Source organism: Schistocerca serialis, chromosome 10, assembly GCF_023864345.2.
Source record: "Schistocerca serialis cubense isolate TAMUIC-IGC-003099 chromosome 10, iqSchSeri2.2, whole genome shotgun sequence".
Lineage (NCBI taxonomy): Eukaryota > Metazoa > Arthropoda > Insecta > Orthoptera > Acrididae > Schistocerca > Schistocerca serialis.
The window spans coordinates 142018647-142140542 of record NC_064647.1 but is presented as its reverse complement, the minus strand read 5'-3'; the positions used below and the strand labels follow the sequence as shown (position 1 = coordinate 142140542).

Below are 121896 nucleotides of genomic sequence, written 5' to 3'. Positions count from 1 at the left end.
AGAACACAGTTCCTGCCTACTTCAATTCTAGAAATAATGGTCAGAGCCTCAAACACAGGCAAACGTTGAGATTTGAAAGTTATAAATCTCCTGGAGTGTTTGTCATTAAATGTGACGGGTGTAGTTCAAGGTATATTTGTCTAACTGACAGAAATTTTCATATACACTGCAAGGAGCACAATAACAACCAATCAGCCTTAAGTACCCACATACAGGAAACTGTAAACTCAATTACAGGTCTCCACTCTAATGTGCAGATACTTCATCGAGAAAGCAAGTGCAATACAATTAATATTTTGCAGGAATTGGAAATTTCTCTCTCACTGAAATAATTTCCTGAAGAAATACTTAACGTCCAGATGGATTTATGTCATAAAAACCTTTTGGCTAATTTTGAATGCTTGAATAGGCAGTTTATTGGTTCCAAGAAGCACATTCTTTACTCAGTGTCTTTAGATCTCACTGTGTTCATCTCCTTGCTTGTTGGAGGATTAGTTCTTTAACACTGTAAAGCCTCTTTCCATCCTTCTAATCTGTACACACATCTTGGCTGTTCTGTAGCTCTGCACATTTGCCATTTTCCCTGCGGTCTCTGAACAGCGTCCAGCCAGTTCAGCTCAGTTTGATGTTGTGTTACCTCCCTGAGCAGTCTATGCTTAATTAACATTACCAGCTTGCTTCTTTCTTATCTGGTCCCTACTTGAATTTAGGCTGTGTTTATTTGACTTTGTTTATTTGGATGTTCTTGCAGTACCTCCAGTTTTCTGATTTCTTCCGTTATGTCCTAATTCTACGGGTTGCTTTTCCACAGCAATCATCTCAACTTGAACTATGGCTTCACAGCAAGTTACTTAATTTTATTGCTTTGATGATGAATGATGGGACTTGGCGTTAACTGTTTTCCCTGTATGCTACAATAATTTAAAAGGTAATGTAAGTATAGTACTCTTAAGAGGCCTTGTGTGATTATTATCAATTATCTTTAAGAACTGGTTATTCTGAAGAATAAATATGCTATTCTTCCATGAATGAATGAATGAATGAATGAATGAATGAAATTTTATTGTCGTTTAGCTATTACAGCAATTGACAAAGTCAAGTTACATATATACAAGTTATACAGCATATATACATGGGTTAAAGATCAATATGTGACATAGGTTTTACATAAAATACAATATTTAAAATGAAATAATATGAAAGCATTGCATCATAGCTGATTCAGTTAAAGAAATTATGCTGCACTCTCCAAATCGGTACCACTATGGGGTCGACAGAAGCGTCCGATCCCACGCGTCGGCTTTGGCCCGTGACGTAAGGGTTGACGTCATGACGGCGCGGAGTTTGGTTTGAGTGTGGCTGTCTCCAGTTCTGTTTTATCTTATTTTATTTACTTTTCTGATCTGTTCGTTCTATCTCGTGAGATTTTTTTTAAATTTAAAAACACTTATTACTTATTTTAATTATCTGTTTCCTCGAATTTCTGTTTTAGTTTATTATATTTATCTTTCTGATCTGTTCGTTCTATCCCCTGAGATATTTTTTTTTAAAAAGACCAAAAACACTAATCAGCTACTGAAGCATCTTTATCTTCTATGGGTTGCAGGGGTTACGACCCCTGGGGAGGTGGGTGGGTATTCATGCATGGCTGTCTTCACTTACACGTTGTAGCTATGCAAGGCGTCTAAATTTGTTTATATTAAGTTTGCCCCCCACCCAAAACACACTATTTCCCGCGCTTGTCCCGTTAGTGTCATTAGGCTTCTTGTGGAAAGTGTGTGTGTGTTTGTTTTTGTTTCCGCCATATTTGTGATGTCATGGGTCAAAGCAGATGGGTGGGATCGGACGCTTCCGTATTTCCCCACTATGATATTTTACAGTCGTAAAATTCCTGAAGTGAGTAGTATGGATTTGCAGCTAACCAACTGAACAATTTGTCTTTAAATAAATCAAATGGAGCTTCTACCCATTCTAGTGGCAAATTATTAAACATCTTCATACCCACCACTTCGTAGCTGTTCAATGACTTGGATAATCCGTAGTAAGGTATGTCAAGATTGCTACTATTTCTGGTTCCATGAGAGTGTACATCTTTTCTACGCTGGTATTCTGATAAGTTGCTCTTTATATGCAGTAGGGCAGTGTAAATGTACATGTTTATCACAGTTAATATTTTTAAGTTGATAAACAGTGGTTTGCAGTGGGCCAGTTTATCACTGTTTGTGATCATTCGAATTACTTTCTTCTGAAGTACCAAAATGTCCTGAAGGTGTGAGCTATTGCCCCATATTAAAAGCCCATAAGATATAATACTTTGAAAAAAAAAAAAAAAAAGCAAAGTAGGCTGATCTTACATAGGCCGCAGGTACATGGTTTATTAAATTCTTTAACAAATACACCACTCTAGACAGCCTTGCACTAATGTATTTAATATGTGGCTCCCAAGTCAGTTTAGTATCTATAACAATACCTAAGAACTTAACACTATTCTTGAAGTCTTCTGCTGGCGGATCTCTCAAACTAAATACAATCTTTTGAGTTTTACTCTCATTAAGCAGGAACCCATTAGCTAGGAACCAGACTGATGCCTGTGATATTGTGTCTTCTGCCACAGTTTGGAGCATATCAATGTCTGAGCTGATATTGAAAAAAGTGGTATCATCTGCATAGAGAATGGAGTGAGTATTTATGTAGGATGGTAGATCGTTTGTCATTAGGATAAATAGCAGAGGTCCTAATACTGAGCCTTGTGGCACACTGCACTTAACTTCAGCTAGCTGTGATCTCTGTTTACCAATACAAACAATTTGTCTACGGTTGCTGAGGAAAGATTCAAAAATGTTGTCAACTTCACTGTTTGTGATTCCGTAATAAACTAGTTTGTTGAGGAGTGAAATATGCTCCACAGAATCGAAGGCTTTGCTAAGATAACAAAAGGTAGCCTGAGCAAAATTTTTTCCTTCATAAGCATTAAGCACTTTTTTAATCAGGGAGTCAAGGGCATGGACCGTGGATTTGCCCTTCCTAAAGCCAAATTGTACCGCAGTAATAATGTGAAGAGTAAATATGCTATTCTTCCAATGTACAGTCACTTAACGGTGAATTTTAAGTTGAGGTACATGCTGTGATCTTTCAGAAAAGGACTTTAACAGACTGAGCAGAAGACTTTCTATTCAGCATGCACTATTAATAGTATCTGCAAGGTCATTAATATACAACATGAACGGCAAGCACCCAAACACACTTCCCTGGGCCATGCCTAAGGGCACTTTTACAGCAGTCAATGACTCTCCATTCAAGATAATGTGCCGAGTTCTCTCTACCAAGATAGCCTCAATCAAGTTACAAACTTAACTTGTTAACACAATAATACTTTTGATAGTAAATATGTCAGTGAGTCAATTTCAGAAATCAAGATGTCATGTGAGAAAAGCAGGTGTTGGGTTTCCCATGACTAGTGCATTCTGAATCCAAGCAGGTCAGCACAACAATGTCATTCTGTTTGAGATATTTCACTAACCACGTGAAGTTGGTGATGGTTAAGGCATTGAACTCACGTTTGGAGAGTGATGTTACAAATCCCCATCTCGTCTTCCAAATGCACAAAAGAACACAGCTAGAATCCTTTTCCACCCCTACCACAGTTTGTATTGTGCATGTCATCCATTTTTTCACTGTGTCCATGGAACCCACCATGTAGGACAACATTCAGGGATGTGGAGTGAGTAAATGTAACTTATACATCAACACAATACAAAGAAATCATAGAATGTTAATCTGCACAAGGACTCAGCAATAGAGATTCACAGTACTATTTGTCCTTTAAGCCAGCTAAGCGTAACCTAGTGTCTACATCTAATAAACTGATGATACAATGAATCCATCCGATTAGTGTTGATCCACAGCTTTCTAGATGTCACACATTAAAAGTGCGGCTTGGGTTTCGCATATTAAAAGTTCGAATCTAGACTGATTTTCACAGAGGTGATATTGTTCACTATAACTCAGTATGTCTGTGCTCAGAATATGTTCTAGGCTACTACAACAGATAGACGTAAATGAAACGCACAGTAGTTCTGTGGATAGCTGCCGTAACCCTTCTCGTACCCAGGTGTAAACTGTGATCTTTTTTCCAGTCACTAGGTTCTTTCCCAAGGGACCCTTACACGTGGAACACCCATTATAAACATCACCTGTAATGACTGTGATAGTGGTTAAATCAAAATGAATGGAAATGCTCGATCTACCTCACTAGCATAATTATGAGAAACTATAGCGGTTTTAAAATAGTCGAAGTGACTTCAGAAACTAGTACATGATATTTACTTCTCATCCGCCACTGCAACAAATCTGGCCCAACAATCGCAGTACCCATTGTCCGGTATGCAATACACAGAACACAAGTAGTTCACGTACAGCAATTTACAGTCGTCATTTAAAACTTCATTATGCAAATATTATTAATGTTTCACTGGAGCTTTCTTTTAGTTCTCATGCATAAAAGGTACAGTATTTTTACCTAGTTAAATAACATTCAGGCTCATTCTCTCACACTTCTCTGGAGTCAGCCAGTGCCGGGCACATGCGTTCACCGATCATGCAACCAATTGGATACACCAAAGATATAATACGACTACTCCAAGAAATATAAACATCTGCGACCACATAAAAACTTACAGAGGCCGTAAGTAACCATCACAAGCAGCATAGTAGCATGAAGTACCCGCTTTAATTTGTGACAACAAATCAATGATCTGATTTATGTAGGAAATACGAGTACTCCCGACTTACCATCACAGTTATTAATAGCTCTGGAAATCTTTGCACCCATGCCAGCCAACATAACACATAAAGTTTTCGTCCCTGCGTTGACCTTGCACAGTGGTACTGTTTTAAAACGTGAATGTTGTAATAGTAAATTTGTCTCTATTTTCCATGGAATACATTCAAAGTACACTACAAACGGTGGATAATGCCTAAAAGAGCTTTAAAAACTGCGTAATAGTAACTTGCAATGGAAATCTTTCGTCTTTGCGCACTAATATTTTCTTTACAGTGACGTCAAAAAGTAGTTCAAAGATAAATTATTGAATAATGCAGCATCCTGAAATAGCTGTGTTCTACACGAAAGGCCTTCTTACAGTCTGGATATGGTGAAAATTTTTAAATTGTGATGTGACATCGAAATCATGAACGCATTGCCTAACCCATTGCGCAAAATCCAAGATGGTTGTAAGTCGTGAATTGTGTGTATAGTTTTCTGTACAGTAGTAGCGAGTAACTTTTTTTAATGTTGTACATACGATGTTTCATAGTTTGTAACCTCAACTAATATATGCCCGTGTGGCATGACATAAAGTTTCCGCGTTAACAAGTTTTCGTTTCAAGTATGGGCAGCAATGCAGAAATCATGGAATCGGACGGGCCTGTTGCACCACAAGTTCAGTCACCAATTTGCCCAGGTGCGACGAGGTCCGAATTTAATTGCCTGCAAGCCTTGGATGATTCTAAAATAGCAGCAGAAGACACGAACTGCAACTTGACCATCATGCTTTCAGCGCAAAAGATGTCATCGGACGAAGAAGGAAGAGGCGCAGCACAACTTTGTTCTCATTTCAAAGAAAAATTAAACCTGAAGGGTGGTCAGGGCGTGAACGGTATCGTTAATGGTTTATCTGTTAATATTGATATACCCAGAGCAGGAGAGATTGAACAGAAGACTGCGTCAATCGAAAAAACAGTGAAATCAGAGCACTCGTCTAGTCATTGTGATAAATGTGAAAATGAGCGTCGGAATAGTGCAAGTACAGACAGTTCGACTGAATCAAATTGTGTAAATAGTCATGAAGACAGTATAGGTAAATCATGTGAAAATGGTGAACATAAGAACGAAAGTATGAGTGATGTAACATCAGAAACTGGAAGTGGAGATGTTGCGTATGTATCTTACAAATCGGAGCTGCAAATGCCTGATATTATGAGGCTTATTCAGAAAGACTTGTCGGAACCATATTCCATATATACTTACAGATATTTCATTCACAACTGGCCAAAACTGTGTTTCTTGGTAAGCATAAATGCAAGTAATCTATTATACTTTACTGTAAATTATTGTTGTGGCACAGCATTCGTTGGATTGAGCAAGTTAATTGAGTTATGGCATAGAGACTCAGCACATATTGACATGAATTATGCATTTCATCAGCATATCTAAAAGTAGTGTTCTGACCCTCATTTATAGATATAAATTCTGTTGACTAGTTACTCCAATAGATAATTTTCCAGCTATGTTCTGCTTACATATCACAAACGTAACAACAGTCAGACTATGAAAACATTAATGTAAATATAATAATTTATTCTATTCAGTTGTTTGATTGATGTTAACATAAGCCACCTTTAATGTCACCAACATGCACTCACAACATGCAACATTTTACAGAAGGCAAACTGTATTTCAGAAACTACAACCCTGAGATGTTCATGGTACTTGCCATAATGTAAACAGCCTGTAGCCTATCAAATTAGCTACATATGAATTACAAAGATCCAAATATGCTGCCAATGTGTCTGGGTAATAATGCTATGGTAGTTAGCTACCTCCGTAAACCTACTTGCTTTGACTGAAATGAAAGAAAGAAAAAGGTTTGGGGAAAAAAAAGTGCACTATGATATTGTCGAAATGTGTATCCATCTGTCTAACCTAGACCATAATATGTAATCATGGCATATGATTTGAGGATCTGTTGTTAAAATTCAGTGAGAGAATCTTGATGAGGTGCTAACCATATGCTATTCTGTCACTTTACAACCTTGTTACTGAATTGTCCAAATGCTGTGGGCTTTGTCACTGCACTAGTCACACAACAAGCAGCTTATTTAGCAATGGCATAGACCAGCTAAGTCCTTGTTTTTAATATTGTTCGGCAAAATTTGCGAACAAAAACATTTCAAGTCTATTGCAGAGACTCCAGTATGAGCATTGCTTGTCTAGCCTTTGAAGATAAATAGTAGGTGGAGTTCTCTGTCTGCTTCACATAGCAGGCCTGTAGAAAAATGTGCACAGACATAAGAGTTTGTCATGAACAGTGTGCCTCATATTAGAAATATCAATCATGACATGTAGTCATGAGAGAGCACTTGGTTCAGATGTTATTCCATTAAACATTTGACAGATGCACAAAAAAATAAGAATTTGTTTGGCAGAGGGTGCCACTATATGGGAACCTACTGACATATCATCCTGGGAAAGAGTAGTAATCCCTTGGAAGCTTGAAACATTTGTTGTTTAACAAATACAAAAGTACATTTATTATTTTTTTATTAAGTGATTAAGGCACTAGACTTGAATGTGGAATCAGTTTCAGATTTCGAATCTCCATAAAGCTTGGTTTAGGTTTTGCACTGTTTCTCTAAATCATTACAATCAAATGCAGTGAACGGTTCTTCAAAAATGTAATGCTCAATTTCCTACTCTATCCTTTTTTATCTGACCCAGTACTTCAGGTCCTTGAATGTTGACAGCTGTCCTCCCTTGTGTGTAGCCATTTGCATATGTAGTAATGCAAGACAATGTTTGGGACTACCTCATGGAATGTAGATGTAAATTGAAAGCTATTGAACTATTGCAGTGGACTGTATTTAGTACTAACTGTCTCCAATGTCCTATATACTGATTTGTGGCTTGCATGACATAATTGACGGAAGATATACTTCCAGATATATGTTTATTTTAACAATTACTTCTGCTGTTCTATATTTGGATATCCATCTCTGTTGGGTATACCCACTTTTCTGGATCCCAACAATCATGTGAGCTATTGCTGGTAATACACTATGATCTACATGAGAATTTGATTTTTGATGCTGGGCACACTGTTTTCTATTTACATGGTGCTAACGGCTGTGATGTGTAATACATCTGCTCCCTTTGCTTGCTGTCTGTTATAATGTTTATTCGTATGTCTCTGGACTTATAATCTGTAAGTTCTGAAGGAACAGAAAAGGTTAAATTAATTACAGCATACACAGAGGCATTTCCTGTGATCCGTATGTGAATGGAATGGGTAAAAGCCCTAATAACTGGTACAGTGGCATTTACCCTTTGCCATGAACTTCACAGTAGTTCACAGAATGTAGATGTAGATACTGTATATGTCTGTTTTTTGTATTGGTGAGCCCACATTCTAAAGAAATGATGTTGGTCACATCTGAATCATACTTGTGTCAAAATGATGTGTGTGTTGGTTCAGTGAAATCGTTACATATCAGGTATAGCTTCATATCTGTTATTAGCTAACACCTTTTTTAAGTGTATGGAATAGTTCGATGTCAGTGCTGCAGCTATCAAAAATACTATTGTGCTTTTCCCTTAATTTAGAATGTCACACTATAAGTGTAAAAGTGTCTCATTCGAAGAAATTTGTGACATTCAGTGCTACCACTTTCAAGCGAATGATGGACATCACAATAAACTCTCTCTCTCTCTCTCTCTCTCTCTCTCTCTCTCTCTCTCTCTCTCTCTCTCTCTCTGTGTGTGTGTGTGTGTGTGTGTGTGTGTGTGTGTGTGTGTGTGTGTGTGTGTGTGTGTGTGTTATAATAAACATTCTACTTAAATAATGCTGGGCTCACTAAGAGTTTGTTTCATTATTTTAAGTAATCGGCATCAGATATGTATACAGGGGTCGACAGAAGCGTCCGATCCCACGCGTTGGCTTTGACCCGTAAGGGTGTTGTTGTGTGTGACGTCATGACGGCGCGGAGTTTGGTTTGAGTGTGGCTGTCTCCAGTTCTGTTTTATCTTATTTTATTTACTTTTCTGATCTGTTCGTTCTATCTCGTGAGATTTTTTTTAAATTTAAAAACACTTATTACTTATTTTAATTATCTGTTTCCTCGAATTTCTGTTTTAGTTTATTATATTTATCTTTCTGACCTGTTCGTTCTATCCCGTGAGATTTTTTTTTTAAAAAGAGCAAAAACACTAATCAGCTACTGAAGCATCTTTATCTTCTATGGGTTGCAGGAGTTACGACCCCTGGGGAGGTGGGTGGGTATTCATGCATGGCTGTCTTCACTTACATGTTGTAGCTACGCAAGGCGTCTAAATTTGTTTATATTTAGTTTGCCCCCCACCCAAAACACCCCATTTCCCGCGCTTGTCCCGTTAGTGTCATTAGGCTTCTTGTGGAAAGTGTGTGTGTGTGTTTTTGTTTCCACCATATTTGTGACGTCATGGGTCAAAGCAGATGGGTGGGATCGGACGCTTCCGTATTTCCGTATACAGGCTGAATTTCATAACAGCCTGTAAATATTTGACCCTAATTGGAACGTGCTTTAATCACACATCTGCAAAGTTCCTTGCAAATTATAGAAGTGTACCTGTTCTTTTATTAAACAAATGGCAGAAGAAAGTAGATTCCATATCGCTGATACGAGACTTTAAATGTGAACATTTTAGGTTAAGCTTATAATGCTTGAATTCTAAATGTTCCAGCAATGAACCTGATTGTTTATCCATATAACTTCCCCAAATCTCTTGGACTATCTTATTGAACTAATTTAGCTGAATTGTATCCATGTAGGACTATGGATGTATCACACAATATTGCAAACATTTTGTCTGAAAAGTGCTTAAGAAAATGCTGTGGAAGAAAGAACTGATTGAGAAAATTATTATATGCACATTTCAGTCTCTAATGAGAGATGTCTTTGTAAAGTTGAGTGATAATTCCTTGAAAGCTCCCAGATTTGTATATAATTCTTGAACAGTTCTCACAGTTTTAGCTAGCGACTGCTCTGTTGTCGTTATCCCAGCAGTCTCCTGATCTTCTTGTCGGATGGATCTTCTTTCTTTCGAGTTAGGCCTTTCCATGCATACCTAACATAAAAAGGCTCTTGTATGCTAGCATTTTCTTCCACCAAAACCGTAGACATTTCTGCAATAACATTGGAAACTTATTGAAAGAGGAGACAATCTGGTGAGTAATGCATCAACAGTAACTCAAACCATAGTTTGAATTACTGCAACAGCTATTGAAATCCAACCATTTACATCTGCATCTATATAGGTACTCTGCAAGCCACCGTACAATGCATGGCGGAGGGTACCCTGTATCATTACTAGTCATTTCGTTTCTTGTTCCACTTGCAAATAGAGCGAGGGAAAAATGTATGTGTATATACCTTCATATATGCCCTAATTTCTCTTATCTTCGTGGTCCTCATGCACAGTGTATGTTGCTGGCAGTAGAATCATTCGACAGTCAGCTTCAAATACCGGTATTCTAAATTTTCTCAACAATGTTTCTCAGAAGACTGTCCTGTTACCTCCAGGGATTCCCATCTGAGTTTTCGAAGCATCTCCGTAACACTCACATGTTCTTCAAACCTATCAGTAACAAATCCAGCAGCCCGCCTCTGAAATACTTCGATTTCTTCCTTTAATCCGACTTTGTATGGATCTCAAACACTTGAGCAGTACTTGAGAATAGGTCGCACCAACGTCCCATATGCAGTCTCTTTACAGGTGAACCATTCTTTATCCCAATATAATGAAAAGAGTGCAAATGGCTGTTTTAGTACTCTAAAATTTAAATAAGTATCAACTGTTCACAAGTGCAGACTAGTTATTGGACATGCATTTATTATAGCACAGCCAAGCAGTGGCCATGAGTGAGAAACTATACCAAACAACATTAGTACTCATAATTATTTCCAGTAGAAAAGTGCAAATGAGAAATAATGAAGACATAATGTCATTCTTGCTAGCACTTCCCAGAAAAGGAAAAGTAAATAGGTTTTGTCCAAATGCTAATCTCAACTGGTCCAACTTTATTCGTAGGTTTTCACTCATGTAATTCTTTCAGAACACATACTTCACAAAAAAATGTTTCATGATGGAGTAACATTTGTGCCTTCTCTTTAAATGGTCATTCATTAAATTCCAAATGAAATGGCTGATTTTTCTCACATACACATAACATACCTGCTATATGACGAGGACCTTCTATGGATCACAAGCCGAAATACTCGCCTCTCCTACAGCATCATATAAGTACTCTACTGTTGTTTCCTAATGTTTCACATACGTACAACAGCATATGATATAAATGCTTTACGAATGTATTTTTTTGTCTGTATGATGCATATATGGCAGTGACTAGGTGACAAAAGAATATATTTTGTTAACTATGTCTAGTCTGAGATTCCACTGTTTAACACAATGTCTTAGTTTTTACAAACATTTTTGCATGTTAAAGTGGCAATGTTTGGGTTGAAAGATAATTCAGTTCAGTGACTTTTGACAGAAAATGAAAGAGAATAGCTTTTTTATTGTTGCCTGATGAGGTGATTGTGGAACACATGCAGATTTGTCTAATTCAAATCCAGATGACAATTTTTCTGTTCCAAAAATATTTATACTGTGCCTGATTAAAAGTGCAGTTTGTCCACAGTAACTTGACAAATTTACTGGTGCTACCAGTCAGAAAGAAAATTGGCACTAGTTGAAAGACATTTGTCTCCAACAGCTGCCAATGTTACGAAACTCATAGGTGTGAAGTATTAGTGTACACACTGAAAGGCACAAACCATGTTTAAAGGTGCCAGCAGTGCTGCAAGCAGCTGCTGCCGTCCCTTCATTGCGCCATTCCCTCCTTCCATATCAGTCTTAACACAGTTGCAAGACACACATTCCACCATTTGCAACGGTACTGTACAGATTGTCAACTTATCATGGACAAACTGTAGTCTGAAATGCCACAAGCCTACTAAAACAGTGCCATTAGTTGACTGAATTGTCTTTGAAGAGAAAATAATGGTGGTTATAGTCAAAAAATAATCTGTGGTAAAATGTTTTTATGCTAGAGGGAGCCAAAACATTGTCACACACAAAAGATTGAAAAAGTGTTTCCAAGTAACGTTGAGGCAATAAATAATATCAACAGGACCAGAGTAACCGTGTGGTGAGCACTAACATAAAAAAGGGATTTCACAAAGAAGCAATGCTTAGAATGGAGACCAAGCTTTAAGTTGTTACACTTTGCGTTTACTTTTATCACATAAAAATTTAGAAATTGTCATTTTGAGTAGCTGAATTAAAACTGTTTGGAGCTAAAGTGCACTTGCCTACTACATCTGCACAATTGCATTAGACACACTTGAAGAGTCTCTCTACCTTTGTCAGTTATTGAAGAACTGAGGGGATATTAAGCCCGAGATCTTCACCCATATAAAAGTAGGAGTAGGACATATGTAAGAAACTTTGTCATAAAGTCTAAAACACCAGTCGTAGGGGAGGGGGAGGGTTTTCAATCAGTGTGTGTGTTCCTTTTATCTTACACCTGTGAATCATGAATATTGGTCAAATTGATAAAAAGGAAGCCGAGAAATGAGCATAAATATAAGAGGATTAATTAATTTGTAGTGTAGTGGTCAGTGATTTCTTGCCGTGCATATAGATCTATTTGTTTATCAGCATGTGGTACATTCCAAAATGCAACTCATGATGAGATGAGACTAAACCTTTGTAAATTTAGGATTAACACGTTCTTTTATTGACACTTTCAACCTGTGCATGTATCTGATTTTTCTCCTCAACCTTGTGATGGGCAGCAGGATGGTTTAATGACAATCTTTCGTGGACTTGCCATTTTATTTGCCAGTATGTGTGCTGTCTTCTGACATGAGGTATCATAAATGCCCACTACATCTGTTCAGTTTCTCTTCAGTGAATGCCAGTAAAGTAAATTCCTCTTTTGTGTTTCTCAATATCCTTTCCTTGTTTCATCAATTTCTCGAGGATTTGTGCAGCATTCAGCAACAGTGTCATGTCTCATATGCCTCTCGTCAGATCTTATACTCCTTCAGTGAGGTTTAGGTGATACTTTTCACGTAATATTATTTTGGTCTGCATAATCCTAGTGTGGACATATGTTTTATATATTCCATAAGAAGAATGCGGCTTCTCAAGTATCTGAATCTGGTAACTTGTGCTAGTTATTCCCTTTAGCATCAGACTGTAATGTTTACTCCTTTTAGCATACACATTCATTGCCTTACTTTTTGTCTTCATTATTTTCAGCTGACATTTTTTGTATAATAAGTCATTCTTATATTTAGTGAAGATTCAAAGTCTGTTCATTCATTCGTTCATTCATTCATTCATTCATGTCCCTTGGATACCATCATGAAGGAAAACCTTCAGGGATGTGAAACAAGTCAATTTATACATTAACAAAAGATGAAGAAATCATAGAAGCTAAGTCTTTCTCATTTTCTTCTTTTACTCTTGCCCTTTTGCAAAAAAAAAAAAAAAAAAAAAAAAAATCCATTTATTTTAATACCACATGTCTTTTGGATTTGAAATTATGTAATTACCTTTTTCATAAGTATGCAGTGGTGACAAATTGAATCTTTGACTTACTTCTTAGTCCGTCTGGTTCCTTATTTCTCTTTCCCCATTAGTGTCATTTGGTTCTTGTGCACCAAACTGATAAAGGATTTTCCTACAGTTTTTAAACTACTTTCAAATTCTTTAGAGCATTAAGCAGCACATTGGAGTTAACACTGTCAGATGCCTTTTTGTGTTTGTAGGAGACAGACTGGCTGGAGTTGTGAAGTAGCTCTCACGTGACTGTGAATAGAGTGCTCCCTGTTAACACACCGATTGCTCCTCCAGGAAGAAGCCTCTCCAGTACGCATTGTTTACAACACACCACTTAAGATGTGCTACATTTTAGTTAATTGCACTTTATTGGCAAACAAGAGGGCATTCCGCAATTAGCTGTGGAGGTGCCTTTGATTTGTCTGATAGTAGGACGAGTGTGGTGCAAGTTTGTGTAATGTCATAACTCCTCTCGAAATAGATATTGAGATGTGTCAGAGTGGCTGGCTCTTTTCCGTTCATATGCCTGTGCTGAATTAACCACGCATGTCGGAAGATAGGATTTAAGTACTTGCTATTGAGAATAATTTTAACATTATAGTTTTATGAAAGATGAAGATGTGTGCAGGCTTGTATGTATACATTGTGTGTGTATGCTGGCAGTGCCTGCTGTATGCAGTTGTGGAAAACTATAACGGCAGAACAGCTGATTTGTGTAGCCAGTGGTGCAACGTTTTCACCTTAACTGTGGGGAATAAGTATTTACTTACTAGGTGCTAATGTGATATCATATAGAATTTTCACAAAGCAATTCTATGCTGGCACAGATACACACTGTAAGTAATTGAGCACTGAGTTTTCATTTTCTGCTTTTTCCACATCTTGGTGTTTCTATTATATAATGATACTTGTCAGTTTCCAAGTTAATATGGAACTCCAGCTAAGCTATAGATCAGTTTTGTTATCACAAGTAAGATTTTCAAATTTGTCGGCGTCACGAATCCATAACCGAATTGTCACCATCAAACCTAATCTAGACTTGACTTTGGGCCATGCTACTTATGTTTGTCATCTCAACCAAGATTTTAGTTCACATTGTAGGCTTCACCATGGGAGGAACGAAAGGCTACGAATGACAGCGAGACGTATTCGCCCTGGTATCTAGTCGGTATGAGAGCTGATGGGGAATCCTTTGTGTCCACAAAACCACAGTTCTTTGTAGAGCATTTAGAGGACAAGTTTGAGGAGGTGAAGGGCTTGTCAAAAATGCGGTCTGGGTCAGTCTTGATAAAAACAGCATCCTCTGCCCAGTCACCGGCATTACTCGCTGGTAAGAAACTGGGGGATGTTTCTGTTACTATCACACGCCATATAAGCTTAAATATGGTCCAGGGCATTATCTTCCACAGGGACCTTCTTTTACAGTCGGATGACGAGCTGCGCGGTAGCTTAGAGCGACGAGGTGTCCCTTTCATCCGGCACTTCCACCAGGGTCCTAGGAATAATCAGGTTGCCACCAGTACCTTCATCTTGGCATTCAAGGGTGACACATTACCCGAGAAGGTGAAGGTGATGGTCTACTGCTGTGATGTTAAGCCATATATTCCTCCCCCAATTCGGTGCTTCAAGTGTTGGAAGTTCGGCCATATGTCTTCCCACTGTGCTCCCAGCCTCATATGTCGCAATTATGGTGGTCCATCCCATCCCGATACTCCATGAGCCCCGCCTCCCATTTGTGTCAACTGCAGAGAGCACCATCCCCCTTGTTCGCTGGACTGTAAGATTCTACAGACGGAATGGAAAATAATGGAATAAGAGACCCTGGACCGACTGACCTACACTGAGGCTAAACGGAAATTTGAACGAGATCATCCCGTGCGCATGACGTCATCTTGTGCTGCCACTGTCACTCCTGTTACTGCTCCATCCGTTGCACCACATACAGTCAGCTCTCAGAGGCGAAGGACCATGCTTGACTCCTTGATGGTGGGGGGGGGGGGGAGGGGGGGCACTTCCCTCCCTGTTGCTCCTGCACCACCTACCTCGGGAGCAGCACCCCCCCCCCCCCCCCCCAACCATCGGGAACACGTCCCCATTTCTAAGCCAGAGAAGCGTAAGTCTTCTTCGGCCTCTCTCGCTAGGAAGGGATCCCTTGGGTCACTCCCTTCCCAGGTTCCTACCAGTGGCAAACCAGACACCCTGTAGGGGGTGAAAAAGCCCCAGGTAGCTGGTCGTAGAGCTTCACGGTCCTCTTCAGTCCCAGGGACTTATTCAAGGAAGCCCTCCCAGTAAGGACAACCAAAGGAACAGTGTGAGAAATCGAAATCGGAGACCCCTAAGACCAAGGAAATTGCGATGGCACCCACTCCACCGCTACCTACAAGCTCTGCGTCTGAGGATGCTGTGAAGATTCTGGCATCCGCTGAGGACCTAGATCTCACTGGTCCCTCAGACATGATAGATGTCGCTCCCGTCGATACTTCATCAGTGGTAGCAGGTGACCAAGCAGAGTAATTTGCCTCCTCGGACCCTTCACTCCTTTCTCGGCCATGGACAGTGTCATCCTCCAGCAGAACTGCAGCGGTTTTTTTCCACCATCTTGCTGAGCTCCAACAACTTCTCAGCCTTCACCTTTTCCTCTGCATTGCTCTTCAGGAAACTTGGTTTCTGGTGATGCGAACCTCTGCCCTCCATGGCTATCGGGGTTATTATAAGAACTGGGCAGCTTATGATTGGGTATCTGGTATAGTCTGCATCTATGCCCTTCACTCTCTTTACAGCGCGTCTGTCCCTCTACAAATACCTTTAGAGGCTGTCGCTGTTCAGGTATGGATGCCTTAGGCTGTTACTGTCTGCAGTCTCTATCTTCCACCGGATGGTGATATCCCACAGCATGTCCTGGCTGCACTGATAGCCCAATTGCTGCTACCTTGTCTGCCAGTATCATTGAGCAATTGTTGGCACAGCTCGACCTTTCTCTTTTAAATACTGGTGCCTTCACACATTTCAGTGTGGCGCATGGCACGTACTCAGCCATCGACCTTTCGATCTGCAGCCCTAGCCTGTTACCATCTGTCCAATGGAGTGTGCATTACGACTTGTGCAGTAGTGACCACTTTCCAATCTTTCTGTCACTGCCACAGTGTCACTCTTCTGGGCGCCCCTGCAGATGGGCTATGAATAAGACTGACTAGGACTTGTTCACCTCCATTACCACTATTGAGCCTCTTTCCAATGATGCCATTGATGCAGTGGTTCACTCGGTCACCACCAGCATGCAGAATCTGCCATTCCTTGTTCTTCTAGGTCCCCTCAGCAGAGGACTGTTCCTTGGTGGTCGCCCAAGATCGCTGAGGCGATTAAAGATTGCAGGCGGGCACTCCAGCGGCACAAGTGGCATCTCTCATTGGCACACCTCATTGCCTTTAAACGGCTCCATGCGCGAGCCCGCCGCCTCATTCGCCAACGCAAGCAGGAGTGCTGGGAAAGGTATGTCTCCACCATTGGCCTCCGTACCTCTCCAGGATTAGGTGATTTAATGGCTATCGGACCCCCGTCAGCATACCTGCGCTTTCACTGAATGGAGCAGTCTGTACTGACTCCAACACAATTGCAAACCACTTAGCAGAGCATTTTGCTCAAAGTTCTGCTTCTGTGAATTACCCATTGACCTTCTGCTCCCTGGAAGAGCAGTTGGAACGTCAGAGCATTTCATTTCACATGTGCCACCCTGAATCGTACGATGCTCCGTTCAGTGAGTGGGAATTTCAAAGTGCCATAGCCACTTGCCCTGATATTGCTCCTGGGCCAGATCGCATCCACTATCAGATGCTCAAACACTCACTGTGGACTACCAGTGACGCCTCCTAGACCTTTTCAACTGTATCTGGGTTGAGGGTGAGTTCCCGTCGCAATGGCGGGAAAGCATCATAATCCCCATGTTGAACCCTGGCAAGAACCCGCTGGAGGTGGATGCTACTGCCCCATTAGCCTCACCAATGTTCTTTGCAAGTTGCTTGAACACATGGTGAACCGGAGGTTGAGTTGGCTGCTTGAGTGTCGGGGCCTTCTGGCTCTGTCTCGGGTTGGGTTCCATAAGTCCTCTCTATGCTTCATGGTTGGGGTCTTCGTCTTCGGGGTCCACTCCCGATTTTCATACAAAATTTTCTGTCGCTTCGTTCATTCCGCGTGCAAGTTGCGGCCTTCAATAGTTCCTCCCGAGTTCAGGAGAATGGGGTACCACAAGCATCTGTCTTAAGTATCTGCCTCTTTTTTTTATTGCAATTATTAGGCTCGCTGTGGCAGTGGGAACGTCTCTCTCAGCTTTCTTGTATGCTGACGACTTTTTCTTATACTTAAGCTCCACTGGCATTGCGGCTGCAGGGCGCTATCTGCAAGGTACAGTCTTGTTCACCATGAGCCACGGCTTTATCTTACTGTTCACCCTGAGCCACGGCTTTATCTTGACGGCGAACCTCTTGCTGTGGTGGAGCTGCATCGGTTTTTGGGATTGGTTTTTGAGACCCGGTTGACTTGGCCCTCTCATATTCGGCAGCTTAAACAGACGTGCTGGTGGCATCTTAATGCTCTTCGTTGCTTGAGTCACACCAGCTGGGGTGCCGATCGATCTACCCTTCAATGGCTGTACCAGGCATTAATTCAGTCCCGTCTAGATTATGGGAGCCTGGTTTACGGTTCGGCATCACCTTCTGCATTGCAGTTGCTTGACCCCATCCTTCACAGCGGGATCCGACTTGCCACTGGAGCTTTCCTTACAAGCCCTGTCAACAGCATACTTGTGGAGGCAGGTGTCCCTCCATTGCAGTTCCGGTGCCAACGATTACTGGCCGCTTATGCTACACACATTTGTAGTTTGCTTGGGCATCCCAATTATCGTCTCCTGGTCTTCTATCTGGGTTTGAGTGAGGTTTTCCCTCTTCCACCTCTTTTCCGGGCCCCTCTGCATATACCCCTGTGGTCTTTGCCCTGCCCATGCCTTTGGCTCGATTTGGCACAGTGCCCAAAGGACTTAGTCTCTCCTGAGGCCCTTCGCCGCCACTTTCTTTCAATCCTTGCGCATTTCAAGGCTCTGACAATGTCTGTACTGACGGTTCGATGGTTGCTGGTTGTATCGGTTATGCTCTTACTCTAGGGGATCATTATGAACAACACTCATTGCCGGCTGGCTGCAGTGTTTTCACTGCCGAGCTGGTCGCCATCTCTCACGCCCTAGAATATATCTGCTCCTGCTCAGGTGAGTCCTTTGTTATCTGTAGTGACTCCCTGAGCAGTTTACGAGCTATCGACCAGTATTTCCCTCACTCTCATCTGGTGATGGCTGTCCAGGAGTCCCTCCGTACTCTTGCCCGTTGCGGCCGCTCCGTGGTCTTTGTGTGGACCCCGGGTCATGTTGGCATCCCGGGAAATGAACGTGTTGACACGCTGGCCAAACAGGCTGTTGGTGCACCAGCCTAGGAGACTGGCCTTTCGGAGAGTGACCTCAGGTCAGTTTTGTGGCAGAAGGTACTTCGCGAGTGGGGTGAAGAATGGCGCACCCTTCCTTGACCCAACGAATTTCGGGCCATCAAGGAGGCTACCGGTGCGTGACGCTCCTCCTTGTTGGTCTCTCGCAAGGACTCTGTTGTCCTCTGCTGGCTACGCATTGGCCACATCCGGATAACACACAGCTATTTATTGCGCCACGACTACCCACCTTTATGTCGCTGTGGGTCAACTTTGAGGTGGTCCACATCTTGTTGAATTGCCCGCTTTTAACTCCGCTCAGGCAGATGTTTGTGCTGCCTGACGTGCTTCCTGCACTTTTATCAGATGATGTTGCGATGGCAGATTTAGTTTTGGGTTTATTTGTACAGGGAGTTTTTATTGCTTGATCTAAGTGTTTGTCCTTTTTTTGTGTTGAGTATGGCCTTTGGCCTCTGATTTTAGACTGGGGTTTTTAGTGCGTTTCTTGATGGTTGGCTTTTCCTTTTTTGTTTCTATGGTCGGCCAACCACTGTCACACTCTGTGTGATTTTAATTCCTTTTTTTCTGGTCTCTGTCTGTGTCTTTCTTGTCCTGTGTCATCTCTCGTCATCTCCACTGTTTGTTCTTATTCTTTGTGAGTGTTTAAAGTTCATGGAAAAAGGGACCAATGGCCCTAGTAGTCTGGTCCCTTCAATCCCACAAACCAACCAACCAATACGTATGTATACTGTTATTCATTCGTGTTTCATTCCTGTAAAGAGCAGCAGCGTCTGTAGGCAGGTGACCACTGCCAGTATTTAATGTCGGCATGCAACAACCACTCGCAGATGGCAGATGGTGGCACTAGCAGAGGAGAGTGTGTAAAGAATATCGGTGGCGTGCAAACCAGTGCAGTCATTGTAATGTGCAAAAAGAGTGATTTATTTGAGGTGCAGAATGGTGTGATCATTAGCTTTCGGACCAAAGGTAGTAGTATTTCTGAAACTGTTCGCTTGTCACATTGATTAAAGTACACGTGCCTGGCAAAATAGCAGTATTCAGAATGGGTGCCAAGGAAATCTTGGGGTCATAGATGACAGTTACAATATTGCAGTGCCTGTGTTATTCCAAATTACGATGAAATGTTCCTTCGGACATGCGTGCATTGTGACGACTATAGCCATTATAAAAGACATGAAATGTTGTATTCACAGTTGTAAATAAGGACAACTGTCAGCTTTGTAATGGAATGACAACAATGAAAATTTGTGCTGGATTAGGACTCAAACTCAAATTTCCCACTTATCGCAGTCCATTGAGCTATCCGAGCACGACTCACGGCGAGACCCAAACGTTCATATATTGTCAACCGTGTGACTATGCCCTGTACTTGTACATCTGTTATATATATTTCCATAGAGGGGAGAAATTTTACTTGAAAGTCACTTGTCGGGTGTCAGTGGATAATTACAATATTGCAGTACCTGTTTTGTTCTGAATTTGATGCAGTGTTCCTTTGCACATGGATGCATGTACGAAGGAACAGGCCTTGCAGCAGCTCGAGCCATTATGAAAGACGTGAAATGTATTCACAGTTGCAAAAATTGACAACAGTCAGCTGTACCATGGAATGATGACAATGAAAAATTGTGCTGGACGGGAATTCAAACTTGGATTTCCTGCTTGTTGCGAGCAGTTGCCTTACCTTGGACAGGTATGCATGTCCAAAGGAACATTGCCCCATTGTTTGGAATAACATAGGCATTGCAATATTTTTTTTATCTACCGGCACTCGGCATTCGACTTTCAAGTAAACTATCTCCCCTATACGGGAATATACACAATGGATGTATGAGTACAGGATGTAGGCACGTGGTTGAAGACGTGTGGGAGCTTGAGTCTAGCTGTGAGTTATGCTCGGATAGCCAAATGGTGAGGCGACTGCTCGCAGTAAGCAGGAAATCCAGTTTAGAGTCCTTATCAAGCATAAATTTTCATTGCCATCATTCCTTTATACAGCCAACAGCTGAATGACTGCTGTGGAGATGTGCAACTGTCGAACAGCTGACCACCCAGATGAATCAGGAGGCTATCAACTGTCTCTCCTCAATGACTGTTCAGCGAACGTTGGTCTATATGGGCATCTGAAGCAGGTGCCTGGTTCATGCACCCATTCTGACTGCTCTTCATTGGCAACAAAGGCTGGAATTTTGGTGTGGAAGGGAGGGCAGTAGTTGAAATGCAAGTACTGTTCGTGGTTGGTGGATTTAATGTGGACAGAGGTTTGAATGAAGCCATCAGAGAGAAAGTAGTCATCATACAGAAATGTGACATGTTGGGTTGAGGAGGACCAGGTGAAGCATATGGGATAGGAATAGTGAAGATGGTGAAGGATGGAAGATTGTGTGTGTTGGGCCTGAGTCCAGATCTTGAAAATATCATCAGTGAACCTGAACCAAACAACGGATTTGGATTTTGGGAGAATAGGAAGGTTTCCTTTAGATGGCCCAAAAACAGGTTGACATAGTAGGGTGGTATGCGGGTGCCCACGGCTATGCCACAGATTTTTTTGGAAACCTTCCCTTCAAAAGAGAAGTAGTTGTGACTCGGGATACGAACTGGGAGAGACGGGATTCAGTGTTGGATGAGATTGGCTTTGGTTGGAGGGGTTGGTGGCAAAGAAGTGTTTCCATTGGAAAAATCGGGAGAAAATAGTAGTCTTTGACAAATCCAACATGGTTAAATTTGGGTGTAGGACCAAAGGTGAGGCCTTTGGATAGGACTCAAAATTTTGTGAGACTTAAGCTTTTGGTGGAAAAGTTAACAACAGTGTTCTGGGAAAGTTTCAACTCTAGATTTGGTGAAGGGTTGGTAGGGCATTTTGGTGGGACGGGAGGGGGGGGGGCGTCAAGTTGAAAAGGTCAGCCAGGTATGGTTGACGAGGTGTGATTGACAGGAACACTGCGGGTAGGATAGTGGTTGGATACTGCTGCCCCGAGTTGGCAGTAGAATGTCAGAAGGTTGGAGAACTTATGGAGATGATGTCTGGCATGCTCCTTCAGGTGCTGGAGAGCAAGAGATTCCATTTGAGAGGTGTGATGTATGTAGCAGGTGCAGAAAGTTGGAGCAAGGGACCATTATGGCAAGGATGGCATAGGAGAAAAGGGAATGATTTGGAAATGAGTAAATGAAAGTGTTGTTGGCTGTGAGGGAACTGAATAACAGAAAAGATGTGTAAAAGTAAGTAAGTAAATCACTACTGCTTTTTCCTTTATGTACATTGTCTTCAGTGTGAGGTATTCAAGACTCATCATCAGCAACTTATGATAATGGTTCACAGAACTGGATAATCTTGAGTGTGGAAAAGGTTTGCTTGTGAATGTGGTTCAGGATTGGATCATTGGATTGGATCACTTGTCTCAATTATTTCAGTGGTTCCTATGAAAAGTCAAAAGAGGATGTGACTTCCACACACTCACGAGGGATTTTGGGTATGATTTTATAAAATTACTGTCCTCTTTGCACAGATTTTACAATATTTTGTAGGGGAATTTTGTTAGACCTCAGTGTACAGGTTGATATACTAATGTTGCATGTATCACTTACAGTTTGCAGAACTAGCCAAAGTCAGACAAGATAATTTTTGTAACAAACTTTCCAGACCTGTGTAACTAGGATTGATCATCATCTCAATACAAAGAATGTTGTCGGAATGTATTCTGTCTCCAAAATCATTACCATTCCAAGTATCACACAGCTATTCTATCCTTTATGTATACATACAGCACTTTTCACTTTCTGTGTTGGGATGTTATTAATGATTTCCTCAAAAGTGGAATTTATGTTGTGGTGACAGACTAACCTATAATGTTACCCAAGGTCTACATTAAGTTGGAATGTGATCATTCGGTTGAGAGTTGTCTAAGCTAACAAAACTGAAATTTAAATCTAGATTGTAGTGATAAACTGATCTGCAGTCTATGTTAACTTTAAAGATGACAGTTTTGTTTTGAATGTGTGAAGCCAACATGTGTGAATGTAAAATCTTGGATGAGATGATGGACCAATATTGAGCATATGCAGAGATCTAAGTCATCCTGGAAGCTGCTAATTTCATTGTGAATTATTTTGCCTCCAAAGTGTATTAAGAGAAATGCCAAAGTGTGAAGTATAAAGTGAAAACTTGGCACTCAATTATTTATTACATATTTAAGTGTATTTCCACCACTTGATGAAGTATTGTTCTCAAAAAATTCACCCTGCACATGGGATAGCAAGGTAGCTGTTACGTTAAATTCGCAATATGTATTTCTCCCATGATTGAAACGAAATGTTGTGTTGCTGGCTATACAAATCAGCAGTGCTGCCATCATAACTTTTCTGTGATCACTTGCAACAGGCGTTACCGACATATACCTTGAGGTTAGAGCATGGAGGGTCCCTCTTAAAGTTTTACAAGGAAGAGAGACATTCATTTTGTTTTTGTCCACTAGGTTGTGATTGAGCCAGTCTTTGCTGAATTTCCTCTCCCAAGGGTTCTATTCAAGAAAGGTACAAACAAGAGCCTTTGTGGACTTTGAGAAGTAGCATAGAAGTAAGTAGTATGCAAACAGGATTATGTGTGGACTCCACATACAGCTGCGATTGGTCAAAATAAACTTATGTGTACTAATTGGAGGGCTAATGATACAACAATGATACATTAAGGATAGTTTGTGGTAACAGGTACAGAAAGTGTAGTAGTAGGTGCTGTTCCCATTCAGCATAGGAAAAACTCGATAATACAGCACTGAACACACAAGAATGCCTTTAAAAATTCATATTGGTTATAAAGTTGTAAAAGTAAGGTATTTTCATTTTGTTAACATCTAAACTACAGTGTCTTCTTAAATAACTGAGTTCCTTCTGCTACATTTTCTTTTTATCAGTTGCTCAATTATTTTGCATGAAACCAGCCATAGAGTTACATCTTTGTACTTGGAATATTCAATATAACATTATGTAACGCCAGTACTTATCTCCAGGAGCTGAAACATGTAATGCAGCTGAAAGACACACATGAAAGTGGCAAACTACCTAGCATTCATAATTAATAGTTCCCTTGTTGGGCAGGAGGGAGGGATAATTTGGGGGAGGATTAAAGAGAATGGGGAGATGTCAGAGGGGTAGGTCATAGATGCTTTGGGAATAACTGTACCTGCTTCAGTACAGAGGTAAGGACAGAGTGAGAAGTAAAGGTAGATTAGGAGGATGAGAAATGAATAGTGCAGTAAAAAATTATGACAGAGAAAAGTAATAGTAATTTATACATAATGAAGAAGAACGAGGGATGTGTTAATGGAGGTTAAGTTCAGGCCTCCATTACACCAGTATTTCACTGTGCCAGAGATATGACTTTCGCAGGTTGAGATTCTCCCTGATATCCTTCCCACACCACCCACTTTCGCCTTCTGTCACCCTCATAACCCCCGTAACATCCTAATCCAAACCAGTTGACATTCCCAGATAATTATTCTGACCCAAGGTTCCTCCCAGTGCACTTGTCCCCACTGTGAAACCTACCCCGTGCACCCACCTGCTACCAACTACTCTGGTGTTGTCACTGGCAAATCCTACAATATCAAAAGTAGAGCTGCTGTGAAATAGTGCATGTTGTTAATTGACTAACTTGTGTCCACTACAAGGGCATTTTACATAGATGTGACCACCACTAAACTGGCAGAGTGTGTGAGTGGGTATAAAAGAAGTGTCCACCTTGGGAATACCCAGTCCTTAGTTGCTGAGCATGCTCAACTGCATGACTAAAGGAAGCTGAGCATCTGCTATGGGCTATACACCCGATACTAGTTTCTCTGATCTCTGAATATAGGAACTTGCCCTCTGGCACATCGCTTGCATGAAACTGCACTTACTGTGTACTGTAGCTTTTCTGTTGCTTGCTGCTGTTGGTAATTGTTGATATGATGGATGACAGGAAGTGAACACGAGTCTTCAGTCAAATGTTGGTAGCCAATGAGAGTGTTCATTTGTAATTTTGTATAGTTCATAAATTAAGTTAGCTGGTATTTTCTTCTAGTAGTTTAGAATGTAACCACATTGTCAAGATTTTCAGTGCAATCAAAAATAAGACGTAAAATTAGATTATTGCAGCAATGGGTGTATATCTTGGGCTATGCTGGACATCATTCTGTTACGCCAATCCTATTTTTGTATTTAGATACATTGGCTTTGCCAGGGCACAAACAGATTGTCACATTCCAACCTAACCTAGGCCTTGATTTCGCTAAAGGTCAGGATGTCTGCACATCAAGTTTTCTTTCATCCACATTCATTGGTTTTGCCAACTTGCAACAAAAGTGTCACATTCTGCTCTAATCTAGGTCTTGGGCTATGCTACAGGTCAGTCTGTGATGACATCTAGTTTCCTCTTTCCCTGAAACTGGGACAGATGAGCCCTAGTGGACATTGAAACCATCCAAGGAGTAGAGGGACAAAAAGATAACCTCCAAGATGGAGGCCCCAGTAATCCCCATGCCATCGGATCCCCATGTACTGATCTGTACATGAGGTGGAGTTTCTTGTGACCTCTATGGCACCGGATCCCCAGACACAACCTGTTTCAGTATCAACATATATTGGTATTATATTCTGATGACCAGTGGGAGCAGGTTACCCTGGAGTATAACCTGCCTCCTCAGTTCCCTCACACCTCAATTGGATACCGACGTCGTCATCCTCCAATGGAACTCCAACAGTTTTTTCCACCACTTGGCTGAGCTACGACACCTCTTATGCATTTCCCATGCTTTCTGCATTGCCCACCAGGAGACCCTCCGCAGCTATCTGGGGGATATTCTAATAATCAAGCTGATTATGGCAGTGTGTTGAGCAGAGTTTGTACAAATGTTCTGACATTCTGGACTCGGTCTACAGAGAACACATGGCAGTCGATACTACTTTGGAGGCTGTGGCTGATTGGGTGTGGATGTCTCTGGATTTTACTCTCTGTAATATGTGCCTTCTTATGGTTGGTGAAGTACCTTAGAACATGTTGTCTGCACTGATTTCTCATCTCAGCACTCCCACCCCTCTTTCCTCCTTTTGGGTGAATTCAATGCCCACAACCCTTCGTGGGATGATCTGTGTCCACTTGCCATGGTAAAGCTATTGAAAAGTTGCTCACAGAGCTCGATCTTTTTTGAATACCAGTGCCCTATTACACTTCCTCACACTTCAGTGTGGCATGCTGATCTTATTTGGCTATAGATCTTTCCATTTGCAGCCCTGGTCTTTCCCCTATGTCCATTGCTAGTGGTCACTATCCAGTCATTGTGTTCCTTCTCAGCATCACTCGCTTGGGAATCAACCTCGATGGGCACTCAACAATGCTGACTGGTATGCATTTGCCTCTACCATTGTCCTTCGCACCCCACCATATGGAGATATTGATGCGGCTGTCCAGAGCACAACTGCAGCTATTTAATTGGCAGCAGACTTGCCAATTCCTCTATTCCTCAGGATCCCCTTGTCACAACACAGTACCTTGGTGCACTTCTGAAGTCACCGAGGCCATTAGAAATCTCAGATGGGCTCTCTAATGCCATAAGTGGCACCCATCAATTGAGCACGCCATTGCCTTGAAAAATGGCTTCGTGCCTGGTCCACCACCTAATAAAATGACGGAAACAAGACTGATGGGAAAGGTATGTTGCTACCATTGGACTGTGTACCCCTCCTTTGCAGGTTTAGACGAAGGTTTGATGCCTTTATGGTCATAGTCCCCCACAAGTGTATCTGATGTCACCCTGATTGATGTTGTCTTAAGACCAAAATGCTGTCGCCAAACATTTTGCTCTGCATTATGCTTGATTACCTTTCACTGTATCACCTAGAGCTGTATAATACTTCATTCAGTAATTGGGAATACCTCAGTGCTCTAGTCCTTTGCCCTTATGTGTGGCTCCAGGATCAGACTGCATTCACAGCCAAATGCTCGAAGACCTATCAGCGGATACTGAATCATCCTTGCCATTTTCAACTGTACCTGGCACGAGGATGAGTTCCCGTCTCAGTTGTGAGAAAGTGTGATCATCCCGGTCTGAAACCAAGTAAACACTCCCTTGAGATGGAGAGCTGTCATCCAGTTAGTCTCACTAATGTTCCCTGCAAGTTGCTGGAACATATGGTGAGCCAGCAGCTGTGTTGGTACTTTGTGTCTCGAGGTCTTTTGGCTCTGTACCGTGGCAGTTTTCAGAAAGGCAGTTCTGCTCCTCACAATTTGGTCTTCCTGGAATCTGCTATCTGGTCAGATTTTGCCCGGTGTCAGCACCTTATCATTGTCTTCTTCAAATTACAAAAGGATTATGTAAAGGGGGGGGGGGGGGGGGGGAGAGAGAGAGAGAGAGAGAGAGAGAGAGAGAGAGAGAGAGAGAGAGAGATTAATCACATAATGTCAGAGGCCACACGTCAGTTCCCATTTCTTAGATATTCATGTCAAAAAACCTAAATATAATAATACTAATTCTTTCTTGTTTTCTTGTTATTTAAACAATAGCTTTCCAAATAAGTGTAACTTCACTTTATATCTCACTGCTGTCTCTAAAGACCTTGATATTGGCAATACGTTAAACACTAATCTTATTTCCTTCCTTCCTTTCATCCATCCATCCATCCATCTCGCTTCTTGATCATTTTTGTCAAAGTCCTTATAGCTTTCACCCATCGCTTCTGGTTTCCAGCCACAAAGGCATGAGTCATGTGCTTCTGGCTCCATCATATTATCCTTCTGCCACCGCAAATTTACCTTAACCAACAATTATTTAATGTAGTGGAGTTGTATTACTCTTTGGAACTGGTCTTCAATGCCCGGTTGATGTGACTTGACTTTGCCAACTTGAGTGAAAATGTGCTGGTCACGCCGTAATACTCTTTGCTGTCTCAGTAACACCAACTGGGGTCCAGACTGCTCTACACTTCTGTAAGCTTACAAAGCTCTGTTCTTGTCTTGTCTTAGTTATGGGAGTATGGCATATGGCTCTTGAATACCTTCAGCCAGCTGATGCTGGACCCAATACACCATTGTGGGGTATAACTTGCGACGAAGTGCTTTCTAGGCCAGCTGGAGCCTAGCGTCCTTCCATTACAGATCAGGCACCAATTGCTGCTCGACTGTGTGATACATATTCACCGCTTCGCTGAGCATCCAAACTATTATTCTTTTTTCCAGATTGGGATAGCCACCTGCCACAACAGTGATGCAGGACTGGAGTCACGGTTACAGTTCGCATACAGTGTCTCTACTCTGAATGCCAACTTCTTCCACTGTTACCTCTTGTTGGGGAGCAATTGGATATGCCCATCTAGTGTGTATCCTGTCCTCAAATCTGTCTCGACCTATCCTTTGGACCTGAAGACTCTTCGCTGTGTGGTTTATTGCAGGCTATTCCTGACTGTTCTCGATGCATTTGTGGGTGCAAAAGTGGTGTACAGTGATAGCTCCATGTTTGATAGACGAACCTGTTTTGTCCACAGATGCGCGAGGTGCCGGGAACTACGCTCTCTGCCAGATGCAGTGTATTCACTGCACAATTGTTGGCCATTGCTTGAGCCCTTATCATGTTTGTTCTTACACAACTGAGACATTCTTAATCGACAGTGATTCCCTGTGTAATCTTAGGGCTGTCAACTGTTGCTATCCTTGACATCTGTTGCTTGTGACTCTCCAGGATCTCCGCTCTGACTTCAATCAAGCTGGACAGTCGGTGGTCTTTGTACCCCAGGTCACATCGGGATCACAGGGATCAAAAATGTTGGCCAAGTTGGCTCCAGAACACTGACTTTTGAGATGTGGTTGCCAGAACCTTCAATCATATCTACACCGTCAGTTGTTGGAGGCTTGGAACACGGACTGATGTGCTTCGGTTTCTGGGAACGAACTGCGAGCAACAAAGAGGACCGTGACCATGTAGCAGTCTTTCCTTTGAGCTTCTTGGAGAGACTCTACCATTCTGTCAGCATCGTATTGTCTGCACTTGGCTGACTTGCAACCACATCCTACGATGTGAGAAACCACTGCGCTGACGGTGTGGTGCCCATCTGGTGGAGGCCCACATCATATTGGATTGCCCCAATTTGGCCACCTTATGACGAAACCTTAAACTTGAAGAGACATTACCTCTGCTGCTAGTAGACAATGCTAAAGCAGCTGACTTAGTTTTACATTTGATCTGTGAAGGTGATTTCTACTCCTGTCTGTGAGGTAAGGCACATTGGCATCATTGACCGCTGAGGTACTGGAGGGGTGCCCCGTCACCTGCTCCAACCCGGGGGGCCCATGGTTACCCTTGCTCGGTGGTCTAGCCTGGCTCCTGTCCTTCCTAATCTTTTAATACTTATTATTTTTTTCCTTCTCTTGTTAATTTACTGTCTCATTTTGTCAACTTATCTGAATTGATAGTTTTCTTGTGATAATCCAGGGTGACAAAACACCGGTCAGATGCAGAGGGTGCATCTTCCATCGCACAGCATACTCTGGGGGTCTCTAGCTGCTTTGTGGATGGAGCAACTTGCCCGACTTCACCCTCTTACCCCTCTCTCATTTCTGCTTGCTTCTATCTCTTGGTTTTATTAATTTTCGGTTTAGTTGGATTCATCAGGATTTGTCGTGTGTGTCATTCCTCTCTGAGGACTTTTTCCAGTTGACACATACAGGATTGATGGACTGATGGCCTCATAGTTTGGTTCCTTTAGCTTCCATCACTCCAATTCCCATATCAGTTTGTATAATCCACCAAAAGGAACCGTTAGATTCAGTGATTCTCATTGGCTTCAGCATATCACTCAATTGGCTGCAACTGACACAAACAAATTGCCAACAGCAGCATGCAGTGGAAGAGTCTGGTATACTGCATCCTGACACCCTCTTGAACTTGACTAACTTCTTTTTCCTCTGTCCTAATTTTAAATTGCAGTATTCATTTCTCTTCCCCCTGATCTATCTTTACTTCTTACTCTGTCCTTAGTTCTGGACTGAAGCTGATACAGTGCTTACCAATATAACCTCCCCCCCCCCCCCCCCTCTCTCTCTCTCTCTCTCTCTCTCTCTCTCTCTCTCTCTCTCTCTCTCTCTCTCTCTCTCTGTCCTCCAACCTTCATATTCACTGGCTTCCTGTCAGCATGGGGTGGTATACCTCTGAAGGCAAGTACTGGCTAGTGATTTCCTCTCATGATTTATTAGTTTTCTCAAATGAAATGGCTGTTGATAAATTGTGTAATGCATGTATTAAGCAACCAGTTTTATAAATACAAAAGGACACTTATCAAAAATCAGATAAATGGGCAAGAGTTTCTGGCAGATTGGAGTTTTAAGATGGACTTTGACTTGTGACTTGCTAGTTGATTCAGCAAGAACATTACCCACAAAAGGAAAGAGCCTTGGTTCGACTCTCAGTGCTTTACATTGTTTCAACCTGCTAGGATTTTCAGCTCCGCATTGTATTTGCTCCGTGGCACAAGTTTGTGCATATAGTTTTCTGTGCCCTCCTGTTATCTCCCAGTTTACTTGAAAATAATCTTCATATTTGCTTTATTCAAACTGAGTGACAGATTCCTACTTGCTTTCAATGTATTTTTGAATAAAACAGTCTCAGTTGCAAAAATACTGCTTTAATGATGGATTTCACCTCTGTAGGGCATTATCAGATTTTCATGGGTTGAGAGACCTTTGTAGAACTATTACTCTGTGGAATAAACATACATCCAGATTGAGCTAACTGGGACATGTGCCTTCGATACAGTTATGATGGCTGGTGCAGTGATAGAACCATACTTTCAGAATTGTGCATGTCTCATTTCCCTTAACACAGTGCAGTGAAAAACCACCAATCACAGTAGAAGACAAGCATGTATACAGTTGAACATTATGCTGGATTGATTTCATCACATATGTTTTGAAGTAGGCATTTCTCCACAGTGTTTTATTTAATACCAGCAGCTAAATCAGGCAGCATTCTGAGGAACAATTCAGGTGCCGAGGCATCCAGCAGCATGTGACAACTAAACCTGACATGAGTTTATATATTTAGTTTCCAAGCATAGGCTTTAGATTTTTCCAGAATATTTTAGAAGTAATGCTGTGGAAACATATCTTTCTTATAAATGTGAACATCCCTTTCTCTGTTTTTAGGCAGCTAGACATTTGATTGTTGAAGCTACCAAACTGTGTCAACCATAATATCCTTTTAAAATAGCTGTTACTTTGCATATAAACCTGTTTTATTGCATAGCCTGTAGCCTTGCTCTTTATTCACGTAAAGGATGGACTGCTGTGGCCTAGCCATTGAAATTTTCTGAATTAATGAACACGTTTGATTATTTGTGCAATTAAAAACAGCTTCCTATCACAAAATAATCTTTGCTTTTGTGAGATTGTAATTCACGATTTGAATTTAATCTTGATGTTTCTGGTGAAGACTGTAACATGTTGCTGGTTTAATTAAATTAAAGGTTCAAAATAATATTGCTTCTGAGGAGTAGTGACTAAACTATTCATTCTGTTAGTTTCTTTGGAATTCTAGTCAAAGAAGGCGAAGAAACGCAGAAGGTGCTACAAGCAGAAACTTACTCAGTCCAGAATAAGTGACTCACATCTTAAGAGTGTCTCGCCATTAGGAATTAGTAAGTTTTAAATCTGAAATTTGCCATTGTGTCCAATATTTTTAATTTGTTTAGCGGGTGTTGTCTCATAAAGTTGGTGGTGACCCATGTCACTTAAAGAACAGTTACGATATCATGGATTTTCTGCCATGTGATTTTATAACAGTAATGATGTGTTGTAATAGACTTCATAGTCTAAGAGAAAGAAGCATACAGCTGGATAATGAATTTTTTGTGGGGCTGAGAGATACTTTGCAAAATTAGTATGTTGTTGAAATTTTGCTCTTATAGTAACACTTGAAATAACATTCCTGAAAAGCAAGGAAGTAAATCCCGCACACTGTTCGAGAGTGGAACAATAGAGAAGTAGCTTAAAGGTGGCTTGATGAACTCTCTGCCAGGCACTTAAGTGTGAATCACAGAGTAATCATGTATAACAATGAAAATAATCAATTATTGACAATTCCTTCTCATCCTGTCCAGTAAGTCTCCCCTGACCTGGGATTCTGGGTGACTTTTCTGAACTGTACCCCTTTCCCTAAACTTCTCCAGTTCTTTTCCTTCACCCCTCTTCTTTCCTCTTCAACTCTTCTGCCAGGAGAAGGAGCCACTGGCTCACACACTGTGTGTGTTTTTGTGTGTGTGTGTGTGTGTGTGTGTGTGTGTGTGTGTGTTTCCCCTGCTGCCACTTGTAGAGTAATCATGTGGATATATACTTGTGAATATACAATGAGGGAGGATTGGGAAGAAGAGATTGCTTTCATAAAATCACTTGATCAAATGGGGGAGGAGTGGGAAGAAGAGATTGCTTTCATAAAATCACGTGATCATGATGTGCTGCATATTAAGTGTGGTAAACTGGCAGGGATTTCTATAAAAAATGTGACTGATTTCATTGATACCATGTTCTGGCTTTAATGTAGTCGATAAACGAGAACATCAACAGTGAATGTGCAGAAGCAGATTGGGCACAAGAAATTAACTAAAATATTGAGGCTGAAGATAACATAGTGTTATGCTTATTCTGTTACTTAGCAGATGTTAAACTTTTTGCAGGCAACATAATAGAGACTCAGGCAGAACCAAAATTCACTGAAATAAAAACAGATCTTATTGTATTGCACAAATGTGGGGAAAAACAGACAGAAGGCCATTGTGTATAAAGATTTATAAATTTGTGTTTTCTGAAAGGAAAAAAAATAAATTAGTAATTTCTCAGGATTTTTTCAAATGTTCATGAAATTTTTTAAGGTTGAAAAACAAACTTTGTTTTTGTTCTGCTAATATTTGTTTATTTTGATCTAGTTTTCAGCTTATTGGGCCATTTTCAGTAAATAAGTGACTACCATCCTTAAGAGATGTGTATAGGAAACCAAACATAGAAGCAAAGATATGTGTTTAGTTTCCTAGATGCTCTGTCACTATTTATTGTTTAGTTGCAATGTATTTCGGAGCTACAATGTCATTTTTGAGGACTTATTTATGGTTTGGGCTTTCATTTGCATCAGTTCCTGTGCCAAGATGCGTGGGCTACCTCCACACTCTAATGGTTAACATTGCTTACATCTTGGGTTCAGTTCTTGGACACCACCTAGGATTTTTCCATGGTGGGAACATCTGAAACGGGGTTCACTCAGTCTTGTGAAGCCAAATCAGTACTGCTTAATAAAGCAAGAAGCTAAACTGACACACAGGCTGCCACGGTGGCATGAAATCAAAAAGTTTGCGCGGGGCTGGGGTCCATGTGACATTTGTTTATTGTAAATGATTTTCATTTATGCCACATTTTGGCTTAAGTCAGGTGATAAACTATGACAGTGACAATAAAGTTGCAGCTTTGAAACAGATTGCTCACAAGAAGTTAACTAAAATAATGTGGCCAGAGATAATACACTATTATTGATAAGTTCCTTACATAGGAAGCATCATTAACAGACAGACCACAACAATGAAATGGATGTTTATGGTGTAACTGGCATAAGTTCCTGATTTGGCCATGTTCTTAAGGTATGCCATTGGGCAAGCGCTTGTAGGGATGCCATAGGGCAGGTACAGGGTTCACAGTGCCAAAACTTGGAACGACATGCCATAACAGGTCAATGTTCCAGAACTATAGAAATTAATATTTCCTCCTGTCTTCACCTCATCCATAACTATGCTCATTGAAGCACATTTTTTCCTGTTTATAGCTTCAATTGTGTTGGGTGATCATCTGTTATTGCATTGAAAGCTTTGCATTTATGTAACAAGTCTCTTGGTTACAGTGTGTTTACACGTAAAACATCTGTCACTTTGTGACTAATAGTGCGATTTTTTAGCAAATTGGGGCATATTTTAAATGTTTTGTTTATTTGTTTTAATGATAGTATTCACTGGCAATTTTGTTCTGGAGTCAAATGTAGTATATGTAATATATGGTATTAATGTTTTAAAGTATCAATAAGTTAAATGGAAATTTATGTCATGGTGCTATGAATTTTGTCAAAATGAAGTAATTTTCACTTTTAGTCAATAATCATTGCACATTACTATTCACGCCATTATTGCCCCTCCCCCAGTCCCTCCTCCGCTCTCTCTCTCTCTCTCCCCCCCCCCCCCCTCTCCCCACCTCTCCCCCCCCTCCCCCACCGTCTCCCCCTCACTCTCTGGCACTCTGGCTCTGTCTTAAGACAGTTGTTATTCCTAAACCTTATTTGCTAACTATACATCATGGCTTTTTTTCTTCCCCACTGCCATAAATTCCCGAATGTAAAAACTGCCTTCTGTGCCTAATTGAATGCTCCAACCTATAGCTTGGACTGATTGTGTTGGGAGAGGGAGCTCTAGGACTATAAGCTCAGTATTTTATAAGAGACAGTCATATGAAAATGAGACAAACGAAAAAAAGTAAGTAAACTGTGTATTATTTGAAAACTAATTGCTATAATTGTTAATATATTTGTTCTACTGTGAGGAAAGGGTGATCAGTACCTTCTTGGGAAAATGTTTACAATTGCCCACAGAACCACAACTGTACCCAGGTGTGCACCTCTGCATCAGAAGCAAATCAACAGCCACAAATGTCTTTCTTTTTGACTCCAAAAATTTTGAAATTGCATGGGAAGGGACTGGGACTGTATGGAAGATATGTTAGGAAACTTCTGCAGCGTACTTCAAACTGATGAAAACATAGGCAGGCCCACTGTCTGACTGTGCTGCAGAAGTTTCACTGGGAATGCCGTACACATTCTCCGTACAGTCCCAATCTCTCCCCATGTGATTGCTATATTTTCAGAGCTTGGGGAAAGACATTCTTGGCCATCGATTTGCTTCAGACAGAGAGGTAGATGCCTGCCTGGTTACGATTGTAGTTCTGTATGTGATTGCAAACATTTTTCCATAAAGGCATTAGTCTTCTTGTCTCAGAGTGGGATAAATGTATTAAGATTTATGGTGGTTACTTTTGAAATGATAAAGAGCTTACTTATTTTTTTCCATCTGCCTTGTTTTCATTGGACTACCTGTTATACTTTAAATTATTATGGGTTTTGCTCACTCTTGAGAATTTCTGTAGTTTTTAAAATGTAATTATTGCACATCAGAATGTAGAAGTAGCTGAATATATTTGAAAAGCATCAGTTGTAGAAGTGAAAGAAGTACCTTTCGATTAGAGATATATACATAGTAACACATTTGAAACAGTTGTTGACTTATTTCTCACCAGCTGTGTCTCGATTGCACTGATACCAGTTTTCCTGTTGGTTGCAGGCTATGGACGGTGGCAAATGTGTGGGTGCAATTGTTTGCAAGCTCGATGTACATCGCAAGGTTGTCAAGAGAGGATACATTGCCATGCTTGCCGTTGATGAAAAGTATAGAAAAAGAAAAATAGGTAATCAGAGACCTTGTTCAGTTTACAATTTGTTTGTTGGGATTTTCATAAGCTTAGTCTGCAGTTGTCACTGTACTAATTGACATGTGTTAGGTCTGTGGCAAAAAGTTTTCAGATAATGTTCCTTTCAGTATTGCTGACTGGTTGAGTGATTATTATTATTTTTATTTTTTAGCACAATTTGTTTGTTGCATTGCACTCGGGTGATATAGAGGGTGTCAGTCCTACGGATTGTAGAGCATGTTTTCTCTCATGTTTCACCAGATATTGGCATTTTAATTTTTCCAGCGTGTAGTTAGAGTTGGCCCAAACAAATACTGCTCATCAATTCTTTCATATGACCCCCAGCATCAATGGAAGGTGTCAGTTTGTTCTCTATTACAAAGAAAATGATTATTAAATCAGAATTTTACTTTTCCATTTTATAGAACAGTACCATTCCTTTGTAGTGCATTATTAGTTTTATTGATATGTATTAACAGGATCAGTAAAACATGAAGGATAATCAGTACCCCAGCAGTGATTGAGCAGCACTTCTGCACGCAGTAGCAGTCGGCAGGGGCCAGGGCAGTGCTATCGCTGCTGGAGTACGGGTTATTCTTTGTGTTTTCTGTTCCTGATAATACACTCTGTCAAAGGGGCACATAAAATTCCATTTTAGAAGTAATTTTGTTTGTAACAGGAGGCACTGACTCTTTACAGTGACACTTCATCATGCATGAAGGACATGACGAGCAGTATTTGTTTGGGGTGACTCCAGCCATACATAGCAAAAACGAAACTGTAAATATCTGCCAAAACATCAGAGATCACTTGCCTAATGACTTTTAGGAGAGAGGCACTGCATATGCCCTCTCTTTGCCTTGCATGAACAATGACAAAGACTTCACTGAGAGTGTGACACCCATGCCTGCCAAGAAGGATTTTTAATATTCTGCATAAATATCAAATTTTGTTCTTTCCTTTTAGATACTGTTATGACTGCGGGTCATGTAAAGAGGAGGGTGCTACAGTGTACGGCTGGATCATTGCTACAACGATCTGCCACTAAATGAGGCAGATGATTCAAACACTTTTTTTTGTTTCAAATGACACAATTGTTATTGTGAAAGACATGAATCAGTATATAAATGATGTAGCTAATAGGGTAGTCAGTAACAACAGCACATCTTTCAGAAAACATATCAACATTTAGCTGCAACAAAGCACAGTGCGTATTGCTTATAACATGAAGAACTTGGAAAAGTGAAATTTTCTGTCCAAACATGGTCAGTGAAGTCAACCAATTTAAAATCTTAGGACTGAGGGTAAATGGAAAGATTTCTTGGAAATATCATGTGAAAGATCTTATTCAGAAAGTAAACACTGTTATGTTCCCTATATGAATAATGTTTACTATTTCCGACACTGGTCGTGAAGGCTTGTTTACTTGGATTACTTTCACTCTGTTATCTTGTATGGTAGTATATTTTGGGGTAACTTTTTACACTCACCAAGGATATTTTTAGCCCAGCAAAGGGCAGTCAGACTAATCTGAAGTGTCAGTTCACGACCTCCGTGTAAGCTGTTGTGCGTTTGTCTCGGAATTCTAATGCTGCCGTCCCTGTACTTATATTGCATCACGAGATTTGTTGTTGACAATATTGACTCATTCTGAAAAATATGCGACATACATTCAGTGAAAACTAAATGCTTAAACAATATACACTTGGTTAAAACTTCCTTAAGCACTGCACAGAAAGGTGTTCACCATGCAGCAAGTTTCATTTTCAATAGCCCTCCAGCAGAACTGGAAAAAATCAGTTGATAAACTGTAAGCATTGAAAACAAATTTGAAAAGGTTTCCTTGTGAGCCATTCTTCTTCTGTACACTCCTTTTCTGTACAAGAGTTTCTTGCAGTAGTTTAGAAATTCTCTCTCTAATGTATTGATTATTCATATACCCTTTCACAATTTGTGTAGTGTTTTATTAATTCGTATATATGTGACATCATACTTACAAATACGTTCTGAAACACGATGCATAAAAATGGGATTTTCTGGTGCTCACACCTCTGCTTTTGTTGGTGATGAAAAGATAGGGTCACGTGCTCTGGATAGGCCTTAGATTTTGGACCATTTGTATATCCAACAGAAGGATTGTACAATACAGGGCCAAAGTATGATTATTACACACTTCCTCCTGCTTACACAGATTGAGCAATTCGGTTGGTTCTTTTGGTCTATAGTGGGCTTTATGGGACTTGTGAAGGCACCATGAGTTCAGTGGCGGTTCCACGGAAAACACTAAAGTTTTTTTAACTATATTTTTGCCCTCACCAGCAGACCAAAACCCAACCAAGGATTCCAGCAGATGGCTGAAATTTTTATGATATGAGAGTTGTACCAAAAGTAAGGTTCCCATACTTTTTACAAATAGAAAACATTGTTTCATTCATTCATTTCGTATAGACCATCTTTGTACCTTGTTATTTCAACTGTCTAGCTTTAAGTGTTCTGATGTTTGCCCAGTGCTCCCGCATTCGTTCTTGGTGTTGCTCCTTCCTCTCTTAGCTCCAAGCCTTTCCTGTTTTTAGTTTTTGCTTTTCTTGGAAATCCTGCCATGCCATAAGTTTCTCCTTGAGTGGGATATGCTCTAAGATGTCATCATGGGTGATCCCCACTTCTTTAAGATCTTTCTCCACCTCTGTGAACCAGGCCCATTTTGTTTTCTTCTCCTGAAAGTAGGTGATCATACGATTAGTGACTCTTCCAGGGCTCATTGGGGCATATGTCTATAAAACATAATCCTTTTTTTTTTTTTCTGGATGGTATTGATTATATGAGAATACAGTTCATGATTATGACGTCTTCTGTATTCCCCATTCTCTTTGATGGAACGTAAGATCTTTCTTAAAATCTTCCTTTCCTTGGCCTCCAGTGTTTTGATTATGACTTTTTTGTTCATTACTAAGCATTCAGAAGCGTTTAAGACCTCCGGACAGATAACACTGCAGTAATGCCTTAACTTTGCATTGAATCATACTGATCTTCTGTTGTGGATGTTTTTGGTTAAATGGAATGCCATTTCCATTTTGTTCATGTGTGATAACAAAACATTGTTTATTGTTATTAATTTATACATAGTTGAAAAGCTTACACTTTTGTCTATTTTTCAACATATTCTCAATTTTTTTCGGCACACTTTTGAAGAAGGTGCTCCAGCTTTTGTATTCCTAAGTCGAAGTAGTCTCCCGCCAACCCATTGAGGATGTGTTTGACCTCTCTTCCGACTTCGATGGCGCTCTTGAAGTTTTTGCCACCTAAGTATTGCCTGCTCACTCTCAGGCTCACCCTTCATCGGCTCCTGCTAAATCATGGGCCCCAAAATCGGATGCCTGGTCTTCCAAAAAAAAGAGCCTACTTGCGAAGATTTTTTTTACGTACCCTGACATCCCAACCGTCCATTCCTCCCTCCTCTCACCGTCCTCCTTCCAAGAAGGCTCAAAAGAAACTAAAGTTCCTCTCCAAGGCGTGTCTCCACCACCCAGCGGTAGCCGCCCTCGGCCATCTTCCGTGTTGCTGGCAGCCGATCCACCAGTCGATCACTGGTGGCAGGAGCTGCGAACAACCTACGGATCGGGATCTTCTGCCTTTGGCTGAATGCTGTTTCATGCCATCAGCTGCTGGCTCTCAGCAGTCGTTGAGTTGACAGCAACCGTGGTGAGATTTTCCCCTTTTCTGTCCACCCTATGTCAGTTATCCATTGGAATATCCACGGAATTTACTCCAATCGGGATGAATTGTCAATCCACTTATGATCCTACTCCCCGGTCATCTTCAGTCTTCACAAAAAAAAGCTACATCCCCATGATCGCTTTGTCTTCTGTCATCTCCAATCGGTCCGGTTTGATCTTCCCCTGTTGATGGCACTCTGGCACACGAGGGACTTGTGGTTCTTCCCTATGATACTATCCATTATCACCCAGTCCCCTTAAACAGTTCCTTCCAAGCTGTCCTGGTTGGCGACTTCAATACCCACCACCCGCTTTGAGGATCTCAGCATCCTTGTCCACGAGGCTCCCTATTGATTGAACTCTTCCATCAAGCGGATCTTGTTTGCCTGAACACTGGGGAACGTACATTTTCGTCTGCCGCCATGTCAAACTTCTCTCATTTGGACCTTTCAGTCAGTAATGTTCCACTAGCTAAACACTTTGAATGGTTCACTCTTGCTGATTCACACTCGAGTGACCATTTTCCTTGTGTCCTTCGATCACAGCCACAACTGCCATCTATGCACACGAAGTGCTAGAAGTTTTCCCAAACCAATTGGACACTTTTCTCCTCTCTAGCGGCATTCGATGACCGTCACTTTCCTAGCATCGATGATCAGGTCACCCATGTTACGGAAGTTATTCTTACAGCCGCAGAATGTTCAATACCTCGTACCTCCCCTTTGCCCCAGTGCCCCCCATTTCCTTGGTGGAACGAGACGTGCTGTGACGCAATACGCGAGTGGAGATGTGCTCTTCGCATTTTCTACCATCATCTTACATTGGCCAATTGTATTCACTATAAGCAGTTACGTGCGCAATGCCGTCACATCATCCGCTATCGTAAGAAGGCAAGCTTAGACTTATTTACCAACTCCTCTAATTCCTTCACTCCCTCATCTGTAGTTTGGAGTTGAATTCGACGGTTATCCGGTATGTCTAGTTTCTCTCCAATCTCTGGGCTCACTGTCGTGCATGATACCTTAGTGGACCCAGTCGCAATTTCTAACTTATTGGGTCAATACTTTGCTGAGATTTCAAGCTCTTCAAATTACCTGCCAGCCTTTATCCCAAAGAAATGTGCAGTGGAAGTGCGACTTCTTGCTTTCTCCTCTCAAAATTGCGAAAGCTATAAAACTGTTTTCTGTATGCGGGAACTCCAACACGCACTCTCTTCCTCTCGCTCTTCTGGCCCCAGGACTGGATTTCATCCACGTCCAAATGTTGCTGCATTTATCATACCGTAATCTGCGTTACCTCATTCGCCCGTATAATCGAATTTGGACCAACAGTACCTTTCACAGAAGATGGCGGGGAGCTATCGTCATTCCTGTTCCGAAACCCGGAAAGAATAAACATCTCCCCTCTATTTATAATCCCATATCTCTCATGAGTAGTGTATGTAAGGTTTTGGAGTGCATGGTGAAATGCCGTTTAGGCTGGTAGCTGGAGTCCTGAAACCTTTTAACACGTGACCAATACAGTTTCCGAAAGCATCATTCTGCAGTTGACCATCTTGTTGCTCTCTCGACTTATATTATGAACAATTTTCTCAGGAAACACCAAACGGTAGCGATATATTTTGATCTGGAGAGAGCATGTGTTACACATTGGAGGACAGGCATCCTCTGCACACCGTTGTCTTGGAGCTTTAGAGGTCAGCTACCCCTTTTTATTCTTGAATTTATGACAGCGCGCACCTTTAAGGTGTGTTTTCCCAAGAAAATGGGGTGCCCAGGGCTCTGTGCTGAGTGTTGTCCTGTTTGCCAGTGCTATAAATCCAATTATGGATTGTCTCCTTCCCAATGTCTCGGGTTCTCTCTTTGGCGACAGTTTTACAATCTACTTCAGCTCTCAACGGACCAGCCTTCTTGAATGACATCTTCAAGGATGTCTTGATCGCCTCCACTCATGGAGCATCGAAACAGGCTTCCGCTTTTCTCCCAGTAAAACCATCTGTGTAAATTTTTGGCATTGTACGGAGGTTCCTCTGCCTTCCCTACGTCTAGGCCCTTTCGACCTTCCATTTGCTGACATCGCCCAGTTCTTGGGACTTATGTTTGAAAGAAAACTGTACTGGTCTACTCACGTGTCATATCTTTCGGCTCGCTGTATTCGATTACTCAACACCCTCCGTGTTCAGAGTGGTAACTCCTGGGGAGCTGACCAAGTGGTCCTCCTATGCCTGTATCGTGGATTGCATTTAACATCTGGAGCTTTTCATACCAGCCCCGTGGAGAACCTTTATGCTGAAACTGCTGTACCTTCACTGTCAGATTGGTGAGCTGCCCTATTGAGTCGTTACGCTAGTCATCTGTCTTCCATGCCTGCCCCTCCAACCCATGCCCTTTTTTTCAAGGTCTCCTTAGATTTAGGGTATGCAGGCCGCCCTTCCTCTCTACCACCACTGGGAGTCCGCTGCTGTCAACTGTTACGTTCTCTTTCCTTCCACTTTCCTAAAACTTGCTTGACAAACGAGGGTATGGCGCCACCTTGGCTTCATCCCCGGACCTGCCTTCTCCATGCCCTTTGTCAGCTTCCCAAGGATAGTACCCCCCCCCCCCCCCCCCCCCCCCCTGTGGTTTATCATCAGCCATTTGCTGCTCTACGCGTACAAATGGAGGATGCCACATTTATTTACACTGGCAGCTCAAAGATCACATTTGGTTTTGGATGTGCCCATATTGTTGGCGACACCTCTAATAGATTTCAACTTCCCGACCAGTTTTCAGTTTTTAGTGCGGAGCTTTATGCTGTTCTCCAGGTTGTCCAATAAATCCGTCGCCATAAGCGGCTACAGTATATTATATGCTCGGATTCGCTCAGCTCTCTTCTCAACATCCAAGCTCTTTATCCCATGCACCCTCTGTTCCACCGGATTCAGGACAGCCTCCACTTGCTCCACTTGGGGAGTCTGTGTGGCATTCCTCTGTATCCCAGGGTACGATGGTATCTACGGAAACGAGGCAGCCGATATAGTGGCCAAGGCTGCAGTCTCTCTTCCTTGGCCCACTGTTCACGTGGTTCCCTTTGCTGATCTACAGAGCATTTTATGTTGTTGTGTTACTCTTTTATGGCACACACATTGGTCTACATTTCCCGATAATATATTAGGGGATGGAAAACCTTTTCCCTGCACTTGGACCTCTTCCTGCCAGCCTCGTTGTCGAGAGGAGGTAATTTTAAGTAGACTCTGGATAGGGCACTGTCTTTTTAGCCATCAACATTTTTAAGTGGTGATCCTCCTGCACTTTGTACTCACTGCTCTCAACTGTGGACAGTGAGACACCTTTTACTTCAGTGCCCCTATTTTAATCCGCTATGTACCCATTTACATTTGTCACCTGATACATCTTCCCTTTTAGCAGATGACACGCGCTTAGCTGATAGCATCCTCGAGTTTATCAGTGTCGGTGAGATGATATTGGTCATTTGAAGCTCTTTTTTCAGGGAATTCAAACCCCCCTTCAGTAGTAGTTTTCTAAGATCTTCTTCCGTTTTTAGTTTCCCCCCTCCTCGAGTTTTGCTCCCATTGCTGCTGATTTCACATTCGGTTTCTTACCCTTAATTAAACCACAGAATGGTCTTCCATGCCTGCTTATGGATTGTAGCAGTTTTGCGCCCTAAAACCATAACAAAAAGGAAAAAAAAAAAAAAACCTGTGTGTTCCTTTAGCTTGGGGGAGAAGTGATAATCGCCGGGGGCTAAGTCCGGGCTGTACAGGGGATGGGGCATAACAGTCCACCCAAATGTCTTCAAAAGCTCCTGTGTTTGATGAGTGACATGGGGTCAAGTGTTGTCATGAAGAAGCACTACTCCCTCCTTCAGTCGTCCTCTCCAGTGATTCTGGATTGCTCACTGGAGTTTGGCCAATGTTTCACAATATCTGTCAGAGTTTATTGTCATCCCAGGTTGAATAATAATGATGGGGAGTACCCCCTTCTGATCCGAAAACATAGTCACCATAACCTTTCCTGCCGACTGCATTTGTTTGAATTTCTTTGGTGGCGGTGAACTGGAGTGACGCCACTGACTAGATTATTGTTTTGTTTCGGGAGTGTAATGAAACACCCACATTTCATCTCCCATGACGATAGAGTCCAACAACTTCTCCTTGTTGCCTCCCCTCTCACATTGTTGAAGAAACTTGTGAGCACAGTCAAGGCGTTGCTCCTTGTGTCCAACAGTCAGCATCAGGGGGGACCCAGCGAGCACATATCTTGTCGTAACCCAACGTTTCTGTTAAAGTTCTTTCAGTTGTGCTGTGGGAAGCTTCAGGAATGCGTTTCACAAGTTCACAGACAGTGACCATCAAATCTTTGAGCAGCTCACTGTTGATTTTCTGGACAATCGCACCCAAAACCGGCAGTCTTCCATTGTGAACTTCTGTGCAACCCTCAGCAAAAGCCCTGCACCATTTTCGGACATGCTGAACAGACATGCACTCTTCACCATAAACCTCAGTTAGTTGCCAATGAATCTCCACGGGCGGTAACTTCCTTATGTGGAGAAGCCGGATTCCTGCTCAAACCTCGCAGTTGGCAGGAGCAGTAATCAATACTTCCTTCTCTGATGGCTGCCAAGCCAACACTGAACGATGTAGCAAATCGCAGACAGGCGGGCCGAGTATGGGGGAACCACTGTGCACGGCACTGTTGTCGGATTTGGCATACTGGGAACCTTACTTTTGGTACAACCCTCATATATTCCATTCTTGAACAGCCTTGAAAATGTTATTGACATCTTTATCCATTTCTGAGACACGGATGTTCAAAGTTACTTACCAGAGAATAGTGCAAGAAAATAATGAAGGAGACTTTACCTGTGGGAGAGGAATAAAGACAAGAAGAAAGTGGAAGTGGGTGAGAGCCAGTGATAAATGAGAGACAAGAGTATATGACAGTGACTATGAGGAAGAAAGAGATTGTGACAGTGAGAAGAGAAAGCAGCTGTAGGAATGAATGAATGAGTGGGAAAGTAGCATTATGAGGGAGCAAGAGGAAGACAGTGAAAGTGAGATTAGAAAGTAGTAGTAAGACAGAACAAAGGTGACACTGGCTGTGAGACAGGAGACAGTGACTTTTAGAGAACCTCAAAGAGACAATGCAAGGCATGTACGCTTTGGGAAATCCAGGAGAAGCCCGGGAAGTTTTTCATCCGGGAGAAAACTGGGAAAACCCGGATTGTTTTTAGAATTCTCGGAATTTTTCATTGTTTTAGTTTTCAGTTAAATTTTTGTAACTTTAACTGGTAAGAACTGATGCGCTAACAGAGAATTTTAATGTACCCCACTACTGCAGAATAATACTGCGGAAATAAAGCCTAAACGATAGGAAAAAACCAAAATAAACAAAAGTTGCAAAGAAAATTGCCATTTACAACAACAAAACACAGTGCACACACAAGCGTCTGCCAACAGCAAAATATGTCAAAGGCAAACCCAAACCAACAGACAAACATGAAGTCAAAACTATTTACATTAGGGTCATTCGAGCGGTTGCCAGCGGGCTCAGCCGCATGCGCAGCTAAATCGCATATGAGCAGTACCTTTCCTGCTTCTGGCTAATTGAAAAATTTTTCTGGCTCGCCAAAGCTGCCAGATTCGTGCATGCGCGGGGCAGTCTGATTTGGAGTGAGGAAGGTGGTGATCTTCACATGTCCCATGTTTATATTTAGTGATTTTGTTGTTTCTTCTTTGTTTGTAACTCTCACATCAAATGAAAACAAATCTAATTTATGTGGCTATGAAGTGAATTAAAATAACTTCATATAATTATGGAAGGCTAAAATATGTTATTGTTTTCAATTTTATGATTTTATTTTATTTTCAAGTTGTTGGCATTCTAGCATTAATCAATCGCCTTGCAGAACAATGAAGTTATTTAAAGAAATTTGCTTTTATTAATCTTTTTCACAGACGCAGTCAATTTATTTGAAATGGAGTGTTTCATTCCAAACTACAGCTATTTTCAACTGTTCAGTGAATTTCGAGTGCATGTTTTCATCTTCTGCCACATGTGGCATTCTGTAATAATAAAGAACCAAACAAGTGATAATACAGTATTGGTACACCAAGAAAATTTGCATCCTAAAAACCACATGGAAAAGCTCATAACAGATTAGGGCCTACTTCACTGTGAATCTGGAAATAAGCATGTGCACTTTAAGCCGAATTATGCATTTTAATATGGTTTACAAAATTCTGTTCTTCTTGGAGTGTATTCTGATGTCCTGTTTCTTTTATGACATACTGTAAGACCTCAAAATTCTATATATTTACGAACATACAGGTTTCCTACATCATCGTACCTGCGCACATGAAGTAACGTCTGTTTTCTGGCGTTCTATGGCAACTGCTATTTCTAGCAGATTGTGGGAAAATATTGCGAATGTTGGTTTGGAAAATGTTACTTTCAATGTAAATTTCCTTGTACACAACATTATTTATGCTACGGGTGAGATAGGTGATGAATTTCATAAATCAGAGTGTTTGACTCTCGTTTAAAACTCAACACTTTGGGGACCAGCCTCTTGCAATTTGTTGCCCCCAAGACAAGACACTCAAGTCATTATTTAAAATTTTACTGGCACATTTGTGTGATATATCTTAAAGTGTAACAGAAGCAAAAAATATTAATATTATATATGAAAGCTTAGCTTTTATAGTAGCTTATTAATCTTAATGATCAATACTTTATGTGAAAGTTTAGCTCTTCTTGCAGCTACACTATGTAAATTAATTTAAATCTTGACTTTTTCTGTTTGTTTGTTCATGCTACTTAAATAATGTTTCTATTGGCTGACTTCATTGTGTGTCCTTTGCTCTGAATATCTCGTGTCATCGGCTGGCGAGATCACGTGACATGAACTATGACTGGCTTACAAAAGTGCATCACTGTGTCCATTTCAATGCTTTGATAACTAATGTACTGTGTTTGGTGGTATTCAAATTTATACTTTCATAATAAGAAAATATGCAGCCTACATGTTGCTGCAAATCAGTGATCTTTCCAGAACATGTCTTTATTCTGGATTTAGTGTTCTAAAGTGTCCAGAAGAAGTTCTACACTGGTGTACAAAACCTTAGCCATTCAAAGGATTGATAAGTTTCGCATTTCGGAGGGAAAGAAAAATGAAAAAAGTGTATGTTCACCCAGAAAAAGTGTGTTTTTAACTGGGAAATCCAGTAAATATCTGGGGATTTTTTCTTTATCTCCGTATACACCCTGTAATGACAATGAGTTGGGCTGAATGAGTGAGAGAGAGACTGGGCAGTTGAGTGGTTGGACATGATAGACCTACAGCGATATTCTAGTGGATATGAGAGAGTTACAGTTAGGGCAGCTTGTTGGAGGTGAGTTTGCATGTTAAAAAGAGCACAAATATTTTCAAATGCTGATATTTTTGTGAAAATTTTTAAAGGTGCTGGGATAGGTAGAATGAGGCAGCTGGTACCCCACTTTTCAGTCAGCCTTTAATAAAGAGGAGCACATTTGTCTTTTTTGTGCTGTGATGGGAGCGTTTTCCCCTTGTTGTTTAATTCTTTAACATTTTTGTTTATAAATTTTCTAAACAGTATTTTGTAAATTATGTACTGTCTTGTTCCATCACAAAGTAAGTATGACTTGTATTATCATACAGAACCTGATAAATAAATAAAATACCGTGATCTCACCTGTAGCCCTAATACACAACAGCATTGTTCCCGTGTGCTAGTGACAGTTTTTTCCGCTATGACTCCAAATGTGCCTACCTAATTCTGGACTTGATTTGGTTGAAGATGAGTTTAGATTCTGCAGAAATGTAGGAATGTGTGAGGCAATACTGATCTTACAGTTTAGCTGAGAAGGTAGGTTGAAAAAAGGGAAACCTATGTTTATAGCATTTCTAGATTTAGAGGAAGCTTTGGACAGTGTTGAGTCCATTATTCTCTTTAAAATTCTGAAGGTAGCAGGGAGCAAATTTTTTCACAGAAACCGGACTGCAGTAATAGCAATTGAAGGATCTGAAATGGAAGTAATATTTTGGAAGGGTGTGAGACAGTGTCTTTGCCTATCTTTGATGTTATTCAATCTGTACATTGAGCAAGCAGTAAAGGAAATCAAGGAGAAATTTGGAAAGCAAATTGAGGTTCAGAGAGGAGAAAAAAAACATTGAGGTTTGGATATGATTTAATTCTGTCAGAGATGCCAAAGGACAAGGAATTATGGTTGAATGGAACAGATAATATCTTCAAAGTAGGTTGTAAAATGAAACCAAACAAGAGTGAAACAGGGATAATTGAATGTAGCCAAATTAAATGATGTAATGCTGAAGGAATTAGATTATGAAAAAAGACCTTAAAAGTAGAATAAGAGTTTTAAAAGTGTGGCCAAGATAGAGAGGATATAAAAAATTGACAGCCAAAAGCAAGAAAAACATATATGAAAAAAGAGAAATTTGTTAACATCGATTGTAAGTTGAAGTATTAGAAGTTTCTCTGAAGGTATTTGTATGGAGTGTAGCCTCGTATAAAATCAAACGATGATGATAAACAGTTCAGACAAGAAACTAATAAAAAATTTTGAAATGTGATGCTGCAGAAGACTGTTAAAGATTAGGTGTGGTTCCAACAACTAATGTTGAGGCACTGAATTAAATACGGTAAGAAAGAAATTTAATGTACAACTTGACTAACAGAAGGGATCAGTTGGCAGCCACATTTAAAGCACCAAGGAATAGTCAGTTTGGTGATGGAGGATAAAAAATGTAGAGAAAAGCAAAGATTTGAATACAACAAACAAGTGGAAAGGAACAAAACCTGCATTGATTTTGAGAACTTACAGAAAATCTACATCTAGATGGCCAGATGGGGTATGAAACTAAGTGGTTCTGAATTTGATGCCAGTGTTGTGGCTACTGTACCGTCTTGGTCGTCAGTGTCATCGGACTTGCATGCTATAAGAGTATGATTCAAGTCTTGTCATTATATATAGATTTGGAGAGACTGTTGTTTCCTCAAATTATTCCAGCCTCGGCTGATGCACTGGTTCCAATGACAACTTTGCCAAATTTCCCCATATGTGTAAGACATTCTTATTTTAAAGCCTCATTTACAACAATATCATGAAAACGATAAGAGTGTTGATCTGAAACTTTCTGGCATATTAAATAGTGTCCCAGACCTGTACTGAAACTCGAGACCTTTGCCTTTTGCAGCCAACTGCTCTCTCCCATCTTCATATTTTTGCAGCGCAAAGACTGTGCCATAAAACTTCGGGCATGCAGCTGCATAAATTCAACTCCTTCTAATATTTTGGCTGAATACCATCGAGCCATCTTCAGAGTGAGCCAAAGTGACTGATGCTCCAGCACTTGCTCCGTCTTTTTAAACCTGGGGAGTGAACCACTGCACATCCGGCCACAGGTACACAAGATGCCAGAGATGTTGATCAGCAGCAAAGTGGTATGACATGTGCATGGAATTAGATCTGTGGCTGTGCAGTCGATCCACACGGTGATATCAAAGTATCACTGCGAGCTGCACCGTCGCGACGTCTTTGTGATTTAATTACAGAAATTGCTGGATTCAATGAATTGTCCAGGCTGAAGCCATTATCTCTATTAATTAAATTCATCGCTAACTGAATTTCAATTACTACTTTCACTACTGAGTCCCAGAAAGATGAAGTCAAGGCTAAAATTTCAACGTTACCATACACTGTAAAGTGCCCATTGTTGGTACAGTGCTCCGCCACCACAGAATTATTAGATTGTAAGAGCTCGGTGTACCTGCAGCGCTCTGTGCATCTCTCCTGGACTGTATGTGTCGTCTGTCTGATATATGAACGGCTGCACTTACAGGGGATCTTGTAAACCCCAGGCTTCCGAAGTACCAAATCATCTTTAATGGAACCCAGGAGTGCTGCTGTCTTTGGCGGAAAGCGAAAAACCACTTTCGCTTTGTGTTTACTGAGGATCTGTCCTATTTTTGATGAAAGGCTTCCCACTTATGGCAGGAAAGCCATGGATTTAAAACTTTCCGTGTCTTCTTCCGTTTTTCTTGTGTGCACTGTGGATTTCATTTTTTTATTTACATTTCAAGTTCTGTAGGACCAAATTGAGGAGCAAATCTACAAGGTCATGGAACATGTCAGTACATGAAATTACAACATAAAAGTAATAACAGATAAAAATAAAATATTTATGAAACCAAAAAAAGTCAATCCATAAATAAACACAATAACAATACAACAAGAATCAGTTTAATTTTTCAAGGAACTCCTCGACAGAATAGGAGCGACCCATGAGGTAACTCTTCAGTTTCGATTTGAAAGCGCGTGGATTACTGCCAAGATTTTTGTATTCGAGCGGTAGCTTATTGAAAATGGATGCAGCAGTATACTGCACGCCTTTCTTCAGGTTTGATTTCTGCTGAGTATTAACTGAGTGAAAGCTGCTTATTATTGGGAATACGCTAATATTGTTAACAAGAAATGACAGTAAGGAATATATATATTGAGAGGCCAATGTCAAAATACCCAGACTTGTGAACAGGGGTTGACAAGAGGTTCGTGAACTTACACCAATTATTGCCCGAACCGCCCGTTTCAGAGGCAAAAATATCCTTTAAGAATGGGAAGAGTTACCTCAAAATATAATTCCATATGACATAAGCGAATGAAAATAAGCAAAGTAGACTAATTTTCATGTCGAACGATCAGTCACTTCAGTTACCGTTTGAATAGTGAAAATGGCAGCATTAAGTCTTTGAACAAGATCCTGAATGTGGACTTTCCAAGACAATTTACTATCTATCTGAACACTTAGAAATGTGAAGTGTTCAGTTTCACTATTCATATGCCCATTCTGTGAAATTAAAACGTCAGGTTTTGTTGAATTTGCATGTTAGAAACTGTAAAAAGTGAGTCTTGCTGTGATTTGGTGTTTATTTTCTGCAAGCCATGAACTTAGGTCATGAACTGCAATATTTGAAACTGACCCACTGTTGCACACATTCTTCACTACCAAGCTAGTATCATCCCAGCAAATATTTTAGAGTTACCCATAATACTAGGGGGCATATCATTATAGGAGTGGCCCCAACACTGATCCCCGGGAGCACCCCCCACTTGACTGTACCCCACTCAGACCCCACATCATTGTTTTTACAGTCTGTTGCTATAGTAAGACGTGAACCAATTGTGAGCTACTCCCCGTATTCCGTAATGGTCCAACTTCTGGAACAATATTTTGCCATTAACACAAACGCCTTAGTTAAATCAAAAAATATGCCAAGTGTTCGAAACCTTTTGTTTAGCCCATCCAGTACCTCACAGAGAAAAGAGAATATAGCATTTTCAGTTGTTAAGTGATCTGCCGAACTGTACATTTGACAGCAAATCGTGTGATATAAAATGAACAATTATCCTTACATACACAGCCTTTTCAATAACTTTAGGAAACACTGATGGCATAGAAATAGGTCTAAAATTGTCTACATTATCCTTTTCTCCCTTTTTATAAAGCAGCTTTACTACCTAGTACTTTAATTGTTCAGTAAATTGACCATTCATAAAGGAAAAATTACAAATACGGCTAAATACAGGGCTGACATGTGCAGCACAGTGCTTTAATATTCTGCTGAACATTCCATCATATCCATGAGAGTCCTTAGTCTTCAGTAATTTAAGAGTCCTTAGTCTTCAGTAATTTAAGAGTCCTTAGTCTTCAGTAATTTAAGAGTCCTTAGTCTTCAGTAATTTAAGAGTCCTTAGTCTTCAGTAATTTAAGAGTCCTTAGTCTTCAGTAATTTAAGAGTCCTTAGTCTTCAGTAATTTAAGAGTCCTTAGTCTTCAGTAATTTAAGAGTCCTTAGTCTTCAGTAATTTAAGAGTCCTTAGTCTTCAGTAATTTAATTATTGACTCAATCTCCCCCTTCTCTGTATCACAGAGGAGTATTTCAGACATAAATCTCGGAAAGGCATTTGTCAAGAAAGTTATATGATTTCCTGTAGAAGCTAAATTTTTATTTAATTCACCAGCAATGCTCAGAAAAGATTGTTAAATACTGTACATATATCTGATTTATCAGTAACAGAAATATTTTCACTAAGAACTGACTTCCAGACACTCCCTTCACAACTGACCATATGGTTTTAATTTTATCCTGTGAATTAGCTTTTCTATTTGCGTACCACATAATCTTTGCCTTCCTCATAAGATTTTTAAGCACATTACAATACTGTTTGTAATGGGCTACTGTAGCTTGATTGTGACTACTTCTAACATTTTGATATAATTCCCGCTTTGTTCTACATGACATCCTTGTCCCACTAGTCAGCACCCGGTCTGCCTACTACTGCTAGTACCCCATTTAGAATGTTCTAATGGAAAACAAGTCTCGAAGAGCAAGAGAAATGTAAGGAAAGCATTATATTTATCATCTTTGTTATCGGCACTATAAACGTCCTGCCACTCTTGTTCCTTGACAAGGTTTAAGAAACTCTCTTGCTGTTGGATTAACTTTCCTACATAGTTTGTAATTATATGTGACATTTGTTTGAGTACAAAAGGCTTTTAGTGTTAAAATTTGTGCATCATGGACTGAAATGCGATTCACCCTTTTATTAACAGAATGCCCATCTAGTAATGAAGAATGAATAGAAATATTGTGTGCATTGTGCTACTGTTCCCCACACCCTAGTTGGAAAAAAACAGAGTCTGTATCAGATAATATGAATTTAGGAGATCCCCCAACATCTTTTTTCTTGCTCCATCGTATACAAAATTTATATTGAAGTCACCACATACAACTAGTTTCTGGTACTTTCTACAAAGTGAATCAAGAACCCTCTCTAGCCTGAGCAGAAATGCTCTGAAGTCAGAGTGAGGAGACTATAAACAACAACAATTAGAAGTTCAGTTTCACTAAATTCAACTGCCCCTGCACAACATTCCAATATCTGTTCAGTGCAGTATCGTGATAAGTCTGTGGACTCAAATGGAATACTGTTTTTTACGTACATAGCCACTCGCCAACCCCGCAAGGAACTCCTTGAAAAACAACCAGCTAATCTGTATCCTGGTAAGGGAAGCCCCTGAATTGTCGAATAATTTAAGTGGTGCTCCGATATACCAATAATTTCAGAGTCAACATCTATAAGCTGTTCACTCACTTCCATGAGTGATCTCACCACCACCCACTACGCTGTCACCTATAAGCTTTGCCAGCCTCCCCTTCCCGTATCTATTGAGGTGCAGGCCATGCCTAGTGAAACCCGATTTACTAAGACCCCACTGGCACCACTGAAATATAACCCATGCCCTCTGCCATCAGCACCCTCTCCGGCCCCACATTAATGCGCCTAACAGGCCAATTGTGACACTGAAACAGTTGCACTAAATGCACATTAGTGCCACCAGTTTGAGTAGCTATCTTTACCAGGTCACCACCCACATCATATTCCCCATCCCTTTCAAGACTGTTCCCTGCGCCATGCACTATCACTACCTGATCCTGCTTCGTAGAATTCCTACTCCCCTATGCTGTCAGTCACCTGAGCCAACCCTGCACTAGACTTCACAATGCTGGTGATGTGGTACTCACTCCCCAACACTTCATGCAATTGCTGGCCCACACATCTACCATGCGAACTACCTAGCAGTAGAACCTTCTTCTTTCTGTTAGACTTTGCAACTGATATAAGCCTTCTAACTGCTGAGGACTGCTGCATGTTCCTTACATCTACAGCTACAGGAGGCTCCTTCCCACTCAACTCTGACAGTTGGTCAAAGCTGTTGCATATACGCAACTGCATTTATAGTGCCTTACGTGTCTGCTGGGGAGAGTACCCATTGTCTTCAAAAACTCTTCTCAGGTGTAGAAACTCGTCCTCCGGACTGCTCTCGTCAGCAATAACATGTGCTATGTGTACCAGAGTTCTGAGTACACTCATCATCTGCAAAGGGTGGTGGCAGTTATTTGCACGTAAATATAAAACCATATGGGTCGGTTTTCAGATTCCAACACCTTCTTCTCGAAGTCCTCCATTGTCGCCCTTGGTGGCCAACTTTTTTATGGCTGGAATCTGCTTGCTTGAAGCCCACAGTGTTTTGGAGCTATGTGGTAAAGACAGGCTAAATCATCTGAATTCTATCGACAGACAAATTCAGGTCATGAAGGAAATCGAAAAAGATTGATGCCTTCCATATTTGGATGTGTGGGTATAGCACAAAGACGATGACACTGTAATATGGATTTATATTTATGTGCAAATGCTGCCACCATCCCTCGTAGAAGATGAGTGTACTCAGGACTCTGGTACACAGAGCACACATTATTGCCTTACGAGAGCAGTCTGGAGGATGGGCTTCTATACCTGAGAAGAGTTTTCAAAGACAAAGGGTACTCTCCACTGCAGATACATAACACGCTAAAAATGAAATCCACAGTGCGTACAAAGATAGCGGAAGAAAGTTTTAAATCCATGGCTTTCCTGCCATACCTGGGAAGACTTTCATCGAAAATAAGATGGATACTCCACCAAAGACAGCTGCATTCCTGGGTTCCATTAAAGATGATTTGGTGCTTCGGAAGCCTGGGGCTTACAAGACCCCTTTGAGTGCGACCGTTCATATATCGGACAGATGACATGTACACTCCAGGAGAGATGTACAGAGCGCCCCAGGTACACCTGATGCTTACAACCTAATAAATCTGTAGTGGTGGAGCACTGTATTGACACTGCCCCCTCCCCCCTCTGGAAATCATTCTCAGAGGTGTATTTGTAAGAAATTTTAAATTGTGAAGCAATCTTTTTGGTGTATATGTTGACATTAGTGAGTTCGCCCTCAGATTGTTCATCTATGGTGTACGGTAATGTCGAAATTTTAGCCTCGAATTTATCTTTCTGGGACTCGGTAATGAAAGAAGCAATTGAAATTTGGTTGGTGAGGAATTTAATTAATAGAGATAGTGACTTCAGCTTGGACAAAGAATGGAATCTGACAATTTTAGTAATTAAATCACAATGATGTCGCGACGGTGCAGCTCAGGGTGATACATCAATATCACCATGTGAATTGACTGTGCAGCCATAGGTCTAATTCCATGCATGTCATTCCTCTTTGCCGCCGATCAACGTCTCTGGTGCCTTGTCGCTGTGGACACATGCTCAGTGGTTCGGCCTGAGGGTTTAAAAGGACGGAGGAAATGCTGGAGCATCAGTCACCTCGGCTCACTTTGAAGATGGCTGGACAGTATTCAGCCGAAATATTAGAAGAAGAAGAAGGTGAATTTATGCGGCTGCATGCCCGAAATTTTGTGGAACAACTGCTCTCCTGGCTGAGCTATCGGAGGAAGACTCACGACCTGGCCTTACAACATCACTTCTGCCAGTACCTCTCCCGTGTCTTCCAAACCACACAGAAGTTCTTCTGTGTACCTTGTGGCATTGTGGCTTTTCGTGCAGTGGTCCCTAATTTCTGAGAAAGTTTTATGTGTACCCCTGATACCTGTAACATTAGTAGCATTTTGACCAGTGAGTGCAGTGACATGCCTAGCTAACATGCTAGTGGTCTAGGTTCAAATCCTGTGGGTTGCCCCCCTCCCCACCCCATTGTACAGAATATCATTAAATAGTATATGTTATACAAAATTATTCAAAGCAGTTTATTAAATAAAATGATCATTACAGCCAACTTTTCTTCAGATGTGTACACTGTTTGTTATAGAATAGAATTGCATGTGTTAAATCATCCCCAATGAAATTTCGTCTTTTGGCCAACAGATCTTTAATTGCACTGGCTACTGTGTCTTTGATTGCAGTAGAATTAGTGGAAATCATTCTCAGCGGTGTATTTGTAAGAAATTTTAAATTGTGAAGCAATGTTTTTGGTGTATGTATTGGTGACTTCGCCCTCAGATTGTTCATCACACTCTCTTGCTTCTGATGCATCTTCTTGTGGCTGTTGTTTTGTAGAAATATTTGCTTCTCCCATTTCACTGTACGTTTTTGACATGCACTGTGCTGAATACATGTTGTGAACAGCTTATGCGAGTGACAAATGCCAGCTTTCGGTGTTCGGGCCAGGGAATTGTGTGTCCATGAGGGAGAGGGCAACAAGAAGTGAGATCACATCTAGGAAACACATGAAGCAAAGTTGTCCAAATATTTGGAATTTTAACTGCAAACAGAACAGGCGTTTTGAAGAAAGTTTACATTAATGTTTGAAGTGTTAATGTAACAATGGGGGATTTTTCCAAGTGTTAATGTAATTACTACAGCAAAAATGACTATTTTTGGATAATGTTGTGTGTCAGGTGGTGTTTATTGATGTTCTGTAGAATTTAAAAAAATTGAAAATTAAAACAAAAAAATACGCAAGCAGGATTTGAATCCGGAACACCAATGTGGTCGCCATGAACCTTAGCCACTGCACTAGCTCATTTGTTTGAAACATGACTAACGTTACACTTATAGGGGTTAGGCATAAAAGTTCAACATAGATTTTCTCAGAAACTAGGGGCCATCGCATAAAAAGCCACTAGGCAGGTACTCAGGACAGGTGCCTTTACATCATGCCCAAGACTCATCAAAATCTGCGATTAACAGGTCTAATGAACTCCTTACTAGCCACAGCCTGTGGGGATTGTTTCCAGACTGCATTTTTGCTCTGTAGGAGTAGTCCTGGCAGATTAAAACTGTGCACCTGAATGGGGGGGGGGGGGGGGGGGGGGCGTCAGATCTGGGACCTTTGCCTTTTGCGGACAAGTGCCCTGCAAAGTGAGCTACCCAAGTACAACCTTTTAGGAAAAATTGTCGCACTTTCCACTGTGAAAATTCATTTGGGAACTGTCCCCTAGACTGTGGCTAATCTGTCTCTCTGCACTATCCTTTCTTCCAGGAGTGTTGGTCCCACAATGTATAGAGGAAAATTTGTGTATAGTTTGGCGGGTTGGAGAAGTGCTGAGGAAGTAAAGCTGTAAGTGTAGGTCGTGCATTGTGCTTTAAAATCGCAGCCAGTAGAGCGCTTGCCCACAAAAGGCAAAGGTCTCTGGTTCGAGTCCCTGTCAGAGACACAGTTTGTCTTCCCGGAAATTTCAGATTGGTGCACACTTCACTACAGAGTGAAAATTCATTCAGAATAGGAACATTGTCCGTAATCTTCTGTTGTAATTCTTGGAAAAACATTAGTGTCCTGATGTTCCTTTCCATTCGTGTACTGCAGGCTAGTTTCTCTTTATGATGTAGAGCTTACATTCCAAGTTTTGATTTTGATTTGTCTGGATGTTTGTAATCAGTTAATCCAATATCTGGTCTGACGAAGAGATTACAACCAGAATCTCTGCTTTGTGTTCCGGGGCTGCAGAGGGCACCCAGTGCTTGTATCCAGAGAAGTCATACCCAATTTTCCACACAGCTAGCACAGGCCAGTAATCCTTGATATGGGGCTCTGTGGGACCAGAGCTGTCAAGTTATTGAAGAGCATGAGTGGCTCCGAAAGTATAACTGTGATATGCTGCTGGCACAGAACTCGACAGGAAACTATGGTCAAGTTGGATGATGCGCAAACTCTCTTTACAAATGGGGTGCTACAGTGTCTCTGGTTTGTGAATGTGGGGCTCTGACCTAGACATCGAGCACATTTGAGATGAAAGCCCCTTGCGTTCATACCAGGGTAGTTGCAGCAACCTCATTATATGGATTAGAAACCTAGATATTGACATTTAGTTAATTTTATATCTAGTTTCATATTTTCGTGTTCCTGTTATATATTGTATTACTAATGTTGTATACCTGTAATTTTAAAGTGCAGGTGAGCCATATGAATAAATAAATTCCAAGTTTTCCAGGACCCGTCATTAATTGCAGTCAAAAACACAGAAATTTTTCATCCAACATCTAAGTGTCTCGAAAGACAAGCACATAAATTATGTCTCTAATAATTAATTCTATTGTTAAATAAACTGCTAACAAAAAGGGTTTTACGACCTGATACCTGCAAATGTGTCGGGGCTTACATTTGAGAAGGGTGGTAGGGAATGACAAAATGAGTGTTAGCAGAGGTTGGAAATACCGCTTCAGTTGTAAATTTCTTTGGTTTCACACGACCAGTTTAAGACTGTTATAAGTGCATCTTCAGGTATTGTAGCTGTGCTGTGGTCCCAGAGTGCCGCGTGTACCAGGCGCGGTGTGCTGCCTGTGAGCGCAGAACAGGGAGTCGTGAATGAACATTATTAAATTGAAATAAGTAATTTACTGTGAAGTACAAACCAAACAATAACCAAAATAAAGGCAGTTTCTTTGAAAATACACATCTGTCGAATAAAAATCTGATGCCAGTAACATTTGACACAGTGACACCCATCCACATGCATTGTAATGAGCTCAGCTTTATGAGGTGGACAAGATGTCGTTGCTAAAGCCTATTCCACTGTTTGATAGTTGTCTGCTCTGGTTATCCAGTGTGTGATGAGGATTCCTGTGTTCCTGTGATGAGACACTGTGTTTTCTTGATACCCATTGAAAGTTAGTCAGATTATGTCAGCAGATACTGCATGCAGTTGTATTAGACATATTCCTGCCTTCTGGAGAAATGTGTTAACTAAGTGGACATCTCAAAAGTTGAAACAGTCACTGAAATGACAGTAGTATGGGACATTAGGTCAGAGAATCTCTTGAATTACCCTCGAAAACGGTGAGAGGTGTCTGACCTCTGTATGTGACACTGTGAAAGGCAGTAACCCCGATGGCAAAGACTGTTAACAATTACAAAGAAGTTTACTGATCTCAGGCACGCCTCTCCTCGCTGACCCTGGCTGGGGCCATTGTAAGTGCGGGTGGCTTCGGCCCGGCACTGCTGCTGAGACAGTCTTCCGTGAGTCACAGGTCTCGTGTCAACATCGGAGGCACGTCGTGTCATGCTGCAGTGGCATCCCACTCGGGAGACGGCCCCTCAGCTCTGCACACAGCCACGACGGCAGCACAGAGGGACTGTTGTGTGCTTACTTACCTCTGTGTCATGTGGGCCCAACAATCCCTCACCTCGCTTGTGTCACTACAAAGTAACACGAAGACAGCTGTGCCTGGGGTACATCTCGCTGCCCTCAGACAGATGTCGGCCAGGGGTTGGTGCTGTGGCGCCAAGGCCCACTAGGAACTCGATGTCGGTTATTACAGGAACTAAAGGCAGGTCAGTGCCACCTGGTCCTGTGAAGGATTTAGTGTAAGTGGCAGGCATTGCCCCGTCTTGAACCCGTGACTGCAGCGGGCAGAGTCCAGTTGTCTTGCTGTCTGGTGTTGCTCTGGCATCTCCTTAAAATCCAGATTTATTTATATGCCTCCGTCACCCATGTGTGTCACTAAAACCCAGCATCTAGTTACGTTGGCACGAGAGACTTTCCTGGTGTGGTGACACCACCCCACTTGCTGCACTGTTATAACTGTGTAGCACCACTTTTCAGTCACCTCTGCTATTCTTGCTGCGCTATCCACTGGCACATCAGTAATCGCGACCAACATATTGCCACAATGGCTGCTACTGACTCTCAGCTGCCAAGCCATCACTCTACGGTGCTTCCACATTACTTCTGAGTCGTGTCACTGCACTGTATGGGTATTTAATTAGTTGGCAGCATATACAGGCTTTAGGATGAGTAGGTGTGCATAACCTCAAACTTTGTCTAGTATTGGAAGCAATACTGATGACTTTTGCTTGTTGACAATCCCAAACGAGTGATGGGTCACTGCGATACCTCCTGCAGTCTGTCACTTGCTTTGGCGCCGCCAAACAGTTTCAAGTGACACTTTCAATGTCAGTGTCACTCTGTTGTGAAGTTCTGCTGTGGGAAATGAACTGCCATATTTGTCAGCAGTTGCTGTCAGTCTCCGTATGTCGACTAATAATAATAATAATATTATTATTATTATTATTAAATAATTTAATAATTATTAAATACTTATTATTAAAAATTAAAAAGAATTGAAGACCACATCTGTAGCTGAATGATTAGCGGACTGTCTCAGGTTGGGGAGGACTGAAGTTTGTTTCCTGATACCTCCTCGGATTTTTCAGAGCTATTGAATTCTGGAATGTGGGGTCCTCTCAGCCCCACGAGACCACAATACAGCTGGAAGAAATCAATTTATTGGCAAATAGCCAACACTGATTCAGAAAGTATCATTCTTGTGAAACACAAGGAGCTCTTTATTCTCAGGAAGTAATGAGTGCTATTGACAGAGGACGTCAAATTGATTCCGTGTTTAAGATTTTCAGAAGGCCCTTGATGCCGTTCCTCACAAGTGAATTCCAATTAAGTTGCATGCCTGTGGAGTTTTGTCTGAGTTGTGAGACTGGATTCGCGATTTCCTGTCACAAAGGTAACCGTTCGTAGTAATGAATGGAAAGTCATAGAGTAAAATGGAGGCAATATCTGGCGTTCTCCCAGGTCACTGCGATACCTCCAGCAGTCTGTCTCCTGCCTTGGCCCCTGTTGTTCCTGATCTTCCTAAATAACTTGAGAGACAATCTGAACAGTCGTCTTATATTATTTGCAGATGATGTTGTCATTTACCATTGTGTAATGTCATCATATGATCAAAATGAATTCCAAAATGATTTAGACAGGATATTTGTGTGATGCAAAAAGTGGAAATTGGCACTAAATCATGAGAAGTGTGAAGTCATCCACATGAGCACTAAAAAGAATCCGCTAAATTTTAGTTACACAATAAACCAGACAATTATAAAGGCTTTAAACTCAACTAAATACTTAGGTACTACGAATAAGTTACAGTGGAATGATCATTTAGCTAATGTTGTGGGGGAAAGCAAACCAAAGACTGCGATTTATTGGCAGAACAGTTAGAAATTTTTTTACAGGTTTACTAAGGAGACTGCTTACACTAATCTTGTCTACCCTCTTCTGGAGTATTGCTCTGCAGTGTGGGATCTGCACAAGACAAGATTGACTGAGGACACCAAAAAAGTTCAAAGAAGGGCACCTCGTTTTGTATTATGAAGTAGGGGAGAGTGTGCCACAGACATGATACACGAATTAGGGTGGCAGTCATGAAAGTAAAGGAGCCTTTTGCTGTGGCATGGGACATTCTCATGATATTTCAGTCACCAACTTTTTCCTAAGAGTATGAAAATACTATTACAAACAACATAGTGAAAGCATATTATTGTAGCCAAGATAGGCACGAAGCCCCGTCTACCACAGTAGTACACATTTATGTGCCAAGTAGCCCCACAGATGACGAAGAGATTGAAGAAATGTCTGAGATAAAAGAAATTATTCAGATAGTGAAGGGAGACGAAAATTTAATAGTCATGGGGGACTGGAATTCGGTAGTAGGAAAAGGAAGAGAAAGAAACGTAGTAGGTGAATATGGAATGGGGGTAAGGAATGAAAGAGGAAGCCACCGCCCCCCCCCCCCCCCTCCCCCCCCCCCCTCCCGCCCCTGGTAGAATTTTGCACAGAGCATAAATTAATCATAGCTAACACTTGGTTCAAGAGTCATAAAAGAAAGTTGTATACATGGAAGAAGCTTGGAGATACTGACAGGTTTCAGATAGACTGTATAATGGTAAGACAGAGGTTTAGGAACCAGGTTTTAAATTGTAAGACATTTCTAGGGGCAGATGTGGACTCTGACCACAATCTATTGGTAAAGAACTGTAGATTAAAACTGAAGAAACTGCAAAAAGATGGGAATTTGAGGAGATGGGACTAGGATAAACTGAAAGAACCAGAAGTTGTAGAGTGTTTCTGAGAGAGCATTAGGGAACAATTGACAAGAACAGCGGAAATAAATACAGTAGAAGAAGAATGGGTAGCTTTGAGAGATAAAATAATGAAGGCAGCAGAGGATCAAGCAAGTAAAAAGATCAGGGCTAGTAGAAATCCTTGGATAACAGAAGAGATGCTGAGTTTAATTGGTCAAAGAAGAAAATATAAAAATGCTGTAAATGAAACAGGTAAAAAGAAACACATACGTCTCAAAAATGACATCAACAGGAAGTGCAAAATGGCTAAGCAGGGATTGCTAGAGGACAAATGTAAGGATGTGGAGCCATATTTCACTAGGGGTACGATAGATACTGCCTACAGGAAAATTAAGGAGACCTTTGGAGAAAAGAGAACCACTTGTATTAATGTCAAGAGCTCAGATGGAAAATCAGTTCTAAGCAAAGAATGGAAAGCAGAAAGTGGAATGAGTATTTAAAGGGTCTATGCAAGGGCAGTATACTTGAGGGCAGTATTATGGAAATGGAAGAGGATGTAAATGAAGATGAAATGGGAGATACGATACTGCGTGAAGAGCTTGGCAGAGCACTCAGAGACCAAAGTCGAAACAAGGTTCTGGAAGTAAACAGCGTTCCATTAGAACTACTAATAACCTTGAGAGAGCCAACCCTCCCAAACTCTACCATCTGGTGAGCAAGATATATTAGATAGGCAAAATGCCCTCAGACTTCAAGAAGAATGCAGGTCTTGACAGATGTGAAAATTACTGAACTACCAGTTTAATAAGTCACAGCTGCAAAGTACTACCATGAATTCTTTACAGACGAATGGAAAAGCTGGTGGAAGCCGATCTCAGGGAAGATCAGTTTGGAGTCTGTAGAAATGTTGGAACACGTGAGGCAATACTGACCCTATGACTTATCTTAGAAGATAGATTAAGGAAAGGCAAACCTACATTTCTAGCATTTATATACTTAGGAAAAGCTTTTGACAATGTTGACGGATAATCTCTTTCAAATTCTAAAGGTAGCATGGGTAAAATAAATGGAGCGAAAGGCTATTTACAATTTGTACAGAAACCAGATGGCAGTTACAAGTATCAAGGGACATGAAAGGGAAGCAGTGCTTGGGAAGGGAGTGAGACAGGGTTGTAGACTCTCCCCGATGTTATTCAATCTGCATATTGAGCAAGCAGTAAAGGAAACAAAAGAAAAATTTTGAATAGGATTTTAAATCCATGGAGAAGAAATAAAAACTTTGAGGTCTGCACATGACATTGCAATTCTATCAGAGACAGCAAAGGACCTGGAAGAGCAGTTGAACGGAATGGACAAGTCTTGAAAGGAGGATACAAGATGAAATCAACAATAGCAAAATGATGATAATGGAATGCAGCTGAATTAAATCGGGTGATGCTGAGGGAATTATATCAGGAAATGAGACACTTAAAGTAGTGGATGAGTTTTGCTATTTGGGAAGCAAAATAACTGACGATGGTCGAAGTAGAGAGGATATAAAATGTAGAGTGACAACGGCAAGGAAACCGTTTCTGAAGAAGAGAAATTTGTTAACATCGAGTATAGATTTAAGTGTCAGGAAGTCGTTTCTGAAAGTATTTGTATGGAGTGTAGCCATGTATGGAAGTGAAACATTGTCGATAAATAGTCTAGATAAGAAGAGAATAGATGCTTTCAAAATGTGGTGCTACAGAAGAATGATGAAACTTGCACAGGATAGAGTAGCATGGTGAGCTGCATCAAACCAGTCTCTGTACTGAAGACCACAACAGCAACATTAGTAAAAAATAAAAATAAAAAAAAAAAACTGTTTTAACAGAGACCAAACAAATATTGGAAAATACTGGTTATCCAGAACTAAAATACCGATATCTTTAACCTGGTTGGTTTTTCCCTTCCCTAATTTGTCATATGCAATTCATCTGATTTTTTGGAAATTAAGAGAGGTAAGTGAGTGGTCACTGCCGTCTGTGATATGCCCACACAAGTACAATCTGCAGACAGATCGCGTAACCTACCGTTGGATTTCTACAATCTGTTGCTCGCATGTATGGGGAAGGAGGAGAGCGGGATCACTTTACACCCAATGTCCTTTGATGAGATAGTGATAAACAAGTGTTAATTTTCTCAGTTACTGTAGCCGTTAAGGTGTTAACTGTTGTCATTTAAAGTGAGTGTGCCTTCTTGGTTTAGAAATTTGCTCCAACTGCTGTTATGTCAGTTTAAGCAACACATTCATAGTTTCTGAAAAAAATGTATATCATGATATTATAAACTGCACACCATGTATTATAATCTGTTGTAACAGCGGGCATTGTACAATGCCCACTGTACACAGTCAGCATGGGTAGAAAAGGAACGAACAAGTGACTGCATCCAGTAGGTGCAACCATTGTCACATCCCGTCTACATTATGTGATCAAAAGTATCCGGACACCTGGCTGAAAATGACTTAAAAGTTCTTGGCACCCTCCATCGGTTATGCTGGAATTCAATATGGTGTTGGCCCACCCTTAGCCTTGATGACAGCTTCCACTCTCGCAGGCATACGTTCATCAGGTGCTGGAAGGTTTCTTGGGGAATGGCAGCCCATTCTTCACGGAGTGCTGCACTGAGGATAGCTATCAATGTCGGTTGGTGAGGCCTGGGATGAAGTCGGTGTTCCAAAACATCCCGAAGGTGTTCTGTAGGATTCAGGTCAGGACACTGTGCAGGCCAGTCCATTACAGGGATGGTATTGTCGTGTAACCACTCCACCACAGGCTGTGCCTAATAAATAATAATTTTGAAAGATGCAATCGCCATCCCCGAATTGCTCTTCAAGAGTGGGAAGCAAGAAGATGCTTAAAACATCAATTTAGGCCTGTGCTGTGATACTGCCATGCAAAACAACAAGGGATGCAAGCCCCCTGCATGAGAAACATGACCACACCACACCACCACCTTCTCCGAATTTTACTATTGGCTCAACACACGCTGGCAGATTATGTTCACCGGACATTCGCCTTACTCACACCCTGCCATCAGGTCGCCACATTGTGTACTGTGATTCGCTACATAACGTTTTGCCGCTGTTCAATCGCGCAGTATTTATGCTTCTTACACCAAGCATTTACTGGCGTGATGTGTGGCTTATGAGCAGCCGCTCGTCCATGAAATCCAAGTTTTCTCACCTCCCGCCTAACTGTCATAGTACTTGCAGTGGATCCTGATGCAGTTTGGAATTCCTGTGTGATGGTCTGGATAGATGTCTGCGTATTACACATTATGACCCTCTTCAACTGTCAGTCAGCAGACAAGGTTGGCCTGTATGCTTTTGTGCTGTACGTGTCCCTTCACATTTCCATTTCACTATCACTTCAGAAACAGTGGACCTAGAGATGTTTAGGAGTGTGGAAATCTCACGTACAGACGTAAGACACAAGTGACACCCAATCACCTGACTACGTCCGAAGTCCGCGAGTTCCGCAGAGTGCTCCATTCTACTCTCTCACGATGTATAATGACTACTGAGGTCACTGATATGGAATACTTGGCAGTAGGTGGCAGCACAATGCACCTAATATGAAGAACGTATGTTTTTGGGGGTGTCCAGATAATTTAGATCACATAGTGTATGTGTGTGATGTGATAACATGAGACAAACCAGTCAAAACATGCATCAGTACAGCTGAATTTCACGAAATTAACAGCTGTTTTGCAAAAATGTTCACTATGTAATTTGCAGCTGCTGCTGGAATATCGATGTGTACATGTGTGCAAAAATAGAAATTTCTATCTGTAGCTGCGTTTCAGGTATAGCTGGCTTTGATATATTGGGAGGTAAATCTTTTGCTTTTTAGGATCCTGCCAGTTTTGGGTAAAACACTGCTAGCAAACAGCCAGAAGAGATCTTTTTGACAGTCTATATTTGTTCAGGTTCCATTTTTTGCTTTGAAGGGGCAGATTGATATGGATGCTGAATCTTTTGCTCTGGGTATGCATTCTGATGAGAAAATGATTTATAGATGACCAATCTATTCCTGTAAACATTTTGAATAATGCATGCCCTATGTAACACTGCCCTCTGTAACCTGTTACACGATGTGAATGACTTTGTTGTGTGAAGATACAAAGACGATGACTTGTTGGTTCTTTGCCCGCATACTGCACTATTTCTGGCAGCATGAACTCAATATCCAAGAGCCTCCATAATATTTGCTGTTTGAGTGTTATTTTAGCTAGGTTTTATATCAAAATACGTAAATACTGAAGATTGTCCACACTTTTGATTTGGACATGGGGAGCTACAGAATGTCTTTTTCCATCATCAATCTTCTGATTGGTTTGATGCGGCCAGCCATGAATTCCTGTCCTGTGCAAACCTCTTCATCTCAGAGTAGCACTTGAAACCTACGTCCTCAATTATTTGCTGGATATATTCCAACCTCTGTCTTCCTCTACAGTTTTTGCCCTCTACACCTCCCTCTAGTACCATGTAAGTCATTCTCTGGTGTCTTACCAGATGTCCTATCATCCTGTCCCTTCTTCTTATCGGTGTTTTCCACATATTCCTTTCCTCTCCGATTCTGTGCAGAACCTCCTCATTACTTACCTTATCAGTTCACATAATTTTCAACATTCATATGTAGCACCACAACACAAATGCTTCAATTCTCTTCTGTTCCAATTTTCCCACAGTCCATGTTCCACTACTATACAATGCTGTGCTCCAAACACACATTCTCAGAAATTTCTTCCTCAAAGTAAGGCCTATGTTTGTGGTAGACTTCTCTTGGCCAGGACCACTAGTAGGCTGCTTCTGATGCCCTCCTTGCTCCATCCATCATTGGTTATTTTGCTTCCTATGTAGTAGAATTCCTTAACTTCCATCTACTTTGTGACCATCAATTCTGGTGTTAAGTTTTTCAGTGTTCTCATTTCTGCTACTTCTAATCACTTTAGTCTTTCTTCATTTTGCTCTCAGTCCATATTCTGTACTCATTAGACTGTTCATTCCATTGAGCAGATCATGTAATTCTTCTTCGCTTTCACTCAGGATAGATATCCTTTCACTTTGAATTTTAATTTCACTTCTGAACTATCTTTTATTTCTGTCATTGCTTCTTAGATGTACAGATTGAATTGTAGGGGCAAAAGACTACATCCCTATCGTACACTCTTTTTAATCCAAGCACATTGTTCTTGGTTGTCCACTCGTAAAGTCACATGGTGCTTATGGTAGTTTTATCATGGAGCTCATACCAAAACATCAGTGTGATCTGCTGGTAGATTTGCAGAGCAAAATGTATGCACTGTGTTGTTCACAGAGTTGTAAAAATCCTTGTTGGCATGTAAGCAATTTAAATAATATGTTTATTTTTTCTGATTTGTAACTATTTTATTGAGAAATTAAGTATTTAAAACTAACTTACAAATAAAGTAGAAGTAAAGCATTATTGTATTAATATTGGTGTTATTCCTTCCTGATTTTTCCACTGTTTCATATTAAAGTAGCAGATATTTATATTTGAATTTATTAAAATAGAACATTCTTTGCATTTTAGGTTCCAATCTGGTGTTGAAAGCAATCCGAGCCATGGTCGAGGATGAGGCAGATGAGGTAGTGTACTAATTCATTTGGTTTATTCCAGTTGTCACATAATACTGTATTATGTATCTGAATGTTTCAGAAATGAATTATGTTATGTCATTTAATGAAATAGTTGTTTATATGGAATGTGTTGTCCTGCCATTGGAGTAGAAAACTTCCCCGGAGGGATGGGTAGCATCATCAACTTTAAGTTAAGCCCAGATTATTGAATCTTGTTTAAAATGGTTTCAACCTGAAATTGTATGTGACCGAGACGTAATGAAAAGTTCACTCATTATCCATTCAGAATTCTACGGTTTTTCAGGTGCTGCTGCAATCAGTTACTATAGTGCACATTTCAGTCAACACATTCAAGAGAAAATAGTACTTATCAACAGAGCATTTGTAGAGCAGGTGATGAAGTTTTTGTATTAAGGGCAGTTAAAGATAACATCTGGCTGGACATTAAAAGAAATAAGTAGAATGTTGAAAATGGGCAGGACTTCTTTTCATGAACAATTCAGGGTTTTCGAGCACAGGTTTCTGGTGCATGTGAAACTGAAATTTTACAGTCAGTGCATCACCAGTTATTTTACAGCAGTTGTACATGGATGTTTAATGTGAAAATTATTCAAGCTGGGAGTTGCTTCGCAAGCAGTAGAGAGACAATGGGACAAACAAGTGGATCAGAGAACATACAGGTGATCTTCCAATGAATTTGGAGGGTGATTAAAAAATGTTAGTGTTTGTTGATCACCCAGACATTATGATCAGAGGCCCAAATTCAACCTTAATAGGCAGAGTTCAGATGGTAGGAGTGATTTGCAGCAAACAGTTAGTCTTAATCTCACAGTGACTCATATTATGTGGTTTTAAACAAACAATGGTGACTTTTCAGTGCCAATAGTAAGACATTGTCAGTGGTAAGACACTGAGTGAAATACAGTGTGAAAATTCTTTAGGGTCCACTGGGATAACAAGTTAATAAGAAATCAACACACAGATAAACTAATCGAGAGGTTAAGTTCAGCATGTTTTGCCATTACAAACATCTGTCAATATGAAATATTGTGAAAATGTTATCAAAAAATAAATATTGTGAAAAGTCTAGCACAAGCTTTTGTTAAGGATGTTGGAATTTTAACTCGCTTTCCAACATATTTACTCCTTACATGTTTTTGTTGCCAGTTATAAAAATCACTTTAAGTTACACTGTTAGTTACACAGTCACAACATAAGAAACACACACAATTTTTGTGTACACTTAACATCTTGTTTTAGGGTTCAGAATAGAGTTATGTGCTCTGGTAATTATAAAATATTCAACAAACTACCAACAGACAAGGCAAGAAATTGAGAATCCCAACCAATTCAGAGTAAAATTAAGAATATGCCTTATTAGCCACTCTTTCTACAAATTAGCTTTATTTCTAAATTTAAGGATTGAAAAGCAGCAGCTATGAAGTGGAACAGGGCAGGCATAATTTCTGCCCCTCCCCCCCCCCCCCCCCCCTTCCACTCCTCTCCCCTCCCCCTGCCGCTGCCCCCCCCCCCCCTGAAAAGCAGCTTTCTATTTAATTTTATATTTAGCTATTATAAGAATGGATAGAATCAATCTGTGGAAAATCCAGGGTAGAATGCAGCAATATTTGAGAAGGAAAGTTGCTACTCACCATATAATGGACATGCTGAGTCGCATATAGATACAACAAAAAGACTGTCACAATTAAATCTTTCGGCCATTGGCCTTTTAGGTCTATTACAGGGGTATGAGCCATGAGATAAGGGATTGTGAGTGAACCTACACAATATACTCGTCCATTCTTAGACAATCCTTGCTCCCCATTCCTTACTTCATGGTTCATATCCCTGTTATAGACCTAGATGCAAGACCTGTCCCATACATCCTCCCACCACCACCACCACCTACTCCAGTCCGGTCTGTTTCTCTCTCTCGTGTGTGTGTGTGTGTGTGTGTGTGTGTGTGTGTGTGTGTGTGTGTGTGTGTGTGTGTGTGTGTGTGTTTGTTGTTGACAAAGGCCAATGGTTGAAAGCTTTAATTGTGAGTCTTTTGTTGTGCCTATCCATGACTCAGCATCTCTGCTATATGGTGAGTAGCAACTTTCCTGGTCATAATATAATTTGCTGACTATAATATAATGTGCTATTAACATAGTATACAAACTTCTATGACTTCTTGTCTTCTGTTAATGTATACCTTGAATCATTCAATGTCCCTGAAGATTTCTTGTTTTTGATGGCATCTATGGGACATGGTGGATGGACGAATGAATAAATCAATCAATCAGCCAGACAATAGTGGTAGATGTAATCCTTCTCTCTTCCAAATTTGGCCAACTGATGAGAATCTTTTGGAATTTATGGCTTCATGGCATTTCTTTTCCTCTCTTCCCAGATAATGATGTGATGTAATTAAAGATCTTTTTTGCTCAGTGCCTTTTAGCCATTGTCACTAGTGTCTATAAAATTTTAACTATCTTTTTCGCACTGTGCCCATGATCTTTCTGGTGTACCTGTAATAGTCCTCATTTTTCCCAGTCTTTGGAGTGCTAACAGTAGTCTTCAGGGGCCCCATAATGTTCCTGTGATCTCCCTTTCATTTTTTTCATGTTCTTTCAGCTGTCCCTTTTTTATTTAAGGTACGCCACTCCATAGTGTAGTCCCCTTCTGGTGTTACAACTGAATTATTGATCCTGATTTTGGCCTTGTAGGATATCCCTCATTTGTTGCACTTATTCTGATAGATGCTGTATCGAAAGTTAAGTTTTTTTAATCTCTGAACCCTTTGCAATCAAGATGGGGTCAGGCAATTATCTTCAGTATTGTCTTGGAAAATGGTTCAAGTGGCTCTAAGCACTGTGAGACTCGACATCTGAGGTCATCAGTCCCCTAGACTTAGAACTACTTAAACCTAACTAACCTAAGGACATCACACACATCCATGCCCGAGGCAGGATTCGAACCTGCGACCGTAGCAGCAGCGCGGTTCCTAACTGAAGCACCTAGAACTGGTTGGCCACAGCTATTGTCCTGGAAAAAATAATGGAAAACAGGGAAGATGTAATTATTTATAAGGCACATGTATGTGAGACCACATGATCTCAGACTGCAAACTAAAATTGTGTGTACAAAGTAATAATATTACCAACTTTACTCTACGCCTCGGAAACCAGATGCTGTTATAAAGTCGACATTAGGAGGCTAGACACCTTTCATCTTCGCTGCCTGAGATCAATTTTCCGCCTGAAATGGGAAGGTAGTGTTCCAAACACAGAGATTTTGCGTCGCATCAAACTGCCTGGCATTGAAGCCCTCTTAATGAAACACCAACTGAGATGGAGTGGGCATATCATACGCATGAACGACAGTAGACTTCCTAAAGCGGTGTTCTACTCAGAGCTCTTGTGTGGAAAGTGGCGGCAAGGTGACAAACACCTGCGATATAAAGACACCATCAAACGCCACGTCACAGTCTGTGGCATTCTGAGCAAACGTTGGGAGGAGCTTGGATTGCACCGATCAGAGTGGCACTCAGCTGTACACAAGAGCGTGGAACAATTCGAGCATATCTGCCTAAAGAAACTGGATGATAAACGAAAGCTCCACAAATCTAAGTCCAAGCCTAATTACATCTATAGGTATTCCTCCACTAGGCACCTGTATTGCACTTCGTGCGACCAGATCTTCAAAGCAAAGCTCGGTTTTGCAAGCCACATTTGAGCCCGCCACAAGCTACAATATGGACTAAATGACTGACAGCGCTGTCGCCGGACACAGCAAGGACTGTCCCTTTTCTTTCGGCCCTTTATGTTAAGTATAGTCGTCCCGATTCCTTAAATTTAATATTAGCAGACAATCCATGGATCGTTGAACTGGTTTTCAATGTCCTCCGTGAAAGTGGTTTTTATTTCCAGATATAAGGTTCTACTTTAGTCATGGAGCCGGGGCAGGTTGGTTGTGCTAGGGACTTTTTACATTCCTCTCAGTCTGTGACCCCATGACTGCCCCTCTTTTTTTTTTCCAGTTTGCAGATTTGGTCTCACCTTTTATGCCTTTACTGTGTGTGTTTAATGACCATTATTTTATAATTTGACTCCTCTGACTAGATCCGCCCATTTTAGCAGACCCTTTTTGTTTCTGATGACTGCACCGTTTGGTCCCATAATCCGTCTCAGTTAATCAATCAATCAGGGCTAATCTGGAACACTGCGCTGTTCATTTCATCCAGGGAGTTCATAGAAGGCCTAAGAACAATCACGTTGTTACCGGCAATTTGACCCTGGCTTTTGATGGGGATACCCTTCTGGAAAAAGGCTAAGCTACAGTTTACTGTTATAATGTGATGTGCTGTTTCCAGTGTCACCAATTTGGTCACATCTTCATGATGTGAGGTGAATCCTATCTGCGGCAACTGCAACCACCCTCTCCATGTAGTGTGTCCTTGCATCCCGCTGCCCAAGTGTGGGAACCATTCCAGCACACATTTTCCTCGTCCATCAAATTGCCCAGTGTATAAAAAGGGAAGAAAGACTCAGGAATTCAAATCTCTTAATAATCTGTTGTACTCTGAGGCCCAACAAAAATTCAACAGTCTTCACCTGGTATCTTTAACATCTACCTTTACTTCTGTTGGGTCCTTTCCTCCTCCTCCTCCTCCTCCTCCTCTTCGTCCTCCTCCTCCCTCCCCCTCCTTACCTCCATCTAATCCTCCTCCTCTTCCTCCCTTCCCTCACCAAACCACTCCTTCTTTTTGCCTGGAGAAAAAACCCTCTTCTCTGATCTTTTCTGACACCCACAGGGGCGTGGGGCTACCTCTAGGACCCCATCCCTTGCATCTCCAGGACAAGAGGTCTTTTACTTCAAGTCGGACATGAGACCCGCGCTCTGTGGGGTCTCTAGGCTTCTCATTCTCTTTTGGATCTTGATATTACTGCGCCTTTCTCTCTTCCCTATGTGTAAGTCTCGGGATGAGCGCGCGCACGCACACACACACACACACACACACACACACACACACACACACACACACACACACACACCTACCATATATCTCAGGGGGTTTCACCCCCTCTATCTCTGTCAGGGTCCAATCTTACATTCATGGATGTCACTCCATCCTTACCGAAGATGGACACTGTCTCGGCACAGTGACAGGTTGTGGCCCGTTCCGTGTCCACCCAGCCACTTGTAATGCTCTCCTCCAACAGAACTGTAATGGTTACTATTGTCTCCTTCTATATTTGCAGTCTGTTCTTTCTCTCTGCTCTGTAGCTTGTGTTAAGTTGCAGGGCTCTCATTTTGTGGATACTTCTTCCCCTTTCTCTTCATGGTTTCCAAACCTTCTGTCAGAACCGCTCCTTTGTGAGCTTCCAGTAGGTTGGTCCACACTGACATTGTTAGTTCCTGCATTCCTCTTCATTCTGGGATGGAACAAGGGACCAATCGGATCTGTTTACACTATATGGTAAGGGTATGCAATCTTTATCACCCCCCCCCCCCTCCTGCCCTGCCCTGCCCTGCCCTGCCGTCCTGCCTCCCCCCCCCCCCCTCCCCTCCCCTCCCAATAGGCCTCCTACGCTTCCTACTCTTCATACCCTCCTTCAACAGATCCCTCCTCCCTTCCTTCTCCTCGTAAAGCCCATAACTATCTCTGTGGGGTGGTACTGCTGATGGGCAGGAGTGCTGAATTTGTGCTGTCAGGTCTTGGTCTCTGCCCTCAACACTGAAGTGACCACACAATTTAATGTGGCACACAGCACTTTCTCAGCCATTGGTCTTTCCATCTGTAGCCATGGGTCCTTCTCACCCCTCATTTAATGGAGAGTTCAAGACAATTTGTGTGACATCGATCCTTTCCCGATCGTCTTGTCTTCTCTTCAGCATCAGCCAAATGGACACACTCCCAGACGGCTCTTTACTAATGCAGGTGTGGATGCCTTTTCTTTGGCTGCCATTCCAGCTGCTCCACCACACAACAGCATTGATGTGTCCATATGGAGTTTGACCAATACCATCCTTTTGGCAGCTGCTTCGGCGATTCCTTCTACCTTGGGTTCTCGACGAAAGATGGCCACTTGGTGGACCCCCCGAAATTTTTACAGTTCATAAAGACCATCGTCGTGCCCTCCAATGCTACAAATGGCATCTATATCTCAACCACCTTCTGGCCTTTAAACTGCTTCATGCCCAGGCCCATTACTTTAAGTGCTAGAAACAGATTTGTTGGGAACAATATGTCACTGCCATAGGGCCACATACATTCTCTTCACAGGTGTGAGGAAAAGAGGAGGTTCATTTTTGGCTACCATCCTCCCACAGGCATCCCAGGAATTTCTCTGAGTGGTGTTATCCTCATTAGACCACACTCTTATCGCTGAACAGTCTGCTCGGCATTTCGCCTGGGCCTCAGTGTTGGTCCACTATGCACCCGCATTCCATCTTCTCAAACATGATCTGCAACAGCTCCCTCTATCTTTCATTGCCCACCACCTGGAGCCCTATAATGACCCATTTAGCAAGTAGAAATTCACCAGGGATCTTGCTCTCTGTCCCAATGCAGCTCCTGGACCATATTGTGTTCACAGCCAAATACGTCAACATTTATTAGAGGTGATTCAGCGTAATATACTTACCCCTTTATTAACCATCTCTGGAGCGATGGGGAATTTCCTTCCCAGTGGTGAGAAAGTGTTGCCATTCCAGTTTTGAAATCTGGTAACAACCTCTTCAGGTGGACAGCCATCATTCAATCAGTTTAACTGAAGTTAATTGAACATATAATGAGTCAAAATTTGTATTGGATCCTTGAATCCTGGTATCTTTTTTCTGGAGCCAAGGATGATCTTTGCCGAGGCTGCTCTACTGCAGATAATTTAGTCCACCTGGAGTCTGCTATCGGAATGGCTTTTGCCCAGTGTCGACACCTTGTCGAGTCTTCTTTGATCGACTTAAAACGTACAGTGTGTCGTGGCTCCACCATATCCTTACATGAGTGGGGCCTCTGTGGTCCACTCCCAATTTTTATCCCGGACTTTCTTTCACATCACGATTTTCGTCTCCAGGGGAATAGGGTTCTGCAGAGTTCTGTGTGTGTGTGTGTGTGTGTGTGTGTGTGTGTGTGTGTGTCTGTCTAGTGGCTATCAATGGTTTGGTAGCAGCTCTGGATGTACTCTGTCCCCCTCTTTGCATCGTGATGATTTTTGCATTTATTTTTGTTCGTACGTGATGGGCATTTCTGAACATAAACTGTAGGGAGCAATAAACATAGTGCAGTTTTGGGCTCTCACTCATGGTTTCCTTTTTTCAGCTGCCCAGACCTGTATTATTAATTTTTGTTGTCACCTAATAGTCCTTCCCCATCCATATCTGTACCTTGATAGCTAGTCCCTCAATGCTGACCTTATAATCGCCGCTAGCAATCATGTTTCTTTACAGACATAGGCTCATTTCAAATATTGTTTTAATTAAACTATGTTGTTTGCCTTTACACGTGTACTGGACCCATAACCTGATTAAAATAATATTTTTCAAGACAAGAAAACATTTTATTAACTTTATAATTACACCCTGGATACGAAAAGAAAGAAAAAAAAACACATTTACTGGGGAAAAAACCACAGAAGTTACACAAAAGCAAACAATAAAGATATTGAGAGTAGTCATGGAGCAGCACATAAACATAGACCTCAAGGGGTTTCCCCCCCCCCCCCCCCCCCCCCCCCCCAGTATGGAAGCACATCATTCGCAAGAGGCACATTTGAAAAGATAGGACCATTTCATTAAAACAGATACACTATCTGATCGAAAGTATGCGAACACCTATTAGTGGACATTGATATGGGATGTGTCAGTCATTTTCCCTTATGCTGGCTTGAACTGTCCTGGGGATTCCTTCAGTGAATTGTCTGAGTGTCTGTAGAGGAATGGCAATCCGTTATTTCTCAACAGCTGAAACCACAAGAGGACAGTGGGGTCTGCAGCAAACCTGATGTTCTAACTCTTCCAAATGTGTTCTGTGGATCTAGATTGGGACTATGGTCAGGCCAGTCAGTTTCAGGGACATTATTGTCCAACCACTGCCTCACAGATGTTGCTTCATAACGGTGTGTTGTCATGCCGATACAATCAATCATTGTCTCTGAACTGTTCCTCTGCTGTACGCAATACATAATGCTGTAGAATGTATCATATCCTTCCACATATCGTGTTTTCTTAAGCACAATAAGGGAACCACACCCTAACCACAAGAAACAACCATAACCCCATCTCCTCCATACTTCACTGCTGGTGCTGTATGTGATGGCGGGTAATGTTTTCCATGCATTTGCCAAACCCAAATCCTTTCCTCAGGTTGCCAAATGGTATAGCGTGATTCATCACTCCAAATCAGATTTCAATTCATCCTCTGCCAAGTGTTGTTACTCTTTATACCACCTCAAGCATCATTTATCATAGACTACAGAAATGTGTGGCTTATGAGGAGCTGCTTGACCATTTTACCCCTTTCTTTTTAACTCCCTACGAACTGTCCTTGTTTGCTGGACTATGGTAGCACTTTGCCACGAGTGACTCTTTCCACTGATTTCGTCCTACTTGGGCAGCTGTAGGAAGGTTGAAATGTCTCCATTGGATTTGTTACTCAGGTGACATCCAGTGACAAGTCCACGTTTAATGTCACTGAGTTCTGCTGACTGATCCACTGTTATAGCTTTTCTACTGTCAACATAATACTCCCCACCTCCATTTATACTGACAAGTTCGCCTCTTTTGACATCTAGTGGTCAATTCTGCATTACGTATGGGTGTCCAGACACATCTGATCTTGATGGTTGGTTGGTTTAATGATTAATGGGACCATACTAAGAGGTCATCAGTCCTTCCTATCTGGAACAGCCAAGTCAACAAAACTACACACCAAAGAAGGGTCTAGTGCGCAAGACCTGAGGAAAGAAAATTCCAAGGTCTCCTGAACGTCAACAAAGCCTAGAGAAAGGAACAAGGAAGGAGAAAAGAGGAGGGAAGGAACAACAGTGGTGAAGGTGCCCTGTCCAGGGTGCATTCAGATCCCCATAAGGTAGAAAGTGCAGTGGGGGACATACAGCCTACCACTTACTGTAGACACCCCACCGAGAAGTACCTAGAAAAGATTAGCGACATGGACAGGGCAAGAGAAGCAGAGGAAAACGGAGCAAGAACACCAAGTCAAACGTAACATGTGATGAGAGGGAAGAAGAGCAAAAGAACTGGTAGGGCGAGGGCTGGGGGCAGACCACCAAGCCCAGACAGCCACTGCCCGTTCAAGGCAGAGGGGCATAAAACGAGGTCAGCCACTGAGGCATCGTTTGCTAAAACCAGGAATAACGAGTCAGGAAGATTTAGTCCGCTGCAGGGTGACTAGGTTAGGACAGTCCAGCAAAATGTGGACCACTGTCAAACAAGCACCATAATGACAATGGGGGTGGACCCTCGTGATGGAGGAGATGATCATGAGTCACCCAAGTATGGCCAGTGCTGAACCGGTCTAAGATGATGGAATCTTTGTGAGAGGCTAACATGGAGGACATCCTCAAATCCACCGTGAGCCAGGGTCCAGACAAAGGGCACAGAGCATCCACATTGTTCAAGGACAGAAAAGGGAATCCTGGATAGTCAGGATCAAGGGAAGGGGAGGGTAACACCAGTCACAAGATTGTAAACTGTTCAGAGTCGCTACAGGTGAGGAAGCACTCATCAATGAAGGAACAGATATGCTCAAGAGCATGAAATATGGCTACCAACTCTGCAGTGAAAACACAAGGAATGGAGTTCATTACATCCTGCATCGACGTAAGCAAAGCCAGAGTAACTGGCAAATATCAAGCCATCAGTCTAGACTACTTCTGAAGCTTGAAACACACTGAGAATGGAGGTGAATTGGAAGCAGGTATCCTCAAAATGAACAGAGTCTTTTGGACATTGTGATAGGTCTAAACAGATATACCACAAGGGGCACATGAGCACGCCAGAGAAGAGGTGGTAGAAGGAACAGCTAGAGTTCAGAAAAAAAGAGACGGGACGCAGATGGCAATGATAACACCAGACCTAGGTCATTGTTACAGGAGGTGGAGATGGATCTCCTTATCTGGAAAGAGGAGATCATGGTTCGGGTGCTGTGGGGAGCAGTGGAAGCATAACGCATAAATGATCAACTGTTGTTGGTGCAGAACGAGCAATGGTAGAACCCCTGCCTCCACTAAGACGTTGATCACAGCACTAGTCTGAAAAGCCCCAGTTGGATCCAGCATCTGTAACATCGAAGGTGATGCCGAGTCGTGTGCGAGACTCCCATAATCTAGATAGACCAATGCCATACGAGAGTAGAGTAGTGCACACCCCAGTTTATGTTGCTTCGAGCTATTGAAGACCAACATGTCCACTTTAGTTGACGAAAATGAGATGTCATGTCAACCGGGCATCAAAGGCCAGTCCCAAAAAACAATGAGTGTTCACCACATTGACTGACTACCATCAAGGTGCAGATCCAGATGGGGATGGACTATATGGCAACAACAGAAATGAACAATGCCGGTCTTGGCAGCTGGAAAATGGAAGCCATGAATGAAAGCCCGAGATCGCTCCCTACATTCTGTGTTCAGCAACATCTATCACAGATATACAAAAATAAATGCAAAAATTATCAGCATACAAAGAGGGGAACACCACAGGGCCTGCAGCCACCACCAGACCATTGATAGCCACCAAAGTTAGAGGGACACTCTAAACCGAACCCTCTGAAACCTCATTCTCCTGGAGATGGGAGGTGCCAACCTTTACCTGAAAAGGGCAGAGCTGGATAAAAATTGGGAGCAGACCATGGAGACTCCACTAGTGTAAGATGGCAAGGATATGGTGTCACCATGTGGTATCATAAGCTTTATGCAGATCGAAGAAGACTGGAACAAGGTGCTGACACTGGGGAAAAGCTGTTTGGATAGCAGGCTCCATGTGGCCTAAATTATCTGCAGTAAAACTGCCTTGGTGAAAACCACCCTGAGTTGAAGCCGAAAGGTCCCACGATTCAAGCACCTAGTACAGCCTTTGACTCACCATATATTCAAGTACCTTGCAGAGGACATCGGTTAAACTGATCAACAATAGCTGTCCATCTGAAGAGGTGATTTATTCGACTACAAAACTAGAATAATGAAACTTTCTCACCTTTGGGAAGGGAGTTCCCCCCTCATTCTGGAGATGATTAAAAAGGGAAGTATATGTCATTGGCTAGCCACCACCCAATACTTATTGAAGCATTTGGTCGAGAACCGAGTCTGGTTCAGGAGTTGTGTCAGGGCAGAGAATGGGGTGCTAAATGGGGCATTATGAGACTCCAGGCAGTGAGGAACAAAAGATAAACGGAGTTGTTTCAATTGGTGTTTGAGAATGCAGAACACAGGTGGATAGGGGACCAACATTAGCACAGGTCAATAGTGTACCGACACTGGGGTTTGGATGAGATGTAGAGCAAACTGTTCAGTGATAGTCTGGTCTGGTGAGGATAACAGCTTTCAGTGAAATTCCTGGGACACTTTGTAGGAGGATGGTGGCCAGAAATGCACCTGATCTGTTCTCATACCTGTGAAGAGAAACTATGTGGCCCTATGTGCTGCGACATATTGTTTCCAACAAATCTGCTTCTGGCATTTGACAAGATAACAGGCTCGGGCATGGAACTGTTTAAAGGCCAGGAAGTGTTAGAGAGGTAAATGCCGTTTGTAGCACTGGAGGGCACAACAGTGTCTTCCATCGAGGAGAACTCGAGGAAGAAGGAATCATTGAAGCAGCTCTCAAAAGGATGTCCTTGTTCAAACTCCATACAGACACATGGATGCCGTTGTGTAGTGGAGTGGTTGGGATGGCAGTCGAGGAAAAGATATCCTGATCCACATTAGTAAAGTCCCACCTGGGGAAAGCACACATGTGTGGGTGATGATGAAGGAAAGGTAAGATTATCGGAAAATGATGGGCTGTTCCACAAATAATTGTGAATTCCTCGTTGAACAGAGGAGGGGGAATCCAGGCCTACCAACGAAAACATAAATGGCCGATAAAGTGCAATGGGCCTTACTGAAGTGTGCGGTGACTCCACTGTTAAAGAGGCAGAGATCAAGACCTGCCAACCAGTCTTCAAACATTGTGTGCTGGTCGGGTCACAGTACCACCCCACATATCTGTAGATCACTTTGACAAGGATATTGGTCATGTCATGGTATTATAGTTTAAGGAAAAATCACATATGGAGGCATTTACCTACATACAGGTAAAGTTTGAAAGGCTCAGGTAGGCTATGGTGGCCTTTTAATTAGAACTATCTCAGCATTTGCCTGATGATGTTATCTAGGGAAACTACTGACAACCTAAAGCATCATGATCAGATAGAGACCAGCACATCCATCCACCTGACTAAAAGACAAGTCTTTTTTATTTATTTATTTATTTATTAAGTGTCATCTCATTTGTTTATCTCAGGTGTACATTACTGTCTTGCAAAGAAAATATTAAATAATGTAAAATGCAAGCACTGCAGTGATCATTCATTTCTCATTACATATTAAGGCGCACACTAAACACACATTATTTTCGTACTGTAACACTGCACACTGTATGCTGAGATGAGAACTATAGCAACATTGTTTGTTTTCCATTTTGTATGCTGTAACATTCCATTGGTTTATCTGATAAATTGAGGCAGCATCTCTCTGTAATTGAATCAGTTGTTGAGCTCAGAGATAAAAGGCATTTGTATTGTAAGTTGCAGATCAGACAGTAAGATTTTTCAGGGGAGGTGGCCAAGTGAAGGAGAGAAATTATGTAGTGTGATAGTGTTGTATGAAGAGAGATTTTATTATTATAGTTGTTGTTGTTTACTTGTTTTACTCTTTTAGCAAACCTTACTCTTCATTGTGTAAGTAATCCTTCGCTGTATAGAATGTTTGTGGGGTAAGAAATTTTTAACAGTCTTTAGTTTGTGTTACTAATCTCTTTAATCTCCTGGGGTGAACTTTTGTACAGTTTTGTTCCTTGGTAGGATACGTTGTTTCGAGTTTTATGTTTATTATTTCAAGGTGAATGTAAGTTCAGTCTGTATTTTGTGCTATAAAAGTGAAAGGAGTTGTTCGTGCAGTGTTTATAGTGTGTGTTTTTGATGCACATAACTGATTGGTAAATGTACTGTCGTACTGTCATGGTGTAGTTAATGTCTCCAGTGTTTTGAAAAGGTTTTTACAGTGAGTGTAATTACTGTTTTTGGTTGTTATTCTTATGGCTGTTTTCCGTAGTGTGAAAACTGTGTTCATATTTCTGAATGTATTTCTCTTATATTGATTGTTTAAGTAATCACCACACATTTCTCACGTAAGATTTTATATTTTACAGGTTGTGTTGGAGACAGAAATTACGAACCGCCCTGCCCTGCGACTGTATGAAAATCTGGGCTTCGTTCGTGACAAGCGCCTTTTCCGTTATTACCTGAATGGTGTGGATGCTCTTAGATTAAAGCTGTGGCTGCGATGAGTTATTTGCTGTGGAACTTATAAAACTCAGGAAAATTTACCTACCTTAATGTGTTATGGAACAGTGAAAATGCAAGTGTGCTCTATCTCATTCCACCAGTTTGTTTCTCCTTTGAACGTGCCAGGCAAATCATTTTGGCAGCTTGTCAGAGTTTCCTGGCACTTCAAAAATGATGAAATAATATTTAAAAGGAGCTAACTTGGAAAATAATGCTGCAGTACACCTATATTAAACACCATAAGTCAGTGAACATCTGCCCATTGCAGCCGTACAATAGAACTGTGAGGAAAGTCAAAAGATTCCTTGCTTTCAGAAAGCAAACACTTGACGGCTGTGAAATTTATGATTATCGGATGTTTGCGGCAGTTTGTTAGTTGGCAGCATGTGGGAAGAACCTCGAGACAGTTGTACGTGCCAGATAAAATGCGAAGAATTATCTGTGTTTGTGAAATGTTTTAAAGGACCTTTAACGTTATTATAGCTCTCAAAGTTTTGGTGATTTCCAGATCCTGTAACCTTATTTTTCCCCTCTAAATTATGCACATTTTAAATGTGAGTTCATCCCTGTTATAAGATTTATGACTTGTTAAAAATATTGTTCTGATTTCCTGTGAATCACTGTTTACTTTGACAGGTGGTTGTTACTGGCCGAACATTATTATGAAAGTAAATTTTGATGAACTGGGTATGTTTTGTGCATTACAATTACCTGGTTTTAATGTTTCCAGATATATTTGTTGTATTCACATTTCATTTAGCTGAACTGCAAATATATGCCTAATGTTTGCTGAGACTCGTCTTCCAAAGTCTTGTGTTTCCTAGTAATATAACAGCCTTCCTAATTTTGCTTGCAAAGAAATCCTTAAAATCAGACGTTTGCAGAGTGCAAACAACTCTTGGACTGAATGTTGGACGTCAAACCATTTGCTGCATAATAGATTCATGCTTTTGGAGGATATCTTAAAAGTACTACATAATCTCTGTTTAACAATAATTTGAGATAGCTTTTTGCATTGGAAAATAAATTATTTTAATCTGTCAAAAGTTTTGTACTTTAGTCATTGCTATTGTCTGTGATATTAAAAGCCCAGTTATCACTATGAATTTCTTAACTGACTAGTCTTGGAACTGATAGCACTATTGATTGTGCCTACAAGTGGAATTGTGTATTGTGTGAATTTATTTACAAATACGGACTCTAGACGCTGTGCTTCTGTATCTTCTTCCTTTGACCTGTAGTACGGAAGGAAGCATAAGCACATGGTCTTTTTTTTATTTTTGTCCACAGGTCACACATTTTATGTATGAGCTGAATGTAAATGCACAACAAATTGGCCCACCATAATTGGAATGTTAATATCCACAGCTGTCGTTATCCTCGTGCTTAGATGTATCTAACCTTGTCATCTTGTGATTTGAAATATATTTGTTTTGCTAGAAGTTTTTTTTATCAGTTTTTTCTAGTTTTCATACAGTTTCAGGGGATAACCATTGAAACACAGTATACAACGTTGTTCAGAGCAATTAACATCTAACACTTCATTTGGCATGCAGTGTTGTTTAGGTTCAGCTTGTGGTTCTTTGTTGGAGAATATTGTATAATTTAACACAGTATTTCAGTTATATACAATACAAATACATGTGCCAAGTGTGTGTGCTTTGGTCAGTATTCTGTACATTTTATAGAAACTGAAGCTCAAAGCTGCAAGTTTATGTTGTTTGTGCATCTGTGGATTTTTCTGCAAAATTCATTTTCGAAATAAAGATTCTTTTGAAATATCCATTTAGCGAACTTCAGATTTCAACCATGTGTTGGCATAATATTTTTACTAAGGCTTTATTTATAAACTAAGTGGAGACTTTTGCCACCATAAACTATTTTACCTTTCTGGGCAGTCTAAGAAGCTAATTATCAGTTTGTAATTAAGCTTTTTCATTCGCTGTATTTCAAGACGATGGCTTGTAACTTGTGTTGTGAACATAATTTGAGTTTGCCTACCAGTTTTCTTGTACTGTCACCCAAAAATTCCGGTGGAATTAATGTTTCAAGACACTAATGAAAACACTAACTTAGTGGCCACTTTGTGTGTATAGCGTAATACCGATGCTCAGCTTCTTGTATATGCTGTAACAATCTCTCATTATTTGTCCATATAAGTACCTGAAATCTGGGAAATAGTGCATACAGTTAGATTTTTAGAAAATTGTGTAATTAATTATTCCAACTACCTGAATAAAGGGTTGTATTTCAGCTACAGCAATATTAAAGAGAAAGACACAGCATAATCATGTTCTCTTTTGGCTGACAGTTATGTTAATTTCCAGCAAAACCCTTTTGTGGTTTATGACTTTGATGTTGATCACATTGCTTCCATTTGTGGTATAGACAATATTATTGCTATCATATACATTATCTTGCCACACACTACAGAGAACTTATACTGATGTTAAATCTTTGTTCTAATGGCAAGAAATTTTTATAGTTTAGCATCCTTCTAAGTATTTCATTTATAATTCTTTGCTCTCATGTTTTGTTTGTGACTTTTGTTGCTTTGAATTAATACTAATCCAGTTCCAAATAACATTCGTCCTCATTTAACATACTTTGACTGTTGTTGTGTCATAATTCACCGTGTTCCAGTATTGCATGACAGATCCTTAATCATTAAACAGTTTCATTTTATCCTTTTTTTTAAATATTTTTGTTTTAATGTAAAAGATGCCATTGATGTTTCTTGATGTATTCAGATCACACAAAAAATTTAAGAGAGACAACGTCTGTTTCCCCAGAGCTCACATCCAGTCTCCTAGCAATGTCATGGTGCTACAGTTTTGTGCTAACATACTATAAAAAGAAACATTTTTAAAACTTCTATTTTTCCATCAGACTAAAAGATGTTCGCAAATGGAGCAGGGACATAGTATTTGCTGCAAATCACAGGCAGGCCTGAATTTCATTGTGGCAGATGCTTTCAATTTACAATGAAGGCCCCCCCCCCCACCTCTCTCTCTCTCTCTCTCTCTCTCTCTCTCTCTCTCTCTCTCTCTCTCTCTCTCTCTCATGTAAAATATCTGCGTGCCACGGGGGACTGAGCTGCTAAAAAAATAAATTGTGCATATAAAGGATGTCTTTTTTACTTCATCACACGTGAGGAAGAGAGAACCAAACCAAAAGATTGGTTTTCAGCTAGAGAAAGTTAAATAAGAAAACACAAAACAAAAAGATTACGTGAGAAATAGTCTTTAAATACAGTAAACTCTTGATTATCCACAGTAATTGGAGACTTGTAACCTGTGGATTATAGAATTCCACAGATAATCCACAATTAAAATAAACAGTAATGTATTGGGGTTATTCAAAAATAAAATTTAATTACAGTGTCATAAATAAAACCACTTAACTAATTATTTACAATAAATTCTACTTTAATCATCATGGTACATGTGAGAATAAAGTACTTACAAAGAAAACAATACAATCTAATTTCACATTACATTACACTACTTTGAAACAAAATAGTCTTGAATTGATTTCTGTCTCGGTTAGGTAGCTTCTTATTTACATATCACACTACAAATTTTACACTTCACCAATTTGTCAGAGAGGGAAGCATCTTCTTGCTGCTCCATGTAATCCAGTTACCCAGGATTCTATTAAAGTGCTGATACACAGTTGATTACTGTTTCTGGAATTATAGGAATGTTTTCATCATCATCACTGTCATTCATCTCCTCAGAATTCCCTTGTACTCTCTGAACAATAGCATTGTCACTCAACATCTCATGACCTGGCTCTGTGAAGTTGTTGTCAAACCCTTCAGATATATTTTCTGTGCCAACAGTTCTACACCCAGAGGTATTTTCCAAAACAGCAGCTAATATTGCAAATGAGCTGTCTTCTTCATCATCGTAATTACTGATTTCATCAATTTTATAATTAATGTTTTTCCATGACTTGACTATGTTTGGTTGTCTTACCTTACACAGTGCCTTCAACACATTATAAATTGTGTCCAGCACAGTTAATTACTTCCAGAATGTTGGGAGATTGCAGTCCTCAACAATAAGTTTTTGTACCAGTTTCCTCTATAAATTGTCATCATGGCAGCAATGACACCTTGCTTCATTGCTTTAAGGCTGTCACGTTGTGGTAAATGTTTTATAAATGTCAACTCGTCATAAATTTCAGAACATTTCTGTTTGGTTGAGTAGCTGCATTTTCCCGTTACAATAAAGCCCTTGCAGGTAGCCCCTCCAGCATTAAATGTTCTCACACCTGTGGCACAAAGCAATTATGGAACCGTATTTGGAAAAACTGTGGGGTACACCCAGGTACCTTTCTGGTGAAAATAATGGAGAGGGAAATGGCGCATTTCATTTCCTTTGAAACAGTGCAGTTTTTAGCTTTATCTACTACACCAACAGTTATCCTTTCCTTGCTTGATTTATAACCAGGAACACTACGCTCTGTCACTAAAGCTGAAGTCTTTGTTGGTAGGTACCTCCAAAACAACTTGGTTATATCTGCATTAAATATTTGCTCCAACTCTAAATTTTCTCATTGAAATCAGTACAAAATTCAGAAGCAGCTTTACTATCTGTTGAAATCATTCCAACACGGCTTTATCCAGATTTGCATATGTAAGATTTTTTTTAGCCTTCAGCCTTGACAAACCTTTAAATGGGTCAAAATTGCTAGCAAATTGAATTATTTTGTCTTTGTTTTTCCAAATATCGTGGATCGTAGTTTCACCCACACTGTAAATCAATACCAGATTTTGTATGCCAATATTGCCTCTTTCAAGTTTGTGCATTATTTCCAGTTTCTGCTGAATGGTTAACACAGCATGTTTTCACTTTTTACACATTGTTTGGGACTAAGAGAAACTGATGACTACCTTTCGCAACAATTAAAATCCAGTGCTTGCAGTGTTACAGCAGCATGTTGTTTACTACACTTGTTGTAACTTGAGATTATCACTCAACTGTGACCACTGTCGGCTTAGAGAAAAACTCTCTGCAGCAAAAAAAGTGAGGGAAATAGGCTGTGGATAATCTGCAAAACAGATAATCCACCCGTGGCCAATCGAGAGTTTACTGTAACGTCTTCTAGGCAGTGCTTGCAACCTGTACAGAGATGATTATGCACACAAATGAGAGATCTAAACCCAGTCTGTGCCTGCTGAAAAGATAAGGAGCAAGATTTTATATGTGATGATGATTGTAATTGTCTTCATGTAAAATTTACTGTAATTGTTGTTTGTATTTGATATGTGAAACATGCGCTTCATACAGAAACAGTTACTAAGTTTTCTGTCTGGAAAGAGAAAATGTTGTACAGTTTGTATTGGTCTGTTGTATGTACTGTTTCCATTAATCTCTGCTGATATTTGGAGTAAAAATAACTATTTTAACAGAAAATGTGAAATTTGTGGCACCTACGATTCAGCTCAAAGTGACTTAAGCTGTCCTAAAATGGGATCACATTGAAGTCGCTAATTGCAAACAATGAAATGATTGCACTAGGACTTGTTATTTTGCTACAGGTGTGCACTTGATATTTAGAATTTGGAGTTTATTATTTACAGCATATTATACTGAAGACAATTTTATGTCTTTGCAGATTAAATAAAACATCTGTATAAAAGAAATACTGTTATGTATAACATAGCGTCACTGACTCAAAATTGAACTACAGACGAGGATTAGTTTCATTATTCAGAAAAATCCTGTTAAATGAAATACATTTACCTACTCAAATGAATATGTGTGTGTGTGTGTGTGTGTGTGTGTGTGTGTGTGTGTGTGTGTGTGTGTGTGTGTGTGTGTGTGAGTGTGAGTGAGTGATTGAATTCACGAATATACTATATGGTCCAAATTTGTTGTGAGCCTGTCCAGATCTAAGAAAGAAAATAATCCACAAAGATCTTGGTTAGAACATATGTCTTGTTTTAGCACTTCCCTTTTGTGTTTCTCAAACCTCTCAGGTGTGCTTGATAAGACAGCTAAAAGTTGAAGCTTTGATTTAGATAGCTCTTAACTAAATTTTTAACAGGTTTGTATGTCAAGAAATTTTCTATGTAGTATTCAGATAACTGCAAGTTGTTTGTATTTTCCCATCCGAGATAGAAGGGGAGCTTCTACTTTTCTGTAACCAAAAAAAGAACAGTCATAGAAAGCTTGTAGGCATGCAAATACAAGAAGTCTGTTCAGATTTGAGACATCTACAAAATATTCATTGTACAGCTCCAGTTGTCTCCATCTCAACAGTTAACTAGAATGCTCTCATCTATCTCATGAGATGCTGAACCCTACTTTTGTTATAATTTTTTTTATTTTGGACTTGTATTTTTCTGTTACCTTAGTACAGATATGTGGTTTAATCACCCTTATAAAACCCATAATAATGAGTTACGGTTTGTTTCAAAAGAAAACTATTCGTACAAAGTTACTTTTGAGGTAGTATCTTTGAGTCTAGCTGAAAATGGATCCCCCTTTTTGAATTACAAACGCTGAGCTTTGAAATGCACTCTCAGACAATCTGTTAGCTCTTCTGGGGCAACAGTGTAACTTGGTATGTAATTACTACTGACATTTTAGGTTAGATGTAAATCTTTGAAAGTGCACCCACTAAACAGTTGAGAGGTTTGATAAATTTATGTAACAGCAGTGCTTTCAAAAACTAAATTTGATTTGTATTACTGTTTTTAAAAAATAAAATAATTGTTACATTTATGTAACAAAAGCAAAAAAGAATGCAAGAGATTTATATGTTAACTGTATTTTATTACAGCAGTGTTATGTAATTATATACTGGTGTACTAAAGAGCAAGCTCATTAAAACCGTGATTTTAACAAGTGTACAATTAAATTCATTGCTTTATATGTGCTGGAAACTAGAATATATGTATCCACAATATCAATTCATTTACAGACTGGACATGTTTGCTGTCATAAAGATCCACAGTAGATTGGGGGAGGTGTGAGGAGCTAATAAACACAGGGTGGTGACTTCACTGGAAAGCAAGGAATTCTCAGACAAACTGAATTTACTGTATAAATCTGGAAGAGTTGGGGAATTCTGGGAGACTCTATGAAGAATTTATGATGATCCAGTCCTGTGTATTTAGAACTGTAATTACCAGTTTTGCAGTTTACTCTTGACATGTGTTTCAGACTGCATTTCCAAATGAAAGTCAGTTAATGGATGCCTCCATTCTGGAGCTACTTGAGTTTCAGTTGCAAGTAAATTAAATATTTCTTTTGGTATACAAAGAACTTCAGTGATAAGACTCCACAAATAAGTTCTCTGCTTCAATGTCTGCATGAAGCATGCGTGAGCTATATTCGGCACAAGTCGTCTTACAGAAGGTTGTCAACTGAAAAATCATTATGTTAAAACTACTTTCATTCAAAGTCATCATTGTATCGTGTGTGTCCTCTCTTTCAAAGCTTCCAAACAATGGAAACTCCAGGTTGGAATATGAATGACATAAGGGAAAGATAGATTGCTACTCACGGTGTAGATGACAGGTTGAGTTGCAGACAAGTACAGTGAAAAGGCGTGCATTAGCTTTTAGCCAAAGCCGCCTTCAGAAAAGGAAACACACACATAGATGTATTCACACAACCAAGCACACCTCATACATACATACATGACCGTCGACTCTGGCAGCTTGAACCTCCGTCAGACAATCTGTGGATGGAAAAAGCGGGCTGCCTCTGTTGTCCAAACTCAGCAGGTGAGTATGATCAAATCTGCATGGGACTCTGGGGAAATACTGAAACTCTCGAAATAATTGAGTCAATATTGTACCATGGGTGAATGCATATCAACTCACTTTTCTCTTTTTATGTAGGACAGAAACTAACTGTACATTCATTTATGGTGCCTCTAAAATGTGTCTACCATTGCAACAAAGGTTCTTCCTCGTTAACATGTCCATCTACCTCATAAAGTACCTTTTAGCTGCGTAATGTGATGACTCATTCAATACTTGCTCGAAACCCACATCTAGTGTCTTTCTGAACAATGAGTTCATGCCAATTGGATATCAGCATGTGCCTCACTCCTACCCATGCAAAAAATTTTGTTGTTATTATCTACAAGAGCCTCTTTGATTTACCAGTTTATTTATTAAAATAATGCTCTCATAGGCACCTTTTATGACTGTTTGAACAGTGACATTTCTTATTGGATGTAACTTTGCCAATATAGACCAATATTCTAGTGTTGTAAATATATATGCTAGATCTTCCCTGCCCAGAGGCAATGAACTTGAAAGAATCCACTAGTACTATTAAATCCCATAAACCTGTAGCTATAGTAGGGTCAGCTGAAACAATGGAAACTTCAGGTTGGAATAACAACAATGTAAAGAAGATATAGCTTGCTACTCATCTTAAAGATGGCACGTTAAGTTGCAGACAGGCACAACTAAAAGCCACTTACACATTAGCTTTCAGCCACAGCCTTCATCATAAAAATAAACACACAAACATGCACACATTCATTCGCACAAGAAAGCACACCTCACACATGACAGTAATCTCTGGCAGCTCGGGCTGATCAAAGATGTCAGTTTAGTGATTTAAAAATACTTTTCCTTACATTATAGAATACAATTCAGTATAGTGGTGAATCTTGCTCACTTTTATTTTATGCCATACAACCTCTGACAACAAAGTTCGGTGAATAATCCTGTAGCATTAACATAGATGAACTATGAACTACAGTTACCTTGCTGTCCTTAGAAATAGTCACCTCCCATAACTGTGCACCACTGAGCTCTGCAATACATGTCCCGGAAGATTTACACAAAGTCTTCCTTTGGGATGGTGTTCAAAAGCTATGTCACGTTTTGTTCGATCAAATCTGTTTCCTTTCAAAGCGAGTTTGAGTTGAGGGACTAGGAAGAAGTCCAGAGAATTGAGATCTGGCAAGTATGGTGGATGTGCAAGTTGCACCACCCCCATTTTTGCCAGGAACTGTTTGACGATATTGGCGACCATTTTCGTGAACAAAAAACCAGGAACCTTGTTGTGCGTACTGGAGTCATACCCTGCGTAGACGTTGCACGAAACGTGTCAAAATTTCAGCGTACTGTGTAGCGTCCAATGCCGTTCCCTCAGGTCAAAATTCCTTGTTGATAATGCCCTGGTTGTTGAAAAAGGTGATGAGCATCGTTTTGATGCATGACTTTTCGGCTCTGACCTTCCTCCGATGAGGTTATGTCAGAGAAAGACATTCCCTGCTTTGCAGTTTCATTTCAGGGTTGTACTGGAGACACCAGGTTTCACCCTCAGTGACAATATGCTTCAAGAAATTGGGTGTCGCATCCACTGTTTCAATAAAATCCTGTGAAGCCTCAAAACGTGCCTGCTTCTGCTCGTCAGTCAAGTGGTGTGACACAAGATGATTAACACGTTTTCCTCTTCCCTAACTTCTGGGTAAGGACTTGTCACATGGATTCACAGTTCATCTGCAGTTCATCTGCTATGGGGGTTGCCAGGAACACTTTCCGGCGTTCTCGAAAATAGGCAAACCACTCGTACACACACTTCATGGACAGTGATGCCCATAAACATGTACCAGCATTGTGTGCTTTTCTTTCGGTGTCTTGCCAAGCTTAAAACAAAATGTTAAATTTATACTTTGCTCGTTCATTGTCCTGTTTTTAGTTCAGAGCCAACACACTAAACAACCACTTCATCCAACAGGTCTAACACGGAACACACACAATGCTCAAATGAACTACGGTAGCGGCAGGTTGTCAACACCACCCACTACACAGGTGCAGCATTATGAGTCGCCAGTGTTGCGCGATCGACCATTCTGTCTTTGTTCACCGAACTTTGTCAGAGGTTGTATATCGCATGTAGACATAGTTCTTTTGACATGACTACTCACATTCTTGAAATAATAGTTTTTACTTATTTGTAACAGGTACTTTTTTGCTCCTAAATGTGTGTAACATGTATGCAAGTACAATATTATAAATTCTGCTCCTTTTTGTGGTACAGGTGTATTGTTACACTACTGGCCATTAAAATTGCTACACCAAGAAGAAATGCAGGTGATAAACCGGTATTCATTGGACAAATATATTATACTAGAACAGACCTGTGATTACATTTTCACGCAATTTGGGTGCATTGATCCTGAGAAATCAGTACCCAGAACAACCATCTCTGGCTGTAATAACGGCCTTGATATGCCTAGGCATTGAGTCAAACAGAGCTTGGATGGTGTGTAGAGGTACAGCTGCCCATGCAGCTTCAGCACGATACCACAGTTCATCAAGAGTAGTGACTAGTGTATTGTGACGAGCCAGTTCCTTGGCCACCATTGACCAGACGTTTTCAATTGGTGAGAGATCTGGAGAATGTGCTGGCCAGGGCAGCAGTCGAACATTTTCGGTATCCAGAAAGGCCCGTACAGGACCTGCAACATGCAGTCGTGCATTATGCTGCTGAAATGTAGGGTTTCGCAGGGATTGAATGACGGGTAGAGCCACGGGTCGTAACACATCTGTAATGTAACATCCACTGTTCAAAGTGCCGTCAATGCGAACAATAGGTGACCGAGACATGTAACCAATGGCATCCCATACCATCACGCCGAGTGATACGCCAATATGGCGATGATGAATACACACTTCCAATGTGCGTTCACCGTGATGTCGCCAAACACGGATGCGACCATCATGATGCTGTAAACAGAACCTGGATTCATCCGAAAAAATGACATTTTGCCATTTGTGCACCCAGGTTCGTCGTTGAGTATACCATCGCAGGCGCTCCTGTCTGTGATGCAGGGTCAAGGGTAACTGCAGCCATTGTCTCTAAGCTGATAGTCCATGCTGCTGCAAACATCGTCGAACTATTCGTGCAGATGGTTGTTGTCTTGCAAACATCCCTATCTTTTGACTCAGGGATCGAGACGTGGCTGCACGATCCGTTACACCCATGCAGATAAGCTGCCTGTCATCCCGACTGCTAGTGATACGAGGCCGTTGGGATCCAGCATGGTGTTCTGAATTACCCTCCTGAACCCCCCAATTCCATATTCTCCTAACAGTCCTTGGATCTTGACCAACGCGAGCAACAATGTTGCAATACGATAAACCGCAATCACGATAGGCTACAATCCAACCTGTATCAAAGTCGGAAACGTGATGGTACGCATTTCTCCTCCTTACACGAGACATCACAACAACGTTTCAACTGCCGTTTGTGTATGAGAAATCAGTTGGAAACTTTCCTCATGTCAGCATATTGTAGGTGTCGCCACCGGCGCCAACCTTGTGTGAATGCTCTGAAAAGCTAATCATTTGCCTATCGCAGCATCTTCTTCTTGTCGGTTAAATTTTGCGTCTGTAGCACGTCATCTTCGTGGTGTAGCAATTTTAACAGCCAGTAGTGTATAAGCTCTCTTAGACAGAAAATTGTTACACACTATCCATCTATAGAAATCGATAATGTACAAAAAGTACGATACAGTTTGATTATTCTATGGAAGTACTTATTCAAATTTTTCAAAAGTTGGCAATCCCTCTTAAGCACTGGTCATTCTCCACAAAGGAAACACAAAGTTCTGCTCTTTCTTGAACATCTAAAATGTGCATCATCACAGGTAACAGTGACAGTGCTTGTGGCACACAAGTTTACATGTCCTTTAATATAGCTTCCTTGAAAGCAAAACTGTAAATACGCAGTCCATCTAGGAAGTCTAAGATGAACAATTTACTGCTTATTAAAACAGGGTTTGACAACTTGCTAGTTTCGAGCATGAGCATGGAAAAGCGCCAATTATAAAAGAGATGGGAGTCAGTTTTGACAGCAGTGTTATCTAAGAGCAGCAATTATGAGTTGGCATTGTGTAACGATGACAGTGGTTTTGTGTTTCGAGGAATGTTATATTTTTACACAAAAAATAGGTATGCAAAATGTTTAGTGTACCACAAAACACTGAATGTTTTCTGTAAGTTCAATTTACAAGTGCACAATTTGTCTTACTACGTCAAAGAATACAGAAATGGGGAGGACCCTAGTGTGGACAAAAATTTTTCAAAGGAAGCTCCAAAGTGGAGGAAGAAGTAGGTGAAGTAAAATAAAGTGAGTGTGCCATTCAGATGAACTACAAAATTGTACTAGTTTTAACATAGTCCTTTTGCCCTTCCATGGATGGTGATTTAATAAAAGAATGATTTGCACACACATCAAAAAAAGTTTTGCATCACCTCGGTTCTGAGAGTTCCGGAACCTGTCCAGAAAATTGGAATAGAGATCAACATAAACATCATTTCCATCCTTTTTATTGCTCATGGAAACAGCACATTGCATGTTGTACCACCATACACCGAGACCTTCAGAGGTGGTGGTTCAGATTGCTGTACACACCAGTAACTCCAATACCCAGTAGCATGTCCTCTTGCATTGATGCATGCCTGTATTCGTCGTGGCATACTATCCATCAATGCACTGTTGGTCTAGATTGTCCCACTCCTCAATGGCAATTCAGCATAGATCCCTCAGATTGTTTTGTGGGTCACGTCGTACATAAACAGCCTTTTCAATCTATCAAAGTCATGTTTGATAGGTTTTGTGTCTGGAGAACATGCTGGCCACTGTAGTCGAGTGATGTCATTATCCTAAGTGAAGTCATTCACAAGATGTGCACGATTGGTGCATGAATTGTCGCCCATGAAGACGAATGCCTCACCAATATGTTGCCGATATGGTTGCACTATCGGTCAGAGGATGGCATTCACGTATCGTACAGTCGTTAAGGCGCCTTCCATGACCACCAGGGGCATATGTCAGCCCCACATAATGCCACCCCAAAACAGCAGGGAACCTCCACCTTGCTGGACTGTGTGTAAGGCATTCAGCTTGACCGGGTTGCCTCCAAACACGTATCCGACGATTGTCTGGTTGAAGGCATATGCAACACTCATCAGTGAAGAGAATGTGATGCCAATCCTGAGCAGTCCATTCGGTATGTTGTTGGGCCCATCTGTACCATGCTGCATGGTGTTGTGGTTGCAAAGATGGACTTCGCCATGGATGTTGAGAGTGAAGTTGCACATCTGCTGCCTATTGTGCACAGTTTGAGTCATAACACATCCTGTGGCTGCACGTAAAGCCTCCCAAGGTGGCGTTGCTGTGAGGGTTCCTGTGAGCCATAATCCGTAGGTAGCGGTCATTCAATGCAGTAGTAGCCCCTGTTCAGCCTGAGCGAGGTATGTCATCAACAGTTCCTGTCTCTCCGTATCTTCTCCATGTCCGAACAACATCGCTTTGGTTCACTCCGAGACACCTGGACACTTCCCCTGTTGAGAGCCCTTCCAGGCACAAAGTAACAATATGGACGCAATCAAACCACAGTATTGACCATCAGACAACATGAGCCGTGTTCTTCCTTCCTGGTGGAATGATTGGAATTGATTGGCTGACGGACACCCTCCATCTAACAGGCGCTGCTCATGCATGGTTGTTTGTATCTTTGGGCAGGTTTAGTGACATCTTTAAACAGTCGGAGACTGTGTCTGTGATACAATATCCACAGTCAATGTCTACCTTCAGGAGTTGTGGGAACTGAGGCGATGCAAAACTTTTTTGATGTACCTGGACATTATGTCAACTACAGGTAGGATAGTTTTGTGTGATGTTGTTACCACACGTGACAATCATACTTCCCACACAGATTGTGGCAGATGATGTTCAGAGCCAACTTGCAAAATATTTATAAGAGTTTTTTTGCATATTCTTTATCATTTCACGAAGGTGTAGATACCACAGACACACAAAGCTGATTGTGATAGTCTCGGCTGTATTGAAGAAAGTATAGAAAATATATATTTGTCATGATATCTATTAAATTATGTGTGTACAGATGTAGCACCAGGCATGTTGAAAAATAAATCAGGATTCATAGCACAATTGAATGGGAAAAAAAAAAAAAAAAAAACTTCCATTATCCAATTCACACTGATCTGCAGCTTAAAGTAATTGATCTGCAATGCAGCAGGGAGTACAAAATCAGCCTACAACCATCCAAGCATTTACCTCAGTATTGATTTTCCCATTTACCCAAGTCTCCACTCGGCTACCCACCTCATTCCCTATGACAACAGAGGGGATACGGTACTCGTCTTTCTCAGGCCTCTGTTCGCCGCCCACTTGCGGAGCATGCTGGCTGTGGAGCTGTGCTTTAAAATGTTGGAGCCTTGTGATTGGTAAGAACTACAGTTTCATTCACTGCTGGCAGATACCTAAATTTCTTGCAACTCTATATAACGCACAGAACTTCTTTTTCAGTGATACCATAATTCTGTTCATGTTCAGTTGGTAATCTGCTTGCAAATGCAATTGGACAATGAACCTTCAACCCTTGTCATTCAGTAAACTGAAAACCAGTGCCCTAATCCATACTTCAGAAATGATACTCAAAATTTGGAATAATGTGCATTACACGTGCAATTTCGAATTGTGTGAGCTGTTGTCTGAAAATTTGTCCACTCCTGATCTTTTTATTTAAATTCCATGCACATGTGAATAAATTTATGAGTTGAATCTTACTTTGTGGTTTTGGGCATTTTCTTATGGCCAATAGTTTTTTTGGGTTGGGCTTAATATCACAGCTATTGATAATATGACCTAAAAATCTTACCTCGTGACACCCAAATTCTTATCTGATCATTTTGATAGTCACTCCATTTCTCTGCTGGAAAAATCTCTCAATAGTTTCACAATGACCTCGCGTAGAACTAAGAATACATATGTCAAGATCTAATCACATAATTCCTTATCAATTACTATGTTTAAAACTCTGATAAAACCAAAAAGGACACATTAAGACCAAAACCCAGCAGTTCAAAATTTTGACTCAAAGAGAAAATTAATGTACTTAGTGGATTCTTTAGTTGGAGGCATTTTCCTGTACCCTGGTGTGGAACCTATTGCACTAACATTCCGAGTTCCCACAAATCCACTTAAAACTTCGTCAGTGATGGGTGGTCCGTCCCTTCTATTACACGATTAAGAGCTCTAGTGCCTAGGCTTACTCTTACTGTACCAGTAACTTCCTTCATAGCTGCTAGGTAATTAGTATTTTTAATATTGGCACGTTCTATTATTCATAAATGCTCCATATACTCAATTTCCTTTCGTGCAGTGGCTTTGGCTGTAATCAGGCTAGGATATGAGTTCACAAAAAATGAAGTGTGAACCTTAATTTACACACAAATTCCCTTATAACTTTTCTCAGAAAACCAACAAATAGTGATTTCCCACTTATTCAATATTATTTTATCGAACATACATTAGGGAAGTCATCCTCTTCTGTAGTGTCCCCCTTATCACTCTGCCTCTCTTCCCTTATTTCTTCTGTATTGTATCTGTTACCAATAAGATGCAGTAAGTCAGCTGCTAAACTTGCTTTAATGTAATTTAAACCAGAAAAAGACACTTGTCAATATCAATGAAATTCTTCATTAGCCTCGTAACTAAGATGTTATTTTATTTTATTTTGACAGCAACCATTTTCGACATTCCAATATGGCATCTTCAGGTCCCTGCATAATAAAAGAGTATACATGTAGTGTATACCAGGATGCACAAATCAAGCTTACAGAAAGTGACAGTTTATCAAGTTCCCACAAGCCTGTCTGATCTCGCATGAGCCAGCCGGTTGCACGTAGCTGTGACACCTGCAATTTTGTAATGTGCGGACACTCTCATTCGACAGGTCACAATCCGACAACTTGCTGCTCAGCTAGACATCTCTGTTGGTAGTGCCGACACACTCATCTACCCTCTGTGATACTCAAAAGTGTGTGCCGGCTGGGCTCCTCACTGCCTAACAAAAGACCACAAAGAGCAATAATGGGCCATCTGTGTATAATTGCTCGCACATTACGAGGATATGTCTCAGGCAATAAAGAGTGCTTTCATCAGTTCGAATCCCCACTTCAGCCGGTTCATGCTTATCTACCAAGGGGCCTCAGCCTTTGCAGCACCTTTTCCCTTCCATGCTGCATGTCTGTCCTCTCGCTGTTCTTTTTCCCCTCCCTCAGGGAACATGTCAGGGCTATTTTCGGAAATGTATCCTGCATTTTTGGTAGTCAATAACAGAATACCCTCCACTATTTTCCCTACCTGTTTTCTTTCCTCGTTCACCTTCTATCCTTTCTCCGCTTCAATGTTTGAAGTTCCTTTTTTTCTTCCTCCCTGTGCACTCCCGAAGGCCAACCCATGCATCTGACGTGTAACAAGTGACTGGGTAATGCGTCCCAGGTCGACAGGTAAGGTTTGCACATACCCCCCCCCCCCGCCCCCCCCCCCGCCCCCCCCCCCCATATAGGCGAGGCCCGAGGAGGGGTGATTGCCTGAGCTGCTAAATTGCCAAATTGCCGATTGATCCCTCTGCCAGGTGTTCGGGAGGTGTGAACAGTCACCTAAGACTGTGCACCCCCTCGCGAAGGGGCCCCCCCATCGGAAGGAGCGCACCATCGGAGACACTTGCAATCGTGGGGGATTTTCTCGCAATGATCCGATTGTCTTCAAAGCTGATGGCTACGAAACGTAAACAGAATGAGGCTGACAATTCAAAGACCCTCCCAGCTACACCGTGGTTCTTTATGGTTTCACGTACTGAAGATGGTAAATTCATTTATTATTCAGAAATGTGTTGATGCAATTGCTGGCCCTATGAAATGCTTCTCTCATATACACAATGGCTCTTTGCTCTACTTCTATTCTCGAGCACAACTGCTCACAGCTTAGCTCCTCCGTGGCCTTCCTGTGCCACTGCGTGAAAGGAAATTGAGCATATGGAGCATTTATGAATAATAGAACGTGCCAATATTAAAAATACTAGTCACCTAGCAGCTGTGTAGGAAGTTACTGGTACAGTAAGAGTAATCCTAGGCACTAGAGCTCTTAATCATTTAATAGAAGGGACAGACCACACGTCACTGACGAACTTTTAACTGGATTTGTGGGAACTCGGAATGTAAGTGCAATAGGGTATGGGAAAATGCCTCCAGCTAAAGAATCCACTAAGTACATTAATTTTCTCTTTGAGTCAAAATTTTGAACTGTGATGAAAAAAGTAGATTTCTTTCTCGCTTTTGACAGACTAATTCTTCTGTCAAAGATCAAAGCAGGTTATATAGTTATTGCTGTCAAACCCGATGTGCTTCTACCGGTGTCAGTGTTCACAACTAGCCAAATTTGTAACCTGTGGTAGAGATCCTCACAAAGGCAATCTCACTGCATCAACTGCAATGGCAACCGTGCTGCCTCCTCAGTGACTGTCCGGTGTATCTTAATGAGCGGGCTGTCCGGGAGATCTGGGTGAAGGAAAAAGTGACTTATCTGGTCACTCGCGAGTTGTCGGCTGCTTGGAAAACCTGCGTTCTGCCATCTGGCACCTACAGTGCCGTTCTCGCTACATCTCACTCCCCGTAGGACACGGCCACGCAGACGTGCGACCTCAAAATTTAGCACCGTAGTTGTGAAATCGCCGAATGTCATGGTACCACCCCCAGCTCTGCAGCACATCACCAAACTGTCACCTCACGGGGCAAAGTCACCAGCTACACAATCAGCAGGCTGGAGAGAACAGGAGGAATATTCCCTTGAAGACTTCGTGTGTCCCTCCAGCCAACCGACACCTGAGTCTTCCTCTGCTAACTGGAAAGGCTCGAAGAAGTCAAACAGAGGCAAACAGTCTTCTCCATTGCCGACTCAAAGATCCTCTTTTACAGTGTCACCACACGGTGCCCTCTCCGGGCTGACCTCTGTGTCACCGATGCACAACACCAACAGTTTTTATGCCCTGGACTCTATAGGCCAACAGCAGAAGTATGCCGACACTTCTGTAGACCTCGTGGACCGGGATCCTCCTACCTCTGTGCCCTGTAGCAGTGAGTCTTTGAAGGCTAGCACTCGGCAGCTGCCAAGGCGACACCCCTTCATTTTTTCATCCCCGTGACTCTCATACAATGGAACGTTTGTGGCCTTCAATACAGCAAAGAGGATTTGTTCTCTGCCTTCAGGAAACAAAACTGCATCCTCGTGACTGCTCCGAGCTGTCGCATTTCTTCCCTGTCTGTTTTGACCTTCTCCCTGAGGTTGGCATTCGTGAGGACGTTATGCTGTTCGTATGGGATGATGTTCATAGGCAACCCATCTCCCTGACTACCAGCCTTCAAGTTGTTGCAGTTCACCTTTTCCTTCCTTACTTGACCTTTTCCCTTTGTACCATTTACATCCCTCCATTATACAATGTTACCAGAGCAGATTTCCTCCAGCTTATTGGGCAGCTACCTCACCCTTTCTGCTGCTATGTGACTTTAATGTGCACCATCCCCTTTGGGGTTCTCCCAGAACCTGTCCAAGAGGTGTCCTCTTGGCTGACCTTCTCAATCAACTTAACCCCCTCTGCCTTAACACAGGGGCACCCACGTTCCTTTCAGACCCCACGCACACCTATTCCCAGTTGGACCTATCCTTCTGCACTGCCCAGATTGCCTGTCGTCTCGAGTGGTCCATTGTCTGTGACACTTACTCAAGTGATGATTTCCCATATGTTATCGGTTTGGTGACTCCTACCCCACTTCCATGCACACCAAAATGGCAAAGGCTGACAACAGGCTTTACTCCTACCTGGTGATTTTTGCTGAACAACATTCCCCAGTTGTGACGATCTGGTAGAATATCTTACAAACTTTATCCTTACTGCCGCAGAACGTTCCATTCCTCGCACTTCTTCTTTACCACGCCATGTCCCAGTCCCACGGTGGACTGCGGCATGCCGTGATGCAATTTGCACGTGGAGACATCCTCTCCACCTATTTAACTGTCATCATACGATGGCAAACTGCATTCATTATGAACAGATGTGTGCACAGTGTTCTCATGTTCTTCAGGATAGCAAAAGGGCTAGCTGGCTTTCATCCACTAGTTTTTTTAACAGTTCCATTCCCAATCCCTGTTCTGTGGTGTGGCTAACCTCCAACAGCTCTCTGTGACCAAGATCCTTTCCCCAATTTCTGGCCTGACAGTAGCAGATGATGTCATCATAGACCCTACTGCTATCTCCAACACCTCGGGCCATGATTTTGTGGAGATTTCGAGCTCCTCCCAGAATCACCCTGCCTTCCTCCATCAGAAATGAGCAGACGAGACTCAGGTGATACCTCTCTCTTCTCTGAATCATTACAATGCCGCCTTTACTATGAGGGAGCTAGATCACGGTCTCACTTCATCCCGATCCTCTGCCCCAGGGCCAGATACTGTTCACATTCAGATGTTGCAGCACCTTTCTCTTGCGAGCAATCACTTTCTGCTTAATATGTACAACTGCATCTGAGCAGAGGGCACGTTTCCCAGATGCCGGTGTGAAGCCGCTGTCATACCCATACCTAAGCCTGATAAGGACAAATCTTCCTTCTACCTACCACTCCATTTCTCTCACCAGCTTTGTTTGCAAGGTGACAGAACGTATGATTCATACCCAGTTGGTATGGTGGCTCAAGTCTCACAAATTTACTAATTGCTGCACAGTGTGGATTTTGAGTGCAGCGTTCTGCTGTTAACTGTCTCTTCACTTTGTCCACCCATGTCATGAATGGTTTTCTGCAGAAATCCCAGAGTGTAGCTGTGTTTCTCAATTTGAAGAAAGCCTACAACATCTGCTGGATGATTGGTACCCTCAGTACTCTCTACACATGGGGCTTGCATAGTCGCCTGCCCCATTTCCTTCAGATATTATTAAAAGACTGAGTTTTCAATGTACACTATGTGATCAAAAGTATCCTGACACCTGGCTGAAAATGACTTACAAGTTCCTGGTGCCCTCCATCGGTAATGCTGGATTTCAATAAGGTGTTGGCCTACACTCAGCCTTGATGACAGCTTCCACTCTCGCAGGCATATGTTCAGTCAGGTGCTGGTAGGTTGTTCGGGGAATGGCAGCCCATTCTTCACAGAGTACTGCACTGAGGAGAGGTATTGATGTCGATTATTGAGGCCTGGCACGAAGTCGGTGTTCAAAAACATCCCAAAGATATTCTATAGGATTCAGGTTAGGACTCTGTGCAGGCCAGTCCATTACAGGGATGTTATTGTCATGTAACCACTCCTTCACAGGCTGTGCATTATGAACAGGTGCTCGATCATGTTGAAAGATGCAATCGCCATCCCCGAATTGCTCTTCAACAGTGGTAGGCAGGAAGGTGCTGTGATAGTGCCACACAAAACAACAAGGGGTGCAAGCTCCCTCCATGAAAACCCTGACTACACCATAAGACCACCGCTTCCGAATTTTACTGTTGGCCCTACAAACACTGGCAGACAACATTTGCTGGGCATTCGCCATACCCACACCCTGCCATCGAGTCGCCACATTAAGTACCATGATTTGTCACTCCACACAGCATTTTTTCACTGCTCAATTGCCCAGTGTTTATGCTCCTTACACCAAGTGGGGTGATGTCTTGCATTTACTGGCATGATGTGTGGCTTATGAGCAGCTGCTCGACCATGAAATCCAAGTTTTCTCACCTCCCACCTAACTGTCATAGTACTTGCAGTGGATCCTGATGTAGTTTGGGATTCCTATGTGATGGTCTGGATAGATGTCTGCCTGTTGCACGTTATGACCCTCTTCAACTGTCCGTGTATCTGTCAGTCAACAAACGAGGTCAGCCTGTATGCTTTTGAGCTGCACGCGTCTCTTCACATTTCCATTTCACTATCACATCGGAAACAGTGGACCTAGGGATGTTTAGGAGTGTGGAAATCTCGCATACAGACATATGACACAATTGACACCCAATCACCTGACCATGTTCGAAGTCCGTGAGTTCTGCAGAACGCCCCATTTCGCTCTCTCGCGATGTCTAATTACTACTGAGGTTGTTGATATGGAGTACCTGGAAGTAGATGGCAGCACGATGCACCTAATATGAGAAACATATGTTTTTGCCCTGATACTTTTGATCACATAGTGTACATATGGTTCTGCCTTGCCAGACATGTTTATCCAGGAAAACGGTGTGCCTCAGGGTTCCATCCTGAGCATTGATCCTCTTTGCTGTCACCATTAACCTTATAATGGCCTGCCTCCTGCCAGGCATCTACGGCTTTCTTTTTGTTGACGATTTTGCCATCTATTTCGAATCTCCACAGACTTGTCTCATTGAGCAGTTATCTTCAGCAATGTCTTGATTGTCTTTACACATGGAGCATTGATGGTATCTTTTGTTTTTCCACTGACAAAACCATTTGTATGAATTTCTGGTGGCCCAGTTGGTTTCTTCCACTGTCATTACATGTTGGGCGTATTGCTGTTCAGTTCATTGCAACTACAAAATTCCTGGTGCTCATGCTCAACAGGAAACTTTCTTGGTCCTCCCACATCTCTTACCTGGCAGCCCACAGTATGCAGCCCTCAATGTCGTTCGTGTTCTCAATGGTACTTCCTGGGGTGCAGATTGAACTGCCCTACTCCATTTGTATTGGTCCCTTGTCTGTTCAAAACTAGACTATTGGTGTTTCATTTATACATCTGTACATCTGACACTCTTATGCCATCTCAATACTGTCCATCATTGTGGCATCTGTTTGGCCACTGGCGCCTTTTACACTAGCCCGTTTGAGAGTCTGTATGCAGAAGTTTCCAAACTACCGCTGTCCTATTGCCTTGACTTTCTCCTCAGCAGATATGCATGCCATTTTTCTGCCATGTGTGGCCACCTATGCTAGCCTCATTCTTTGATGACTCCTTTGATTGCCAGTATGGGGCATGTCTCTCTTCTCTGTTACCTCCTGTAGCTGACTTTCAGCTCTTGCTCCAGCAGCTTAACTTCATGCTACATGCAACCCTCCCACATGGTTGCGAACCCTTGGCTTCGTGCAGTGGCCTGTGTTCACACTGGCCTTCATTCACTTCCTTAGGACACTACTCCAGCCTCACTCTATCACCAACAGTTTTATGATCTTCACACGGAATTTTGTGATAGTGCCTTAGTGTACATTGATGGCTCTCGGACTGACCGTGGTGTCGGGTGTGCTTTCGTCATTGGTGCCAACATTTTTCAGTATCAGCTTGTGTCACAGTGCTCAGTATTTACAGCAGAGCTTTTCACCCTGTATCAGGCCACGCAGTACATCTGATGACACAGGCTTTTCAATGGCATCATCTGCTACGAATCTCTCAGCACCCTCCACAGCCCCTGTGTGCTGCACACCATCCATCCCTTAGTGCAACAGGTCCAGAAAAGCTGTCACTTGCTCACTATTGATGGAGCGACTGTGACGTTTATGTGGTTTCCTGGTCATGTTGGTCTGACAGGAGATGAGCCCACTGATGCTGCTGCCAAGGCTGCAGTCCTCCTACTGCTAGTTCTTACATTCCCTCTGATGATCTCTGTGTTGCCATTTGTCAGGAGGTGGTGTGACTTTGGTATCGCCACTGGTGCTCCGTTCATGGAAACGAGCTCCAGGTCATTAAGCCTCTCCCAGTGGCTTGCACAACCTCCTCTCAGCCCTCTCGTTGTGAGGAGATCATTTCAACTAGGTTGCGTGTAGGGCACTGTCTCTTTAGCAATCACCATTTGTTAAGTGGTACTCCCCCACCACATTGTGCACAACTTTTGACTGTCCACCATTTTATGATGGAATGGTGGATTCATCTATGATGCAGAAACTGAACTACTTGCCAGAGCATCACCTAAAAATGGTATCTATTTATTGAATACCGATGAAATGAAATAATACTACTGCTACACAAAAACTAGTGATTCCTTTGTCATCACAGGCTAGGACATGTGAATCACAAAAATATGCTGAAGTTGACAAAGGTTTCAACAGAACTAAATGATGATACTGTGGTCAAGGATCCCAGTGAGTATTGCATCTTGTGAAAACAGTCTTATCTTCCATTCAAAACTAGCAAAAACATCTTGGACTTTATAACATGCATATGTATTCAGCAAGGAAAAATAATGGATATTTTAATTGCCTGTCTTATCTTGTGGCACATTGCAAAATGAAAAAGAACTTACTCATAAGTTGTCGTAAAAAGTAATATCTTCAATAATAAATGTATCTGCAGGTTCATTTCTTTACTGTAATTAATCTGAGCACATATTGTCTCTAGTAATTGCCTTTGCAGAGAACAACACAAATATATAAAACAATATAAGTCATAAAAATCTTGGTGCTCCTTCGCATTTAAATTTACTCTTTCACGTGATAACCAATTTAATGACTGGTGTAACATAATTGGAATACAGCACCTGCATATAATGTTTAAGAAATATTCACTTTTATTTCTATATAAATACATGTAACTTCGATATCTGTCAGTCAAGGAATCAGGCAAGAACAAATGCGAGAATTTAAAATAGCTGTATTGAGTTATATAATAATTTTTAGCAACCAACAAGCTATATCAAAAAATGATAGCAATTGAAATTGAACGCTTCAGGTTCCAGTGTAAGGCTATGTCATCTCCAACAAAGAGCAAATATATCATTAATTAGTGACATTATGCTATGCTATATTACAACTTAATTCATTCTTTCTTAGGTTCACCAATGGAGGCAGTGTGAATTGGTGGCAGTTATTATTTTCTGACAGTCATTGACTACTTTTTAAGATTCAAATTCATCTATGTTTTGAAGAAAAAGTCTCAGATCTTACAAACGTTTAAAAACTTCAGTAATGGTGGAAGGCTGACAGACAAAAATATCAAGAGATTATGATCTGACAATGAAAAGGGATATGTTAATGATAAACTAATAAGATTTCTGACTCCTGAAAGTATCCTGCACCAGCTTACAATATGATACAGTCCAAAGCAAAATGGTGTTGCTGAGAAAGCTAATCACACATTGGTTGAAAAATCCTGTACCAAGACAGTTGATGTCACCTTATGAAAGGTATAATGTGTACCTCCTCCTTTGTAGCTGATTCTTCAGGGTGGTGGAGGTGGAAGGGGGGGGGGGGGGGAGGGAGGGGTTAGAGGAGTGTGGGGATATAGTGTGGGATATCCATTTGTCCATTAGGTTTGGGGTAGTGCCTATCTGTGAAACTCTCATGAGACCTTCAGCATACTGGGCATGGCAATTCTGGTCACTGTAGATGTGTCCCCTGAGTCCATCTCCCTCCTCACCAACCCCATTGTAGCTGGTATTGTGCTCCTACTAAAAGAATTTCCACTTTTATTGACCAGCACCTCCAACCAATTGCATGAAGTCTAGCCTCTCACATCATAGCTAGAAGGCACCTTCCTAGCATCCAAAAACCCCACACCCCTAATATAGTTCATACTCAGGGCCAAGACACGCTTTACCTGGTTCTTCTCAACCCAATGTGCCACCTTCCTGGACATTGACCTCCTTCTCTCTGATGGCTCTATCCACCCACCAACCACTAACAGTATGTCCATTTCAAGAGCTGTCACTCCTATACATCCTGTCCATGCACGGACAGCGTATCTGCAGTGACAAGAATCCTGTTGCCTGGTATACTGAAGGTCTTGTGAGGGCCTCCACTGACAGGCACTACCCCACAAACCTAGTCCACAAACAGGTTTCCACGTCATATCCTCACGTGTCCCTAATCCTCCCATCAACCCCAAGAAACAGCCCCTAGGACAGGAGCAGCTGAACCTTATCATTCACCAGGGCTTTGATTATCTCTCATCACACCTAGAAATGAGGGACATCCTGCTCAGTATCCTTCCCATCCCTCCTACAGTGATATTCCATAGTCCACCCAAAATCCTGGTCCTTTCCTTTACTACTCCTACTCCCAACCTGTTGATCCCTATGGAATACGCACATGTAAGACCTGCCCCATTCACCCACCCTGAACTTTCTACTCGTCACAGGCTTATCCTATCCCATCACAGACAAGGCCACCTGTGGAAGCAGCCATGTCATATACCAAATCTGCTGAAATCACTGCACAACTCTTTATGTCAGTATGGCAACCAATCAAATGCCTGCCAGAATGAATGGCCACCGCCAAACTGTGGCCTAGAACAGTGGTGACCACCTGCTGGCGCAACTTGCAGCTGAGTGCAATGTGTTCAATTTCAATAGCTGCTTTACAACTGGTGCCATCTGGATCCCTGCCTCCAACACCAGCTTTTTTTTAACTATGCAGATGGGAGTTGTTCTTGCCACACATCATTCACTGCCATAACCCTCCTTTCATCAATTTCCACTAATCCACTGTCCCCACTCTCTGTACCCAACAGCTTCTCCTTTCCCTTTCCTGTCATCCTGTGCCAATCCACACCTCCATGTCAATCTTCATCATGTACCACACCTCACCGACTCCAGCACTTGTGTATCACATGCCTGGCCTGTGCAGCTGTCTCCTCTCCCTGTTGCATTCCTAGCCTTCAAACATGCTGCCACCCTCCAAGCTACTAACTACCCATCCTGAACCTGTCTTCCTGTGTCCCATTGTCTCTCCATAGATCATCAAATTATGTACTCCAAAAGCTAGCAAGTTTTCTTTCTCTTTTGTATGAGGCTGTTGACGACTCAGGGCTTCTGCTATTTGATGAATGGTACACTTTACTCCATGATTATTTTACATTCTGACAGAACTTTCCTTACAATATTTATATCACCTGTATCTGACAACATCCACATTGCAAATCATGATTTGTTAAGACACTTCGCCAGTCCTGTGGTATTCTTTTCCAAACTGAATTTATTATTATATATTTTATTGTAACACTACTATCCTTTTCTATCTCATTGTCATTATGTTTTAGATATATACTAGTAGGCATATAATGTGACTTTTCGAAGTTTAGTGACAAAGAATTGGCTAGGAACCATTTATTACTGCCCATGAAAATTTCTTTGATCGCTCTTTGTGAAATTATACCTGATCAGAGACACTTATTTTTTGACGTCATTTCATCCACAAGTGCAGTTACATGGATTATTTTGATTTCTGAGGGTTATTTTCCACAGCTGTTTTTTTGTAGACTTTTCTTTCCTACTGTAGATCTGTGCTGTGCTTTATCCAGGATAGTTTATTTTTCTATGAATTTTATAACTGTGTTTTTAATAGCTGTTTCTATACTTTTTGATAAGATGGGTATATTTGTTACAGGCCTCTGGTTTTCAGGATCCCCTTGCCACTGTCTTTGTAAACTCTTTTACAGACATGCTGGGAATAGAGCCTTCTCCATTAGCAAGTGTACCTGGAATGAGAGGCTTTGCTAGGTTCTCCGAGCAGTGTCTGATTACATTTGTTTTTTCAGTGATCTGATTTTACGAGATCTGTCCAAAAATTCTGGAACATGAAATGCAGTTGGCATCCCTGTGCGCTCCTGTGTTTAATGTATAATAGTTGGAAGTTTTATTGTTGTATGTGTGTTAGTTATTGTTCAGTGCTGCACTGAGTAGAGCCACACAGTTAGCAAACTTCAAGGTGGCAGAGCTAAAGGAACAATGCGTTTGCATTAAATTTTGTGTGAAACACAAAAGAGACACACCAAATGATGCAGTAAACCTACGGTGATGAGTGCTTAAGCTGTACTTGGTGTTGTGAATGGTTCACACAGTTTAAAAATGGCCAGATGGAAGTTAAAGATGACCTCATTCAGGACTCCCTTTGACATCTACTGACAATGCTCACGCCAGGAACGTCAAAAAAACTGTGTGTGCCAATTGAAGACTGACTATCTGAGAAATTGAAGAATAATGTAACATTTCAGTTGGATGATGTGAGAAGGAAACAGCCTGAAATATGGCAAAACAGTTCATGCCTCTTGCATCACAATAACACACTGGTTCATTCATCCCTAAATGGTGTGTGACTCTTGCACAAAAAACAAAATCACTGTGCTGCCTCATCCTCCATACCCTCCAGACCTGCCCCCTGCGTGCAATTTTTTTTTTTCATTTCCAAAGCTGAAAACGCCGTGGAAAGGATGAAGATTTACAATGATGGATGAGGTAAAAGAAAATTCACAGATGGCGCTTCGTGCGATCTAGCAAGAGGCATACCAAGATTTCTTCCAGACGTGGAAATGGCATTGGGAGTGGTGTATCAACTATGGAGGAGAGTATTTTGAATGAGACCGTGCACAATAAGTAAAAAGGTAAGTGCAGAAAAATTTTATGGACAAAATTCTGTAATTTTCTGAACAGATCTCGTATTTGTGACTTCCGCTCCATCTGTTGGAAATAGGAAAGTGCATTTCATCGTTTTTGTTGAATGTACTCAATGTTTCATTTTGTTTCATTAGATTTTGAGCTATATTTACATAATGCTGATTTAAAGAGGAACAAGTACTATCTTTCCACTTTTTGCCTTATTTGGTTCTTTTGTGATCATATATATGTGCAACAACACCATCTTGGAAATATTTATTGAAGTTCCAGTTTGATGTTCATAACATCCAGATTTTGCTTGCTTATTATCTTGCTATATTCTTTATTCTTATATCTGTACATTTCACAGTTTGCTTCACTATTACATCTACAGCTTTTCTCAGCATTCATGTTTTTTCTGATGATTCATGAGAGTACATAACTCCAGTCTGAATCCTAGACAAAGATGCAAAGACTATGTGAATATTATTTTTGTGTATTGTAATTAATAGTGCAAATAACTGTTCAGTTAAAACCAGTAAGGAGTAAATGTATTAGGAAGTGAGTGTAAGATTCCCAATATCCTCAAAGATGCTTCTGCAAGATGTACAGTTACCTCCTTTACATAATATAGGGTAAAGAACTGACAAACTGCAGGTATGGATTCCTGATTGGAAATGGAGGAAAAAGGTCTGATGAGCACGTGTCTGGAAATGAACGGTTGGTGTGTAATGACAACAAAATACCTCATAACACAGTACAGAGCTGCTTCGCATCCACATCACAACAGATGCTCACCTCATAGTGGGTGATAGGCATAGTAGCAGTTATCATGCAGGATACACATAATTGTACTTTGGCTTACAACGTGTTGGAGGACCACTTTACTGGAGCTTGTATTAGAGTTTGTCTTAATATCCTGCAGAACCCAGTCCTCCAAATCTCGTGTACACACTGTCTGCCACATATTTGCATGTTTGTCTGTCTGCAAGGACCCATGATCACACAAACAGCTAAAAAGGACTTGAAATGTTCTGCTATAGCCTTGCTGCCTCTCAACTGTTTCCATCTGCTTGGGCATACACATACATCATCTTCGCTTGATTCTAACACAAATACTGGGCCATCCTGCTGCTTATAGTATGCTGCATCGATCACACAGCCTGCAACATACAAGGAACATAGGGCACATGATCAAAGGACTTTCATTCTTCAGTGTCATCTTCTGTGGCAATGATGCATTTCCAGACACATGTTCATGGGGCTTATTTTCCATCATGTCCAGTCATGAATCTGTCCCTGTAGTTTGTTGGTTCTATTAATGTTAAACTTCTGCTGATATCTGTGTTAAAGTAAGCTAGTATGAATAGAACATATAAAGTTATGCTATCATACGAAAGTTCTCTGTTACCATGTGCTCGCTATTCTGTGGCTTTGGTTTGTCATTTAGCTAAAATACAAAAAAAAAAAAAAAAATACAAAAAAAAAAAGCATTCATCATGCTTTTTATCAATACTACTTCATCCTCTGTTGGAGTTAATCACTCTCATCGCTGAAGACGACACGTCTCCATTCGTCCCTGATCTGCTGTTCCTTTTGTGTGAGAGAATAAAGAAAAGCAACATGTATTTGATGGGTGCTGTAATGCCCCACGTATAAGGTAGCTGTGCTCATGCAATGTTAATGTCCCCTGTAAGTGAGAAATTTGATACACGTCTTCTTTACATTCACTATCTTTAATTTCCTGATTGTTCTGTATTCATCTGATTTTCTGCAGTCTTATACAACTCTGCTATATTTTTCTGCATCTCATATACAATTAGTAAAAAAAAGTCACTGTATCAAACATCAGAACCACCCCTCTACAAACACATAGGTGATTGCAAAAGCTTGTCCATCAGTAACTGAAAAATTTGATCAAAATTTTAATTTTAAGAGTTTTTGTTAACTTCAGTTTTGATAAGCCCACTTAACTTGAGAGACAGAAAGGCATATGCAAGATAAAACCAGAGTAAAGGTGAACAGTGCTGCAATGAGTTAAAATGTGTTTGCAACTGAAGATAACACCAACAGCTTTGTCTTGTCGAATACACTAGTTCCAGCCATATAACTGAATTTAAGCAATGTAGGGCGTGGCCAGTACTCAGATGGCTAACCACCTGGGTATGCCATGGGCTGTCAATATTTATGGCAAAGGGGAAGAAGGATGGTGGCGTATACTTCCTAACCTTCAGACTATGCACCAGCATCCTGGATTAAATACCAACTTCTCCATAGTGTATGATTAAGTGTGGGCATGCAACATGGTTAAGGGTGATCTGTTTATTAGATGGAGACATTATGCCCAACAGCCCCCTTGGTGTATTTAAGAGGAGCAGAATGTGTGCTGGCACTGGCTTTCACCCTCTCCCTTCTCTCATCATCATACAACACAAACATAACATTACACTACACACACAGATCCCTTACAGTCACCTATATTTCTCAGACACACATAAACACACAACCCTCACACTACACAAAGGAAAGTTGCCATTCTGCATGAACAAACTGAAAAATCTCTCCAATTAGGTGGATGAGCTTGCCCACAGAGTATCAGAACCAGTCATGCCATGTGACTTTACATTTAACTGTCATACTGTAATACCACAACCCCTTTTGGAATCCCGTATCCTTTTCCAGTCTCATCCCCTCTATCCTGAAGAGGGCACATATGCAATATCAGTAATTTACACCAATTTAAACTGCTGCTTTAACTTTGTCATTTCTGGTTATCTGGATTTGAAATCACTGAAGATTTTTTGTGCAGCAAATTAGTAATTTGCACTAGTTTAAGCTATTGTTTTGACATTATTTTTGTTGGGCCTCACAATATTAGAATTAAGGAAACATGTTGGATTAAAAGCTAATGTACCAACACAATTTGTACATAATACAAACTACAGGTACATGGTAAAAATAAAATTGCTATTTTAATTATGGAGTTAATAATGATTAAAGTTCTGATATTTCTGGTCATCAAGAGACAGCTATTTTGATGCTTTGTTTAATCAAGACTATTTGTATCCCTAATAGAAATATGACATGATGATTTTTCATTCATATTTAAGCATATTCATGTTTGAATGGTGTTAGTTAACAGAACTGTAATTACGACCATATAGAAATGTAAAATTTTACTCATACAAAATTTAATTAATTGGATCCAAGCCTTTTATTCAATAAAACTAATTGCTCTGTTCACCTGAAAATGATAGGATGATATTCCTTTAAGTCAGTAAAATAATATATGCAAATTAACGAAATACATTGTTGCAATGATAAAATGTAATTTATAGTCTTAATAGAAACAAATTCTTTCCTGTCTTTGTATGAAATTATTCACTTTTATTTCATGTAAATTTCTATGTAATTTGGGAAGATTTATGTAAAAACTTTAACTGTATAAATCCAGAATTCATTATATAACAATAACAGTAATTGTTTAAAGTCATATACACTCCTGGAAATTGAAATAAGAACACCGTGAATTCATTGTCCCAGGAAGGGGAAACTTTATTGACACATTCCTGGGGTCAGATACATCACATGATCACACTGACAGAACCACAGGCACATAGACACAGGCAACAGAGCATGCACAATGTCGGCACTAGTACAGTGTATATCCACCTTTCGCAGCAATGCAGGCTGCTATTCTCCCATGGAGACGATCGTAGAGATGCTGGATGTAGTCCTGTGGAACGGCTTGCCATGCCATTTCCACCTGGTGCCTCAGTTGGACCAGCGTTCGTGCTGGACGTGCAGACCGCGTGAGACGACGCTTCATCCAGTCCCAAATATGCTCAATGGGGGACAGATCCGGAGATCTTGCTGGCCAGGGTAGTTGACTTACACCTTCTAGAGCACGTTGGGTGGCACGGGATACATGCGGACGTGCATTGTCCTGTTGGAACAGCAAGTTCCCTTGCCGGTCTAGGAATGGTAGAACGATGGGTTCGATGACGGTTTGGATGTACCGTGCACTATTCAGTGTCCCCTCGACGATCACCAGTGGTGTACGGCCAGTGTTGGAGATCGCTCCCCACACCATGATGCCGGGTGTTGGCCCTGTGTGCCTCGGTCGTATGCAGTCCTGATTGTGGCGCTCACCTGCACGGCGCCAAACACGCATACGACCATCATTGGCACCAAGGCAGAAGCGACTCTCATCGCTGAAGACGACATGTCTCCATTCGTCCCTCCATTGACGCCTGTCGCGACACCACTGGAGGCGGGCTGCACGATGTTGGGGCGTGAGCGGAAGACGGCCTAACGGTGTGCGGGACCGTAGCCCAGCTTCATGGAGATGGTTGCGAATGGTCCTCGCTGATACCCCAGGAGCAACAGTGTCCCTAATTTGCTGGGACGTGGCGGTGCGGTCCCCTACGGCACTGCGTAGGATCCTACGGTCTTGGCGTGCATCCGTGCGTCGCTGCGGTCCGGTCCCAGGTCGACGGGCACGTGCACCTTCCGCCGACCACTGGCGACAACATCGATGTACTGTGGAGACCTCACGCCCCACGTGTTGAGCAATTCGGCGGTACGTCCATCCGGCCTCCCGCATGCCCACTATACGCCCTCGCTCACAGTCCGTCAACTGCACATACGGTTCACGTCCATGCTGTCGCGGCATGCTACCAGTGTTAAAGACTGCGATGGAGCTCCGTATGCCACAGCAAACTGGCTGACACTGACGGCGGCGGTGCACAAATGCTGCGCAGCTAGCGCCATTCGACGGCCAACACCGCGGTTCCTGGTGTGTCCGCTGTGCCGTGCGTGTGATCATTGCTTGTACAGCCCTCTCGCAGTGTCCGGAGCAAGTATGGTGGGTCTGACACACCGGTGTCAATGTGTTCTTTTTTCCATTTCCAGGAGTGTAATAGAGGTGGTTTGTATGGCACCTTAAGTCAGTCTTAGGTCAGTCTTAAGCAAGTCTTGGATCAAATTTTGTTTCAACAGCATGTAGTCTGACTTTGTATATTCACCACCAAACATCTAGTGTGTGAAATAAAATTGTCTGTGAGCAGGAAGTACAGAAACTTATTTCTTCCATTGCATGATTCCTGTGTTGTGATGCAGTAACATCAAAATGAACCTACAGCAGCATTAAGAAGCAGCACCCCTGATTACACAAGATACATGTTATTTTATTGGTGGAGGATATCTGTAATAAGACGTGGTATAATAATAATATGTTTCTTGTATTAAGCAACGATACACATCCCTAACTTCAACCATGAAAACATTTTTGCCATGTTATATTACAACACCCTTACTTCATCAAATCTTTCTAGTAACTCTCACTTGATAGTGACACTTATGTTGCTGTTTTCCACTGCACTCTAGTGAGATATTTGCAGACTTAGCCTGCCTTTACTGCAGTTGGTTGGATTGCCAATGCCAGAAACAAGAAAAAGTACATTTAATACTATCAAAACATTAATATTAAAATCAGTGTATGACATATCAAAGCATAATAAAGAGATATATGTTTGAAGATTCAGCTACTATGTTCAAACTCCTTTGTTTTAAGGTGTGGAACATGAAAGTTGTGAGTAGATTAGTACAACTCCCCCACAATCAGCATGTTGAACCTTCTAGAAGCCAGTGTACATTGTACTACATAGAAGCCATACCTGCAAACCTCTGCTACAGGGAGCTAACTGGCATCACTTCATTTTGCACCCCTAAGCCTAGATGCTACCCGGCTGAAAAAATCACTCAGTACTAAAATAGTCAAAACTCTTCCCAGTAACTTAAATTCAAAAGTAAATTACTTCATTTTTGCTAAGTTCATTGTAAATAAGCCTGCTCCATGCAGTATATAGTCACTGTCAATCTTCAAAATTCATTACATAATTTTTAAACACGTTGCGGCAGACAAACAGTAGTTAGAGACTATTAGATTGGAACACAAGTTTCTAGCATTTTTATTTTGCATATTCATATTTCGTTTGCTATGGTATTATTTATTGACTGTCATTTTTATTTGTAGCTCACTATTGCTATTTAAGTTTACATTTTGTCATTTGGAGATAGTGCGTGGAGCTATGGATGCTAGAAAATGGAGTGCCAAGTGAAGAAATTGAAGCATTTCTGACATATTCTTCTGTTTGAGTTCAGTAGATGGTTGACAGCAGCAGAGGCACCAGAAACATTTGTGCCACGGCTTGCTGATTTTAAGGATCATCATTTTGACATTAGTGACCCTACACATTCAGGAAGACCTTTTGGATTTGATGAAGATCGTTTAAAGGCATTAATCCACAATGATCCCCATCGGTGGAGTCAAGAACCGGCAAATGTGGTCATTCCACAATTGTGCAACATTTGCATGCAATGAGGAAGCTTCAAAAACTGGGTGCATCAATACCACATGCTCTAAGCCAAAATCGCAAAAAATCAGCAACTGCCCATAAGTACAGCTTTGCTTGCTCAGCATCAATTGACTTGTGAGCAACACCAACAGTCCTATGCTGTATCATTACTGGTGATGAGAAAAGGTGTCTTTATGGTAACGTAAGGGGAAAAGAAGGAATAGTTGAGACCAAACTGAGCAGCAACTCCCTGTACAAAGGCCTACACGCATTCACAGGAGGTAAAGTTATGCATCTGGTGGAACAGCAACAGTGTGGTGTACTACAAAATGCTTCCCTGCGGTGTAAACATCATTGCTGACATTTATTGTCAATAAAAGAGATGTCTTGAGGTGACTGCGTGAAGTATTGCCACTTCATAATAATCCTCCCCTTTCCCCCCCTTTCTGCTAGACTGTCAAAAAATACTATGCAGGAGTTGGGTTCGGAAGCTATTGCACATCCATCTTGTTCATCTGGTCATGTGCCCTCAGATTTTCACCTTTTCTACTCACTGTCAGACAGCCTTCAAGCAACTTCATTTCTGCATGAAAATGCGCTCTGAACATGGCTTATCAAGTTCTTTACCTCAAAACTACATGATTTCTATAGTCATTGCCACACTATTGTAAATACAGAAGGAGAATATGTTATTGATGATTGAAGTCTCTGTTAAGTGTATGCATTGCATTAATTAAACTTAAGGAAAAAAAATTACAGATTTATGCACCAACTTAATATAATTAGATTTTATTTTTTTATTTTGCTGATTTTCTGCTTATGATGTCAGACATTTAGTATTTGTGTGCATGTAGATGGGAGTATTGAAGGTTCCTGCAACAATTAATATATGCTATTGTAAAAATAATTCAGTCTTGACCACAATTCTGTACTAACATTTCAAAATCTTACACATTTTGGAGTTCTACCATTCTCAAGGGATTTAGAAATAAGTAGTAGTATACATAACAAACAGAGCAATGACTTTAAACAAAATATAACAAACACATTGCGAACAATAAATGAACATTGCAGAAATGACACCTACCCAACAAATATAGATACACAGTATCTTGTCAGTGTTACTATTATTGGCAGACTGTTTGGAATGCATTTCTGACAGTGTAAGGAAAGCAGTTCCTCAAGATGGTGCTCACATGTATGGCTGTTCTAATGTACAATGGTAACATATCTTTGTGTTACAAAAATAATTTAATTTTGCTAATCTGTGCACATTAACATGCAAAGTACATTCAACATTTTAATTCCAATTTTGTGTTTAAAATACATAAAATAATGCTTGAGGCTATTTTCCATATGATGTTTGTGTGCATATTCCATAATAGATGGCACTGACATGCCATGTAGTGCCTATGCTTATTTTGAACGATGGAAAATCCAGGATGGAATGCAACAATACAAGAGAAGGAAAGCTGCTACTCACCCTATAGCGGAGATGCTGAGTCGCGATAGGCACAATAAAAAGATTCACACAATCATAGCTTTCGGCCATTAAGCCCTTTGTCAGCAGTTACACACATACACACTCACACACTCAGGCAAGCGCAGCTTGCCCACACAACTGCAGTCTCAGAGAGCTGAAACGACACTGCGAGCAGCAGCATCAGTGCATGATGGGAGTGGCGACTGGCTGTGAGTAAGGAGGAGGTGGGGGCGGGGAGGGGGAGGGATAGTATGGTGGGAGGGGCGGACAGTGAAGTGTTGCAGTTTAGATGGAGGGTAGGAGAGAAGGTGCAGAGGGGGGAGGGGGTAAGTAGCAGAAAGGAGAGAAATAAAAATAAAAATAAAAGAAATTAAAAAACTGGGTGTGGTCATGAAATGACAGCTGTATAGTGCTGGAATGGGAATAGGGAGGGGCTGGATGGGTGAGGACAGTGACTAACGAAGGTTGAGGCCAGGAGGGTTATGGGAACATAGGATGTATTGCAGGGAAAGTTCCCACCTGCGCAATTCAGAAAAGCTGGTGTTGGTGGGAAGGATCCATATGGCACAGGCTGTGAAGCAGTCATTGAGATGAGGGGATGAGGGGTATCATGTTTGGCAGCGTGTTCAGCTACAGGGTGGTCCACTTGTTTTTTGGTCACAGTTTGTTGGTGGCCGTTCATGCAGACAGACAGCTTGTTCATTGTCATGCCTATATACAATGCAGCACAGTGGTTACTGCTTAGCATGTAGATCACAGGACTGGTTTCACAGGTTGCTCTGCCTTTGATGTGATAGGTAATGTTAATGACCGGACTGGAATAGGTGGTGGTAGGAGGATGTATGGGACAGGTCTTGCATCTAGGTCTAAGAGGCATGAGGTAAGGGATTGGGAGCAGGGGTTGTGTAAGGATGGACGAGTGTATTGTGTAGGTTTGGTGGACGGTGGAATACCATGGTAGGAGTGGTGGGAAAGATAGTGGGTAGGATATTTCTCATTTCAGGGCACAACGAGAAGTAATCGAAACCCTGGTGGAGAATGTAATTCAGTTGCTCCAGTCCGGGATGGTACTGAGTTACGAGGGGAATGCTCCACTGTGGCCGGACTGTGGGACTTTGGGAGGTGGGGGAGACTGGAAAGATAAGGCACAGGAGATTTGTTTTTGCACAAGGATGGGAGGATAATTACGGTCAGTGAAGGCTTCAGTGAGACCCTTGGTATATTTTGAGAGGGACTGCTCATCACTGCAGATGCGATGACTACTAGTGCTAGGCTGCACAGAAGGGACTTCTTGGTATGAAACTGGTGGCAGCTGTCGGAGTGGAGGTATTGCTGATGGTTAGTAGGTTTGATGTGGATGGAGGTACTGATGTAGCCATCTCCGAGGTGGAGGTCAACATCTAGGAAAGCGGCTTGTCATGTTGAGTAGGACCAGGTGAAGCAAATGGGGAACAAGTTGTTGAGGTTCTGGAGGAATGTGAATAAGGTGTCCTCACCTTCAATCCAGATAGCAAAGATGTCATCAGTGAATCTGAACCAGGTGAGGGGTTTAGGATTCTGGGTTTTTAGGAAGGATTCCTCTAGATGACCCATGAACAGCTTAGCATAGGATGGTGCCATGTGGGTTCCCACAGCCGTACCATGGATTTGTTTGTAGGTAATGCCTTCAAAGGAGAAGCAATTGTGGGTGAGGATATAGTTGGTCATGGGGACTAGGAAGGAGGTTGTTGGTTTGGAATCCATAGGGCATCTGGAAAGGTAGTGTTCGATAGCAGTAAGGCCATGGGCATTAGGAATGTTAGTGTACAGGGAGGTGGCATCAATAGTGATGAGCAGGGCACCGTGTGGTAAAGGGAAAGGAACTGTGGAGAGTCGGTCGAGGAAACGGTCGGTATCTTTTATATAAGAGGATTGGTTCCAGGTAATAGGTTGAAAGTGTTGGTCTAGGAGAGCAGAGATTCTCTCAGTGGGGGAACAGTAACTGGCCACAATGGGGTATTCTGGGTGGTTGGGTTGATGGACTTTAGGAAGCATGCAGAAGGTGGGAATGTGGGGAGTGGTAGGGTGAAGTAGAGAGATGGACTCTGGGGAGAGGTTCTGGGATGAGCCTAAGGATTTTAGTAGTGATTGGAGATCCTGCTGGATTGCTGGGATCACTGTGGCATGGTTTGTAGGTGGAAGTATCTGCCAGCTGACAGAGTCCTTCTGCCACGTAATCCTTGCGGTTCAAAACTACTGTGGTGGAGCCTTTGTCTGCAGGTAGGATTATAAGATCGGGATCAGTTTTTAGATCGTGGACTGTGGTTCTTTCTGTGGATGTAAGGTTAGTATGCATGTTGAGGGATTTGGGGAATGATGGTGAGGCAAGGTTCAAGGATAAGAAATTCTGGAAAGTTAACAGGGTGTTGTCTGGAGGCAGTGGAGGTGGATCACGGTTGGATTGAGGAGTGAACTGAGTTAGGCAAGGTTCCATGTTGGTCTTTGGTTGAGTCTGATTGGTCGGGTTGGTGACGGAAAAGTGTTTCCACTGTAGGGACTGGGAGAAGGCCTTTAACTAGTCGTGCATGGTTGAATTGGGAGTGAGGCAAAAGGCGAGGCCTTTGGAAAAGACTGATATTTCTGTGGGGCTAAGGATTCCAGAGGAAAGGTTCATGACTGGTTTGTGGGTCTGTTTAGGTTTTGAGTTCGGTGTGGTGGTGGGAGGGCGTTTTGGAAGGTGGGGTAAGTGTAGTAGGTCTGCAAGACAAGGTTTGTAAGGTATGAGGGGGGCGTGGGGATGGTTTGTAGGTTGTTGTAGAAGTGGTGGACAGTAGTACTCCGAGGAGGGAATAGGAAGTGAGCAGGACAGAGAGCTTTTTGAGGTGGCGTTGTGCATGTTACTCAAGTTCCCATTCCAGCACTACATAGCCATCATTTCACCACCACACCTAGTCTTTTAATTTCTTTTATTTTTATTTTTATTTCTCTCCTTTCCGCTACTTACCACCTCCCCCCTCCACACCTTCTCTCTTACCCTACGTCTAAACTGCAACACTTCACTGTCCACCACTCCCACCATACTGTCCCTCCCCCTCCCTACCCCAGCCTCCTCCTTACCCACACCCAGTCGCCACTCCCATCATGCACTGGTGCTGCTGCTCGCAGTGTAGTTTCAGCTCTCTGTGACTGCAGTTGTGTGTGCAAGTTGCACTTGCATGAGTGTGTGTGTGTGTGTGTGTGTGTGTGTGTGTGTGTGTGTGTGTGTGTGTGTGTGTGTGTGTGTGTACTGTTGACAAAGGCCTTAATGGACAAAAGCTATGATTGTGGGAATCTTTTTATTGTGCCTTTCGCAACTCAGCATCTCTGCTATATGGTGAGTAGCAACTACCTTCTGTCATATTGTTACATTCTATGCTTACATTGAATAATCAAAATTACAAAAGTTTCAAAAGCTACAAAATGTTGGAAGTAATTAATGTTGCGTCTGCTTGTATAGAATACTCAAAAGTTCAAAAACTTACAAGCATACATATTTTCAGTATTTTTGCAACATCTGTAGTATATATTTAGTGTACAAAGTGATATATGATAAGAAATATGTACAGAACAAAATGGAAAGGTGAGACCTACAACTATATCTAAGGTTAGAATTAATCAATGTTATGTAACATGAAGGAAATGAGGGCATTTTGATTCTGATGCACTGCAGGTTGGTAGGTCACAAAAGAGTTGTACCATCCAGTGCTGTACTTTCACATGCAATGATTATGACAACCATGAATACGCAATTGATGCAGAAACATTAACACTCTTATCATTTAGATTTGTATTTTGCAATAGAAAAACAGATATACACGACACAGTACAGACAAAAGCTGACTGATTAGTAATGAGTAGAGACAGTGGGATGAATGATGGCAGTAATAACTAAAGATAAAAGTTCACAGTAACCAACCACAAGCAGCTGTGATTTTAAAATGCATTTAGATAGGGTTACATATTTTGCTGGTGATCCATTTAAAAAAATGAAATGTTAATTATCAACAATGAGCATACTATGATACTAGCATCCAGCCTTTAAGCTCATGGTAGGCAGTTTTGAACCACAGGATTTCTGTAGTTATTGGGTTAGATAGACAAAAAGTTATCATTTTTTATTTTAAATCATTTATAAAAATAATTTGTTCACTGTCTTTGAGAAGAAAAGCAGTAGAGACCTTAATTTAGCAGCAGCTGCAAGGCTGGTGGCTAAGGTAGCTGGTATAAATATAAAGCGCCACTTTATAACACTATATGAGAAGGAAAGTTGCTACTCACCATATAGTGGAGACGCTGAGTTGCAGATATGCACAACAAAAAGACTCTCACAATTAAAGCTTTTGGCCATTAAGGCCTTTGTCAACAAGACACACACACACACACAAAAACCCGACTCACACACACAACTGCAGTCTCAGGCAGCTGAAACCACAATGTGAGTAGCAGTCCTGCCCATTATCCTTCCTGGCCCTCCCACTGTGGTATTCCACCGTCCACCAAACCTACACAATATACTCATCCATCATTACACAACCCCTGCTCCCAATCTCTTAACTCATGGCTCATACCCCTGTGATTGACCTAGATGCAAGACCTGTCCCATACATCCTCCCACCATCACCTACTTCAGTCTGGTCCCTAACATCACCTATCCCATCAAAGGCAAGGCTACTTGTGAAACCAGTCATGTGGTCTACAAGCTAAGCTGCAGCCACTGTGCTGCATTCTATGTAGGTATGACAACCAACAAGCTCCATCAATTAAAACTTCCGGGCTGAATTGCCATGGTCCATATATAAAACTTCTTCTCCTTCCTGACATTTCGTATCCGGCTGCGGGCAACATCTTCTGAGGTGAGTCGGTGACTGGCTGCTAGGCGCTGGTAGTCCCACTTATATAAGTGCTTAGATGGCGCCACCACTTGTCATGTGCTTTCAACTTTAAGACTATCTCTGGCTAGTGCCATATCTCTCGATTACAGGTAATCGATTGTCACTTCGTTGGTACAAAATCGAACACCATATCTAGTCTAGTTTTAATCCTTCTTCTTTTTTTCTATTAAAATTATTTCCGTGCTTGTAGATCTTTATAGCTATACAGTCCGTATCAATATGTGGATGATACCTTTGTGATATGGAAGGGTGCTGAAGAGGAACTGAGTGAGTTTTTGGTGCACATAAACAGTTTCAATCCAAGGATACAATTCACCATGGAGCAAGAGAGTAATGGGCAACTAAATTTTTTGGATGTATCGGTTATTAAACGGGCAGATGGGACTTTAGGGCACAAGCTATATAGGAAAGACACACACACTGATCGTTACCTACATAAGAATTCGAATCATCATCCTTGGCTGAAGAGAGGAGTCATAAAAACTTTAGTGGACAGAGCTAATAACATCTGTGAGCCAATTTACTTGCAAGATGAATTAAGCCCTTTGCGAACAGCTTTCAAGAGAAATGGGTACACTGACAAGGAAATAGATCGAGCACTCCACCCTAGAAGAAAAGTGTCCGAAAATACATGACAACAACAACCGTCGGCTGGAAAAGTTTTTCTTCCATTTATTCATAACATCACAGACTGTATTGGTAAAGTTTTGGCCAAGTTTCAAGTTGAGACAATCTTTCGACCTACCAAGAAAATTAGTGAAAGTTTAAGATCGGTGAAAGACGCACGACACCCTTTAGCTACCCCAGGTGTGTATAAAATTCTGTGTAGCTGTGGCATGGTTTATATTGAAACAACTAAAAGGAGTGTTAATACCCACCTAACGGAACACAAAAGGAACTGTAGATTGGGACAGATTGAGAAATCAGCTGTAGCAGAACACGTTTTTAAAGACGGTGATCACGAAATAAAATTTAGTGAGACAAACGTGACAGCTAGGACCTCACATTATTATACTCGCTTGTATAGAGAAGCTATAGAGATTTACAAGCACGGAAATAATTTTAATAGAAAAGAAGAAGGATTAAAACTAGACAAGATATGGCGTTCGACTTTGTACCAATGAAGTGACAATCGATTACCTGTAATCAAGAGAGATGGCACTAGCCAGAGATAGTTTTAAAGTCGAAAGTACGTAACGAGTGGTGGCGCCATCTAAATGCTCTATATAAGTGGGACCACCAGCGCCTAGCAGCCAGTCGCTGACTCACCTCAGAAGATGTTGCCCGGAGCCGGCAACGAAATGTCAGGAAGGAGGAGAAGTTTTATATATGGACCACGGCAATTCGGCCCGGAAGTTTTAATTAATGAAGACGCCGGCTGTGAAAGCTTACATGCTATGACCAACAAGCTGTCTGTCCACATGAATGGCCTCCGGCAAACTGTGGCCAAGGAACAAGTGGACCACCCTGTTGCTGAACTCACCGGCAAACATGATACCCTTCATTTTAATGACTGCATCACAGCCTGTGCCATATGGATACTTCCCACCAACACCAGCTTTCCTCAATTGCGCAGGTGGGAAATTTTACCTGGAATACATCCTACATTCCTGCAACCCTCCTGGCCTCAAACTTCATTAGTCATTTTCCTCAGCCATCCAGCCCCTTCCCTGTTCCCATTTCAGCACTACACAGCCGTCATTCCACCACCACACCCAGCCTTTTTATTTATCTTGTTTTCCACTACTTCCCCCCACCCACCCAATTCTCACCTGCCAACTGTCTAGCCTGCAGCACTTCTCTGTCTGCCATCCCCACCATAATAGCCCTCCCCCGCCCCACCCCAGCCTCCTCCTTACCCCCGCCCAGTTGCCACTCCCATCATGCACTGGTGCTGCTGCTCACAGTGCAGTTTCAGTTGCCTGAGACTGTGTGTGTGTGTGTGTGTGTGTGTGTGTGTGTGTGTGTGTGTGTGTGT

General features: G+C 41.4%; 1 protein-coding gene across 1 annotated transcript; it reads left to right on the top strand.

The window, feature by feature from the left end:
* Nucleotides 1-4855: 4855 nt before the first annotated feature.
* LOC126424760 (N-alpha-acetyltransferase 30) lies at nucleotides 4856-85855 on the top strand. Its single transcript, XM_050087503.1, has 4 exons — nucleotides 4856-6067; nucleotides 35252-35375; nucleotides 66429-66484; nucleotides 79886-85855. Exons 1-4 carry the CDS (start codon nucleotides 5390-5392, stop codon nucleotides 80021-80023), a joined length of 996 nt encoding a protein of 331 aa, XP_049943460.1. The 5' UTR covers nucleotides 4856-5389; the 3' UTR covers nucleotides 80024-85855.
* The last annotated feature ends 36041 nt before the right edge of the window (nucleotides 85856-121896 follow it).

Coding starts and splice junctions, on each gene's coding strand:
- LOC126424760 (XM_050087503.1), top strand. CDS start 5,390: ATGGGCAGCAATGCAGAAATCATGGAATCGGACGGGCCTGTTGCACCA. Junction 6,068..35,251: donor GGCCAAAACTGTGTTTCTTG/GTAAGCATAAAT, acceptor TGTTGGTTGCAG/GCTATGGACGGTGGCAAATG. Junction 35,376..66,428: donor GTATAGAAAAAGAAAAATAG/GTAATCAGAGAC, acceptor TTTGCATTTTAG/GTTCCAATCTGGTGTTGAAA.